A 139,526-nucleotide genomic window follows, 5' to 3' on the forward strand; every position below is an offset into this window, starting at 1 on the left:
GAACAGCTGGTTTCATAGAGCTTTCAGATGAGCTCTGTGGCAGGATTATGATGCTGTATTTCTAATAATCAGGCAGCTGTCTGAAAATATGAAATAATGACTTTCTGAGCAGACACCTTTTTCATTTTACACTTAAATTGGAATAGTATTTATGTTCTGGATGCACCTACCATCATTTTGTAGATCAAGAAGCCACTTTTATAAATCTCTTAATGCAAAGTACAGCATGACACGTACAAAAAAGAGTTAGAGACCTTATTTATACCTTATTTTGTTTACTCCTGTAAGTCCTGGTGCTTTATGAACCTCAAAGGAAATCATTGCTGACTTGTTTGTGGATTTTGCATTTCTGCAATTTGACACGTTGCTGTTAATGCAAGCAGCAAGGCCAGGCTTCCAAGGAAGATTTGTAATATGTGAGATTTCTATGTTTTTGATCTACATTTTTGCAGTAGAGCACTGTAATGTGTGCTGTCTGTTGGGCTACCAGAGGGGCCGATCCTTCTGGATTTCCTGGAGCCTGGACAACTCCTGACTGCTGCATCGCAGTGCCAACAGAGCTGAAGGCTCCAACTTCCAGTTGTTTGCCTGAGGACTCTGTGATTTATTTATTTAAGTGCATAAACTGTCCCTGTCAGGAACAGATTGTAGGTTATAGCTGCTCTAAATGTGAAATGTTTTAAGCTGGACAAACTTCTTTTCAGTTTTGAGGAGCTGCAGTCAACGGGGGGTTCTTGCCTGGGATCTCTTGCAGAACAGGGTGTGCTTCCATCCTCCTCTTTCCTTCTGTGACCAGGGAATTGTTGGTTGTTTTTTGCAGCAACATGAACTGTGAAGACCGAAATGTGCTGCGTATGAAAGAAAGGGAAAGGCGAAATCAAGAAATCCAGCAGGGTGAAGAAGCCTTTCCACCCAACTCTCCTCTCTTTGCTGAACCGTACAAAGTTGTGAGTTTCTGCCATTTGTACAAATGTGTTTTTTTATTTTGTAGTGGAAATTGTAGGGAAATATGTGCTACAAATCTGTTTATATCTGAAATCTTTTCAGGTCCCAGTTGTCACCTTAACCAGCACTTAAGCAAGTATTGAAACTAAGGATGGACAGTTAGTTACTAATCATCTCCATAGGCAGATTTATGCTAATACTTATGAAGCAGGGACTATTTTCAAGGGAGGAAAGGGATAATGAGACAAGATAATTTATTTTTTGAAAAAACCTTTTTTCTGCTTCTGCTGCAGTGGTCATTAAGTGGTACCATTGAAGGTTTTCATTATACAGTTCAAAACTCACTTTGAAAACAAAGCCATTCCCTTATCTCTGTTTTGTTTGCGGGAGGTCAAACATTGCAGCTGAAGACTTTTCTCCCTCAGGAGGGAAGTTGTGAGTTTTTTGATTCCTGTCTTCCCTTCTGTTTGCTGTGCCTGATAACTAAAACCTACAAGTATGAAGCTAACTAAAGCTGGTTGGGATACAGTAAAACTGATTTGAAGGGCAAAAAAGAAACAACAGAAAAAACCCCAACTGGTTTTTCAGGAAAGAACCCCTATAACTGTGTTGGCAACAAGTTATTCCAGTATAAATACCAATTAAAAATTACATAACTGAGTGGTGAGGTTGAGCTGATGTTATTTTACTGCTAAGTAAAGCGTTGTCTGACCAATACATTATAGACTTTAAGGTGACAATGTCTACAGTTCTTAAAGTCTTCCATGCAGCTCACCTATACATTCTTTGAAGCACTGGTTAGTGTTTCAACTATTCTTGGTCAATTTAAGTGGTGCTGTACAGAAGTACTACTTAAAATCCCTGTTGAAACTTGCCTGAAGGCCTAGAATTTGGCTGCAGATTAAATAAATCCACTTTCTTTGCCCAGAATGAGAATTGGAATATAAGAAAATAACAGAACTGAGTTGGTGAAGTGATTGATCCATTTATTTGAAGTCAGCTGTAATTCATCTGCCTCTCAGGGGAAAGAGGAAATTTGAGGGAGAAAAAGATGAGCAGAGGGAGGGAAAGAACTGCATTACTGTGGTTGGTTGGGGAGAATTGGGTCACTGTGACTCTTTGTAGGGGTTTAAGATACAGGGATCTTCAGGCCATTTAATTAGTATTTTTCACTTGTGTGGCTGCTTGCCTGTTTCCTTCACCTTCTAATGCATGGGACTAAAAACTCTATTGACTGTGTAGATTTTAACAACGGCTTCATTTTTTAGAGAATAAGCATGGATTGGGCATCAATAGACACTTTTCATTTGGCTTTCTTTCTATCAAAATAAGTGTAAACTGTCAAAATAAGTATGAAGTATTGCAAAGTATTTTGGTCTTTTTCCTTCTCTTCTCTGCCTGTAGGGATTTAGTCATTATTTTCTATGAACAGGTGTCTTCTCAGCCTCTGCTAAGACAGTGGTAATCTCCTCTGTATAGGAAATCCTATTTGACGTGCAATCAAGAGGGCAGTTTTAAAGGGGCCTGTATGCAGAAGAACACATAGAAGCGGTTTTTTATTTGCTAATGGCAGTTCTTTCATTCAGCCCTTGGTAGTCTTTGATAAATAGATATGGCTGACATTTTAGTTTGCTTCCTTTCACCTGCCTCCCTAAAAAGCAATGCTTTAAATAATGCTTTTCTTAGAGTTCTGTGTCCTGGGTGTTTTTGTGTCTTCCCAGGCTGAAGGATAAATCTTCTTCACAGATACTTTGTTGGCCATATGAAATAAAATGAGAAAATGATAACAGGGCAAAGTTGCATTTAAATTTGATCAAAGATTTTAATAGAGTTGTTAGTTACTTCTTTGTTTGAAGCACACAGACAGACTACTTTTTAAGTTATCCAGCTTTTCAACATTTAAGAATTCAGAGCAGTGTGTGAATGGAGCTTTCCAAAAGGCTCCGACTACAACTCATGGTTGCTTTTTGGCCAAATGTTCCAGGCTGTGTGTTGTAAGTGCACATCCACCAAAGTGCCACAGGCTGACAGAAGGTTGGATGGTCCTGGTACTGTCACTGCCTGGGTAGCCCAGAGCTATGGGCAGCTTTGGTGTCAGCAGCCTGTGTTGCCTACGTTCTTCTCTCAGTGGCTGTTTGATTCAGGGGGGGAAAGAAAGTGTGCAGAAATACAAAGGCCTTTGTGCTGCAGATAGGAACTGCATAATATTGCACAGCCTTGTTGACGTCTGAACACAAAAGGGAGGCTGTGTTTTTCTTTCTGAATCTGTCAACCTTGGATTCTGTTTCTTCACAAAGTTTGCGAAAAAATTCCATGTATGGCTGCCCTGAGCCTTTCAACTTTCTGCCAGCCTATTTATTTTGTGTGCGTACATCTTAGCCATGGAACTTTGTCAAATTCTCTGTTTCCAAAGTCTGTAATTTCCTCTGCCTTCTCCCCTCTGTCATTCTTGGCAGTGGGATTTCTCCAAATTCCAGCAAGTTAGTGAGCCGTAGGCTTGTACAGCCTAGACCCGGAACAGAATTCAGAAGGCTGAACACAGCGCTGGTTTACTTGAATCAAGCCACACTGTTCTAGAAAATCTTATTCTCCTTAACTTTCTATTTATTTACAAGTTATATGCTGCAGCATCTCACAGCATTTCTCTTGTGTGCAGAAGTCTGGTACACTTTGCCTACATGTAGAAAATGAGGCTCGTTTTGGTGGATGGGTGGATTTTATGTCTAAGATTGCTGGCATAAGATCATTTTCCCTGTGTGCAGCAAGTGTTTGCAGGGACCCAAAATCCTGACTGGGGCCTGTCTGCATTACTATAAATATATCTTATAATTATCAGGAAGTCTTTGAATCAGAAGATAAAACTTCATGAAAATAGGTCATAAAAAGTTTTATGGGTGCTGTGAAAAACAGATTCCTGACTCTTGATAAAAATGTTATCCCATCACCTAACGCTCTGTAATTTCATCCTGTGTAAGTCTTTAAAGCCAGGGGTTCACAGTCAAAAAATGCAGAGCAGGAGGACTGGTGTGTTTGTAAAATATATTCAGAAATGCAGCTGTTTCTTATTGGATGGAATCTTTCCATCATAGAACAGGGAGTGTGATGTCACTGACAGCTGTTATGTCTGTGTACCTGAGCGGTGACCTGCAGACATCTCTGAAGAGGTGCACTGGTCTCTGGGTTTGCTCAGTGTCCCGTGCTGTAGTAGTTGTGAAGGCAGCAGTCAGTTGCGTCGATCCCTTGTGATCCAGAAACTTTATTCTGAGAATTAAAAGTGAGGTCTGACCTGGGTTGTCAGATATTAAATGGAAATGGATCCTATTCACCACAGCCAAACCAAAAATGGACAGGTAAGAATTATGTACCTGACTACCATTCTAATCACCATTTTGTGTCAGAGTCCAAGCAATGGTTTCTTACCTGTTGAAGTGTCTTCCACTTAACTTCTGCAATCTGCTGTGCTTTTGTGAAAAGCATTTCCATCCTTCAAAATGTTCTTAATTTCTTCTTTCTCAAGAAATTGGACTTGAAAAAATATATATTTCTGTTTATTTCTTTATTAATCTTTGAGTTTCTGAGAGACGTGTATTCAGAGGCAAAATAGATGGTGAGTTATTTGGAAGAAGTTGCACATTTAAGCATAACACCTCGTTAAAGTGCCCTTAACTGGAATACTGCCTTAGAAATAGGAAGCTGGCTGAGGTAAGCACTGAGGCAGACACTTTCTGTAGAATTTATGGTATGTACATTGATGAGAACAGTCCCAGTTACTCATCTTGTGCTCAGCACAGCGCAGTCGTTCTGCATATGTGGTATTTTGATTACTGTAGGGTCTTTTTTTTGGTTTTACCTACATTTTATCAGGTACTTTTATCAAGTATTTACCTACTTGTCTTAGTTGACAGGAAAAAGGAAACTGAGGAATCATGCTTGTACTCATTGAACCTGTGTGAAAGATAAGAATCAGTTTGTATTCTGAAGAGAGTACGGCTTTTGCTCTCTGTTGAAGTAAGAAGACTTCTGCAACTTGATCTTGACTTTGCAGTTTAACCATAGGTTGATTTTAATGTCTCTTCTTTCAGTCAGTAAAGATGAAGGGCATTGGGAACATCTTAAAGTTCCCTAAGAGGTTTTGTTTTTGAGAAAATTGGACTCTTTCTCCATTCCACTGACAATACTCATTCAAGTCATGATTTCAACTGCTGCCACTTTTGAAATAAAAATGTTAAAGGAAGTCAGATATATGTAAGTATGCCTTGCCATGTAGAGCTTTTGTGTGTTTATGAAGTTACAATTGGAAACTGCATTTATAAATTGCATCACGTCACTGAGCTGGCTGTTTGTGAAGACTGCTGTACAGCTGTGCCCCAAACCCCTGCAATTCACTGTCACAGAGTACATCTATCAGCTTGGTGAATTGACTCAAACATTCTCTGTTTTTATGCGTAAGGTCAGCAGTTGTCCTCATTTTAAAAGGAGGTCAGGAAGGTCCTATTTTAAAATGGCACACTAGCTTAGAAGTAGGTTTTCAGTAACACAATACTCTCTGATTATTTGTTTATTTATTTATTTTTTAACATTTCAAGTGTTTGATAACGTACTGTGTTTCAGGAGGCAGAATTGGGTTTTCTGGAACAGGAATACAGAGATCTTACCAGTGCTAGAATTGGCGAGGCTCTGTCTTTCAAGGCTAGTTTCATAGACAGCAAATCCACTGTATATCGAGGCAGGTATTTATCACTGTCTGTTGGCTTTTATACAGCCAGGTTGCTCAGTTACATGAGGATTTGGATGAAGGTGAGAAAGGGAAGATAGGGTTTGCAGAAGTTGCACAGTTTCTGGAGATTCAGGTACTGTGTATGACAACTGCACGTGGCCCATCTTCCAAGCAAGCAAGCAGGGACAGATGGGTCAGTGGGACAGATGAGCTAAGGATGCTCTTCCCATGTACTCGCTGCTCTGTCACTGCTGGGGAAGGCAGCTTGGGCCCAGGAAAGGGCTCCCTGTTTCTGTTTGGTTGTTACCACTGGGTTTTGTTTTTAGCATGTTGGTTTTCTTTGGGAGTAGGTGTTGGTTTTGTTTTGTTGTTGTTTTTTAAAGGATATGTGCCATCCTTTAAAGTCAGAACAATAGCTTGATTATGGCATGATTTTTGAGATGTTAAAATTCCCTTTGAAAAAACTCCTGTGATCTTTTGTTCCCTTAGGAGTCTCAACAGTCCAGTTTTGGCACTGGAGAACAGAGTAAGTACATTAAACTTCCTTTCCTATGTGCAGTGTTTTTGTTACAACTGAGTATTCTTAGTACCCCTTAAGAAGTCAGGCCATTAGATCATGAGACCTCTCCAGGCTGGTAATGGAATGGGTTGCACGTAAAAATTGTCCGTATTTTCTCAAGACTTATGAAATAAACACTTGATTTTATTTGTGGCTTCTTGCTGAGAACTGGAAAGTTAATAACTGTTGTGTAACTCACTCATAACTTCTAGAAAAGGGGAAAAAAATAAAATTGTTTCTTTAAATTGTTGTTATTTTTTTAATTCTCGAAAAATAGGCTTCCTTGGTTGATATGATTGAAAATAGCTGAGTGTGAAAACACCCACAGAGAAAACCCCTGGGTATGCTGGAAAGCAACGAAGTTCATATTTTAATAGAAAAAACACAATGCATTTTCTTCCTTTTTCTTGTCCACTTTCGCATTATGGATATGAAAATTGAAGAGAACTGCTCAAGAATTGTTAATATTCTTGAGTGTATTATCCCAGAATGTATTTCCAAAGTCTAGACAAATGCACCTTTTATTCCTATTTGACTGTGTCTTCATTTTGAATATTACTGAAATGAAGCATTTAACCAGGTAACATATCTGGCAAAAATGAATTAGATTTGTGCTGTTGCCTTCCAACAGTCTTACCAGTCCCTGTCAAAGTGATTAAACAGATTAAATAGTAAAAGCAGAATGGTTTATTCTTAGGTATTCACAAGCAGCTTAATCTAAACTCCTAATACAGTGGGGAATTAAGGAAACAAATTAAAACTTAATTCCATAAGGCTAGCCAATAGGTTACATTCTGGAAACAGCTGATCTTTAGGTATGTCATCAGGGAGGCCAAATAGATAAAAACACAGAACCATTTCTCAGCTCCATTTTCAGTTTTCTGTGACACTTCCAACAACCTCAGATATTGTTTCTGTTGTGCTATGTTTAGTAATTTACTAGAACTAAAGAACAGGGAAGGAAAAAGAAGACAAACCAAAAAGCAGATTATATCACAGTGTTCTAACTGTAGGGTTTGGTTTATGAGTTTGCTTTTTGGATTTAAAGACTTTTCATTCACTAAAAAGCTGCGTAGGAATGCTGAAACAGATTAAAAACTTGATTTAATTGATCTCCTCAGCATGTAGAGGGTAATAGAATAATTTTCATGGGAGGGTTTGGGCTCTAAGGTCCCTTAGATGCCATCCAGTTCCAAGCTTCCCCCCAGACCAAGCTGCCCAGGTCCCACCCAGCCTGGCTTCAGGGATGGAGCACCCACAGCTCTCTGGCAGCAGTGCCAGGGCTTCCCCACACTCTGACTAAAGAATTTCTTCCTAATATCTAAGCTAGACCTATCCTCTTTTACTTAAGGATTGTCACTTGTATCCTACCTTGATAGAAGCAGAAGTTTTTCACACCTTCAGAAACATATTAAGTGTGTGTTGGTTTAGACAGCAACGATTTAAAAAAGCCTTCTAGATTTTCTTGATTAAGGTCATTGCTTCTCTTGGCAGTCTGTCTCTGCTCCTCTCTCACTTGGTCAATGTGTGAGAGGCTGCACCTGACGTCAGCTGGTCCCTCTTTCTCCTGTTCACTCCGCCATTCTTGAGTTTGTTTGGCTAAGCCTGTTTAGTTCTGTCCACTTTGCAGTGACTGTTTTGCTGTCTGTGTTCAAAAGAGTACAGCGTTATTTCTTTTTCCTTCTAGAACGATATAATCCTTCATCAAAAACATCCAATGGCCATCAATCCAAATCGTAAGTAGCAGTTGAGAAAACATTTCTCACGTAACAGTCAACTTTTAAAAGATTCTGGAAGTAGCTGTTTCTTTACCAGAATGTGTCAGTTCTTGCACACTCTTTGTCATGCTTTACACTTAACCGACAGGAGAGGGAAAAAAAAGTTGATTTCAACCTATTTTCAGGAACAGTAGGGCAAATAATGGCACACCGGTGTAACAGGTGCGCTGTGCCTTCCTTCCATCCCCCTGCTTTCTTCTCAGCTGTAGGATACTGAGCAGGAGTTTGGCCCTAGGAATTGGCTGGTGAGCTGGAAGTGTATCAGTGTGTGAGAATGGGCACGATGGGACAGGATTTACTAAACGTGCGTTGCTAAGCTGTCAGCTGGAAGCAGCTTGTTGCAGTTGCACAAATAGGATGAGGAACTGTTCTGTTATTAGAGGAGACAGTAAATTAAGTTTGAGATCTAGTTAAGTTTGTACGAGTAGTTACTCATTCTCTTAAGTGACTGACAGGCATTTTTATTAGTTGCGTACACAGACCTAACATTATGCTTCATTAATCAGACATCAGAAAGAAAAAATAAAAAAGCAGCAGGAAGAATCTAACTGTCTTTTGCCCTATTCATACCTGAAAATTGATTACATTCTGTTTAAATACAATTTCCAAACAAAAAATGCCCATTCCACCTGATGGAATGTTTACTGAAAGCAACTGCAGATTCTGAAGGTATTCTAAGTTAGTATTTGTGATGCAGTTACGAAATGAAGTTTAGTTTTTCTGTTTACATTTTTAGTATTAATAAGATTAAAAAACAAATCATCTGTGAGAAAGAAATGGGAAATAATTGAAGAGTGGCTTGTTCATTTATTTATTTATTATAGACTATGTCAGTTCCTTAAAACATGAGGTTTCAGATGTTTATACACAGCCACTTCAATAAGTGGTAGCAGTAGGAGTTCATCATTTGGCTTTTCTTTTGTTATAGCAGTGTAGTCCTCTATGAAAGGGCTGTGCTGGTTCCAGAATGGGAGGGTGTAGGAAGGTGCAAGAACTGGAGTTAGCACTTCACATTAGTTAAAGTGAGGTGCATGGGAAGAGGGGTGAGGAGATGTTTGCTGTGTCAATAGAATTTCCGATAAAGCGATTGTGCTCTGTTAAGAAAGCGTTAAAAAGTGAGATAAATGCATCTTTTGATAAGGGTAGCAGCTGAAAATAGATGTCTAAGTAGATTCTCGAGGTTGCTGTTTCTTTTCAGATTATAAGTAGAACAGCTGTACTGTGAAATTGGGAAGTATTCTAATCCTTTCTTATCTTCTTTCTCCAGATGTGAATCGAACCAGACAGAGTAAGACGTTTTATTTTTGTAACGAAGGTGTTTTTAAATAAGCACAAATACCCCACTATGTTTTCTTTGTGTTCCTGTACTTTCAGTGTCATGAAATAGTATGTGTATGTATGACTACCCTAAATAGGAGCAATTATACCTTTGAAGAATAGTAGAAAATTTATGATGTCGAACAGTTGGGATTTTGCCACTAGACATGAAGCAATCACATTTCTTAATTCAATGGGAAACAGTATTCTTGTCCGTGGTGTGTAAGAGGTTGAACGCAGATGTTTTAGCTCCACCTGCATTAGTAAAACGTGTCAGAATTCCTTTCTAAACTTTAAAGAACGAACAAAGGAATCAAAGCACTACAGCCCGTAGTTTTCTTTAAAGAATGACTTAACTTGCCATTCTTAGACATTAAATGTTTTAAATGGTAACTTGTGGATTTCACCCACACACCCAGCTCTGTAGCATAAACAGTAACTTGTTGGAATATAGAAGAGTGCTTTGAATGTAATTAAATTACATGGAAAAACTTGTCTCACTTTCTCCCTTTTACTTACTTAGTATGTTGAAAGATGACTTAAAACTTAGCAGTAGCGAAGACAGCGATGGAGAGCAGGTATGTTCACAAGATACCAAAGATTCAGTAGAATAAACCAAGTGTATTGATGGTTTGTTACATCAGCAATGTTCAGTAGTCCAACAGCAAACTGAACAGCTGAAGGAGAATTTGCAATTGAGGTACGAAAAACAATTAGCAAGTTTTCAAACAAACTTCAGGTACTCTAAAATGCAAATGTGAGGAAAATGATCTGGTTTTGTGAGAACAGTACTTTTTTTTTTTACCTAGGGACTCATGCTTTGATGATTTCAAATGGGCTTTCTCTAAATGTGGAATGGAAACAGAGTCAGTTTCCTAACACACACAATGGGCTGCCACCTAAGGGAGAGCCCCTCATGTTCTGTGCTGGCTAAAGAGTGCATGGCACACAGATGTCCATGCAGCAACTGTTCAAGATAAGAGCTGCTGTGTGTGTCTTTTACTCCCAGGTTGTTTCTGTAACTATAAGTCTAGCAGCTCCTTTATTTTTATCGTATCTTTTGCTCCTTGGCAATATTAACTCTGTGCATCTCCAGCCAGAGATGGTGTTCAGCCTGCTGAATTAAACATACCTCTTGAGTCTGTGCTACCCAGCAGAAGTCCATGCTGCTTTTTTTGCTGTTCTCAGTTCCGCTGTTTGTTATATTTTCACATGGAAAACTTGAAGATGGTGCATTTAGTTGTTTAATTACTGGGGCATGGAACATTTCTGGAATAGCACAGTAAAAATTTGTATCATCTGGTTCTAAAACATGGCATGGGGGAGTGGAGAAAATAGGAAATCTCAGAACTACTGTCAGAATATGGAGGGTTCTGAGATGACACGTTTGTGGTAAAAGCTTGGATAAAAGAACTGTGATTTATTTTTCCTTTTGTACAAGCCAAAGGCAGGCAAATTTAAACCTCTGTATTTCTGAATTAGAGCACTCTTCAGGCTAAGTATTTAGAATCTTTAAGACTTGATATCAATACTTTGCAATGTAATTGCATATGCTTCTAGAAGCCTCATGCTCTTCTTCTTAATTGCAGGACTGTGATAAAAGAGTTCCAAGGAGCACACCTGGAAGGTAGGCATTCCTTTACTTTCTATGCTGCAATCCAATGGTAGTGATGTTTGGTCCAGTCAGCGCTTCTGGCTTGATCTCGTTTCTAAAATCAGTGTTAGTTGTTTGTCTTTGATTAGACCAGAAGGTGATTAGAGTTTAATCAGTGGCCAACACATATTCTGCAAATATTATACTGACAACATTGTGAAGGGGGGAGGGGAACAAGGTGAATTGTGCTCAGTTGAACTCTTTAGCAAATGTTAGTTAAAATATTACATTTTATTCTTCCTAATGGAAGAACTTCCAGGATGCCTTTGCACTGAGTAATGTTTGTTTATTTTTCTTCCTTTTTGTTTTCAGTAGTTCTGAACCTTCACAACATAACAGTGAAGGAGCAGATAATTCTAGGGATGACTCAAGCAGCCACAGTGGGTCTGAAAGCAGTTCAGGATCTGACTCTGAAAGTGAAAGCAGTTCCAGTGATAGTGAAGCTAATGAACCATCACAGAGTGCATCCCCTGAGGTAGGATTTGTCACGCATTTGGGCTGTCATCAGGCATTAATCCTGAGTTTTAAAAGCAGAAAAAAATGAACATGTTCTCGGTCTCTTTTTTTTTTTAACAAAAACTTGTCAAGTGTAGAATTATTTCCACATATTTCCACATATTCTTTTGCTAAAGTACCTGTAATTTGACATGATAACTATATTTTCTATAAGCACACATTTGCTATTTGAGGTGATTTTTACCATAGTTATCTGTTGGAGTGCAGAAGACATGGGAACAGTAGCTTAAAGACCAGTAGCTTTTAGTCTGGAATGCCATGGCAGCAAGTGCTTCCTGTGGACTGCAGTTCTTCTGATTGAAGGAAAAAGCAGACCTGCTATCTGTAGTTATATGCATTTTTCATTAGTTACTGACCTCAGATGCTCGAGTGCACCGCTTGCTTTGGCTTGCAGCACAGTAGGGCTGCAGAAAAGATGGAAGCCACGTGAAACACTGTATCTAACAGTGCTTTATTGAAATTTGTTTTTAGCCGGAGCCACCGCCAATAAACAAGTGGCAACTGGATAACTGGTTGAACAAAGTTAATTCACATAAAGTGTCACCAGCTTCTTCTGTGGACAGCAACATCCCATCCTCACAAGGCTACAAAAAAGAGGGACGGGATCAGGGAACAGGAAGTGGGTACGCTGATCAAAGCGGATCCAAGGACTCGATTTCTTCAACACCAGGGCGAGATTCCAAACCCACCCAAAAGGGCTCAGAGAGCAGTCGTGGCACGCAGAAATCACCTGCCCAGAGTGACAGCTCAACACAGAGGAGGACCGTGGGTAAAAAGCAGCCCAAGAAAGCAGAAAAGACATCTGTTGAAGAGCCTAGAGGAGGTCTTAAAATAGAAAGTGAAACCCCAGTAGACATGGCAACAAACATACCTTCAAACAGGCATAAGGCAGCCACTAAAGGTTCCAGAAAACCTAATATAAAGAAAGAGCCCAAATCTTCCCCTCGGCCTACAACAGAGAAAAAGAAATACAAGGCTTCAAGCAAATCTGCCCAGAAATCCAGGGAATTCATAGAAACAGATACCTCATCCTCTGATTCAGATGAAAATGAAAGCCTTTCTCCTTCATCACAAACACCCAAATACTCCGAGAGCAATAGGACTCCTGTTAAATCTTCCATGGAGGAGGATGACAGCTTTTTTCGGCAAAGAATGTTCTCTCCTATGGAAGAGAAAGAGCTTCTTTCACCACTCAGCGATCCTGATGAAAGGTACCCACTTATTGTGAAGTGGGTACCTTCACAAAATGGATACCTGAGCCTCTTATCAAGAATACCAGAGAAGCCTTACAAGGATGCTGATGTGCCCAAAGTGGAAAAGAAAAATGTGCCAGAGAAGCATGCAAGAGAATCTCAGAAGCAGCCTTCTGATAAGAGTTCCACAAAAGGCAAAAGGAAACATAAACAGGTAACAGTATCGTAAATAAAATCTTGCCTGTTATCTTAGCCTTTTAGTATCTTGCTAAAGGGGTTAAGCATATGGCCCAGTAACCAATGTCATACCTCACTGCAGTGGCTCAGTAATTTAGGAGATTACTTTGCCTACCTATTCTATGTAGAATAAATTGATCCTTCCTGTGCCGTTGTAATAGGGAATATTGGAGTTTTCATTCATGAAAGGCAGAGGGTTGTACCTTTAGATGTGTTAGCACTGTAGCTTGCATTCCTGGAGGTAGCACAGATTGTGTATCCTCTTAAACTCTTCAACTTTAGGATTAGGTTTATATAAAAATCTGGTCTTCGACATCTCTTACAGACTCCATGGGTTTTACAGTTCCTGGCATTCATAAGACACCTGTGTTTGACTCCCCAGCATAAAATCTGATTTCGTACCAAAGCCTTTGGCAGATTTTTGTTATTTCATAGTGATATGCGTGTTATAAAATGAACAACTTGAGACTGCCACTTTTCAAATATATGATACAAGGTAGTTGCTTCAGGGGATGTTTCTGTAGCCTGTACAGGTATTATTCTGTACGCTGCAAGACGCCCACTGAATTAAATCCGTTAAATGTGAAAAATTACTGTCTTCGTGAAGCTGTAAATGTAGACATTTATCTGGATGTGTTTCTTGTTTGCTGTATTCAGAATGAGGATGAAAACAGAGCCAGTGAAAGCAAGAAAGCAAAACTGGAAGAAAAAGCTCCATCAGGACACAAGACTTCTAGCAGTAGGGAGTGAGTATCTTGCCTGTCTTTTCAGCACTGAAGGCTCAGAGTGATCAAGGAGAAGACTCATGCCTGTATCCATCTCTCCCTTACCTTCTTCTCCTTCCTCCACAACAAAATGTCTCCTTACTAATCAGTGGGTAATATTTCATGGTTTCTGATTCTTCAGTTTGAAGTTTCCATTAGTTGTTGGTGGAAATTCATATCCATAACTGAAAATATTGACTAGGTAAACCCTACTATGAAGGGTTCACCTTTTTCAGATCAAACAACAGACAGCTGGTATAATTATATCATGGAAAAAAAATTCTCTACAGCGAATATTTGTTGAATTACTGATGTGTGAGAAGCTGCAGCTTCTGGCTACAGATGCTAGAAGTCTTTCTGAGTTAAATGCCTTCTTTGTTTCTGTTAAGAAATGTAGAAAAAATGGATGCTCGTCTGTCATGGTTTTTTTCCTTTAGTCCTGATATTTTGTTTTGTTGCTGGTGTGATTTTCTGAAGGGCACTTGGTTAAATGCAACAAGATGGTTTTTCAAAAACTTCATGTAAATAGTTATTTTGTGTACTGTTCTCTGTGAAAAGGGATGCCAGAATTAGCAACTGGAATCCTCAACAGCCAAGGTAAGACTGTACCAAAAGGCCAATGGATTCTAGAGAACAGTTATCTGGGCCATCTTTTTTCTGAGCTGTTAGGCTGACTTGTCTGCAATAGACAGACTGGCGCTAATGCTGGCATTCATTTCTAACATTACAAGTGTTTAGGGTGTTTTTAAGAACTGTTGAGGGATGTGGTTTTATGGTTAGAACTTGCCTTCTGCGTTTTCAGGTCAGAACAGATAAAGTGGTGAAAACTAGTTTAATCAGGCTTCGTAACGTTTAGTTACTGTGGTGATAATTTGCTTCCTCTGAATCTGTCTTGCTATGTTTAACATTAAAAATCTTGTTTTATTATTTTTTTTTGGGGGGTGGGAAAGGAGAGGGAAAAGGCTTAAATGGGGGAAGGGTGTGGAGAGAAAAAAAGAAGTGATGCTGGATTTTTGTTTTATTTCTATTTTGAAAAGTAAAAAACAAAACTGAATGTATTCATTTTGTCCAGGTCTTTAAAACCAAGTGCTGTTAAAGAGAAGGATTTACTGCCATCTCCTGCTGCCCCAGTCCTTCAGAAGGATTCCAAACAAGAGCACGGGTCCCGGAAGAGGACAGCCAGTCAGTCATCATCCTTGAAGTCCAGCAGCAATGTTAGTAAGGACAGCAGCAGTGGAAGTAAAAGCTGCTCATCTTCTAAACAGAGGAAGATAGAGGGAAAAGGTTCTGGCAGTGCTAAAGAAACAAAGGTAAAGGGCTTGTTCTGTGAATGCCTTGAACTTATTTCTTGGCTTTGCATTTTGACGTGCAGTGTCATCTAAATAATTTGCAGTTGTTGAAATGTAATTAGTTTCAGATTTGCCTTGTTTCGTACCATGGTGCTTAGACTCTAAATTGGAAAATAACTTAGGAGATATTGTCGAATGCTAATGTTTATTCCTACCAAATATTTATGTTAATTACTAAAGTGCATTTAGTCATCTTTTGATGACAGATGCTGCGTATTTGCTGTTTAATTTGTTAATGAGAAATATCACTACAGATCTGCTCACACTGAATGAATAATGAGGTTACTCTTATTTCGCTGGAGCAAGTACAGATCTTGTCCTCGTTTTAAGGAGAACAGGAGCTGGGTCCGTGCACAGTGCTGAGATACAAAGCTGTGGCTCTCATTTTTCACCCTAGGATTCTAGAAAGGTTCATCTGATTCCAGATCAGGATGGTACAGAGCTCTCTGTGGTTAGAGTAGAGAAAACACTGTGGAAAAGGTGATGCAGAAAGTGTTTTTTAAGCAACTTAGATTAAGAACATATGTAGTTGAAGGGTTTCAAAAACATTATAAGATGATGATAGTGTAAGGTCATGATATATAATGTGCTTTTTCATTAGTATATAAATGTGTATTACTGGACAGGAGTAAACTTGTGAGCACATCTGGGTATCTTCATAGAGTAATTTCTGTTGTATAACCAGATTTGAGTGTAATATGTTCAAGTTGGAGGGATTTCACCTTTATCTTTGGGATTCCAAATGTACCATTTCTCCTTGATTGCTCTGAAGTGTTCAGGAAGGGTAATTGATTTGGGGAGGAGTGAAGCAGCAAATTGCCATCGGCAGTGGCAGAAAGTAGCTTAGTCATTAGGGTGGAGTCCATGCAATATTTAAACTGGGAGACCTGCTGGATTAATTTACATGCCATTACTGTGAAATTTTAGAAACCTGGGAAGGTTGTGTGCATCGGTGTCTGCACTTACAGGAAGCCTGTAGATAGCAGATTTGCATCATAGACTGCTGCTCTGGCCTTTCCTTATTCATCAGCATAGAACTGTCCCTAAACCAGCTGTTAACTTGTTTGATGTTTTTCTTTTCATACTTTGGAAATGCTGCATTTCCCTGCATGTTTTGGTGGTGTTTTATGTTACACTGGTAGTTAGGGCATTGCTGTGCAAGTGCAGTGCCTCGCAACTTTGAGATCCTTCTAATTAGCAAGGATCTGATAAAGGCAGGTTATTAAATACTCTGTGTAATTGGCCTTCGGTCACGATGACTCCAAAGAACTGAAAGCACACTGAAGCTGGGAAATTGCCTTATGCTGTTGATCTAGTGAGAAGAGATTCACTTAGAATTCACAAGATGTTTTGATGTCCCTTCTTTAGCCTGAAGTGTCACATTGAGCCATGTAAAATTAAGGGGAGCAAGGGCAGCATGTTGTGAAGACAGCTGTTATTTCTCCTTGAAGTTGGTGTTTCTGAAATACTAATCTTTTCTACCCAGAGACATTCAGTAGTTTATTGTTGAAAGACATGAGAAGTCATAGAAGTATATATAGCCTCTTTGTTCAGAGTGGAAAATCATGATTTAGCAATAAGGGAGATCTCCTAGTGTAGTAGGGCTCAGCTTAATTATAGCCTCTGTGTCATCCCCTGTGCCAGCATGAGATGAAAGCCTCAGGGAAACTGAGTTATTGTATGGTGAATGGCAGCTAAAGCAGCTACTAAACTGAACTTACTGCTTACAGAGTGTGAAATCATGGGAAAAATGTGTACAGTAAATTCCTCTTTGTCTTTGAGAATATAAAAATAAAAAAAAGTCTTGACATGATTCGGTGACCATTTTCCTTTCAGGAGAAGATTCTGAACAATTCATCGAACTGCCCTCCTGTTTCTGCTCCATCTACAGAGAGCTCAAAGTCCAGAAGAGCAAAACTTGTTTTTGCTGACAGGTAAGAAAAGCAGAGGGTGCCTTTCCCTTTTTGGGGGTGCTAATCTTGCAGCACAGTGAGCTCTTCTGTGGAGAAGGGTTGTCCTGTTTGCTTCACAAAAGATGCTGAATACTAGTTCATGCTCTGGAGATCTGCATGCTGTTCTGCAGCAACGTGCTTCTCTGCCTGCTTTGTGCACCAAATATTTGGCAGATGGTGCACTCCTTGAGGAGAAACTCTAGTCTGCCCTGTGTGTTCCTGCAGAGCGTGGATGGACCAAACAGTAGATCTAAACAGTCCAGGGTTGTCCTGTTTTTAAGTGTTGATGTATCCATCACACACTTTCAGGATATCACTGCTGCCTGTTCTCTTTTAACAGAGTCTGCTTTGCCCATGGTGAGCAGTTGTTGTCTTTGGTAGCAAAGAGGAGCCTTCATTTTTTGAACCCAAATGGGATTGTGATGCAGTACCTCCTGTTATTGTAACTTGAGTTAGAGGGGGATGAAGTGAAAGCTGTAACATTAACAAACTTTTGTCATAAAAGGAAGTACAGAGTAGGTGGTCTGACTCCTTAAATGTGTCTTCTATTGTAGGACTTACTCAGCTAATCATTATTTACAGCAAGCAAAGAAGTTAAAACATAATGCAGATGCATTGGTAAGCAAATCTACAATGTTTATCCAGTATTTGCACATTATGCTGGAGTTTGTTTACTGCTTGTGCTGTGTTGCTGCCTGTCTGTACTAGAACTTTCTGGTATTTCCTCTCAATATTTCCCTTATTTTTTTTTATCCAATCTTCTCAGTCTGACAGGTTTGAGAAGGCTGTGTACTACCTAGATGCAGTGGTGTCATTCATTGAGTGTGGGAATGCATTGGAGAAAAATGCTCAGGAATCCAAGTCCCCATTCACTATGTATTCAGAAACTGTGGAATTAATCAAGTAAGCGCTGTAAAGCACACACAGAACTCAGATGGTTGGGGAAGAGGGCTGGAAATCAAAGCTTCTGCATTTTACTCATGTTCTGCCACTAACTTTTGGAGTCCCTTGCTCTGCACTAAGAACGGATCACTAGCCACTTTGTTCCAGTTACTGAAGCTTCAAGTGTGTTCTTGAGGGCTGAGATCCTTTATTCCAAAGTTTGTGATGTCTTAACAATTTGTGACATGTGCAGAGCAGAACTATTCCAATTATTGCCTAGCCACGTTCTGTTTAGGGTCTGAGGGAAAGACCTGAAACAGTGAAGGAGTTGAAAGTTGAATTTCATAAGAACTTGGTGGCTGATAAATGATTGTATAATGTTTCATTTACTTGATAGTTTTCTTGTTGGTGATTTGTTTATAGGTACACTATGAAACTGAAGAATTACTTGGCACCAGATGCTACGGCTGCAGACAAAAGGCTAGCAGTGCTTTGGTACGTGTATCCTGAACTTTATATTACACACTGATTAATTACACACACAGATTTCAGTCTGTGAAATGCTGTCTTACACTGAGTTTTCAGGTGTTTTGAACCAAATAGGAGTTTTCTGTTTGACTGTTCAGTACCATTGATGCTATAGATCGATTACTGTAAGGGCTTGTTAACAGCAAAGTCTTTCAGCTATTAAGAAAATGACTGACTGACTTCGACTTTGACTTCCATAATGTTCTGTCAGTTACTGCTTTTATTTTAGAACGTGATGTCATTGGTAACTTGTCGCATGCAATGGAATTGTTAATATGGCTAAAAATGATAGAGGTGCCTTTGTGAATTTCATTATCCTTAGTGTTTTGATAAAGTTACTGTTGATGAACTGAGCTCTTCATTTGCTCTCTTTGTAAATTATAGTGTTCCAAAATAACAGACTACTGTTGAGTTGGTTGCACGGTCAGCTGATGTTGGGCTGTGACCTAAATGCTTCGGGAAACTTTGAGATTACATTAACAAGCAAACTGTTGTCTGGTCTTGGCTTTAATTTTAGTTAAATAACATAATCAGAGCACACTGCTTTACTCATTTGAATGAATTTCCAGTTCTGTTTTGAAACTTTCTTGGAAAGGAAATTATCTATTGGATTTGGGAGGAGTAGCAGAAGGAGGGTTTGGGGTCTTTGCTGTGTGTTCACACAGTGATATGGCAAAACTTGAAATGGCTGTTAAGAACTGTCATTTGCCTTCTGGACTAATTAAATGGCTGCAGCAAGCAGTTGAACAAAGCTGACTGTGTCAGGTGGAAAAGGGAGGGGGGACTATAGCAGCATGCACCAGATTCAGTGTGTCCTGACATGAGAAAAAAGTGAAGGCTGTATCAGTAAAGTCACTGCAACCTAGTTTCAGCTTAAGGCACAAAACTGTTCTTTACTTTCTTGAGAAGTAAAGGTGGTGTGGGACTTTGTCTAGTTACAGTTTGACAGTTGGCTGTTTAGTGTTGGGAGAGAAAAGTTTTTAAAAACATGGGTACTCCATTTTTGACTTTTGGTATGTTGTGATAAGCCTGACTTTAACTGGAAATGTTTTGTTGTTCTGTCTTTGGTTAGTCTTCGGTGCCAATCTCTACTATACCTAAGGCTTTTCAAACTGAAAAAGGAAAGTGCATTGAAATATTCTAAAACTCTGACTGAACATCTGAAGGTAATTGGATATATATTTTCTTCAAATATTAAAAAACTAATCAAATTGAAGCTCTACATTACTTAAAATTCCTCTGCCTGGTATTCAGATTGCTGCACGTGAACTTCCAGTATGCCCTAATTTAGGAATGTACCTTGAAAGTACATTCAAGCTGAGCAGTTTAAAGCTGGGAGGATACAGCATGACTATGATGTCATCAACCCATTGGTCCTAATGATAGCTTCCTATTAATATTTTGGTGCAGCTTTTAGTAAATTTAGTTGGCTTCAAAGAGAATTTTAATTTTGTTGTTGATATAACAAAGTTAAAACTTTGCTGATTTGTGTCTTAGTCATCAGTGAAATGGATGCTTTTCCCAATTTTGAAAGTACTTTGATATTATTTAGGATATTTTGATATTATTATATGCTTAAAAGAAAAGCCATGAGAACTCATGTTCAGAAATGAGCAATTAAACAACCAGATAAAATATAATTAGCTGAGGTATAAACATACGTTTACTTTTTCCCAACAGAATTCCTATAATAATTCTCAAGCACCGTCACCTGCTATGGGAAGGTAGGTAGTAAAAGTTTACCTGTATTTCTATGTTTATAGCTCATTCTCCACATAAACTGTGAGTTTGAGGTGCTCAAAGAGCAGCTTTTACTTTCTTGAGCTTCTGTTGTTTTTGTTCTAATTTCTAATTGTTCTAAGGTCTAGATTTTGATCCCTTTGTTCAGGTAAGTGTTCTGATAAGAGGTTGAGAAATGTGCTGTACAGAGATATTCTCAGGCAACTCCTTGTTGGGAGGAATGAACAAAAAACTTCTCAGTGTGTCCTTAACACACAGGTCACTTGTCTCAGTGGTTTGTTGTTTTATGTAATGCTTTTGCTCTCAAAACAATAGCTTTATTAGTGCTGCAGTGATGCACTTGTAGCCCAGATGGCTACAAGTGCTTTCACAGTAAGCTCTTCCATGGTACAGCAGTTTACTTCTGTTCTTGAAACCTGACAACAGACTTTTTATAGATTACTCTATCAAAACAAAACAAAAACCAGAATTTTAGGAGGGCATTTCAGATATGCATCATGTTATTTGAAAATACAACAGCAGTATAATTGCCTTGCTTTAATTTTTTCATTATTACTATGTGAGGTTCAATTTATTTAAACAACAGATTTGATTGAAAGATGCTGCATGTTGATTTGGCTGTGAGGCTAAAATACAGGAGCTGGAGGAACATGAGAGGTTTTCAAAAGCTCACTTGTTTTAGGGCCAGTCCTGAGTTCTCAGTGTGTGAAGTAGGAGTGCCTTAGCATCCCATGTTCTGAGCTGTAGGAAGACATTTGCATGACACACCTGACATATCTGTGTGCGTGTTTTACAATGTAATGTTTTCCTTTGGATAAGCAGCAAGCCTGTTGGTATGCCGTCTCCAGTCTCTCCAAAGCTGTCTCCAGGGAATTCAGGAAATTACTCCTCTGGGGCAGCCAACCCTTCAGGGAGTGGGTCTTCGGTGACGATCCCCCAGAGGATCCATCAGATGGCAGCCAGCTACGTCCAAGTTACATCCAACTTCCTCTATGCCACTGAAATTTGGGACCAAGCTGAACAGCTGTCTAAAGAACAGAAAGGTAAGGGTAGGCAAAGGCAAGTTGTAACCTAAGATGTATACATTGTGTTAAATTCTAACAGGTTTTCAATTTTGGAGTTAACAGTGCATAATGATAAATAATTGGGTCCTTTGTAAAAGAAAGATGGAAAGTAATTCCTTTGGTGACAGCGATGCTCTGGGCTGGCTGTCCTGGTTGTCAGGTGGTGTTGGAGATCTAACATTTCCTACCAGCTATGCTTAAAATAAATAAATAAGTCTTGCATTTCCTGCAAGTTTTTCTCTTTAGGAAGTAGAACTTGGTGCATTTCCTTTTCTGAAATCCTGGAGTGAATATACACATTCGAGGGAGAAGGCCAAGAATGCTTTGTAACAGTTAGGCCACAGTGTAATTATGCTTACCTTCTGCAAAACAGTAAAGAAATGGGCTTAGAAAGGATCTCTTTCTCTTTCTTCTGCCATCTTCAGCCGTCTTTCATTTCTTTTGCCTTGATCTGCAATGTTTGTGCTGAGGTGGTGTTCTTTTAGGGAGAGCAATATTTCACTTACGGCAGCCAATGAGAACGACTGTGCCTAATTTGTGTTTCTGTTGTTTTAGAGTTCTTTGCCGAACTGGATAAAGCTATGGGCCCTCTGGTTTTTAACTCGAGCATCATGACAGACCTAGTGTGTTACACCTGTCAGGGACTACACTGGTTGCGCCTGGATGCCAAGTGATACTTCGAACTGAAGGAATGGAAAATTGAACACATTTTTCTTGCTGCCTCTGATTTATCTCCACAACACTGTGTCATGTCAATAAGGAAGACTGCCATAACACATTGCTTAGTTGACACTAAAAACAAAGAATGCTTTCACATGTCTCCCATCTTGATTTGTGTTTTGTGTTTTAACCCAAAACGATCTTGTTAATGAACTCCTTCAGTATTCCCTTTTTAAGTTATTTAAATATTTTTAAATTTGCGACATATAAAGGTGTAGCTTGGCTAATCTATCATGGATGGATCAGTCATTGGAATTCCCGTCACAATACGTAAATAGTCGGTTTAAATCCTATTTATTTTAATTTTTTTAATTTTAATTTTGAAAAGCCCAGTTTTTGGGTAGTTTTTAGCTGTTTCTTCCCTAAATTTTACCCTTCCAAGTACTTAGGAAAAATTAAACATAGACACTTTATTTAAGTACTCTGTGAGCTTTGTTACTCTGTAATGTCTTGTGGTGGTAGAACCTGTAAAAGGAATTAGGATTGATAGGTTCTAACGTGTAGAAACACCATACTTTTCATGCCTAATGCCTATGATCAACTAATAAATGACAGCTAGAGTTTTATTATTGCAGAATTTGTACTAAATAGAAAAAATTCCAGATATTCTTCTACGTATTAAAATACTTCATTTAAATGAATTTTAAAGAAATTTATATGGACAAAAAATTTAGCTGGTTCTGACTTGGGTTGCTTTCAAGGCAGTTTCAAACCATTGGTTAACACTATAGCAAATCATGAAACAATTTGAATGTAATATCAGAGTAATGGTGTAGGAATGAACTTCGGTCTGATAGGAAAGGCATATAGGAAAGGTTTCTGAAATGGACAATCTTGTGCTTTTTTTTTAATCTCTCTTCATTTAAAACGCATTTTGTTAGTCATTTTTTGACACTTGCAAAATCAGCAGTTTTGTGGTGAAAAAAACCAACAGTAGTTAAATTCCTACCAGAACTGCCATTTGCAACTTTCTCATTGACTGGAAAATCAGGAATCTTAAGTAGAGACGGAGGTCCATTTTTTTTTCTGCCTGAAAAAATGTCTGGTGGTTAATGGACACTACAGCATAACAGTGCAACAGCCATTGTGGGGTGGGGGAGCACACCTGCTATTACAGGGAAGTTGTCTAATCGTTTTGATGCAGAATGGATTTAAAACTTGTATTTACCCCATGTTAATGAAGGTCCCATTCGTGTTTGATGCATTTGATGGAGCAGAATATTCATTTGAGAGGGAAGCGAGTTGGTGTAACAGAAACAGTTTGTGGAGTTGCAGTCGACTGCTCTCAAAACCAAAGTACCTTTCCACATGAGGTGCTTGTCTGAGTCAAAGGTTTAAAATGCTACTGCTTTCAGTATTGCTTAGTGCCCCTAACATGTCTGGTGTGCCTTATGCCTTACTTTTAGATGAAGATTTTATGAACTGTTTACAAGATGTTTTACAGCAGGACCAGGTGTACTGTATGCAGTGGTCTTCTGCAGTACTTGGGTAAAATTCCATTTCTTTTTCAAAAGTACCAGTGTCTGTCATGCAAACTGACTTCTCATTGCAGTGGTCTTCTAAAGAGTCAAGCTCTGAATACTTTAGAGTGCGATTGTGGAATGCTGCTTTGTTTTATCTCCCATTTAACCCTTAGTTCTGTACCAGAGATGAACGTGCACGTTCAGGAAAAAATATTGCACTAAAGTTTTGTGTCGTCATGGTTAAGTGCCAAAATCATGGCAACCTCAAAAGAAGGAATAGAATTCTACGCTACTTAGTACTGCAGTATGTCCTATGGGCTTTAAGAGTTTAGAAGTTTTGAAATGAGTAACCTACTAAAAGGTAGCTGCATATTCGTAGAGCTTCCTTTGTGTTCCAGCGTGTTTTGTACTTCCAGAAGAGCTTTGCTACATACGAACCAACATGTGTTTGGTTAGCGGACCTGTGACTTTTCCCGTTAGAGCTGAATCACTGATCAGGTCTGTTGGTTGGAGCATCCTTTTTATTAAATCACTGTGCAAGATTGCATTCTTTTCGTGTTTGCTGTTAGAGACAAAACTCTGTACCCTCAGACTCTGCATCCTGGTTAATAGGACACTGTCAACTAATTTTTCCTTTAATACTCTAAAGTGCCTAGCACTCTTTTGACGCTATATAAAAAATACGTTTGTAGGAGTTGCATTCATAGTTGTTTTTTTTTGTGTAGTGCTGCACCGGCCGGTGCGGCTGCTTCCAGCTTGCTCCTTTGTGCACCGTGACCATGACTGTAAGCAGGAATGGTCTCATCTCTGGGAATTTATTTTCTCTTTTTATTTCCTTAGAGTCCCACAAATACCTTTTAGTGTTACACGCAGTTGTCTCTTACAAAAATGTTTTGCTTGTCCCCAGGTCAGTGGGTCTTTGGGTAACTGAAAGACTTCTTACATTGTGTTAAAATGTGGACCTGGAATGGCTGACAGAATCCGTCACAGGGAAACATTCCCTGGAGTGCTGCCCAGGTTTTCTGTCTGTATGGGAGATACACAGTGGTCTTGTTATTTGAAAAATGCCTTACTCATCTGTGGCTATTTCAATCAGAGACACTTAAATTTCACACTTCCAAAAGCATATCTGATTTGGGCTTTACCATTGTTTCTAAGACAGAAGTTGTGTACTTTGTCAGATTTCATAGCAATTAAAAAAATGCAAATACTGAATATGCTTCCATCCCGGTGCCACGATGCAGACTAACAGTCCAACTCTGTCCTTTTGTTAACCTCTACACAACAGCAGTGGAAATGCAGACAGCGTCAGCACTAAGGCAGGCTGCGCTGGTGGCTGAGGAGGGGATCCCTCACTCCCAGCTTCCTCAACGATTCCCTAGATGATTGGATCTTAAGCACATATCAACACTGAGATCTTAATTCCCTTACCGAACGTGGTCCCAGTTGGTGAATCTTAAAAATGGCTTAATCAGACTAGGCTTGCTCAGATATCACTATTATTTGGATTTGCTGTGAAACTTGCAGGTTCCTAGATGGTAAGGTGCAACCATTTATACTTATAAACAAATCTTCAGGACACCAGAGTAAAACAGCCCGATACTTTTATTTTGATTTGAAACTATTAGCCATAAAGTAGAGCGTGTGAATGGCTCTTCTTGGCTTTTGATGGCAGTATGCAATTTGTATTGTATGTGTCTTTTAACATATATGTATATATATATGAAATCAGTCTGTCCAAAGTATATGTTATACTTGTTTTTAGATTATGGTGCAATTGACTATATTGATATATTATTTATTGAGTGCTGAGTCACCATCTTACTGGTGATAAATCTTGCATATTATACAGGAGTGCAATGTATATTCCTTTAGATTGCTGAGGCTTGATTGCTGTGATAACAAAGGAAAAGAAGAAGAAAAAAAAAAGCCCTGAAATGTATTTATGAATGGCCCCAACATACAGAGTCAGTACTTTATGGGAATGATGTGCTTGCCCGGGGCAAGTAAAATAAAGCCGTAGGCAGATAATGATGTAGTTTTCCAGAATGGGAAACTATTGGAAAAAGAGACTACCTTTGCTGTATTTAATATTTCAGTTACCTAACAGATATTTACTGTCACCGCAGCGTTTATGTTAAGGGCCTGAGCAAGTCAAGTTTGAATTACCCATTGGGGAGTAAGCAACTTCCAAATTTCTAGATTTCTGACAAAAATTTTGGTCAGGGTTTAAATTATTCCATCTAATGAAACAGTGTTATGGAAACCTGTATGTTAATGCTGGATATCTTGAAGTGTGAAGACTAGCCAAAGCTTTTGGTGGCCAACTCAGACAAATACAGAGCTGTTCCAGGAGGCAAATCTCCACAGTGTGAAAGTTACCTAAAAGCAATCAATCAATCAGGGAATCGTGATGTATGTCAAACTCCATTACTTTTCAAGGAATTGGTTTCTGATGCCACGATGCCATTTGAAAGCAGCGGTATTGGGGGTGGGGGGAGGCAGGGAGGGAGGGCTTAGCGATGTAATAAGTACATTTTTCTCTCAATACGAGCTCTGGTCGTTGCTAGATCAGCTATCGACAGCATTAGTTCTTTGCTCTCTGCCGATCTCAGCTGAGTTTCAATCGAATACACTATACTGAACAATTTGAAACGCTGTGTTACAGCGTTAGGGTTTATATAGGCCATCTTTATGTAAAAGTTTTAATTTCATCTGGAAACTTAATGGAAACGTACCTACTCCTGTCATACCTCTCTGCGTTTGCTATTGGAGCTGATACGGGCAAATTGGAATGCAGTGTTCCCCGACTTGGTTTTTATATGCAGCCCGGGGAATCGGTGCTGTTGGGTGCACAGTACTTCTGCAGCGCTTCTTTTCGGCTGCATTGATGTTACACATCTGAAAACTCAACTCTAAGGACCAGGCGTGACTTTTGCAAGCACAGTTCCTGACATTTGTATCTGGTCCCCCTTTTAAATTGTTTTAAGAAATTTTGTATATGGAGGATAAAGTGCTTATATATTTATTAAAAATCCTTTATCTTAATTGAAATTATTATTTGATGAAGAAGGGTTTTTTGGGGGGAGGGTTTGTGGGTGAGGGAAGGTAACTTTTCACCTGTCTCTTATAAATGAAGCCCTTGTGAATCATACAGAAAGGTACTGCTAGTAACTAATGGGATGTCTCTGTTTCACACTTTGTACATGACAAGTCCATGTGTTACGTTTTGTTTCTATGGGAATATTTAGGCGTCCGTCTTCAACCAAAACCTAAAGAAACACACCAACTGTGATTTTATTTGTTGCAATACATTTGAAATTTCAAAGGGTACTTTGGGGCTCAAATTAGGATTTCTAAGTCAGTATGTGCATTTCACGTAATAAAGCTGTTAATGGTGAGCAAAGTATTATATACTAACTAGATTTTTTCCACATCTGTATAGTATATTCTATGTATTTTGTGGTATTGAGATTATAGAAAGTTTAGTGTCTGAAACATGCGTTTAATGTGTATTTTTAAACAAATTTATGGCAATTAAAATATTTGGAGAAAAGGGTATCACATTTCAATTTGTAAAGATCTTTTTAACTACTGTGTCATTAAAATGCTTTGTACAATGCAAAACTGTAACTGGAGAAACTAAGTTTAATAAATATCAAATAGATTTTCTGTATTAAACTTCAAAGTGGTCCTGTCTGTTGAAAGGGCTGCGTGCTCCCTGCTGCTGTATTTTTAAGCAGAGGTTTCTTTTTTGACCCCAGCACTCTGCATAACAAGGGAAGATACCGTCCAGTATGTGAGGTATGTTGAAATAATGGGATTATTCAGACGGGGAGGTCAGCTTGGGACGTAGGCAATTTTGATTAGAAATAATTTAAAAGTAAATACTTCTTCCAGTTATCACCAGATATATTTAGTATATTGAATCTGCTAGCACTATTATTATCAGTTTGTTTGCTCTCTCTTCTAACAGGCTTTTATTTGAAGTCCGGCTAAGAGTTCAGCTATTGAGACTGAAATGAGACAGAAGCGTGATCAACTTTACACACTTGCCAGGTTGAACGATAAATGTCTAAAGTCCACTGTGAAATAAGCACTTCTGCTTGAAGTGCCTGATGTGCCGTCAGCAGACACTGTGGTCACAGGATGCAAGGGGAAACCCAGGTAGTTTGCGGAATATAAACTTTTAATACGCACCTTAAAATAAATATATATATATGAACAATTACAAACAAAACAAACATGAGATGCAGAGTCCTTTTATTGAGCTTGGCCATCCTCAGTGCGTGCTGCAGAGGTACAACCCCGGTGAGCGAATGCTCTCCATCTTTTTGAAGTCCTTTTACCAGTTCCTGTGGCAGGAAAGTCGAATGTACTTGTTGCTGATTTGCTGTCGTAGCTTCTGAGTGGTCAATAAATACGTCACAAGTAGAGCTGAGCCGTGGCAGCAGTAACAGCAGTGGGTGTTCTTAGAGGCAGGTCACTCGGAGGCAGTTCTAAGGAAGCAGCGGTTCTTCCTGGAGGACAAAACATCATCAGGCACTGACAGCTCAGACTGGCGGCCATGTAGGGCTTACACAAGTCTATCCAGCCCTAGCGGTGCTCATCTTACTCAGCCATTGCAGCAGTGCTGCTGTTATCTCACTGACTTAATTCAGTTTGACTTTATTCGTTTTACATTCTTTGCTTCTCATGGTAACTGCAAAGAACAGCTTACCCAGGTCTGACCCAGTAGTCAGATAGTGGCGTACAAGTTACCCATAAGAGACACCTTTCTGTCTATTTATCTTCCTGTAGCTGCTGTTACAGTTCATCCATACTAGTTGGTAGAACCACAAGAAGCATTTCAAATGCATGCAAAAGAGGAGCCTGACTACCATTTCCTGTAGCATTTGCATCTAGATGATGTATATGTTCTGCTCTTCTTCCATTTGCTTTCTGGCAGTACAGTAGGTGCCACAAAATCAGCTTTCAGTCACCAAGTAACTTCAACATCACTTTTTATATGGATTTGGACAATTTACTCATACTTCGTGTGCATGGCAACTGAGGAATTTTTGCTTTAGTATTTTAGCTCTCTTCAAAATGAGAGCTGAACTAGTCCCTTTTAATTAATATATGCTTTAAAGTGAATTATTTTGGCCTTAAGGATTAATTTTTAAGGCCTCAGTACCTAAATTCAGTCTCGAACTCTGTGTTCTTTTTTCTCTTTCTAAGATGACTTTTCTGGGGTTGCACTGCAATGGCTCAGGCCTGTCATCAAGGGCACTTGGACTCTGTTCTGTTTGTACTGCCAACAGAAGAGGTCTCAATCTATTGCTCCATCCTTATTCCTGGCATCTTTTTCTTTTATGCACAGAGTTAATCTCATATCTTAATTGATTGAGAAGAAGTAGGAACTTCCTCCACATAACACAGTATCAAACGTCTCCAAGCCATGATGTTGATTAGGGTTAGTACCTGCATAGCATTGTAATGCATTCACTGTTATCCCTACATGAGGCTCCAACGGGTCTCAGTGAGACTCCTCTCCAGAAAGGTGTCATCCGCTTCTGTCTCTGGAGGGGCTGTGGTTGGTGCAGGGAAGCAGAGTGTGCCTGGAACAGAGCAGCCAACTGTCAGCAACATGCAGCAGCAGTGGGCAGAGGGTCATTTTGATGCTCGGGTCAATCATCTTAAGCATTACTAAGTGAAGGACTTTAAATCTTCCTTGTTTTCAGACATTGCTCTCTTAAAGCATAATTGTTTGTATCCGAGTCCTAAAGAAATAGTTATTAAAAATCAGCATTTTAGTTACTTTGGGAGGGAAGGCACAATTACTCTGAAAAGTAACTGAGCAAGTGACCCATCTTCACTAGGCAGACACTCTGCTTCTTTGGGATGCTGAGTCCCCCAAAAGAGCTCTACCCACACTGCTGACTCCTGCCAGTTCCTCTCGTTCATGCACGTCTTTGCTGTCTGACATCTGAACTAGCACTTCAAACAGTAATCTGTGCTTACCTGACTGAGCAGCAGTGAGAAGAATAAAAGGAATGCCATGCTTTTCCAACAGTGCATCTTCACAGGATGAGCTGCCACTTCAACTGTAGGAGCAGCTGTGGGTGGAGGAGGTTGGAAGAGCCCCGAATAGAACTTCCCAAGCTACAGCCAGATTTTTATAGGCTTCATTCTCTTATCGTTGCATCAGCTGTCAGTCATTACAGGAACAAAGTTCATTTAGGAGCAAGAGGGAATTACAAAGTTAGCATCTACTGAAGCGATCTGGTTCAAGGCCTATCTATCTAGCTAATGATTTACTCTCCTTCCACTTGTACTTTGTCTGGTCAGCTTACCAGATTTGCCAACTGTTCTTTCTTTAACACCTATCTAGCATGTTACCAGAACTCCCTTGTGTGCCTGCAAGTAAAAGTGTGGGTGGCCAACAGTCTCATGGTGAAGATCAAAAAGCCATAACCTTATTTGACTTCTGTGACATTCACAGCATGCACAGCTCTGAGTTTGCCAGCTGGGAGGTAAATACTGCTCTCCTGAGAGTATTTTGAGCAGAGAATCAAACTTTCGACTCTGCTTCTCATTCTTGGTGTGTGAAAGAATCACAAGCAAATAATTTAACCTTTATTCCCACAAAGCAGTACTTGAGAATCAGATATAATATTTTCCATGTGGGGTTTGGAATGTCAAAATAATGTTATTACTTGGTAGGTAAATCACAGATCTGTCCTTTCAAGGATCCTCATGTGCAGTTAATCTCTAGATAGCTAAGCAAAAAAGTAGAAGGGATGGCTGCAAGGATTTTATGGAGGTGAGTTGCTCTATGTAGCAAGACTGGTTTATGGAGATGAATGCTCTCTGCTGTACTCTGCCTCTGTATCTCATAGTCTACCTCACGATTCATCTTCTGAAAGGTGCCTACAAAACTCCCACTGATGTGGACAGGCAGACTGTAATTAAGGGAAATCTTAAACTCTTCTGTGGTGATAGAAGATTGCCAACAGCCCAGAGAAAATAATGTTTAAAAAGCACTACATACTGCTTCCCATTTCTTCCAAAATATCAAAGTTGAAACATGCTTCCCCCACTTGTCTCCCACTGAGACAAGTAGGAGTAGGTGTGTGTCTAAGATTACTACTCTGTAAATGCACCTTGTCACTATTTACTCCTTTTTGGCTGTGATGCTTCATGCACCCAGCTACCACGTATGTCCAGGTTTGCTGTATCTGTCAAGGAAATGACTTTTTTCAGTTGCAGAGTAGCAGAACACCAGTATAGCTGTGTCAAGCTCTGCACGTAGATTTGGAAGCAGTCTGTTTAAAAACAAATATTTCAGGTACTGTACAAAATAATTGTGCTTCAGCTACATTATAAATCCAAATGTGAATGCAGTAGGCTACAGTTTTCTGTGATTGCCCAATATGGAGGCATAAGTGCCAGCGTGGAAGGCAAGTTACATAGATTAAGATAATGCCTGCTTGGTTGTCAGGTTCCAGCCTACAAATGATTACTGCGAAGCCCAAATTTCACTGGGATTAAATGAAAGCCCTTTGCAGCATATTGCCTCCAACCCACTGCAGGAAGATTTGCTCCTTTCCTGGCGTTCCTCTTACATTTTCCCACTTCCCCTTATTTGTCTTGCTTCCCTGTGAGGAGGAATCAAAACTGGTCTTTATTTTGCATTCTTGGGTCTCACATAATCACTGCAGATCAAATAGCTGAACTTCAGTGTTGGTTGGTTGTTTTTTTTACATTTTGCTGTGAATTTCTCAACTGTTTCTTCTACTGAATCCTTTCTTTACATACAACTGAGTTTTAATTACTGCCTTCACCTGTGGAGCACAGGTTTGAATGGCATCTCAACTCTAAGAGCAGTGCCTCCAGCATGTCATTGTTTCTCAGCATTTTTTGCTAGCTAAAACTAGTCGTGTGATGATACATCAAAATTGTTGTGTATTATAAGTTCTTTATAGTGTCTTTGTAGTTGCAGATCCCTTCTGGGCTGCATCTGTTTCATCTGTGCAAGAAAAAAAAGGGACTGATTGTTTCCATGTGTGCAAATGCAGTGCAGTCCAGATGTCTGTTGCAGGCCAGTAGATAGCCACTGCAATTGTTTAAACAATTGAAAAGAATGTAAAACATTGCTGTGTTGCCACTTTTAGCATTTAGTGAAGGAACATCAGAAATAAATGAGGGGACAGATTGATTTTCAGCTGCATTGTTCAGACTCTGAAATGCTGCTCAGCTGAGCTCCCACGTACCACCTGGCAGGTGGGAGCCATCACTGCAGCAGCATGTCAATGTGCCAGGTTTGCTTCTTGCTCCCTGCTGCACGGCTGGGCCCGCAGGCAACTGCAGAGATGAGAACAGCTCAGCGGGATTGCAGCAGGTGCTGCCAGCAGCAGGAACAGACAGGGAGCAGCTCCAGCCCAGCTGCTGACCCTGCAGCATGAAGGTTAAAAGCCAGGGCCTGGCAGCGGTGCTGTCGCTTGAAGCTCACGGGGCTGCTGGGTTGTAGGTAAACTCAGCAGTGGCAGCTGAACTTGCCACCTGTTTACAGCAGTCTAGCAGCTGGTCTGGACATAGTTCAGCTGTCTGTGAATGGGAGCAGAGACCTCACGAGAGGCTGGGCTGTGTTCTGAGCTGCTCATGCTCAACAGAACTGCTGAGAGGTACCAAAAAGGAAGTATTGACTCAAACTCCCACAGTACGAAACCTTAGATGTCCTGTTATTCAGGCTACGAATCAACTCCTGTTGCTGTTTGAGGGTAAGTAAATAAGACCCAAACAAGAGTTCTGAATGAAGTATGGCTGCCGACATGTTTGGCTGCTCAGAATTGGAGAACCCAGTTTATTCTTCCCTTGCTTAAGTAGAAATAGAACTGAAATAGATTATTTTTAGCAGAACTTACAGCACTGAGTAGCTTGCTTTGCTTGTTTCTGCCAACCTCAGACTGCACTTGGGAGTACAGAACAAGAAAGCCTGCAGCTATTGGAAGTGTATATCCACAGCTTGCTGAAGTGAGAGACTGAGCATCTTTGACTTCCAGACAGCTCAGCCCTTAACCCACAAACGATCTATCACAGAAGAACGTCACACTCTCCAGATTAGATAAATTTTCAGTACCAGCTACAGGAATAGCGTGACAGGGAGATAAAGGTGTTACTTTGCTTGAATTTGAGGCAGACAGCTCAACACTAAGAAAAATAAAAGATAAAGGAATGGGCCAAATGTTCTGGACTTTGCAGAGGGAAACGTGTCATACATGTAAGAGCCCCGGGGTGAATTTTGTAGTCATGCATTTGAAAATTTAATGGTAGTAATAGAGTTCCTTAAATCATCTTTGGGTGTTAAAATAATCCTTTTACTTCCTTGTAGTTCCCTAGGAACTGCTTTTAATTCAGCCAGTTAACGCTAACCAAACATCAGAATTGCAGTTTATCATCTGATTATTATTAATAAATATGATAACCTGGTAACTGTATAAAGGATCAAAGCTCATATTCAATTCTGAACCATCAGTCAGGCTGGGCAATTTTTGTCAGTATCATATCAGACTGTTCTTCACAGGTACACAGACTGGAATATGTTCTAATTCAAGCAAAAAGTGGCCAGTGAGAGGAGGATAAAAAGATCAAATTGCTCACCAATGCTCTGCTATTTCTCATCACCTGTACTGTAGCCAGGGCTGCCTTCAACTGAATACACTGAGAAATGTATCTAGAAAATAGAATCAGAGAGAAATGTGAAATAAAGCAATTTGAGCTTAGAGGATTTTAGTACTGTTATCTCTGTATGGCATTCACCTGACAGATAACGGGGTATAATTCACCTTAAACAATGTAAGACACAGACTTCATATAAAGATACAGGCCAAAGTTAAAGTTTATTAGGCATTATTATGTATTATCTCCCCGTCCCTCTGGTTCCGTGAATGAGCAATGGAACAAGTAACGCAGAGCGGTGACACTGAGCGGTGCAGTCACTGGTCGTTCTCATAGTCAGCAGGATTCTTCCTCTTCAGCCTCTCAAACTCTTGCATGCCCCACGAGTACAGCAGGTAGGTGCCCAGGAAGGCTGGAAACGGAAAGGAAACACTGACACAGGGCACGGCACAGAGCAGCACGGGCTGCCCGCTGTGCTTCTACGGCAACACAGCCATGACACCTCGCTATAAAGCCCCATTGCCACCATAAAGCCCCACTGCCACCGTAAGGCCCCATTGCCACCATAAGGCTCCATTGCCACTATAAGACCCCACTGCCACAATAAAGCCTCATTGCCACTATAAGACCCCACTGCCACTACAAAGCCCCATTGCCACCATAAGACCCCATTGCTCACTGTGCCCCCCCGAGCTCCATCAGGCCCCCGCTCAGCCCCGCTCCTACTCACGGGGCGCCACCTTGAAGACCTGCGAGCTGAAGCGCCACCACACATTGGGCAGCCCGTCCGAGAAGACGTTGGGGATGGCGCGCTGCTCGAAGGGCGACAGGCTGTACGTGATGATGTGCCGCACCTGGGCCAGGTTCCCGAAGTGGATGCCCATGGCCGGACCGTGTCACCTTGTCACACCGCCCCGCTGCAGCGCGACTCAGAACGGAACCTCACATGCTGCTTCTGCTTCCTGGCGGCGAGGCGGCCCTTGGTCGCCATTGGTTGCAATGGGTGCGTTATCACTGCGCAGAGGATGCGCCCTCGGATCCATCACGTTTCTGATATGAGGTGATACGTTTCTGTAGCTGCCCCCATTACAGCTTCCACAGCCTGAATGCTTTGTCCTCCATTGACTTTTCCACACTCGTGATAAAGAGCGAATAACTTCACATCTCCGTGTTCGCTTCTGCTGAACCAGCTGCAGGGTGCGCAGCATCTTTAATCCCCTAAAAACGCCAAAACGCCCTAAAAACTGTGAGAAAAGGCACCACAGGGCGCTGCCAGGATCTGTCACTGCTGAAAGAGCCGCAGCCACAATGTGAAAGGAGGCGGCTTCAAATACACACACGTTTGGCAGAGCTCAGCTCCCATCGTTTGGAATGGATCGGTGGGAGTGGCGTACATTCAGCAAGCAACCCTTTTTAAAGCCAATCAGACACAGCACCAAGCTGAGGCAGGACTTTGTTTGACGTGGAACCATTTCGCCTGGAGCCCTTGGTGAGATGAACCTCACACAGCGCCAAAGTCAGCACTATTTTTAGTTCAGCAGCTTCAGGCCAACGCAATGGGCAGAGCTGGGCTGTGTCAGGCAGCACCGCAGCTCCAGGCTCATGCCGAGGGACTAAAGCACGTCTGCTGCCCTGCCAGTGCCCTGTGAGCCATGTACAGTCCTTGGGCTCCGTGCTGTCCCCACCAGGCTGTGCTCCCAGCCTAAGCCCCACGGAGCCGTGTGAGTCATGATCTAATGTTAAGGGCTGGTAGAGAACGGGAGTTTACGCAACAACATGCTCACAAATTGTTTTAAAAGCTATTCTTCGCAACTAAAAAAACCCCCACACTCAAAACAGCACCATATTCTATTAAAAAATCCCTACCAAAAGCAGCCCCCTTTGTGTGAGCTGCAGCCAAAGCTCTCTTAGCTTGAGTTGTTCTCATCCTGAAACAAGCATTTTCTGCAACATTCCTACTACAAGAAAAACACTGGGGGGGGGGGGCTGGAAATTTGGAAAGGAAAAAGAATGAAATACTGAGAATAATTTTAACATGAGCCTTTCCTCTTATCCAGAAGCTTAACAGAAGTGCCATTACAAAGGATTTCTTTATATAAAGTAAGACTAGCAGACACTGAATTCAAGTGATATGTGTGATAGGCACTCATTTTATTTATTATTAAATCTGTACCAAAACAGCTTAAAATAGGCACCTGGTAGTTGAAACCACTTCTGTTCAAATGCAACATTATTCCAATAAAAAGATATTTACATTTATTTCCACATTCTAGAAAGCCCGAGTGGCTACAAAAACAGTGCTATTATATAAACACCCACTAATTAACTCCATGCTCCTATTCAGTTTGAAAGAGCCGTCAGAATTACACAAACACCACAAATATTCTGAGATTACAAAACACCTAAAGCAAGTGTGAAGCAGGTTAAGGTGCACCCCCTACCGACAAGTGCATTTAGTAGCTATCATGTCCTCGTATTCTTTGTAGACTATGGAGCCATCAGGCTCTATGGTCAGGACGCTCAGAGGGCTGTATTCAGCAGGAACACAGGAGGGCCTGGGAACAGAGGAGTCCAGTTTCTCATATATGAGGTTCTGCACCATTGTATGTACAGGTGAGCCATAACGGTGCCCAACCACCCTTGGACAGTCACCCTTGCAGTACTGAGGGCTGTATCTATGCGGTGCTATGATCCATTTGTCCCATTTTCACCGGCTGAAGCTTAAACGGAAGCTGTGAAGCTCGCACTCGTTTTGAGGAAACAGAAATTGTTTGAAATATTCACTCAGGTTTTGAGGCGGAGTTGCTGGAGCTTCCTTCAGATTCTCTTCCCTTCGATGCCTGGATGCCCTTTTAACCTGCGTGTTCTCTCTTCCTTTGTCACCTGTCACATCAGCAAACAGGCTGTTCCTCTGCCTGGGCCGCGCTGGGCTTTTCCTTCTGTGTCTAAGTGAGTTCCACCTGTGATAAGCTTGCTCGCTGGTATCGTTTAGGTAAAGAAGAAGAGAAGGGGGGACCAGAGCCATATTAATGAGATTATCCTGGTTAGTGTTATGTTGTGGGTTACCCATCAGACAAGTGAAGTTCACAGCCATATGAATATTCCTCCTGTTAGTAGCAATGAGAGGCTGCAGAAAAGAAGTCACATCAACCTCAATCCACTTGCGCTTTCTAACTTCAAAGTGCAGGCTAAAAGCTACAGAGTGTGAAATGCTGGGACATTCTTGGCTAGAAGAATCATGCTCCTTAACAGCCAAATGGCACGTGCTCGTAAAGGAAGAAGTGGGAACTGAGGTGTCAAATGAGTAGAGCAAGACAGACTTGAGTAAGTGCTCGAGAGCAGTAACACGGTCCAGGTTGAAGAGCAGATCCACTGAGTGAAGGTCTCCTGAAAAGAGAAACAAAGATCTTGCACAGTTAATGCATCTTGATTTGCCACCGGTACATAAATGCTCTGACATAGTGGATCACCAGAAATTGGTAAGCAGCAGAAGAAACCAATTTAGATGCCCATATTTTTATTATATGGAATGTCTACTTCAGTCAGAACCAAAACTTATCAACAAAACCAAGAAGGCCCAAGGTTTCTAAGAGGCACTGAGTGCAGTTAAGGAACAGCACACAAAGTTGGCAGTTCCAATGGGGAAAAAGGAACCAGAGCCTTTGGACTGTGCAGGAAACCATGAAATGATGTAAGTTCTAACGGGTGTGCTGCCATGTTCCCTTTAAAACTTTAGATTTTTAGCATTAGCTGCAGTTATTGTTCCTACTCACACATTCCTGACCAACAGCTGCCAGTGATGCTGACTAACAGCAAAGCAGAAAGTCATTTCTGTCAGTTTGCTTCTCTCTCATGAAACAGAATGACAGCTTCCAAGCTATTCTGAATGCATATTTCTGTCTCATTTGTCCCTACTGTAGTACACGCTGTTTGTTGTCATTTCCCATGATGTTATTTGTATTTACTGCAATTTCTGTCTCATTCTGAGGCTGATGAAGCCCCGTGCTGGCCTTCTCTCCAGGTGTAGAGCTGAATGCTCAGCACGCTGCTTCTCTTACTGCTCAGCACTGCTGCTTCTCTTACTGCTCAGCACTGCTGCTTTCCTGAGTTAGAGATTGTTCTTTGGTAGACACAAGTGCATTAAGTGATCTTCAAACACAGAGAAGCAAAGGGTTAAGAGTCAGATGTGGTCTCTGTGGATCTTAATAAACTTACAACTTTATGTTAATGATTTTTTTTTATCTAAAGTTATGAATTTCAACAGCAGCCTCCAAATTTGCTCCAAGTTGATTTGGATTCAGACCACTGCTTTAACTGCTGCTGTATTTAGGAGACATTGGCATGAGGCTGCCTGTTAAAAACCAAAACACCTCCAGCAGCCTGTGCTGTAAATCACCTACCTGATCACCTACCTGTAATCAGGTCCCTGTGGCAGTGCTGGCACTCAGAACACGGGGTGAAAAGTCGAACAGTGTTATAGAGGTGGCTCTTGTGGGCCTTTGGGATTCCCTCCTTGGTGGCGTACATCTTATACAGCCTCTTCATGTACCGCAGGGCTCGGGAGTCCAGCTGGAGCCTGGGGGTCCCACGTTCCCAGCTCTGCCATCCCTGGTCGGACAGCACTTTGAGCAGGGGGGGCAGGAGCGCACAGCCTTGGCTCGCTCCCTTGGGCAGCCGCAGCAGCGGGTAGAGCTCGCGGAGCTCAGGAGCTCTCATAAGCCCGGAGCCCTTGTCTGGAGCTGCGCGACCCCTGGAGCGGGGGGAGCACTGGATGCTGAAAGAAAACCAGTGAATGCAGCAATAGAAACAAACGCAGACCCTCCAGGTACCCTCCATGCTCTTCAGAGCTGCAGCCTAACAACGCCTCCCCCAAAATATTCAAGAAAAAACGAACGCACACGAGTGCGAGCCCTTATATATGCTTCAGCTGTGACTCTAAAGGGAGGTTTCTTTGTGATTAGAAACCAAAGGGGAAGATCCGCAGCTGGCTGTGGAATCCACGTGCGTGTGTGTGCGGCCGGGCTGAGTCTCTGCACGTGGAAGCGTCTCACCAACAAACGCTGCTTCTCAGGGTTAAACTTCTCCACCTGGTGAAAACTGCAGTGCACCATGTTCGTGGATCAGCCCCCAGGGGGAGCCGGGAGCCCAAGTGATGCCGCCGGTCCGGCTGAGTGAGCGCGATCTGCCGGCACTCCGGTATCAGGGTGTTAGCTGTTAAAGGAAGTTCAGCAACAGCACCAGTTATCATTGCTAAATATATATAAGATGCTAAATATTGTTGCTCCTAAAGATTCCATCTGGAGTAGTAGTGAGTGCTTGGTGTGTTTAGAAACTCGTTGCATGATGTAAGGAAAGGGGTGGAGTTTTGTTTTACTTAGTAAGGAAAACGTGTTTTCATGCCAGATGGTTTTAATTAGAGCTGTGCTATCGGTAATCTAGTGAAGTGTCACCTGTAATCTGGCTTTTGCATCTTAGGGCTTCTAAATAAGGTGTGCTTGTTCAGAGAATGCTTAATTAACTTACAGAATTCTTTCATTTGGAATGGAAGGTTTAATTCAGATACCAATTTTGGAGTGTTATTGACAGCTAGTTAGCTGAGAAGGGTCATAAACACAGTGCAGCTAAACAAGCAGCTGTACCACCTGCAAGGACAGCAAGAGCAACAGGATGCCCTGTGATGGTGAGAAACTAGCCATGGTTTTGTGAACTCAGCAAGGGAGTAACTATCAGGATGATAACTCCAAGTTGCAAAGATACTTGGGGATGGTATGTAATTGGGAACCAATGATGAGCTCCGCTTTTGCACTATGTATGAGCTAATTATCTGTATTATAAATGTACACGCAGCCAAGCAATAAATGAGATTAGCTGATCATATGTCAATGACAGGTGTGGTCGTTTGCTTTTCTCCCTCCATCTCCAACAACCAATCTCTAATGTGAAACAACATAACCTTTTTGCTTAGATCTCTTAGAGCTGTTCTGACTGTGATGAGATAAGGGGATGCCATCAGGTCTAAGGCCATCTGTGTAACAGCGCTTTGGATGAGGTCGGTACTTCTGTTTGTTTTAGAAATGCATCCTTCAGTGACACCTGAAGAGCTGATCTGCTGCTCTCCTGTGCATGTAAACCATTCCCTCCCTGTGTTAACGTCAGACAAACATGATGTGTGCCCCGGTGGCGCAGTGGTTAAGGATGCCGCCTTGCAACGCTGGGGCCCGGAGTTCGAATCCCCCCTGTGGCGCAAGTGGTAGAAGTGCCGCTCTGCTACACAGAGGCTCGAATCCCGGGGGCTGGACTCAATGATCTCTAAGGTCCCTTCCAACCCGCACGAGACTATGATGATGATGATGGTTTCTGCTGTTTCATGACTATTAAAGCTGCTCTCCAATATCTTTTCTTTCTTCTTCCTTGGGAAACACCAAGTACCTCATTTGTACTATCACAAACTAATGGCAATCTTTGAATTTCTATGAAGCAGAGAAGACTTGGTGCTTTGCCCTGTAGCAAGATAATGACATTTGTTTGTTTCCATGAGAGAGCGGAAGCATCAATTGCAGGTGCAGCTGTTCTGCCCCTACCAAGTGCTTTACTTGGGCTTGTTGGGCTGATTCAGAGTACTGTGAAATACAAGAAGCAACAGGTGCTCTCTGTAAGGTCCCTTGATAATGCTGTAGGTCTGTAGCTAACTACTTCTACACTGTAACTGTGAGCTCAGTGCCTGCTGTGGAGCTGTGTCCTGCTCTGAGTATGAAGCTTGCTGCACGCAGTGCTGTGATGAGCTGTGTTCTCCATGCCAGGAGCAAGGCACACTGCATAGGTGCACTGTTGCTCCTTTGGATGCATTACCAGCAGGAAGCTGAGCATATAGCACAGCATTGAGAGACTGGGCAGTTTGTACCACTGGAATTAATAACTGTTCTTGGCAGGGTAGTCATTCAGTTGGTTCATTTAGTAGAGTTCAGTGACTGAATAGGCAGCAATGTGAGAAAAGCTGTACTTCACCCTTGGTGAAAACAACTGCCTGGCACAGCACGGCCCTGCTTTGGCCACTGGAATGGAGCCTGGCCCTCCTCTGCTCATGGGCTGCTGGGGCTGCTTGGCTTCATCCAGTCCCTTCAGTCCTGCTGCAGTGAAGGTATGTGCTTGTGGAGTGCTCACTTAGAGCTCTTCTGTACTGAAATCTTGGTTTACAACTCATCCACTCATTGCTTCCCATCAGCCATGTTATGTGAGGTGATAAATGTTGATACGTAGTGTTCAAACATGGCACTCACATCCTCACCCGTTCAGCCTATACTGCGTAGAAGCTGGTGGGTCTCTCCTTGTTGTAATCAGGTGTTCATTAAAAAAGAACGATGAGAGCTCATTCCTTGGCTGCTCAATCCAACCAGGGCCATGGGGCAGCTCAGGCTGTGCCCTTTGTTAAGGAGGAAGGCAGGAGGTGAGGTGGTGGCTCTGCAGTGCTGCTGTTAGCGTGGATTCTTTGTAGGGCGATACCATGCAGTGCTGTCATCAGCTGCATGGTCTGGGGAAAAGCACATGTGGTTAGAGTGTGCTGGTTGGTCATTAAGAACAACCAAAGCGCTCGTAATATATGCAGAGACAGGTTGGCAGAAGACCTTCACCCTTTTCTATTTTACTTTTTCTATATAAAGGGGAAGGACAAAAACCCAAATGAACCCCCTCCTGACAAGCCAGGAGGTGGGTGCTGATGCTTGGCTTTCTTCCTCCTGTTTTTGTGCTGCTACAGAGCTGAGATCTGCCATGTCCTCACGTTGGAAGGTACCTACAAGCAGCAGCACGGCACTGATGCTGCCGCTGTCACCTGGCGCAGGGCAGCTGATGGGGTAGGTAAATAACAGTACCCACGTGTGACGTTTTTCGGATGTTTTAAAATAGTTTTTAAATAAAATAGCAATTCCAGCCGTTCTGGCAGCCACCGGCTGGTAGGAAAACAAGGAATCGTTCGTTTTGTTGTGCTGCCGTGCATGTCCTTGTGTGACCCTCAGCCATAAAAGCACTGGGCTGTGAAGCAGCCCCTCGTGGCCGCTCCGAACTCCACGGACCGGAGCCCACGCCGTTGCTCCGCCCGGCGCTGCCCGTTCCTGCGACTTCGGGGCGGCCGCTTCGCCCTTTCCCCGTGTCCGTGGGGGTTCTCCTCCTCCTTTCTCCCCAGCAGCTCCGCTCCAGCCGCACGTGTCTCCCTGTGACCCCACCTCCGTGCCTCCCCGGGGCCGGGCCGGCAGAGCGCAGCGCTGCGGGGATTGGGCCGAGCGGGGTCGGCTCCGCTCCGTGAGTTGCGCCGCTCGGGTCCAATAGCTGAGAGTGCGTGTACCCATCTGGAAGCGATTTGGGACTGACGGAGGTAGACGGATTTGGGAAGGGCGGAGGGGGAGGGATCGCTTATGCAGCGATTTGAGGGGCCGGTGAAACCCTGCAGTGCTTGGGGAAGTTCCGAAGTTGTGCTCTCGGGAGCTGCCGTGCGGGTGTTACTGCGCTGATTCCTGCCTGAAGCGGTCCCAGCTGGAAACAGACTCTCGGAAATCCCTCCCAGGGATGCTGCTCTCATCTGTACAGCGCTAAAGGTACAGCGTCCTGTTGTCTGCTCAAAATGGTCCTGACAATGATTGTGTCTCATGTGATGTTATCTCCGTGGTGAAAAGAGCCCTGCTGTAGATTGAATAAGCGGCGTTACGTGGCTAAGGTGGCTCTGCCGTGCATCGACATGCCATTCTCTGGGCTTTAAAATCTGTGTGGTCGCAGTCTGAGCCGCATCGCTAATTCCTGCGGTCACTGCGGGGTCTCCTCTGAGCAGCAAAGGTCTGAGCGCCAGGACGGGGCAGGGAGCGAATACACTGCGCTGCTGAGATCTGAGCACTTAGTTGTGTTGTGAGATGTTCGGATGTGTTGTGTTTAAGAAGTGTCTCTTAGCAGTGTGTGTGTGTGTGCTTCGGTGTGAAAGTCCAGGAGAAAACGTTAAAACACATGAAACGATTTGAGCATGCAGCTGGAAAACAGGAATCCAAAGTGAATGAATCGGGCAGAGGTGTGGCTGGGAAGGAAAGGTGTTTGCAGGGGAGGGGGAGAAAATCCCAGCAGACTTTCCAGTGATTTGGGAGAGCAGATGCAAATGATTTACTTATGAATCTGCCTGGGAGGTTTCGTGTGCTCTGATGCTGCCTCTTGACTGCTGTGTTTGGTGCTGAGCTGCGAGTCTGAGCACGCGTAGGGCCGGGGATGTGGGAGTGCTGCCGTGCTTCTGAGCCACCTCTGTGCTTTGGAGTTGAACTCTCCTGTTCAACTTTGAACAGTGAAGTCAGCTTTGGAGTTGAACTCGCTCGCTGCCTTGTCCTGACTTTGCTGGAGTTTGTTTCAGCTGATAATTTGCACTCTGGTTGTTTACTCAGTCTGGGTTTTTGGGGCAAAGTTAGCAGAACAAACCCTGTGTCCCTAACGATGATCTTAGGGGATCAAATGCTGTCTTCCCTATTTTCAGTAGTTCTGAGCTGTCACTGAGCAGCTGCGTTTCCCATGATTTGGAGAAAGGAACTAATTTTTGTTTTGCATGGATTTGCATTAGGGATGCACCTTTTGTTCTTCCCTCTGAAGATCCTCCCAAGTCTGGCCAATTAATAATCAACAGAAAATGCACTCGCTTTGATTTTCATACCTTAAATGTCTGAAGATTGTCCCTATCCTACTGGAATCTCCAGGAGCTCCCAGCCATGGCTGGGCTGACTCTGGGCTCATCCCAAGAGATAAATGACCCGGCTGCCTCCAACCCGTGCCTTCAGGTGCAGAGCCCGACTGTCACTGTGGGCTCCTGGTGGGCATTGGCCACACTGGAACTGGGGGTTCTGACACTGTGCCCCAGGACCTGGCAGAGCTGAGCAGGTGGGAATGGGGCTGGGAGGGGTGGGGTGAACACAAATGGAGTAGGAGTTCTGTGAATGTTCTTTAAACATAATTATAGACGTGTATAATTTCCATACAGACAGCTGAAAGCAATGAGAAGGGGGGAAAAAAGAGCTAATCACAGTTAGTTCCTTTTTGTTTGTGATGTTTTCTTAACCTTAGTTATTAAAATGAAGCTTTAATTTCTTTGAAAGTTATCTGCAAAGGAAAGACTGTGCTAGAAATATGGTTGGTGCCAAGTCTCAAACACACTCCAGTTTCTATCACCTTCCTCTTCATCATCTGCTCTTGTGACATCAGCTCGCCATTACTGCAGGTGTATGGCAGACCTGGAGATCCACCTGAACTTAATGCTCCTCTGGAACTTAATTTTGTACATTTTCAAAAGTGATCAAATGTGTTTAAATATTTCATGACCTGACAGGAACGTTTCCTGATAGTCTTTGCTGTCAGAAGGGTGATGATTCTGTGGGTGAGGATTCAGGCACTGAATACTGGAGGGTGCTGAGGTGTCAGTGAATGGGCTGAGCTGGGGGTGAAGTTGGTCACAGCGCTCCTGGGGGTGTCCCGCTCTGGTAAGTTCAGGTTCCTCTGGCTGTACAGTGCACACCAAGCTGGAGTGGAGGGTGGGTAACGAGAAAATTATGCCCAAATACAGTCCTGTGTGTTGCCACAAATGATGCAGGATTTACATTTTTCGTTCTGTGCGTATGTATGAGCATAGGCTTTATGTTTGAGAATGAGATATTTGTGACTTTTTGATGTGCAGATGGTCACAGTGCCTGTACTCATTGTCAGGGGTGTGCAGTGTTACGGCAGCGCTTGAGCTTTGAGGCTCTTCATGAGGCGAATGAAAAACAGGATAAACATAAAGTGAATGAATGTAAATAATCAGAGTAAACAGCAACTATAAGTCACTACAACTATTAACAACTACGGACTTGTCAATAATAGATGTGGTCACTTTCTTAGTTCCAAGTGCTGATCTCTTTGCTTCCAAGGGGAATTCCAGGGATGGCCTTGGGAGCTGTGGATGGTCAGTATGTAAAGCTCAATGTTATGTCTGTAGTGATGTAATGTGATGTCTGTTTGGAGACCTCTGATACTCTTTAGAGTTTGGTTGGTAGAATAATAGAACTTTTACTTCTGGAAATGTGCTCGAGCTGCCTTGCATGATGGCTGGGTTTTCTTCAGAAGCCATGTCCAAGGGCCATTGGTTCCACTCCTACTGGGTTCATGTACTCATCCATTCCAGTGCAGTAAATTAAAGCATAATAACAATAAATACATGTTATCAGACGTCATCCAGTGCTAAACGGTACTTAATACCCAAGAATCTTCATGTTGTGTCTCTCTATGCACCCTGGGCACTTTTTGCCCTAAAGAACAGCAAGCTGCCAGCTCACACGGCTGTTTGTTTACCTGTGAGGGTGGCGGAGCTGCCCCAGCCAACATTTGGAACTTAATCAGGTAATGCTCCTTTTCTTTATGTCATCTGCTAGCTGCATTATTTATTTAGCCTCCCCACAACAAAGACACCATTGTTTTTGAGTGTTGCAAGAGAAAGCAGCATGCCTGCCACTGTCTGTGACCATACTGACACCCCTGAGCCCCTCATTTCTTCATTTCTCTAATGCAGGGGAGGAGCGTGTCCTGATGGCAGAACAGGCAGCAGCTGGGGGGCTGTTCTATGGGGATCCTGTCCCAGAGGGACTCTGGTGTCCTTCTCTGTTTACTTCTCTCACATTCTGTGGTGCCTGTGAGAGAAACAAATGGGCCACAATTGCCTGGGAGCGATGGAGCAGCATCCTGCACTGCTCCTCAGTGCTGCCACTGTGCAATCCCCAAGTGTTTCTTTAAATGTAGTGACAAGCTTCGTTTACATTCCGGCTCAGTAATTACCTGTGAAAAAAGAAAGCACAGAAGTTGTGAGCAGCAATGCTTTTGTTGGACAGAATGTCCCATGAGCTCCTTATCCATTGCTTCTCTGCACAAATAAGATATTGAGGTATTTGCACGGGATGAGCTGTGTTAAAAAGGGTACAACAAAAGGGTAAAACATATACAGATTATTCAATAGATGTATACCGTGTTCAGCATAATCTTATTAAAATGAGGTTTAGACATTAGGAAGAGGTCATAAATGTAGCGAAAAACTGAATGTGTTTTACTTTAGGGGATGTTAATTACTATCTTCTTCAATCCAGCCCCTGACAGCAGCGAGGTGTCTGCTATTTCCATTGGTATGGTTTGCACTTCAGTGACTGGAGCTGCTTCCAGGCTGTGGCTCAGGGGTCTCTGGTGGTGTGTGACAGCTGTACCCAAGGAAGTCCACTTAATTTAATAAAATATTAAACGGTATCATTGAGCCCATTGTATGCCTATCCAGGCTGCTGCAGCCCTTTGGTTAAGACACTAAACTGTCCCTGTTTGGGGTGATACAATGTTTGGTGCTCCCCAAGAATTCTTCTCCATAGGTTCAAAGAGATTGGGCACTGGATGTGTAGCATTTAAACATGCTTACAACTTGCTTTCAATTGGGAAACTTGTTCAGCTAAACGTTGTTGTAATGAGTCCTTCAAATATGATTTGATTGTTCTGACCTAAAGACCCACAATTACATATTTACTGGGAAGAAATCCCATAACCTGACCCAGTCAAAGCCCACAGCGGAGGTTTCTGTGGCTGTAAGTGTGGCTGTGCTTTCACAACACAAATCTTTGGCCTCAATACCGACATTTCAGGTAACTGGTATTGGTGCTCACTCTTCCCTGGCACACAGCTGTTTGCTTCTGCTCCACACTGCGGCTGGAAGCCCTGTGTGCTGTAACTGCCTGTACTGCTGGAATAGGGAAACCATCCCCATGGGAACGAGGGCAGGGGAAGCCTGGCTGCAGAATGTGTTGTATGAAACTGGGGTCTGGAGGAGTGCAGGAGCATTGGTCTTTGATCCGGGGCACTTCTGTATGAATTAGAGCAGTGGTAGTGCCCTTTGTATTGCTTTTTGTGCATAACCAACCTGCTAACAAAAATATTAACTATGTCTTAGGAAATGCTGGAGAGCTACTGATTATGTTTGCTGGAAGGTTACGCAGCAGGATTAACTCCTATAGGAATTACTGGGCAATGGTAAAAGGTACTGAGTGCGCAGCTGCAGCTGCACGGTCCTCTGCCCCTCTCACTGCTCTGATCGCTCAGCAGTGCAGCTGCCAGGCCTGGGGTTAATGAGGACTCTCAGTGAAATCATCTTCTCTGTTAGGCTGCTGTTATTTGGATGGTTTGGGTTCGTAAAGCCCAGGATCGTTATGTTTCCTTCCTCTCTCTGATACCATTGACCTAGTTTTTGAAGCTGGTAACTCTGAGCAGCCATCTGTAACCCAGCTGATACCAAGTAATGAAAATAACAGAGAGGTAACAGCCCGCTGGGTGGATTGCAGCTTTATGGGGAGCATTTGCTGTTTGTATTTCCACTGCTCCCCCTCTGAGTTTTGCTTTCTGAACTGTGGTGTGAGGCAGAGGGGGGGTCCAGGAGCAGCATGGGCTTACAGCAGCACTGCTGCTTTGGTGGTGTTAGTACTGCATGGTTTGTGCTAAAAGAGAACAACAGAGCATGAGGTGCTGGTCAGGTGAGCTGGCAGCAGCCACCTTTGTTGGCTGTTGCTGTTTTGTGCATTTTAACCAGAAATACAGCTCAGTGTCCTCAGGAGCTGCGTGCACGCACGGATTAATCCATGGCAAATTGTTGGCCTGTGCTTCCACCCCTGGGGTAAACGGTTCCAGGTATACTGAATACCTCTCCAGGTAAAAGCAAACTGTGGCCTACATTTTGCAGCCAATGGGATGGAAAAGAAGGCATTAGCAATATCAGTGGTGGCATACCACCTAGCTTCTTTTGACTCCAATTCATACTGGAGTTCTAGCATGTCTGGTACAGCAGCACTTAATGGAGGTGTAACTTCATTCAGGCCACGGTAATCTACCGTCAGCCTCCATTCCCCACTGGTTTTACGCACTGGCCATATGGGGCTGTTAAAAGGCGAGTGCGTTTTGCTAATCACTCCCTGATTTTCTAATTGGCGAATTAGCTTGTGAATGGGGAGCAATGAGTTCCTATTGGTGCGGTACTGCCGTCTGTGAACCACTTTGGTGGCAATTGGTACCTCTTGGTCTTTTACCTGGAGCAACCCCACAGCAGAAGGATCTGACAGACCAGGTAAAGCTGACAGCTGCTTAACACCGTTTGTGTTAACAGCAGCTATCCCAAAGGCCCATCGATACCCCTTGGGATCCTTAAAATATCCCATCCTAAGGTAATCGATTCCCAGTATACATGGAGCCTCTGGACCAGTCACAATAGGGTGTCTCTGCCAGTTTTTACCAGTGAGGCTTATTTCGGCCTCCAATATAGTCAATTCTTGGGAACCCCCAGTCACTCCATGTATATATATTGGTTGTGTCCCTTGGTGACTTGAGGGCATTAGGGTGCATTGTGCACCAGTGTCCACCAAGGCTTTATATTTCTGTGGTTGAGATGTGCCAGGCCACTTAATCCACACAGTCCAGTATACTCTATTGTCCCTTTCCCCCCCCTGGCTGGGGGCAGGGCCCCTCTATTGTTTACTTCGTTGACTTGCAGCAACTGGAACTCTCCCCTTCTTGGAAGAGTTCACCTTGGTAGTTGTTTCACCTTGTAATTCTTTCACTCGTGCCTGAAGTGCAGAGGTGGATGAATTACACCACTTCTTCATGTCCTCCCCATGACTACAGAGGAAACGCAACAAGGCAAGACGTGTAGTCCTATCGTCTTTTGCTTGAATACGAGGTGTCTTATCATTGTCATTTGCTTGAATACGAGGACGTCTCTTTTTAATGGTTGAGATTTTCGATGATACAAGTCGAGAGGAACTCATGTTGTTTAGCTTCCTCAATAGGCGATTGTGGAAATCCTGGTTTCCATCATCTTGTACCACCGTGGATTCATCTACATCAGGCACATTAGCCAATTTGTCAATAATATCATTTTGTGTTCCCTCCACTTCGTTTAACCTTTCCACAATTTTGACAATGGCTGAAGTATACAGATTAACTTCTGTGGCGCTTATAAATAATTCAAGTTCCTGAAGTCTGCCACTTAGTTCATTCACAAAGGGTTTCCTGTCCCCTTTGCCATATACTAATGCAAGTGCACTGGCATGCTTTTCTGGAGCTGCTTTTGTAAAGTCGCGCCACATTTGTCGTGGAACGCGGACTGCTTCAGGATCATGTAATTGGTCTGGATCATTACGATTGAACTCGCGGCTGTATAGCATTTCCACCAGAGCATTTTCTCTCAAAAATTGGATACCTTTCTCAATATCAGTCCATTTCTTTCTCTCAGGCTCCAAGTCCCGTTTAAAGGGGAATCTATCTCTTACCGCTATCAACATCTGCTTCCAGAGGGTGTAGGACCGATTTTGGCATGTGCCAATACCTCTGTCCACACGTGAGTCCCTGGAAATGCTACCCAGTTGGCGAGCTTCACTGCCATCGAGCCACGCACTGTTGGCACCATTGTCCCAGCAGCGAAGTAACCAAGTGACCATATTTTCTTTTGGCTGATGTGTGTAAGCCTTTCTTAGATCTCGAATTTCACTCAGTTTAAAAGATCGATCAATAATGGTCGTAATACTTTGCTCACCTTTTGCTCTATCAAGAGTCCCAGGTGTTGATGGTGGCAACTGTGTTGATGAGGCTGCCCCATCTATAAGTTTGGACTTGAGAAATTCTCGTAAAGAAAAACTAGCTTTTGGCTCCTCTTCTGACTCTGACCCTGACGCTTGTGTTATTTCCTCCAGGTAACCCTCCTTCTTTTTCCTCTCTCCTAACTTTCTCTGCTCCTCTAACTTCTTCTGCTCCTCAAACTTCTTCTGCTCCTCAAACTTCTTCTTATACCCCTCTAACATCCTCTGCTCCTCCAACTTCTTCTGGTCTTCTGACTCCCCCTGCTCTCCCGAGTCACCTGAGTCTCCTGAGTCCTGCTCTCCTAACTCCCTCCGCTCTTCTAACTCCTTCTGCATTTTCTCTAACTGAGTTGAAACTTGTTTTGTCTTTCACCCTCTTACAGGGGCAACCAACATTGTATCTGGTGTCCCCGATGGTTGGTCCAATTGGACTACATGTGCCCCCGGTGGCTGGTCAGATTGGACTACATGCGCCCCCAGTGGCTGGCCCAATTGGACTACATGTGCCCCTGGTAGTTGGTTAAATACATTCAACTCACCCTGGAGGGCACATAGCTGGTCTCGGAAAGCGTTCCGCTCAAACTGGACGGCACCAAGCTCAGTCTGGAGGCTGTTGTAGTTGGACTGGAGAGTGTTGTACCCGAACCGGAGGACGTTATGCTCGGCCTGGAGGGCAGTGTGCTCAGTCTGGAGAGTGTTGAGCTCGGTCCGGAGGGCATTGTGCTCAGTCTGAAGAGCGTTGTGCTCGGACTGGAGGGCATTATGCTCGGACTGAAGAGTGTTGTGCTCGGTCTGGAGGGTGTCACAATTGGGTTGAAGGGCATCGTGCTTAGGCTGGAGGGTGCCGCACTCAGACTGGAGGGCGTCATACTTGGACTGGAGAGTATTGTACCCGGACCGGAGAGCATTGTGCTCAATCTGGAGAGTATTGTGCTCGGTCCAGAGGGCATTGTGCTCAGTCTGAAGAGCGTTATGCTCGGACCGGAGGGCATTATGCACAGACTGAAGAGTGTTGTGCTCGGACCGGAGGGCATCGCAGTTGGGTTGGAAGGCATCGTGCTTGGCCTGGAGGGTGCCGCACTCAGACTGGAGGGCGTCACACTTGGACTGGAGAGTATTGTGCTCGGTCTGGAGGGCATTGTGCTCGGTCAGGAGGGCATCGCGCTCAGTCTGGAGAGTGTTGTACTCGGACCGGAGGGCGCTGTGCTCGGACTGGAGAGTGTCATGCTCGGACCGGAGGGCGCTGTGCTCGGACTGGAGAGTGTTGAGTTGGGATTGCAGGGAGCTTTTCTCATCCCAAAGTTTTTCTGCGTCAGCTCTAAGATTCTCTTTCTCGTACCAGATTGAGTCTCGTTGGTACAGGAGATCTTTTCTCGCAGCTTCAAAAGCTTTTTCTCTCTCTACCTTCTCAGTCCAAAGTTTTTCTGCCTCAGCTCTAAGACTCTCCTTCTCGGCCCTGAGACTCTCTCTCTCAGCTTCAAAAACTTCCCTCTCAGGAATGGTATTGAATAAGGCCCGATAAGCATTAGCTAGGCCCAAAATCATTTGTGCCTCCTGAGATCTGCCTGAGCCACAACATTCCTGTCTCAAATATGCGGTCAAACTCTTGGGATTCTTCAAGTGTTCAGGAGTGAAGCTCCATAACACTGAAGATGTCTGTCCTTTGAGAATCTCTTCAAAGCCTCTCCACACTCCCTGCCACTCAGTATTCTCTGGTTCTAGGGAAGACTTCCTCCGGATGTTATAAATCCAGATACTGAGTGAGATTATTATAATAATCAACAGTAAGATCAGGGAGATTAAGAGTGTGGCCCACTGATCATTCAAAAACTGCATAAAGGATTCATAGAAAGAAAGAGGAGCACGCTTAAAAATCATCATTTCTGTATAATTAGTTGCATTAGTTGCTCCCTCTGAAGCTGTACGCAGATACGAAGTGAGCATTGCTAACCATGCTTTCAATCCATTATACAATTGTATAGCTCCATAAGAAAAGGTGGCTAGCTTAAACATGACCCAATATGTTCGGAGCATCTCAAAAAAGGAACCAATGGCACACAGTCCCTGGTAAAAAAAATTTAGTAGAGAAAACATTTTTTTTTCCTTTTTTTTTCTTCAATAGAGAGGAAAAAAAGTAAAAGAAAACAAAGCTCAGCAGTGTTTATAAAATATACCGGAGTATTGGCAGTCCACCTGGACTTTCAAGGTCAAGCTCGCAGGTGCAGAATCGCAAACCTGAGATAGCTCCTTAACAGGGAAAAAAACTCGTAGCTCTGTTAAAAGCTAAAAGAGCAACAGAAGAAAACACAGAAAAACAGCAACTCAAATTGCCCGCATTCAAAAGGGGAGAGAGCGTCAAGGATGGGGAAGCGTCAACAGCTGTGCCGTTATCAATACCAACACCCCGTTCTCTCATGAAATTCTTTCATTCCTACGAGCCAACTTGTAATGTTTTGCATGCCATCTGACACTCCAGTTCTTCAGGCATTGTTGCCTGTAGGTAATATGAGAAGTAGCGGTTGTTGGTTGTTGAATTGTTTCATTTTTTAATGAATTCTGATGGCAAACAAGCAGCGTTCCCTTTGATGAAACTGTACACCAGGCTGTGACAGCTTGTGTTGTGATGTGAGGTGGAATTAGATGGAAGAACATTAGCAGGGGGAAGATTGAGTGAGGGACTGAGTGAGTGTTGGAGCTCAGTATGCTTCATAGGGAGCATGGGAATGATGGTGGAGTTCTTTATTCCGTAGTGAGGCTGGAGAACTTTCTGTTCACCAGCTGTGCAGTAAACCAAGGGTACGTACTACCGTGTTTAAGAACCAGCTGTGTTGTCTTAGGAACGTGGTGTGAATAGGCACGGAAAGATTTTTGTCTGGTTTTGTCTTCTGTAGAGACATTTCAAATGCCTGCAAAGAAGGAAGTGTATAGGTCCCTACTTAAGAGCGGTTGTACAGGGATGGGCTGCGGATCTGCAGTGGTAGAACCGAATGGTCCACTCGTAATGGGAAGAAGCGTGTTGTTATGCCCTGTGCTGGGTAGTCCAGCTGCGGTCCCAGCGCTCCAGCTGTGACCTCCTCAGGGCTGAGCAGAGGGCGGGATAACCGCCCTTCACCCACGGGTGGCACCTGGCCTCACGCAGCCCAGGACAGCGTTCGGCAAGGCAGCCCGGGTGGGTTCCTTGCAGGTTCAGCCTGGTGTCCAGCAGGACTGGTGGTTCTGCTCCAGCTGGCTGACCCCAGCTGTAGCACGGCCTGTGGATGTTGGTCCAAAGGAGCAGAGGTTTGCCATTGCCCTCTCTTAAGCCCGTGGGGTTCGTGTCTGGAATGCAACAGTGGCAGCAGTTGCACGGCAGTAGGAAAAAGGGGAGAGAGCGTCAAGGATGGGGAAGCGTCAACAGCTGTGCCGATGTCAATACCAACACTCAATACCAACACTTTGTTTTTCAATTGTTTTCAATGTTAATTTATTGTTTGCAGTCTTTCTGTTTTCTATTTGAGGTTGAATTGGACGGTGATGACAAGGGTCCGTTGGGGCCAGTGTGTGTCCCAGGTGCTGCCTGGCCCCCGCCTCCTCAGCTGCCCCATGGGCTCTTCTATTGCTGCCGGCGGGGTGGCCACTTCTTTGATGGTGCTGAGGCCTTAAGAAGGGTTTTTAGCAAGACTAAAAGTTAAAAGCAAGACTAAAACGGAAAAGCAAGACTAAAAGGGAAAACCAGCAGTGAAAGGGAAAAGCAAGACTAAAAGGGAAAAGCAGCAGGGAAAGTGAAAAGCAGCAGTGAAAGGGAAAAGCAAGAATAAAAGGGAAAAGCAAGACTAAAAGGGAAAAGCAGCAGGGAAAGGGAAAAGCAAGACTAATAGGGAAAAGCAAAACTAAAAGGGAAAAGCAAGACTAAAAGGGAAAAGTAAGACTAAAAGGGAAAAGCAGCAGTGAAAGGGAATAGCAAGACTAAAAGGGAAAAGCAAGACTAAAAGGGAAAAGCAAGACTAAAAAGGAAAAGCAGCAGTGAAAGGGAAAAGACTAAAAGGGAAAAGCAGCAGTGAAAGGGAAAAGCAAGACTAAAAGGGAAAAGCAGCAGTGAAAGTGAAAAGAGTAAAAGGGAAAAGCAGCAGTGAAAGGGAAAAGCAAGACTAAAAGGGAAAAGCAGCAGTGAAAGGGAAAAGACTAAAAGGGAAAAGCAGCAGTGAAAGGGAAATGCAAGACTAATAGGTGTCACGGGTTACTTAGATCTACCTATGCCCGTGACACGGGAAGCCACCCCGTGGGCCCCCCCCGGGGCCTGGTAAGTAGGGGGAAAAGGCGAGTGGGATAAAACAGCAACAATCTAAGGAGGAAAAACTTATTTTACTAAATATGATATCGAAATACAAGATAACACAATATAATATAACTGAGGCTAACAAATCGAACGAAACAGAGAGAGAGAGTCCCCGAAAACTGAGAGTCCTACTATGAACTCTAGGCGACACGGCTGGAACGCATCCCACTCTCCGAGAAGTTCGAGAGAAGAAGGAGGGCACTCCAGCCTGAAAACGAGATTATATAGAGTCCTGGTCCCGTAACTTATTGTTACTCCTGTTGCTCTCTGGGATATGTAGTCTTCTTCTGTGGACTGCACATTCAAGAGAAGTATCCATACTTGATATTATGTTATGATGTGGAATACTGAAAGCAAAATTAGAAAATTACAAGACCATGATAGGGAAAAGCAGCAGTGAAAGGGAAAAGCAAGACTAAAAGGGAAAAGCAGCAGTGAAAGGGAAAAGCAAGGCTAAATGGGAAAAGTAGGACTAAAAGGGAAAAGCAAGAATAAAAGGGAAAAGCAGCAGTGAAAGGGAAAAGCAAGACTAAAAGTGAAAACAAGCAGTGAAAGGGAAAAGCAAGACTAAAAGGGAAAAGCAAGACTAAAAGGGAAAAGCAGCAGTGAAAGGGAAAACCAAGACTAAAAGGGAAAAGCAAGACTAAAAGGGAAAAGCAGCAGTGAAAGGGAAAAGCAAGACTCAAAAGGGAAAAGCAGCAGTGAAAGGGACAATCAAGACTAAAAGGGAAAAGCAAGACTAAAAGGGAAAAGCAAGACTAAAAGGGAAAATCAAGACTAATAGGGAAAAACAAGACTAAAAGGGAAAAGCAAGACTAAAAGGGAAAAGGAAGAATAAAACAGAAAAGAAAGACTAAAAGGGAAAAGCACCAGTGAAAGGGAAAAGGAAGACTAAAATGGAAAAGCAGCAGTTAAAGGGAAAAGCAGCAGTGAAAGGGAAAAGCAAGACTAAAAAAGAAAAGCAGCAGTGAAAGGGAAAAGCAAGACTAAAAGGGAAAAGCAAGACTAAAAGGGAAAAGCAAGACTAAAAGGGAAAAGCAAGACTAAAAGGGAAAAGAAGCAGGGAAAGGGAAAAGCAAGACTAAAATGGAAAAGCAGCAGGGAAAGGGAAAAGCAAGACTAAAAGGGAAAAGCAAAACTAAAAGTGAAAAGCAAGACTAAAAGGGAAAAGCAAGACAAAAAAGGACAAGCAAGACTAAAACGGAAAAGCAGCAGTTTAAGGGAAAAGCAAGACTAAAAGGGAAAAGCAAGACTGAAAGGGAATAGCAGCAGTGAAAGTAAGAAGCAGCAGTGAAAGGGAAAAGCAGCAGTGAAAAGGAAAAGCAGCAGTGAAAGAGAAAAACAAGACAAAAAGAAAAGCATCAGTGAAAGGGAAAATCAGCAGTGAAAGGGAAAAGGAAGACTAAAAGGGAAAAGCAGCAGTGAAAGGGAAAATCAGCAGTGACAGGGAAAAGGAAGACTAAAAGGGAAAAGCAGCAGTTAAAGGGAAAAGCAGCAGTGAAAGGGAAAAGCAAGACTAAAATGGAAAAGCAGCAGTGAATGGGAAAAGCAGCAGAGAAAGGGAAATGCAGCAGTGAAAGGGAAAAGCAAGACTAAAAGGGAAAAGCAAGACTAAAAGGGAAAAGCAAGACTAAAAGGGAAAAGAAGCAGGGAAAGGGAAAAGCAAGACTAAAATGGAAAAGCAGCAGGGAAAGGGAAAAGCAAGACTAAAAGGGAAAAGCAAAACTAAAAGTGAAAAGCAAGACTAAAAGGGAAAAGCAAGACAAAAAAGGACAAGCAAGACTAAAACGGAAAAGCAGCAGTTTAAGGGAAAAGCAAGACTAAAAGGGAAAAGCAAGACTGAAAGGGAAAAGCAGCAGTGAAAGGGAGAAGCAGCAGTGAAAGGGAAAAGGAGCAGTGAAAGAGAAAAACAAGACTAAAAAAGAAAAGCATCAGTGAAAGGGAAAATCAGCAGTGAAAGGGAAAAGGAAGAATAAAAGGGAAAAGCAGCAGTGAAAGGGAAAATCAGAAGTGACAGGGAAAAGGAAGACTAAAAGGGAAAAGCAGCAGTGAAAGGGAAAAGCAGCAGTGAAAGGGAAAATCAAGACTAAAAGGGAAAAGCAAGACTAAAAGGGAAAAGCAAGACTAAAAGGGAAAAGCAAGACTAAAAGGGAAAAGCAAGACTAAAAGGGAAAAGCAGCAGGGAAAGGGAAAAGCAAGACTAAAAGGAAAAGCAGCAGTGAATGGGAAAAGCAGCAGAGAAAGGGAAATGCAGCAGTGAAAGGGAAAAGCAAGACTAAAAGGGAAAAGGAAGACTAAAAGGGAAAAGCAGCAGTGAAAGGTAAAAGCAAGACTAAAAGGGAAAAGCACCAGTGAAAGGGAAAAGCAAGACTAAAATGGAAAAGCAGCAGTGAAAGGGAAAAGCAAGACTGAAAGGGAAAAGCAAGACTAAAAGGGAAAAGCAAGACTAAAAGGGAAAAGAAAGACAAAAAAGGAAATCAGCAAGATTAAAAGGGAAAAGCAGCAGTGAAAGGGAAAAGCAGCAGTGAAAGGGAAAAGCAGCAGTGAAAGGGAAAAGCAGCAGTGAAAGGGAAAAGCAAGAATAAAATGGAAAAGCAGCAGTGAAATGGAAAAGCAAGACTAAAAGGGAAAAGAAAGACTAAAAGGGAAAAGCAAGACTAAAAGGGAAAAGCAAATATAAAAGGGAAAAGCAAATATAAAAGGGAAAAGCAAGACTAAAAGGGAAAAGCAAGACTAAAAGGGAAGAGCAGCAGTGAAAGGGAAAAGCAAGACTAAAAGGGAAAAGCAGCAGTGAAAGGGAAAAGCAATACACAAAAGGGAAAAGCAGCAGTGAAAGGGACAATCAAGACTAAAAGGGAAAAGCAAGACTAAAAGGGAAAATCAAGACTAAAAGGGAAAAACAAGACTAAAAGGGAAAAGCAAGACTAAAAGGGAAAGGGAAGAATAAAACAGAAAAGGAAGACTAAAATGGAAAAGCAGCAGTGAAAGGGAAAAGCAAGACTAAAAGGGAAAAGCAAGACTAAAAGGGAAAAGCAAGAATAAAAGGGAAAAGCAAGACTAAAAGGTAAAAGCAAGACTAAGAGGGAAAAGCAGCAGTGAAAGGGAAAAGCAAGACTAAAAGGGAAAAGCAAGACTATAAGAGAAAAGCAGGACTAAAAGGGAAAAGCAGTAGTGAATGGGAAAAGCAGCAGTGAAAGGGAAAAGCAGCAGTGAAAGGGAAAAGCAAGAATAAAAGGGAAAAGCAAGACTAAAAGGGAAAAGCAAGACTATAAGAGAAAAGCAGGACTAAAAGGGAAAAGCAGTAGTGAATGGGAAAAGCAGCAGTGAAAGGGAAAAGCAGCAGTGAAAGGGAAAAGCAAGAATAAAAGGGAAAAGCAAGACTAAAAGGGAAAAGCAAGACAAAAAAGGACAAGCAAGATTAAAAGGGAAAAGCAGTAGTGAAAGGGAAAAGCAGCAGTGAAAGGGAAAAGCAGCAGTGAAAGGGGAAAGGAAGACTAAAAGGGAAAAGCTGCAGTGAAAGGGAAAAGCAGCAGTGAAAGGGAAAAGCAAGAATAAAATGGAAAAGCAGCAGTGAAAGGGAAAAGGAAGACTAAAAGGGAAATCAGCAGTGAAAGGGAAAAGCAGCAGTGAAAGGAAAAGGCAAGAATAAAATGGAAAAGCAGCAGTGAAAGGGAAAAGCAGCAGTGAAAGAGAAAAGCAAGACTAACAGGGAAAAGCAAGAAAAAAAGGGAAAAGCAAATATAAAAGGGAAAAGCAAGACTAAAAGGGAAAAGCAAGAATAAAAGGGAAAAGCAAGACTAAAAGGGAAAAGCAAGACTAAAAGGGAAAAACAGCAGTGAAAGGGAAATGCAGCAGTGAAAGGGAAAAGCAGCAGTGAAGAGGAAAAGCAGAAGTGAAAGGGAAGAGCAGCAGTGAAAGGGAAGAGCAGCAGTGAAAGGGAAGAACAGCAGTGAAGGGGAAGAGGAGCAGTGAATGGGAAAACAGCAGTGAAAGGGAAAAGAAGACTATAAGGGAATAGCAAGACTAAAAGGGAAAAGCAAGACTAAAAGGGAAAAGCACGAGTGAAAGGGAAAAGCAGCAGTGAAAGGGAAAAGCAGCAGTGAAAGGGAAAAGCAAGAATAAAAAGGAAAAGCAGCAGTGAAAGGGAAAAGCAGCAGTGAAAGGGAAAAGCAGCAGTGAAAGGGAAAAGCAAGACAAAAAGGGAAAATCAAGACTAAAAGGGAAAATCCAGACTAAAAGGGAAAAGCAGCAGAGAAAGGGAAAAGCAGCAGTGAAAGGGAAAAGCACCAGTGAAAGGGAAAAGCAGCAGTGAATGGGAAAAGCAGCAGAGAAAGGGAAAAGCAGCAGTGAATAAGAAGAGCTGCAGTGAAACGGAAAAGCAGCAGTGAAAGGGAAAAGCAAGACTAAAAGGGAAAAGCAAGACTAAAAGGGAAAAGCAAGACTAAATGGGAAAAGCAAGACTGAAAGAGAAAAGCAAGACTGAAAGGGATGAACAAGACAGAAAAAGAAAAGCCAGACTAAAAGGGAAAATCAGCAGGTAAAGGGAAAAGCAGCAGTGAAAGTGAAAAGTAGCAGTGAAAGGGAAAAGCAGCAGTGAAAGGGAAAAACAAGAATAAAAAGGAAAAGCTGCAGTGAAAGGGAAAAGCAGCAGTGAAAGGGAAAAGCAGGAATAAAAAGGAAAAGCACCAGTGAAAGGGAAGAGCTGAAGTGAAAGGGAAGAGCAGCAGTGAAAGGGAAAACCAGCAGTGAAAGGGAAGAGCAGAAGTGAAAGGGAAAAGTAGCAGGGAAAGGGAAAAGCAGCAGTGAAAAGGAAAAGCAGCAGTGAAAGGGAAAAACATAAAATAAAAGGGAAAAGCAAGACTAAAAGGGAATAGCAAGACTAAAATTGAAAAGGAAGACTAAAAGGGAAAAGCAGCAGTGAAAGGGAAAAGCAGCAGTGAAAGGGAGAAGTAAAACTAAAAGGGAAAAGCAGCAGTGAAAGGGAAAATCAGCAGTGAAAGAGAAAAGCAGCAATGAAAGGGAAGAGCAGCAATGAAAGGGAAAAGCAGCAGTGAAATGGAAAAACAGCAGTGAAAGGGAAAAGCAGCAGTGAAATAGAATATCAGCAGTGAAAGGGAAAAGCAGCAGTGAAAGGGAAGAGAAGCAATGAAGGGGAAGAGCAGCAGTGAAAGGGAAAAGCAGCAGTGAAAGGGAAAAGCAGCAGTGAAAGGGAAAAGCAAGACTAAAAGGGAAAATCCAGACTAAAAGGGAAAAGCAAGACTAAAAGGGAAAATCCAGACTAAAAGGGAAAAGCAAGAATAAAAGGGAAAAGCAATACTAAAAGGGAAAATCAGCAGTGAAATTGAAAAGCAGCAGTGAAAGGGGAAAGCAGCAGTGAAAGGGAGAAGCAAAACTAAAGAGGAAAAGCAGAAGTGAAAGGGAAAAGCAGCAGTGAAAGGGAAAAACAAGACTAACAGGGAAAAGCAGCAGTGAAAGGGAAAAGCAGAAGTGAAAGGGAAAAGCAGCAGTGAAAGGGAAAAGCAAGACTGAAAGGGAAAAGCAAGACAAAAAGAGAAAAGCAAGACTGAAAAAGAAAAGCAAGACTAAAAAGGAAAATCAGCAGTGAAAGGGAAAAGCAGCAGTGAAAGGGAAAAGCAACAGTGAAAGGGAAGAGCAGCAGTGAAAGGGAAAAGCAGCAGTAAAAGGGAAAAGCAGCAGTGAAAGGGAAAAGCAAGACTAAAATGGAAAAGCAGCAGTGAAAGGGTAAAGCAGCAGTGAAAGGGAAAAGGAAGACTAAAAGGAAAAAGCAAGACTAAAAGGGAAAAGCAGCAGTGAAAGGGTAAAGCAACAGTGAAAGGGACAAGCAGCACTAAAAGGGAAAAGCAGCAGTGAATGGGAAAAGCTGCAATGAAATGGAAAAGCAGCAGTGACAGAGAAGAGCAGCAGTGACAGAGAAGAGCAGCAGTGAAAGGGAAGAGAAGCAGTGAAGGGGAAGAGCAGCAGTGAAAGGGAAGAGCAGCAGTTAAAGGGAAAAGCAGGACTAAAAGGGAAAAGAAAGACTAAAAGGGAAAAGCAAGACAGAAAGGGAAAAGCAAGACTGAAAGGGAAAAGCAAGACTGAAATGGAAAAACAAGATTGAAAAAGAAAAGCAAGACTAAAAGGGAAAATCAGCAGTGAAAGGGAAAAGCAGCAGAGAAAGGGAATATCAGCAGTGAAAGGGAAAAGCAGCAGTGAAACGGTAAAGCAGCAGTGAAAGGGAAAAGCAAGAATAAAAAGGAAAAGCAGCAGTGAAAGGGAATACAGCAGGGGAAGGGAAAAGCAGCAGGGGAAGGGAAAAGCAGCAGTGAAAGGGAAAAGCAGCAGTGAAAGGGAAATGCAGAAATGAAAGGGAAGATTAGCAGTGAAAGGGAAGAGCAGCAGTGAAAGGGAAGAGCAGCAGTGAAAGGGAAGAGCAGCAGTGAATGGGAAAAACGGCAGTGAAAGGGAAAAGCAGGACTAAAAGGGAAAAGCACTAGTGAAAGAGAAAAGCAAGAATAAAAGGGAAAAGCAGCAGTGAAACAGAAAAGCAGTAGTGAAAGGGAAAAGCAAGACTAAAAGGGAACAGCAGCAGTGAATGGGAAAAGCAGCAGTGAATGGGAAAAGCAGCACAGAAAGGGAAAAGCAGCAGAGAAAGGGAAGTGCAGAAGGGAAAGGGAAGAGCAGCAGTGAAAGGGAAAAGCAGCAGTGAATGGGAAAAGTAGCAGAGAAAGGTAAAAGCAGCAGAGAAAGGGAAAAGCAGCAGTGAAAGGGAATATCAGCAGTGAAAGGGAAATGCAGAAATGAAAGGGAAGAGCAGCAGTGAAAGGGAAGAGCAGCAGTGAAAGGGTAGAGCAGCAGTGAAAGAGAAGAGCAGCAGTGAAAGGGAAGAGCAGCAGTGAAAGGGAAGAGCAGCAGTGAAAGGGAAGAGCAGCAGTGAAAGGGAAGAGCAGCAGTGAATGGGAAAAGCAGCAGTGAAAGGGAAAAGCAGCAGAGAAAGAGAAAAACAGCAGAGAAAGGGAAAAGTAGCAGTGAAAGGGAAAAGAAGGACTAAAAGGAAAAAGAAAGACTAAAAGGGAAATACAAGACTGAAAAAGAAAAGCAAGACTAAAAGGGTAAATCAGCAGTGAAAGGGAAGAGCAGCAGTGAAAGGGAAGAGCAACAGTGAAAGGGAAGAGCAGCAGTGAAAGGGAAGAGCAGCAGTGAATGGGAAAAGGAGCAGTGAAAGGGAAAAGCAAGAATAAAAGGGAAAAGCAGCAGAGAACGGGAAAAGCAGTAGTGAAAGGGAAGAGCAGTACTGAAAGGGAGAAGCAGCAGTGAATGGGAAAAGCAGCAGTGAATGGGAAAAGTAGCAAAGAAAGGGAAAAGCAGCAGAGAAAGGGAAGTGCAGAAGTGAAAGGGAAGAGCACCAGTGAAAGGGAAAAGCAGCAGTGAAAGGGAAAAGCAGCAGTGAAAGGAATATCAGCAGTGAAAGGGAAGAGCAGCTATGAAAGGGAAGAGCAGCAGTGAAAGGGAAAAGCAGCAGTGAAAGGGAAAACCAGCAGAGAAAGGGAAAAGCAGCAGAGAAAGGGAAAAGCAGCAGAGAAAGGGAAGTGCAGAGGTGAAAGGGAAGAGCAGTAGTGAAAGGGAAAAGCAGCAGTGAAAGGGAAAATTAGCAGTGAAAGGGAAAAGCAGGACTAAAAGGGAAAAGAAAGACTAAAAGGGAAAAGCAATACTGAAAAAGAAAAGCAAGACTAAAAGGGAAAATCAGCAGTGAAAGGGAAGAGCAGCAGTGAAAGGAAAGAGCAGCAGTGAATGGGAAAAGCAGCAGTGAATGGGAAAAGCAGCAGAGAATGGGAAAAGCAGCAGAGAAAGGGAAAAGCAGGAGTGAAAGGGAAGTGCAGAAGTGAAAGGGAAGAGCAGCAGTGAATAGAGAAAAGCAGCAGTGAATGGGAAAAGCAGGAGTGAAAGGGAAAAGTAGCAGAGAAAGGGAAAAGCAGCAGAGAAAGGGAAAAGCAGCAGAGAAAGGGAAGTGCAGAAGTGAAAGGGAAGAGCAGAAGTGAAAGGGAAAAGCAGCAGTGAAAGGGAAAAGCAGCAGTGAAAGGGAAAAGCAGCAGTGAAAGGGAATATCAGCAGTGAAAGGGAAATGCAGAAATGAAAGGGAAGAGTAGCAGTGAAGGGAAGAGCAGCAGTGAAAGGGAAGAGCAGCAGTGAAAGGGAAAAGCAGGACTAAAAGGGAAAAGCACTAGTGAAAGAGAAAAGCAAGAATAAAAGGGAAAAGCAGCAGAGAAAGGGAAAAGCAGTAGTGAAAGGGAAAAGCAGCAGAGAATGGGAAAAGCAGCAGAGAAAGGGAAGTGCAGAAGTGAAAGGGAAGAGCGGCAGTGAAAAGGAAAAGCAAGAGTAAAAGGGAAAAGCAGCAGTGAAAGGGTAAAGCAGCTGTGAAAGGAAAAAGCAGCAGTGAAAGGGAAAAGCAGCACTAAAAATAAAAAGCAGCAGTGAAAGGGAAATGCAGCAATGAAAGGGAAGACTAGCAGTGAAAGGGAAGAGCAGCAATGAAAGGGAAGAGCAGCAGTGAAAGGGAAGAGTAGCAGTGAAAGGGAAGAGTAGCAGTGAAAGGGAAGAGCAGCAGTGAATGGGAAAACCAGCAGAGAAAGGGAAAAGAAGCAGAGAAAGGGAAAAGACGCAGAGAAACAGAAAAGCAGCAGAGAAAGGGAAAAGCAGCAGTGAAAGGGAATATCAGCAGTGAAAGGGAAATGCAGAAATGAAAGGGAAGAGTAGCAGTGAAAGGGAAGAGCAGCAGTGAAAGGGTAGAGCAGCAGTGAATGGGAAAAGCAGCAGTGAAAGGGAAAAGCAGGACTAAAAAGGAAAAGCACAAGTGAAAGGCAAAAGCAAGACTAAAAGGGAAAAGCACGAGTGAAAGGGAAAATCAAGACTAAAAGGGAAAAGCAGCAGTGAATGGGAAAAGTAGCAGTGAAAGGGAAGAGCAGCAGTGAAAAGGAAAAGCAGCAGTGAAAGGGAAAAGCAAGACTGAAAAAGAAAAGCAAGACTAAAAGGGAAAATCAGCAGTGAAATTGAAAAGCAGCAGTGAAGGGGGAAAGAAGCAGTGAAAGGGAAGAGCAGCAGTGAAAGGGAAAAGCAGCAGTGAAAGGGAAAAGCAAGAATAAAAAGGAAAAGCAGCAGTGAAAGGGAAAAGCAGCAGTGAAAGGGAAAAGCAGCAGTGAAAGGGAAAAGCAGCAGTGAAAGGGAAAAGCAGCAGTGAAAGGGAAAAGCAGCAGTGAAAGGGAAAAACAAGAATAACAGGGAAAAGCAGCAGTGAAAGGGAAGAGCAGAAGTGAAAGGGAAAAGAAGCAGTGAAAGCAAAAAGCAGAGTGAACGGGAAAAGCAAGACTAAAAGGGAAAAGCAGCAGTGAAAGGGAAAAGCAGCAGTAAAAGGGAAAAGTAGCAGTGAAGGGAAAAGCAGCAGTGAAAGGGAAAAGCAAGACTAAAAGGGAAAAGCAAGACTAAAGGGAAAAGCAGCAGTGAAAGGGTAAAGCAGCTGTGAAAGGAAAAAGCAGCAGTGAAAGGGAAAAGCAGCACTAAAAGGAAAAAGCAGCAGTGAAAGGGAAATGCAGCAATGAAAGGGAAGAGCAGCAGTTAAAGGGAAAAGCAAGACTAAAAAAGAACAGCAGCAGTGAATGGGAAAAGCAGCAGTGAATGGGAAAAGCAGCAGAGAAAGGGAAAAGCAGCAGAGAAAGGGAAGTGCAGAAGTGAAAGGGAAGAGCAGCAGTGAAAGGGAAAAGCAGCAGTAAATGGGAAAAGCAGCAGTGAAAGAGAAGATCAGCAGTGAAGGGGAAGAGCAGCAGTGAAAGGTAAGAGCAGCAGTGAAAGGGAAGAGCAGCAGTGAAATGGAAGAGCAGCAGTGAAATGGAAAAGCAAGACTAAAAGGGAAAAGCAAGAATAAAAGGGAAAAGCAGCAGTGAAAGGGAAAAGCAGGACTAAAAGGGAAAAGCACTAGTGAAATGGAAAAAGCAAGTATAAAAGGGAAAAGCATCAGAGAAAGGGAAAAGCAGTAGTGAAAGGGAAAAGCAAGACTAAAAGGGAACAGCTGCAGTGAATAAAAAAAGCAGCAGTGAATGGGAAAAGCAGCAGAGAATGGGAAAAGCAGCAGAGAAAGGGAAAATCAGCAGTGAAAGGGAAAAGCAGCAGAGAAAGGGAATATCAGCAGTGAAAGGGAAAAGCAGCAGTGAAAGGGCAAAGCAGCAGAAAAAGGGAAAAGCAAGAATAAAAAGGAAAAGCAGCAGTGAAAGGGAATACAGCAGGGGAAGGGTAAAGCAGCAGGGGAAGGGAAAAGCAGCAGTGAAAGGGAAAAGCAGCAGTGAACGGGAAAAGCAGCAGTGAAAGGGAAAAGCAGGACTAAAAGGGAAAAGAAAGACTAAAAGGGAAATGCAAGAATAAAAGGGAAAAGCAGCAGTTAAAGGGAAAAGCAGCAGTGAAAGGCAAGAGCAGCAGTGAAAGGGAAGAGCAGCAGTGAAAGGGAAGAGCAGCAGTGAATGGGAAAAGCAGCAGTGAATGGGAAAAGCAGCAGTGAATGGGAAAAGCAGCAGAGAATGGGAAAAGCAGCAGAGAAAGGGAAAAGCAGCAGAGAAAGGGAACTGCAGCAGTGAAAGGGAAGATCAGCAGTGAAAGGGAAAAACAGCAGTGAAAAGGAAAAGCAAGACTAAAAAAGAAAAGCAAGACTGAAAAAGAAAAGCAAGAATAAAAGGGAAAAGCAGCAGTGAAAGGGAAAAACAAGACTAACAGGGAAAAGCAGCAGTGAAAGGGAAAAGCAGCAGTGAAAGGGAAAAGCAGCAGTGAAAGGGAATAGCAGCAGTGAAAGGGAAGAGCAGCAGTGAAAGGGAAGAGCAGCAGTGAATGGGAAAAGCAGCAGTGAAAGGAAAAAGCAGGACTAAAAGGGAAAAGAAAGACTAAAAGGGAAAAGCAAGAATAAAACGGAAAAGCACGAGTGAAAGTGAAAAGCAACAATAAAAGGGAACAGCAGCAGTGAATGGGAAAAGCAGCAGAGAAAGGGAAGTGCAGCAGTGAAAGGGGAGTCCAGCACTGAAAGGGAAAAGCAGCAGTGAAAGGGAAAAGCAGCAGTGAAAGGGAAGAGCAGAAGTTAAAGGGAAGAGCAGCAGTGAAAGCTAAAAGCAACAGTGAAAGGGAAAAGCAGCAGGAGAAGGGAAAAGCAGCAGGAGAAGGGAAAAGCAGCAAGGGAAGGGAAAAGCAGCAGTGAAAGGGAAAAGGAAGAATAAAAAGGAAAAGCAGCAGTGAAAGGGAAAAGCAGCAGTGAAAGGGAAAAGAAGCAGTGAAAGGGAAAAGCAGCAGTGAAAGGGAAAACAGCAGTGAAAGGGAAAAAGAAGACTGAAATGGAAAAGCAAGACTAAAAAGAAAAGCAAGACTGAAAAAGAAAAGCAAGACTAAAAGGGAAAATCAGCAGTGAAATTGAAAAGCAGCAGTGAAAGGGGAAAGAAGCAGTGAAAGGTAAGAGTAGCAGTGAAAGGGAAAAGCAGCACTAGAAGGAAAAAGCAGCAGTGAAAGGGAAATGCAGCAATGAAAGGGAAGAGCAGCAGTGAAAGGGAAGAGCAGCAGTGAAAGGGAAGAGCAGCAGTGAAAGGGAAGAGCAGCAGTGAAAGGGAAGAGTAGCAGTGAAAGGGAAGAGCAGCAGTGAATGGGAAAAGCAGCAGTAAAAGGGAAAAGCAGGACTAAAAGGGAAAAGAAAGACTAAAAGGGAAAAGCAAGACTAAAAGGGAAAAGCACTAGTGAAAGGGAAAAGCAAGAATAAAAGTGAAAAGCAGCAGAGAAAGGGAAAAGCAGTAGTGAAAGGGAAAAGCAAGACTAAAAGGGAACAGCAGCAGTGAATGGGAAAAGCAGCAGTGAATGGGAAAAGCAGCAGAGAAAGGGAAAAGCAGCAGTGAAAGGGAAAAGCAAGAATAAAAGGGAACAGCAGCAGTGAAAGGGAAAACCAGCAGTGAATGGGAAAAGTAGCAGTGAAAGGGAAAAGCAGCAGTGAAAGGGAAAATCAGCAGTGAAAGGGAAAAGAAAGACTAAAAGGGAAAAGCACGAGTGAAAGGGAAAAGCAAGACTAAAAAGGAAAAGCACGAGTGAAAGGGAAAAGCAGCAGTGAAAGGGAAAAGCAGCACTAAATGGAAAAAGCAGCACTGAAAGGGAAATGCTGCATTTAAAGGGAAGTGCAGCAGTGAAAGGCAAGAGCAGCAGTGAAAGGGAAGAGCAGCAGTGAATGGGAAGAGCAGCAGTGAAAGGGAAGAGCAGCAGTGAAAGGGAAGAGAAACAGTTAAAGGGAAAAGCAGGAATAAAAAGGAAAAGCACGAGTGAAAAGGGAAAAGCAAGACGAAAAGGGAAAAGCACGAGTGAAATGGAAAATCAAGACTAAAAGGGAAAAGCAGCAGAGAAAGGGAAAAGCAGGACTAAAAGGGAAAAGCAGCAGTGAATGGGAAAAGCGGCAGTGAATGGGAAAAGCAGCAGTGAATGGGGAAACCAGAAGAGAAAGGGAAAAGTAGCAGAGAAAGGAAAAGCAGATGAGAAAGGGCAGTGCAGAAGTGAAAGGGAAGAGCAGCAGTGAAAGGGAAAAGCAGCAGTGAAAGGGAAAAGCAGCAGTGAAAGGGAAGACCAGCAGTGAAAGGGAAGAGCAGCAGTGAATGGGAAAAGCAGCATTTAAAGGGAAAAGCAGGACTAAAATGGAAAAGAAAGAGTAAAAGGGAAAAGGAAGAAAAAAAGGGAAAAGCACTAGTGAAAGGGAAAAGCAAGACTAAAAGGGAACATCAGCAGTGAATGGGAAAAGCAGCAGTGAATGGGAAAAGCAGCAGAGAATGGGAAAAGTAGCAGAGAAAGGGAAGTGCATCAGTGAAAGGGAAGTGCAGCAGTGAAAGGGAAGTGCAGCAGTGAAAGGGAAGAGCAGCAGTGAATGGGAAAAGCTAGACTAAAAGGAAAAGCAAGACTGAAAAAGAAAAGCAAGACTAAAAGGGAAAATCAGCAGTGAAAGGGAAAAGCAGCAGTGAAAGGGAATATCAGCAGTGAAAGGGAAAAGCAGCAGTGAAAAAGAAGAGCAGCAGTGAAAGGGAAAAGCAGCAGTGCAAGGGAAAAGCAGCAGGGGAAGGGAAAATCAGCAGGGGAAGGGAAAAGCAGCAGTGAAAGTGTAAAGCAGCAGTGAAAGGGAAAAGCAAGAATAAAAAGGAAAAGCAGCAGTGAAAGGGAAAAGCAGCAGTGAAAGGGAAAAGCAGCAGTTAAAAAGAAGAGCAGCAGTGAAAGGGAAGAGCAGCAGTGAAAGGGAAGAACAGCAGTGAATGGGAAAAGCAGTACTAAAAGGGAAAAGAAAGACTAAAAGGGAAAAGCAAGACTAAAAGGGAAAAGCACTAGTGAAAGGGAAAAGCAAGAATAAAAGTGAAAAGCTGCAGAGAAAGGGAAAAGCAGTAGTGAAAGGGAAAAGCAAGACTAAAAGGGAACAGCAGCAGTGAATGGGAAAAGCAACAGTGAATGGGAAAAGCAGCAGAGAATGGGAAAAGCAGCAGAGAAAAAAGTGCAGCAGTGAAAGGGAAAAGCAGCAGTGAAAGGGAAAAGCAGCAGAGAAAGGGAAAAGCAGCAGTGAAAGGGAAAAGCAGCAGGGCAAGGGAAAAGCAGCAGGGGAAGGGAAAAGCAGCAGTGAAAGGGAAAAGCAGCAGTGAATGGGAAGAGCAGCAGTGAAAGGGAAAAGCAGCAGTGAAAGGGAAAAGCAAGAATAAAAAGGAAAAGCAGCAGTGAAAGGGAAAAGCAGCAGTGAAAGAAAAAGCAGCAGTGAAAGGGAAAAGCAGCACTGAAAGGAAAAAGCAGCAGTGAAAGGGAAAAGCAGCAATGAAAAGGAAAAGCAGAGTGAACGGGAAAAGCAAGACTAAAAGGGAAAAGCAGCAGTTAAAGGGAAAAGCAGCAGTGAATGGGAAAAGTAGCAGTGAAAGGGAAAGGCAGCAGTGAAAGGGAAAAGCAGCAGTGAAAGGGAAAAGCAAGACTAAAAGGGAAAAGCACGAGTGAAAGGGAAAAGCAAGACTAAAAGGGAAAAGAAAGACTAAAAGGGAAAAGCAGCAGTGAAAGGAAAAAGCAGCAGTGAAAGGGAAAAGCAGCACTAAAAGGAAAAATCAGCACTGAAAGTGAAATGCAGCATTTAAAGGGAAGAGCAGCAGTGAAAGGCAAGAGCAGCAGTGAACGGGAAGAGCAGCAGTGAAAGGGAAGAGCAGCAGTTAAAGGGAAAAGGAGGAATAAAAAGGAAAAGCACGAGTGAAAGGGAAAATCAAGACTAAAAGGGAAAAGCAGCAGAGAAAGGGAAAAGCAGGACTAAAAGGGAAAAGCAGCAGTGAATGGGAAAAGCGGCATTGAATGGGAAAAGCAGCAGTGAATGGGAAAACCAGCCGAGAAAGTGAACAGTAGCAGAGAAAGGGAAAAGCAGCAGTGAAAGGGAAGAGCAGCAGTGAAAGGGAAAAGCAGCAGTGAAAGGGAAAAGCAAGACTGAAAGGGAAAAGCAAGACTAAAATGGAAAAGCAAGACTGAAAGGGAAAAGCAAGACTGAAATGGAAAAGCAAGACTGAAAAAGAAAAGCAAGACTAAAAGGGAAATGCAGCAGTGAAAGGGAAAAGCAGCAGTGAAAGGGAAAAGCAGAAGTGAAAGGGAAGAGCAGAAGTGAAAGGGAAGAGCAGCAGTGAAAGGGAAGATCAGCAGTGAAAGGGAAAAGCAAGAATAAAAAGGAAAAGCAGCAGTGAAAGGGAAAAGAAGCAGTGAAAGGGAAGACCAGCAGTGAAAGGGAAGAGCAGCAGTGAATGGGAAAAGCAGCATTTAAAGGGAAAAGCCGGACTAAAATGGAAAAGAAAGACTAAAAGGGAAAAGGAAGAATAAAAGGGAAAAGCACTAGTGAAAGGGAAAAGCAAGACTAAAAGGGAACAGCAGCAGTGAATGGGAAAAGCAGCAGTGAATGGGAAAAGCAGCAGAGAATGGGAAAAGTAGCAGAGAAAGGGAAGTGCATCAGTGAAAGGGAAGTGCAGCAGTGAAAGGGAAGAGCAGCAGTGAAAAAGAAGAGCAGCAGTGAAAGGGAAGAGCAGCAGTGAAAGGGAATAGCAGCAGTGAATGGGAAAAGCAGGACTAAAAGGGAAAAGAAAGACTAAAAGGGAAAAGCAAGACTAAAAGGGAAAAGCACTAGTGAAAGGGAAAAGCAAGAATAAAAGTGAAAAGCTGCAGAGAAAGGGAAAAGCAGTAGTGAAAGGGAAAAGCAAGACTAAAAGGAAAAGCAAGACTGAAAAAGAAAAGCAAGACTAAAAGGGAAAATCAGCAGTGAAAGGGAAAAGCAGCAGTGAAAGGGAATATCAGCAGTGAAAGGGAAAAGCAGCAGTGAAAGGGAATATCAGCAGTGAAAGGGAAAAGCAGCAGTGAAAGGGAAAAGCAGCAGGGGAAGGGAAAATCAGCAGGGGAAGGGAAAAGCAGCAGTGAAAGGGAAAAGCAGCAGGGGAAGGGAAAATCAGCAGGGGAAGGGAAAAGCAGCAGTGAAAGTGTAAAGCAGCAGTGAAAGGGAAAAGCAAGAATAAAAAGGAAAAGCAGCAGTGAAAGGGAAAAGCAGCAGTGAAAGGGAAAAGCAGCAGTGAAAAAGAAGAGCAGCAGTGAAAGGGAAGAGCAGCAGTGAAAGGGAATAGCAGCAGTGAATGGGAAAAGCAGGACTAAAAGGGAAAAGAAAGACTAAAAGGGAAAAGCAAGACTAAAAGGGAAAAGCACTAGTGAAAGGGAAAAGCAAGAATAAAAGTGAAAAGCTGCAGAGAAAGGGAAAAGCAGTAGTGAAAGGGAAAAGCAAGACTAAAAGGGAACAGCAGCAGTGAATGGGAAAAGCAGCAGTGAATGGGAAAAGCAGCAGAGAATGGGAAAAGCAGCAGAGAAAAAAGTGCAGCAGTGAAAGGGAAAAGCAGCAGAGAAAGGGAAGTGCATCAGTGAAAGGGAAGAGCAGCAGTGAAAGGGAAAAGCAGCAGTGAAAGGGAAAAGCAAGACTGAAAGGGAAAAGCAAGACTAAAATGGAAAAGCAAGACTGAAAAAGAAAAGCAAGACTAAAAGGGAAAATCAGCAGTGAAAGGGAAAAGCAGCAGTGAAAGGGAAAAGCAGAAGTGAAAGGGAAGAGCAGAAGTGAAAGGGAAGAGCAGCAGTGAAAGGGAAGAGCAGCAGTGAAAGGGAAAAGCAAGAATAAAAAGGAAAAGCAGCAGTGAAAGGGAAAAGAAGCAGTGAAAGGGAAAAGCAGCAGTGAAAGGGAAAAGCAGCAGTGAAAAGGAAAAGCAGAGTGAACGGGAAAAGCAGCAGTGAATGGGAAAAGTAGCAGTGAAAGGGAAAAGCAGCAGTGAATGGGAAAATCAGCAGTGAAAGGGAAAAGCAGGACTAAAAAGGAAAAGCACGAGTGAAAGGGAAAAGCAAGACTAAAAGGGAAAAGAAAGACTAAAAGGGAAAAGCAGCAGTGAAAGGAAAAAGCAGCAGTGAAAGGGAAAACCAGCAGTGAATGGGAAAAGTAGCAGTGAAAGGGAAAAGCAGCAGTGAAAGGGAAAATCAGCAGTGAAAGGGAAAAGCAAGACTAAAAGGGAAAAGCACGAGTGAAAGGGAAAAGCAAGACTAAAAGGGAAAAGCACGAGTGAAAGGGAAAAGCAAGACTAAAAGGGAAAAGAAAGACTAAAAGGGAAAAACAGCAGTGAAAGGAAAAAGCAGCAGTGAAAGGGAAAAGCAGCACTAAAAGGAAAAAGCATCAATGAAAGGGAAATGCTGCATTTAAAGGGAAGAGCAGCAGTGAAAGGCAAGAGCAGCAGTGAAAGGGAAGAGCAGCAGTGAATGGGAAGAGCAGCAGTGAAAGGGAAGAGCAGCAGTGAAAGGGAAGAGAAACAGTTAAAGGGAAAAGCAGGAATAAAAAGGAAAAGCACGAGTGAAAGGGAAAAGCAAGACGAAAAGGGAAAAGCACGAGTGAAATGGAAAATCAAGACTAAAAGGGAAAAGCAGCAGAGAAAGGGAAAAGCAGGACTAAAAGGGAAAAGCAGCAGTGAATGGGAAAAGCGGCAGTGAATGGGAAAAGCAGCAGTGAATGGGAAAACCAGAAGAGAAAGGGAAAAGTAGCAGAGAAAGGAAAAGCAGATAAGAAAGGGAAGTGCAGAAGTGAAAGGGAAGAGCAGCAGTGAAAGGGAAAAGCAGCAGTGAAAGGGAAAAGCAGCAGTGAAAGGGAAAAGCAGCAGTGAAAGGGAAGACCAGCAGTGAAAGGGAAGAGCAGCAGTGAATGGGAAAAGCAGCATTTAAAGGGAAAAGCAGGACTAAAATGGAAAAGAAAGAGTAAAAGGGAAAAGGAAGACTAAAAGGGAAAAGCACTAGTGAAAGGGAAAAGCAAGACTAAAAGGGAACAGCAGCAGTGAATGGGAAAAGCAGCAGTGAATGGGAAAAGCAGCAGAGAATGGGAAAAGTAGCAGAGAAAGGGAAGTGCATCAGTGAAAGGGAAGTGCAGCAGTGAAAGGGAAGAGCAGCAGTGAATGGGAAAAGCAAGACTAAAAGGAAAAGCAAGACTGAAAAAGAAAAGCAAGACTAAAAGGGAAAATCAGCAGTGAAAGGGAAAATCAGCAGTGAAAGGGAATATCAGCAGTGAAAGGGAAAAGCAGCAGTGAAAGGGAAGAGCAGCAGTGAAAGGGAAAAGCAGCAGTGAAAGGGAAAAGCAGCAGGGGAAGGGAAAAGCAGCAGGGGAAGGGAAAAGCAGCAGTGAAAGGGAAAAGCAGCAGTGAAAGGGAAGAGCAGCAGTGAAAGGGAAGAGCAGCAGTGAATGGGAAAAGCAGGACTAAAAGGGAAAAGAAAGACTAAAAGGGAAAAGCAAGACTAAAAGGGAAAAGCACTAGTGAAAGGGAAAAGCAAGAATAAAAGTGAAAAGCTGCAGAGAAAGGGAAAAGCAGTAGTGAAAGGGAAAAGCAAGACTAAAAGGGAACAGCAGCAGTGAATGGGAAAAGCAGCAGTGAATGGGAAAAGCAGCAGAGAATGGGAAAAGCAGCAGAGAAAGGAAAGTGCAGCAGTGAAAGGGAAAAGCAGCAGTGAAAGGGAAAAGCAAGAATAAAAAGGAAAAGCAGCAGTGAAAGGGAAAAGCAAGAATAAAAAGGAAAAGCAGCAGTGAAAGGGAAAAGCAAGAATAAAAAGGAAAAGCAGCAGTGAAAGGGAAAAGCAGTAGAGAATGGGAAAAGCAGCAGAGAAAGGGAAAAGCAGCAGAGAAACGGAAGTGCAGAAGTGAAAGGGAAGAGCAGCAGTGAAAGGGAAAAGCAGCAGTGAAAGGGAAAAGCAGCAGTGAAAGGGAATATCAGCAGTGAAAGGGAAAAGCAGCAGGGCAAGGGAAAAGCAGCAGGGGAAGGGAAAAGCAGCAGTGAAAGGGAAAAGCAGCAGTGAATGGGAAGAGCAGCAGTGAAAGGTAAGAGCAGCAGTGAATGGGAAGAGCAGCAGTGAAAGGGAAGAGCAGAAGTGAATGGGAAAAGCAGCAGTGAAAGGGAAAAGCAGGACTAAAAGGGAAAAGAAAGACTAAAAGGGAAAAGCAAGACTAAAAGGGAAAAGCACTAGTGAAAGGGAAAAGCAAGAATAAAAGGGAACAGCAGCAGTGAATGGGAAAAGCAGCAGAGAATGGGAAAAGCAGCAGAGAATGGGAAAAGCAGGAGAGAAAGGAAAGTGCAGCAGTGAAAGGGAAAAGCAGCAGTGAAAGGGAAAAGCAAGAATAAAATGGAAAAGCAGCAGTGAAAGGGAAAAGCAGCAGTGAAAGAAAAAGCAGCAGTGAAAGGGAAAAGCAGCACTGAAAGGAAAAAGCAGCAGTGAAAGGGAAAAGCAGCAATGAAAAGGAAAAGCAGAGTGAACGGGAAAAGCAAGACTAAAAGGGAAAAGCAGCAGTTAAAGGGAAAAGCAGCAGTGAATGGGAAAAGTAGCAGTGAAAGGGAAAGGCAGCAGTGAAAGGGAAAAGCAGCAGTGAAAGGGAAAAGCAAGACTAAAAGGGAAAAGCACGAGTGAAAGGGAAAAGCAAGACTAAAAGGGAAAAGAAAGACTAAAAGGGAAAAGCAGCAGTGAAAGGAAAAAGCAGCAGTGAAAGGGAAAAGCAGCACTAAAAGGAAAAAGCAGCACTGAAAGGGAAATGCAGCATTTAAAGGGAAGAGCAGCAGTGAAAGGCAAGAGCAGCAGTGAACGGGAAGAGCAGCAGTGAAAGGGAAGAGCAGCAGTTAAAGGGAAAAGCAGGAATAAAAAGGAAAAGCACGAGTGAAAGGGAAAATCAAGACTAAAAGGGAAAAGCAGCAGAGAATTGGAAAAGCAGGACTAAAAGGGAAAAGCAGCAGTGAATGGGAAAAGCGGCATTGAATGGGAAAAGCAGCAGTGAATGGGAAAACCAGCCGAGAAAGTGAACAGTAGCAGAGAAAGGGAAAAGCAGCAGTGAAAGGGAAGAGCAGCAGTGAAACGGAAAAGCAGCAGAGAAAGGGAAGTGCATCAGTGAAAGGGAAGAGCAGCAGTGAAAGGGAAAAGCAGCAGTGAAAGGGAAAAGCAAGACTGAAAGGGAAAAGCAAGACTAAAATGGAAAAGCAAGACTGAAAAAGAAAAGCAAGACTAAAAGGGAAAATCAGCAGTGAAAGGGAAAAGCAGCAGTGAAAGGGAAAAGCAGAAGTGAAAGGGAAGAGCAGAAGTGAAAGGGAAGAGCAGCAGTGAAAGGGAAGAGCAGCAGTGAAAGGGAAAAGCAAGAATAAAAAGGAAAAGCAGCAGTGAAAGGGAAAAGAAGCAGTGAAAGGGAAAAGCAGCAGTGAAAGGGAAAAGCAGCAGTGAAAAGGAAAAGCAGAGTGAACGGGAAAAGCAAGACTAAAAGGGAAAAGCAGCAGTGAAAGGGAACAGCAGCAGTGAAAGGGAAAAGCAGCAGTGAATGGGAAAAATAGCAATGAAAGGGAAAAGCAGCAGTGAAAGGGAAAATCAGCAGTGAAAGGGAAAAGCAGGACTGAAAGGGAAAAGCAAGACTAAAATGGAAAAGCAAGACTGAAAAAGAAAAGCAAGACTAAAAGGGAAAATCAGCAGTGAAAGGGAAAAGCAGCAGTGAAAGGGAAAAGCAGAAGTGAAAGGGAAGAGCAGAAGTGAAAGGGAAGAGCAGCAGTGAAAGGGAAAAGCAGCAATGAAAAGGAAAAGCAGAGTGAACGGGAAAAGCAAGACTAAAAGGGAAAAGCAGCAGTTAAAGGGAAAAGCAGCAGTGAATGGGAAAAGTAGCAGTGAAAGGGAAAGGCAGCAGTGAAAGGGAAAAGCAGCAGTGAAAGGGAAAAGCAAGACTAAAAGGGAAAAGCACGAGTGAAAGGGAAAAGCAAGACTAAAAGGGAAAAGAAAGACTAAAAGGGAAAAGCAGCAGTGAAAGGAAAAAGCAGCAGTGAAAGGGAAAAGCAGCACTAAAAGGAAAAAGCAGCACTGAAAGGGAAATGCAGCATTTAAAGGGAAGAGCAGCAGTGAAAGGCAAGAGCAGCAGTGAACGGGAAGAGCAGCAGTGAAAGGGAAGAGCAGCAGTTAAAGGGAAAAGCAGGAATAAAAAGGAAAAGCACGAGTGAAAGGGAAAATCAAGACTAAAAGGGAAAAGCAGCAGAGAATTGGAAAAGCAGGACTAAAAGGGAAAAGCAGCAGTGAATGGGAAAAGCGGCATTGAATGGGAAAAGCAGCAGTGAATGGGAAAACCAGCCGAGAAAGTGAACAGTAGCAGAGAAAGGGAAAAGCAGCAGTGAAAGGGAAGAGCAGCAGTGAAACGGAAAAGCAGCAGAGAAAGGGAAGTGCATCAGTGAAAGGGAAGAGCAGCAGTGAAAGGGAAAAGCAGCAGTGAAAGGGAAAAGCAAGACTGAAAGGGAAAAGCAAGACTAAAATGGAAAAGCAAGACTGAAAAAGAAAAGCAAGACTAAAAGGGAAAATCAGCAGTGAAAGGGAAAAGCAGCAGTGAAAGGGAAAAGCAGAAGTGAAAGGGAAGAGCAGAAGTGAAAGGGAAGAGCAGCAGTGAAAGGGAAGAGCAGCAGTGAAAGGGAAAAGCAAGAATAAAAAGGAAAAGCAGCAGTGAAAGGGAAAAGAAGCAGTGAAAGGGAAAAGCAGCAGTGAAAGGGAAAAGCAGCAGTGAAAAGGAAAAGCAGAGTGAACGGGAAAAGCAAGACTAAAAGGGAAAAGCAGCAGTGAAAGGGAACAGCAGCAGTGAAAGGGAAAAGCAGCAGTGAATGGGAAAAATAGCAGTGAAAGGGAAAAGCAGCAGTGAAAGGGAAAATCAGCAGTGAAAGGGAAAAGCAGGACTGAAAGGGAAAAGCAAGACTAAAATGGAAAAGCAAGACTGAAAAAGAAAAGCAAGACTAAAAGGGAAAATCAGCAGTGAAAGGGAAAAGCAGCAGTGAAAGGGAAAAGCAGAAGTGAAAGGGAAGAGCAGAAGTGAAAGGGAAGAGCAGCAGTGAAAGGGAAGAGCAGCAGTGAAAGGGAAAAGCAGCAGTGAAAGGGAAAAGCAGCAGTGAAAGGGAAAAGCAGCAGTGAAAAGGAAAAGCAGAGTGAACGGGAAAAGCAGAAGTGAATGGGAAAAGTAGCAGTGAAAGGGAAAAGCAGCAGTGAAAGGGAAAATCAGCAGTGAAAGGGAAAAGCAGGACTAAAAAGGAAAAGCACGAGTGAAAGGGAAAAGCAAGACTAAAAGGGAAAAGAAAGACTAAAAGGGAAAAGCAGCAGTGAAAGGAAAAAGCAGCAGTGAAAGGGAAAAGCAGCACTAAAAGGAAAAAGCAGCACTGAAAGGGAAATGCAGCATTTAAATAGAAGAGCAGCAGTGAAAAAGAAGAGCAGCAGTGAAAGGGAAGAGCAGCAGTGAAAGGGAAGAGCAGCAGTGAAATGGAAGAGCAGCAGTGAAAGGGAAAAGCAGGAATAAAAAGGAAAAGCACGAGTGAAAGTGAAAAGCAAGACGAAAAGGGAAAAGCAGGACTAAAAGGGAAAAGCAGCAGTGAATGGGAAAAGCAGCAGTGAATGGGAAAATCAGCAGAGGAAGGGGAAAGAAGTAGAGAAAGGGAAAAGCAGCAGTGAATGGGAAAAGCAGCAGTGAAAGGGAAAAGCAGGACTAAAAAGGAAAATAAAGACTAAAAGGGAAAAGCAAGACTAAAAGGAAAAAGCACTAGTGAAAGGGAAAAGCAAGAAGAAAAGGGAAAAGCAGCAGAGAAAGGAAAAGCAGTAGTGAAAGGGAAAAGCAAGACTAAAAGGGAACAGCAGCAGTGAATGGGAAAAGCAGCAGTGAATGGGAAAAGCAGCAGAGAATGGGAAATGGAGCAGAGAAAGGAAAGTGCAGCAGTGAAAGGGAAGAGCAGCAGTGAAAGGGAAGAGCAGCAGTGAAAGGGAAAAGCAGCAGTGAAAGGGAAAAGCAGCAGTGAAAGGGTAAAGCAGCAGTGAAAGGGAAAAGCAAGAATAAAAAGGAAAAGCAGCAGTGAAAGGGAAAAGCAGCAGTGAAAGGGAAAAACAAGACTAACAGGGAAAAGCAGAAGTGAAAGGGAAAAGCAGCAGTGAAAGGGAAGAGCAGCAGAGAAAGGGAAGAGCAGCAGTGAAAGGGAAGAGCAGCAGTGAATGGGAAAAGCAGCAGTGACAGGGAAAAGCAGGACTAAAAGGGAAAAGAAAGACTAAAAGGGAAAAGCAAGACTAAAAGGGAAAAGCACTAGTGAAAGGGAAAAGCAAGAATAAAAGGGAAAAGCAGCAGAGAACGGGAAAAGCAGTAGTGAATGGGAAAAGCAAGACTAAAAAGGAACAGCAGCAGTGAATGGGAAAAGCAGCAGAGAATGGGAAAAGCAGCAGTGAATGGGAAAAGCAGCAGAGAATGGGAAATGGAGCAGAGAAAGGAAAGTGCAGCAGTGAAAGGGAAGAGCAGCAGTGAAAGGGAAGAGCAGCAGTGAAAGGGAAAAGCAGCAGTGAAAGGGAAAAGCAGCAGTGAAAGGGTAAAGCAGCAGAGAAAGGGAAAAGCAAGAATAAAAAGGAAAAGCAGCAGTGAAAGGGAAAAGCAGCAGTGAAAGGGAAAAACAAGACTAACAGGGAAAAGCAGAAGTGAAAGGGAAAAGCAGCAGTGAAAGGGAAGAGCAGCAGAGAAAGGGAAGAGCAGCAGTGAAAGGGAAGAGCAGCAGTGAATGGGAAAAGCAGCAGTGACAGGGAAAAGCAGAACTAAAAGGGAAAAGAAAGACTAAAAGGGAAAAGCAAGACTAAAAGGGAAAAGCACTAGTGAAAGGGAAAAGCAAGATTAAAAGGGAAAAGCAGCAGAGAACGGGAAAAGCAGTAGTGAATGGGAAAAGCAAGACTAAAAAGGAACAGCAGCAGTGAATGGGAAAAGCAGCAGAGAATGGGAAAAGCAGCAGAGAAAGGGAAAAGCAGCAGTGAAAGGGAAAAGCAGCAGGGGAAGGGAAAAGCAGCAGTGAATGGGAAAAGCAAGACTGAAAATGTAAAGCAAGACTAGAAGGGAAAAGAAAAAATGAAAAAAAAAAGCAAGAATAAAAGGGAAAATCAGCAGTGAAAGGGAAAAGCAGCAGTGAAAGGGTAGAGCAGCAGTGAAAGGGAATATCAGCAGTGAAAGGGAAAAGCAGCAGTGAAAGGGAAGAGCAGTAGTGAAAGGGAAAAGCAGCAGAGGAAGGGAAAAGCAGCAGTAAAAGGGAAAAGCAGCAGTGAAAGGGAAAAGCAAGAATAAAAAGGAAAAGCAGCAGTGAAAGGGAAAAGCAGCAGTGAAGTGGAAAATCAGCAGTGAAAGGGATAAGCAACAGTGAAAGGGAAGTGCAGCAATGAAAGGGAAGTGCAGCACTGAAAGGGAAAAGCAGCAGTGAAAGGGAAAAGCAGCAGTGAAAGGGAAATGCAGCAGGGGAAGGGAAAAGCAGCAGTAAAAGGGAAAAGCAGCAGTGAAAGGGAAAGAAGCAGGGGAAGGGAAAAGCAGCAGTGAAAGGGAAAATCAGCAGTGAAGTGGAAAATCAGCAGTGAAAGGGAAAAGCAACAGTGAAAGGGAAAAGCAGAGTGAACGGGAAAAGCAAGACTAAAAGGGAAAAGCAGCAGTGAATGTGAAAATCAGCAGTGAAAGGGAAGAGTAGCAGTGAAAGGAAAGAGCTGCAGTGAAAGGGAAGAGCTGCAGTGAAATGGAAGAGCAGCAGTGAATGGGAAAAGCAGCAGTGAAAGGGAAAAGCAGGACTAAAAGGGAAAAGCACGTGTGAAAGGGAAAAGCAAGAATAAAAGGGAAAAGCAGCAGAGAAAGGGAAAAACAGCAGTGAAAGGGAAAAGCAGCAGTGAATGTGAAAATCAGCAGTGAAAGAGAAGAGCAGCAGTGAAAGGCAAGAGCTGCAGTGAAAGGGAAGAGCTGCAGTGAAATGGAAGAGCAGCAGTGAATGGGAAAAGCAGCAGTGAAAGGGAAAATCAAGATGAAAAGGGAAAAGCACGAGTGAAAGGGAAAATCAAGACTAAAAGGGAAAAGCAGCAGAGAAAGGGAAAAGCGGGACTAAGAGGGAAAAGCAGCAGTGAAAGGGAAGACCAGCAGTGGATGGGAAAAGCAGCAGTGAAAGGGAAAAGCAGGACTAAAAGGGAAAAGAAAGACTAAAAGGGAAAAGCACTAGTGAAAGGGAAAAGCAAGAAGAAAAGGTAAAAGCAGCAGAGAAAGGGAAAAGCAGTAGTGAAAGGGAAAAGCAGTAGTGAAAGGGAAAAGCAAGACTAAAAGGGAACAGCAGCAGTGAATGGGAAAAGCAGCAGTGAATGGGAAAAGCAGCACAGAAAGGGAAAAGCAGCAGTGAAAGGGAAAAGCAGCAGTGAAAGGGAAAAGCAGCAGTGAAAGGGAAAAGCAGCAGTGAAAGGGAAAAGCAGCAGTGAAAGGGAAAAGCAAGAATAAAAAGGAAAAGCAGCAGTGAAAGGGAAAAGCAGCAGTGAAAGGGAAGAGCAGCAGTGAAAGGGAAGAGCAGCAGTGAAAGGGAAGAGCAGCAGTGAAAGGGAAGAGCAGCAGTGAAAGGGAAGAGCAGCAGTGAAAGGGAAGAGCAGCAGTGAAATGGAAGAGCAGCAGTGAAATGGAAGAGCAGCAGTGAAAGGGAAAAGCAGGAATAAAAAGGAAAAGCACGAGTGAAAGGGAAAAGCAAGATGAAAAGGGAAAAGCATGAGTGAAAGGGAAAATCAAGACTAAAAGGGAAAAGCAGCAGAGAAAGGGAAAAGCGGGACTAAGAGGGAAAAGCAGCAGTGAAAGGGAAGAGCAGCAGTGAATGGAAAAAGCAGCAGTGAAAGGGAAAAGCAGGACTAAAAGGGAAAAGAAAGACTAAAAGGGAAAAGCACTAGTGAAAGGGAAAAGCAAGAAGAAAAGGTAAAAGCAGCAGAGAAAGGGAAAAGCAGTAGTGAAAGGGAAAAGCAAGACTAAAAGGGAACAGCAGCAGTGAATGGGAAAAGCAGCAGTGAATGGGAAAAGCAGCAGAGAATGGGAAAAGGAGCAGAGAAAGGGAAGTGCAGCAGTGAAAGGGAAGTGCAGCTGTGAAAGGGAAGAGCAGCAGTGAAAGGGAAAAGCAGCAGTGAATGGGAAAAGTATCAGAGAAAGGGAAATGCAGCAGTGAAAGGGAAGTGCAGAAGAGAAAGGGAAGAGCAGAAGAGAAAGGGAATATCAGCAGTGAAAGCGAAAAGCAGCAGTGAAAGGGAAAATCAGCAGTGAAGTGGAAAATCAGCAGTGAAAGGGAAAAGCAACAGTGAAAGGGAAAAGCAGAGTGAACGGGAAAAGCAAGACTAAAAGGGAAAAGCAGGACTAAAAGGGAAAAGCACGAGTAAAAGGGAAAAGCAAGAATAAAAGGGAAAAGCAGCAGAGAAATGGAAAAACAGCAGTGAAAGGGAAAAGCAGCAGTGAATGTGAAAATCAGCAGTGAAAGAGAAGAGCAGCAGTGAAAGGCAAGAGCTGCAGTGAAAGGGAAGAGCTGCAGTGAAATGGAAGAGCAGCAGTGAATGAGAAAAGCAGCAGTGAAAGGGAAAATCAAGATGAAAAGGGAAAAGCACGAGTGAAAGGGAAAATCAAGACTAAAAGGGAAAAGCAGCAGAGAAAGGGAAAAGCGGGACTAAGAGGGAAAAGCAGCAGTGAAAGGGAAGACCAGCAGTGGATGGGAAAAGCAGCAGTGAAAGGGAAAAGCAGGACTAAAAGGGAAAAGAAAGACTAAAAGGGAAAAGCACTAGTGAAAGGGAAAAGCAAGAAGAAAAGGTAAAAGCAGCAGGGAAAGGGAAAAGCAGTAGTGAAAGGGAAAAGCAAGACTAAAAGGGAACAGCAGCAGTGAATGGGAAAAGCAGCAGTGAATGGGAAAAGCAGCACAGAAAGGGAAAAGCAGCAGTGAAAGGGAAAAGCAGTAGTGAAAGGGAAAAGCAGCAGTGAAAGGGAAATGCAGCAGGGGAAGGGAAAAGCAGCAGTAAAAGGGAAAAGCAGCAGTGAAAGGGAAAGAAGCAGGGGAAGGGAAAAGCAGCAGTGAAAGGGAAAATCAGCAGTGAAGTGGAAAATCAGCAGTGAAAGGGAAAAGCAACAGTGAAAGGGAAAAGCAGAGTGAACGGGAAAAGCAAGACTAAAAGGGAAAAGCAGCAGTGAATGTGAAAATCAGCAGTGAAAGGGAAGAGTAGCAGTGAAAGGAAAGAGCTGCAGTGAAAGGGAAGAGCTGCAGTGAAATGGAAGAGCAGCAGTGAATGGGAAAAGCAGCAGTGAAAGGGAAAAGCAGGACTAAAAGGGAAAAGCACGTGTGAAAGGGAAAAGCAAGAATAAAAGGGAAAAGCAGCAGAGAAAGGGAAAAACAGCAGTGAAAGGGAAAAGCAGCAGTGAATGTGAAAATCAGCAGTGAAAGAGAAGAGCAGCAGTGAAAGGCAAGAGCTGCAGTGAAAGGGAAGAGCTGCAGAGAAATGGAAGAGCAGCAGTGAATGGGAAAAGCAGCAGTGAAAGGGAAAATCAAGATGAAAAGGGAAAAGCACGAGTGAAAGGGAAACTCAAGACTAAAAGGGAAAAGCAGCAGAAAAAGGGAAAAGCGGGACTAAGAGGGAAAAGCAGCAGTGAAAGGGAAGACCAGCAGTGGATGGGAAAAGCAGCAGTGAAAGGGAAAAGCAGGACTAAAAGGGAAAAGAAAGACTAAAAGGGAAAAGCACTAGTGAAAGGGAAAAGCAAGAAGAAAAGGTAAAAGCAGCAGAGAAAGGGAAAAGCAGTAGTGAAAGGGAAAAGCAGTAGTGAAAGGGAAAAGCAAGACTAAAAGGGAACAGCAGCAGTGAATGGGAAAAGCAGCAGTGAATGGGAAAAGCAGCACAGAAAGGGAAAAGCAGCAGTGAAAGGGAAAAGCAGTAGTGAAAGGGAAAAGCAGCAGTGAAAGGGAAAAGCAGCAGTGAAAGGGAAAAGCAAGAATAAAAAGGAAAAGCAGCAGTGAAAGGGAAAAGCAGCAGTGAAAGGGAAGAGCAGCAGTGAAAGGGAAGAGCAGCAGTGAAAGGGAAGAGCAGCAGTGAAAGGGAAGAGCAGCAGTGAAAGGGAAGAGCAGCAGTGAAATGGAAGAGCAGCAGTGAAATGGAAGAGCAGCAGTGAAAGGGAAAAGCAGGAATAAAAAGGAAAAGCACGAGTGAAAGGGAAAAGCAAGATGAAAAGGGAAAAGCACGAGTGAAAGGGAAAATCAAGACTAAAAGGGAAAAGCAGCAGAGAAAGGGAAAAGCGGGACTAAGAGGGAAAAGCAGCAGTGAAAGGGAAGAGCAGCAGTGAATGGAAAAAGCAGCAGTGAAAGGGAAAAGCAGGACTAAAAGGGAAAAGAAAGACTAAAAGGGAAAAGCACTAGTGAAAGGGAAAAGCAAGAAGAAAAGGTAAAAGCAGCAGAGAAAGGGAAAAGCAGTAGTGAAAGGGAAAAGCAAGACTAAAAGGGAACAGCAGCAGTGAATGGGAAAAGCAGCAGTGAATGGGAAAAGCAGCAGAGAATGGGAAAAGGAGCAGAGAAAGGGAAGTGCAGCAGTGAAAGGGAAGTGCAGCTGTGAAAGGGAAGAGCAGCAGTGAAAGGGAAAAGCAGCAGTGAATGGGAAAAGTATCAGAGAAAGGGAAATGCAGCAGTGAAAGGGAAGTGCAGAAGAGAAAGGGAAGAGCAGAAGAGAAAGGGAATATCAGCAGTGAAAGCGAAAAGCAGCAGTGAAAGGGAAAATCAGCAGTGAAGTGGAAAATCAGCAGTGAAAGGGAAAAGCAACAGTGAAAGGGAAAAGCAGAGTGAACGGGAAAAGCAAGACTAAAAGGGAAAAGCAGGACTAAAAGGGAAAAGCACGAGTAAAAGGGAAAAGCAAGAATAAAAGGGAAAAGCAGCAGAGAAATGGAAAAACAGCAGTGAAAGGGAAAAGCAGCAGTGAATGTGAAAATCAGCAGTGAAAGAGAAGAGCAGCAGTGAAAGGCAAGAGCTGCAGTGAAAGGGAAGAGCTGCAGTGAAATGGAAGAGCAGCAGTGAATGAGAAAAGCAGCAGTGAAAGGGAAAATCAAGATGAAAAGGGAAAAGCACGAGTGAAAGGGAAAATCAAGACTAAAAGGGAAAAGCAGCAGAGAAAGGGAAAAGCGGGACTAAGAGGGAAAAGCAGCAGTGAAAGGGAAGACCAGCAGTGGATGGGAAAAGCAGCAGTGAAAGGGAAAAGCAGGACTAAAAGGGAAAAGAAAGACTAAAAGGGAAAAGCACTAGTGAAAGGGAAAAGCAAGAAGAAAAGGTAAAAGCAGCAGAGAAAGGGAAAAGCAGTAGTGAAAGGGAAAAGCAAGACTAAAAGGGAACAGCAGCAGTGAATGGGAAAAGCAGCAGTGAATGGGAAAAGCAGCACAGAAAGGGAAAAGCAGCAGTGAAAGGGAAAAGCAGTAGTGAAAGGGAAAAGCAGCAGTGAAAGGGAAAAGCAGCAGTGAAAGGGAAAAGCAAGAATAAAAAGGAAAAGCAGCAGTGAAAGGGAAAAGCAGCAGTGAAAGGGAAGAGCAGCAGTGAAAGGGAAGAGCAGCAGTGAAAGGGAAGAGCAGCAGGGAAAGGGAAGAGCAGCAGTGAAATGGAAGAGCAGCAGTGAAAGGGAAAAGCAGGAATAAAAAGGAAAAGCACGAGTGAAAGGGAAAATCAAGATGAAAAGGGAAAAGCACGAGTGAAAGGGAAAATCAAGACTAAAAGGGAAAAGCAGCAGAGAAAGGGAAAAGCGGGACTAAGAGGGAAAAGCAGCAGTGAAAGGGAAGAGCAGCAGTGAATGGAAAAAGCAGCAGTGAAAGGGAAAAGCAGGACTAAAAGGGAAAAGAAAGACTAAAAGGGAAAAGCACTAGTGAAAGGGAAAAGCAAGAAGAAAAGGTAAAAGCAGCAGAGAAAAGGAAAAGCAGTAGTGAAAGGGAAAAGCAAGACTAAAAGGGAACAGCAGCAGTGAATGGGAAAAGCAGCAGTGAATGGGTAAAGCAGCAGAGAATGGGAAAAGCAGCAGAGAAAGGGAAGTGAAGCAGTGAAAGGGAAGTGCAGCTGTGAAAGGGAAGAGCAGCAGTGAAAGGGAAAAGCAGCACTGAATGGGAAAAGTAGCAGAGAAAGGCAAAAGCAGCAGTGAAAGGGAAGTGCAGAAGAGTAAGGGAATATCAGCAGTGAAAGGGAAAAGCAGCAGTGAAATGGAAAAGCAGCAGTGAAAGGGAAAAGCAGAAGGGGAAGGGAAAAGCAGCAGGGGAAGGGAAAAGCAGCAGTGAAAGGGAAAAGAAAGACTAAAAGGGAAAAGCAGCAGTGAAAGGGAAAAGCAGCAGTGAAAGGGAAAAGCAGCAGTGAAAGGGAAAAGCAGCAGTGAAAGGGAAAAACAAGACTAACGGAAAAGCTGAAGTGAAAGGGAAAAGCAGCAGTGAAAGGGAAGAGCAGCAGTGAAAGGGAAGAGCAGCAGTGAATGGGAAAAGCAGCAGTGAAAGGGAAAGCAGGACTAAAAGGGAAAAGCAAGACTAAAAGGGAAAAGCAGCAGAGAAAGGGAAAAGCAGTAGTGAAAGGGAAAATCAAGAATAAAAGGGAACAGCAGCAGTGAATGGGAAAAGCAGCAGTGAATGGGAAAAGCAGCAGAGAATGGGAAAAGCAGCAGAGAAAGGGAAGTGCAGCAGTGAAAGGGAAGTGCATTAGTGAAAGGGAAGAGCAGCAGTGAAAGGGAAAAGCAGCAGTGAATGGGAAAAGCAGCAGTGAATGGGAAAAGCAGCAGTGAAAGGGAAGAGCAGCAGTGAAAGGGAAAAGCAGCAGTGAAAGGGAAAAGCAGCAGTGAAAGGGAAAAGCAGCAGGGGAAGGGAAAAGCAGCAGGGGAAGGGAAAAGCAGCAGTGAAAGGGAAAATCAAGAATAAAAAGGAAAAGCAGCAGTGAAAGGGAAAAGCAGTAGTGAAAAGGAAAAACAAGACTATCAGGGAAAAACAGAAGTGAAAGGGAAAAGCAGCAGTGAAAGGGAAGAGCAGCAGAGAAAGGGAAGAGCAGCAGTGAATGGGAAAAGCAGCAGTGAAAGGGAAAAGCAGCAGAGAATGGGAAAAGCAAGACTGAAAGGGAAAAGCAAGACTAAAAGGGAAAAGAAAGACTAAAAGGGAAAAGCAAGACTAAAAAGGAAAAGCACTAGTGAAAGGGAAAAGCAAGACTAAAAGGGAAAAGAAAGACTAAAAGGGAAAAGCAAGACTAAAAGGGAAAAGCACTAGTGAAAGGGAAAAGCAAGACTAAAAGGGAAAAGAAAGACTAAAAGGGAAAAGCAAGACTAAAAGGGAAAAGCACTAGTGAAAGGGAAAAGCAAGACTAAAAGGGAAAAGCAGCAGAGAAAGGGAAAAGCAGTAGTGAAAGAGAAAAGCAAGACTAAAAGGGAACAGCAGCAGTGAATGGGAAAAGCAGCAGTGAATGGGAAAAGCAGCAGAGAATGGGAAAAGCAAGACTGAAAGGGAAAAGCAAGACTAAAAGGGAAAAGCAAGACTGAAAAAGAAAAGCAAGACTAAAAGGGAAAATCAGCAGTGAAAGTGAAGAGCAGCAGTGAAAGGGAAGAGCAGCAGTGAAATGGAAGAGCAGCAGTGAAAGGGAAAAGCAGGAAGAAAAAGGAAACGGACGAGTGAAAGGGAAAAGCAAGATGAAAAGGGAAAAGCACGAGTGAAAGGGAAAATCAAGACTAAAAGGGAAAAGCAGCAGAGAAAGGGAAAAGCGGGACTAAGAGGGAAAAGCAGCAGTGAAAGGGAAGAGCAGCAGTGAATGGGAAAAGCAGCAGTGAAAGGGAAAAGCAGGACTAAAAGGGAAAAGAAAGACTAAAAGGGAAAAGCACTAGTGAAAGGGAAAAGCAAGAAGAAAAGGTAAAAGCAGCAGAGAAAGGAAAAAGCAGTAGTGAAAGGGAAAAGCAAGACTAAAAGGGAACAGCAGCAGTGAATGGGAAAAGCAGTAGTGAATGGGAAAAGCAGCAGAGAATGGGAAAAGCAGCAGAGAAAGGGAAGTGCATCAGTGAAAGTGAAGTGCAGCAGTGAAAGGGAGGAGCAGCAGTGAAAGGGAAAAGCAGCAGTGAATGGGAAAAGTAGCAGAGAAAGGGAAAATCAGCAGTGAAAGGGAAGTGCAGAAGAGAAAGGGAAGTGCAGAAGAGAAAGGGAATATCAGCAGTGAAAGGGAAAAGCAGCAGTGAAAGGGAATATCAGCAGTGAAGTGGAAAATCAGCAGTGAAAGGGAAAAGCAACAGTGAAAGGGAAAAGCAGAGTGAACGGGAAAAGCAAGACTAAAAGGGAAAAGCAGCAGTGAATGTGAAAATCAGCAGTGAAAGGGAAGAGTAGCAGTGAAAGGAAAGAGCTGCAGTGAAAGGGAAGAGCTGCAGTGAAATGGAAGAGCAGCAGTGAATGGGAAAAGCAGCAGTGAAAGGGAGAAGCAGGACTAAAAGGGAAAAGCACGAGTGAAAGGGAAAAGCAAGAATAAAAGGGAAAAGCAGCAGAGAAAGGGAAAAGCAGGACTAAAAGGGAAAAGCAGCAGAGAAAGGGAAAAGCGGGACTAAGAGGGAAAAGCAGCAGTGAAAGGGAAGACCAGCAGTGGATGGGAAAAGCAGCAGTGAAAGGGAAAAGCAGGAATAAAAGGGAAAAGAAAGACTAAAAGGGAAAAGCACTAGTGAAAGGGAAAAGCAAGAAGAAAAGGTAAAAGCAGCAGAGAAAGGGAAAAGCAGTAGTGAAAGGGAAAAGCAGTAGTGAAAGGGAAAAGCAAGACTAAAAGGGAACAGCAGCAGTGAATGGGAAAAGCAGCAGTGAATGGGAAAAGCAGCACAGAAAGGGAAAAGCAGCAGTGAAAGGGAAAAGCAGTAGTGAAAGGGAAAAGCAGCAGTGAAAGGGAAAAGCAGCAGTGAAAGGGAAAAGCAAGAATAAAAAGGAAAAGCAGCAGTGAAAGGGAAAAGCAGCAGTGAAAGGGAAGAGCAGCAGTGAAAGGGAAGAGCAGCAGTGAAAGGGAAGAGCAGCAGTGAAAGGGAAGAGCAGCAGTGAAATGGAAGAGCAGCAGTGAAAGGGAAAAGCAGGAATAAAAAGGAAAAGCACGAGTGAAAGGGAAAAGCAAGATGAAAAGGGAAAAGCACGAGTGAAAGGGAAAATCAAGACTTAAAGGGAAAAGCAGCAGAGAAAGGGAAAAGCGGGACTAAGAGGGAAAAGCAGCAGTGAAAGGGAAGAGCAGCAGTGAATGGAAAAAGCAGCAGTGAAAGGGAAAAGCAGGACTAAAAGGGAAAAGAAAGACTAAAAGGGAAAAGCACTAGTGAAAGGGAAAAGCAAGAAGAAAAGGTAAAAGCAGCAGAGAAAGGGAAAAGCAGTAGTGAAAGGGAAAAGCAAGACTAAAAGGGAACAGCAGCAGTGAATGGGAAAAGCAGCAGTGAATGGGAAAAGCAGCAGAGAATGGGAAAAGGAGCAGAGAAAGGGAAGTGCAGCAGTGAAAGGGAAGTGCAGCTGTGAAAGGGAAGAGCAGCAGTGAAAGGGAAAAGCAGCAGTGAATGGGAAAAGTAGCAGAGAAAGGGAAAAGCAGCAGTGAAAGGGAAGTGCAGAAGAGAAAGGGAAGTGCAGAAGAGAAAGGGAATATCAGCAGTGAAAGGGAAAAGCAGCAGTGAAAGGGAAAATCAGCAGTGAAGTGGAAAATCAGCAGTGAAAGGGAAAAGCAACAGTGAAAGGGAAAAGCAGAGTGAACGGGAAAAGCAAGACTAAAAGGGAAAAGCAGGACTAAAAGGGAAAAGCACTAGTAAAAGGGAAAAGCAAGAATAAAAGGGAAAAGCAGCAGAGAAATGGAAAAACAACAGTGAAAGGGAAAAGCAGCAGTGAATGTGAAAATCAGCAGTGAAAGAGAAGAGCAGCAGTGAAAGGCAAGAGCTGCAGTGAAAGGGAAGAGCTGCAGTGAAATGGAAGAGCAGCAGTGAATGAGAAAAGCAGCAGTGAAAGGGAAAATCAAGATGAAAAGGGAAAAGCACGAGTGAAAGGGAAAATCAAGACTAAAAGGGAAAAGCAGCAGAGAAAGGGAAAAGTGGGACTAAGAGGGAAAAGCAGCAGTGAAAGGGAAGAGCAGCAGTGAATGGGAAAAGCAGCAGTGAAAGGGAAAAGAAGGACTAAAAGGGAAAAGAAAGACTAAAAGGGAAAAGCACTAGTGAAAGGGAAAAGCAATAAGAAAAGGTAAAAGCAGCAGAGAAAGGGAAAAGCAGTAGTGAAAGGGAAAAGCAAGACTAAAAGGGAACAGCAGCAGTGAATGGGAAAAGCAGCAGTGAATGGGAAAAGCAGCACAGAAAGGGAAAAGCAGCAGTGAAAGGGAAAAGCAGTAGTGAAAGGGAAAAGCAGCAGTGAAAGGGAAAAGCAGCAGTGAAAGGGAAAAGCAAGAATAAAAAGGAAAAGCAGCAGTGAAAGGGAAAAGCAGCAGTGAAAGGGAAGAGCAGCAGTGAAAGGGAAGAGCAGCAGTGAAAGGGAAGAGCAGCAGGGAAAGGGAAGAGCAGCAGTGAAATGGAAGAGCAGCAGTGAAAGGGAAAAGCAGGAATAAAAAGGAAAAGCACGAGTGAAAGGGAAAAGCAAGATGAAAAGGGAAAAGCACGAGTGAAAGGGAAAATCAAGACTAAAAGGGAAAAGCAGCAGAGAAAGGGAAAAGCGGGACTAAGAGGGAAAAGCAGCAGTGAAAGGGAAGAGCAGCAGTGAATGGAAAAAGCAGCAGTGAAAGGGAAAAGCAGGACTAAAAGGGAAAAGAAAGACTAAAAGGGAAAAGCACTAGTGAAAGGGAAAAGCAAGAAGAAAAGGTAAAAGCAGCAGAGAAAGGGAAAAGCAGTAGTGAAAGGGAAAAGCAAGACTAAAAGGGAACAGCAGCAGTGAATGGGAAAAGCAGCAGTGAATGGGAAAAGCAGCAGAGAATGGGAAAAGCAGCAGAGAAAGGGAAGTGAAGCAGTGAAAGGGAAGTGCAGCTGTGAAAGGGAAGAGCAGCAGTGAAAGGGAAAAGCAGCAGTGAATGGGAAAAGTAGCAGAAAAAGGGAAAAGCAGCAGTGAAAGGGAAGTGCAGAAGAGAAAGGGAATATCAGCAGTGAAAGGGAAAAGCAGCAGTGAAAGGGAAAAGCAGCAGGGGAAGGGAAAAGCAGCAGGGGAAGGGAAAAGCAGCAGTGAAAGGGAAAAGAAAGACTAAAAGGGAAAAGCAGCAGTGAAAGTGAAAAGCAGCAGTGAAAGGGAAAAGCAGCAGTGAAAGGGAAGAGCAGCAGTGAAAGGGAAGAGCAGCAGTGAATGGGAAAAGCAGCAGTGAAAGGGAAAAGCAGGACTAAAAGGGAAAAGAAAGACTAAAAGGGAAAAGCAAGACTAAAAGGGAAAAGCAGCAGAGAAAGGGAAAAGCAGTAGTGAAAGGGAAAATCAAGACTAAAAGGGAACAGCAGCAGTGAATGGGAAAAGCAGCAGTGAATGGGAAAAGCAGCAGAGAATGGGAAAAGCAGCAGAGAAAGGGAAGTGCAGCAGTTAAAGGGAAGAGCAGCAGTGAAAGGGAAAAGCAGCAGTGAATGGGAAAAGCAGCAGTGAATGGGAAAAGCAGCAGTGAAAGGGAAGAGCAGCAGTGAAAGGGAAAAGCAGCAGTGAAAGGGAAAAGCAGCAGGGGAAGGGAAAAACAGCAGGGGAAGGGAAAAGCAGCAGGGGAAGGGAAAAGCAGCAGTGAAAGGGAAAATCAAGAATAAAAAGGAAAAGCAGCAGTGAAAGGGAAAAGCAGTAGTGAAAAGGAAAAGCAGCAGTGAAAGGGGAAACAGCAGTGAAAGGGAAAAACAAGACTATCAGGGAAAAGCAGAAGTGAAAGGGAAAAGCAGCAGTGAAAGGGAAGAGCAGCAGAGAAAGGGAAGAGCAGCAGTGAATGGGAAAAGCAGCAGTGAAAGGGAAAAGCAGCAGAGAATGGGAAAAGCAAGACTGAAAGGGAAAAGCAAGACTAAAAGGGAAAAGAAAGACTAAAAGGGAAAAGCAAGACTAAAAGGGAAAAGCACTAGTGAAAGGGAAAAGCAAGACTAAAAGGGAAAAGAAAGACTAAAAGGGAAAAGCAAGACTAAAAGGGAAAAGCACTAGTGAAAGGGAAAAGCAAGACTAAAAGGGAAAAGAAAGACTAAAAGGGAAAAGCAAGACTAAAAGAGAAAAGCACTAGTGAAAGGGAAAAGCAAGACTAAAAGGGAAAAGCAGCAGAGAAAGGGAAAAGCAGTAGTGAAAGAGAAAAGCAAGACTAAAAGGGAACAGCAGCAGTGAATGGGAAAAGCAGCAGTGAATGGGAAAAGCAGCAGAGAATGGGAAAAGCAAGACTGAAAGGGAAAAGCAAGACTAAAAGGGAAAAGCAAGACTGAAAAAGAAAAGCAAGACTAAAAGGGAAAATCAGCAGTGAAAGTGAAGAGCAGCAGTGAAAGGGAAGAGCAGCAGTGAAATGGAAGAGCAGCAGTGAAAGGGAAAAGCAAGAAGAAAAAGGAAATGGACGAGTGAAAGGGAAAAGCAAGATGAAAAGTTAAAAGCACGAGTGAAAGGGAAAATCAAGACTAAAAAGGAAAAGCAGCAGAGAAAGGGAAAAGCGGGACTAAGAGGGAAAAGCAGCAGTGAAAGGGAAGAGCAGCAGTGAAAGGGAAAAGCAGGACTAAAAGGGAAAAGAAAGACTAAAAGGGAAAAGCACTAGTGAAAGGGAAAAGCAAGAAGAAAAGGTAAAAGCAGCAGAGAAAGGAAAAAGCAGTAGTGAAAGGGAAAAGCAAGACTAAAAGGGAACAGCAGCAGTGAATGGGAAAAGCAGCAGTGAATGGGAAAAGCAGCAGAGAATGGGAAAAGCAGCAGAGAATGGGAAAAGCAGCAGAGAAAGGGAAGTGCATCAGTGAAAGTGAAGTGCAGCAGTGAAAGGGAGGAGCAGCAGTGAAAGGGAAAAGCAGCAGTGAATGGGAAAAGTAGCAGAGAAAGGGAAAAGCAGCAGTGAAAGGGAAGTGCAGAAGAGAAAGGGAAGTGCAGAAGAGAAAGGGAATATCAGCAGTGAAAGGGAAAAGCAGCAGTGAAAGGGAAAAGCAGCAGTGAATGGGAAAAGTAGCAGAGAAAGGGAAAAGCAGCAGTGAAAGGGAAGTGCAGAAGAGAAAGGGAAGTGCAGAAGAGAAAGGGAATATCAGCAGTGAAAGGGAAAAGCAGCAGTGAATGGGAAAAGCAGCAGAGAAAGGGAAGTGCATCAGTGAAAGTGAAGTGCAGCAGTGAAAGGGAGGAGCAGCAGTGAAAGGGAAAAGCAGCAGTGAATGGGAAAAGTAGCAGAGAAAGGGAAAAGCAGCAGTGAAAGGGAAGTGCAGAAGAGAAAGGGAAGTGCAGAAGAGAAAGGGAATATCAGCAGTGAAAGGGAAAAGCAGCAGTGAAAGGGAATATCAGCAGTGAAAGGGAAAAGCAGCAGTGAAATGGAAAAGCAGCAGTGAATGGGAAAAGCAGCAGGGGAAGGGAAAAGCAGCAGGGGAAGGGAAAAGCAGCGGTGAAAGGGAAAAGAAGGACTAAAAGGGAAAATAAAGACTAAAAGGGAAAGCAAGACTAAAAGGGAAAAGCACTAGTGAAAGGGAAAAGCAAGAATAAAAGGGAAAAGCAGCAGAGAAAGGGAAAAGCAGTAGTGAAAGGGAAAAGCAAGACTAAAAGGGAACTGCAGCAGTGAATGGGAAAAGCAGCAGTGAATGGGAAAAGCAGCAGAGAATGGGAAAAGCAGCAGAGAATGGGAAAAGCAGCAGAGAAAGGGAAGTGCAGCAGTGAAAGGGAAGTGCAGCAGTGAAAGGGAAGAGCAGCAGTGAAAGGGAAGAGCAGCAGTGAATGGGAAAAGCAGCAGTGAAAGGGAAAAGCAGGACTAAAAGGGAACATAAAGACTAAAACGGAAAAGCAAGACTAAAAGGGAAAAGCACTAGTGAAAGGGAAAAGCAAGAATAAAAGGGAAAAGCAGCAGAGAAAGGGAAAAGCAGTAGTGAAAGGGAAAAGCAAGACTAAAAGGGAACAGCAGCAGTGAATGGGAAAAGCAGCAGTGAATGGGAAAAGCAGCAGAGAATGGGAAAAGCAGCAGAGAAAGGGAAGTGCAGCAGTGAAAGGGAAGTGCAGCAGTGAAAGGGAAGAGCAGCAGTGAAAGGGAAAAGCAGCAGTGAATGGGAAAAGCAGCAGTGAATGGGAAAAGCAGCAGTGAAAGGGAAGAGCAGCAGTGAAAGGGAAAAGCAGCAGTGAAAGGGAAAAGCAGCAGGGGAAGGGAAAAGCAGCAGGGGAAGGGAAAAGCAGCAGGGGAAGGGAAAAGCAAGAATAAAAAGGAAAAGCAGCAGTGAAAGGGAAAAGCAGTAGTGAAAGGGAAAAGCAGCAGTGAAAGGGAAAACAGCAGTGAAAGGGAAAAACAAGACTATCAGGGAAAAGCAGAAGTGAAAGGGAAAAGCAGCAGTGAAAGGGAAGAGCAGCAGAGAAAGGGAAGAGCAGCAGTGAAAAAGAAGAGCAGCAGTGAAAGGGAAGAGCAGCAGTGAATGGGAAAAGCAGCAGTGAAAGGGAAAAGCAGGACTAAAAGGGAAAAGAAAGACTAAAAGTGAAAAGCAAGACTAAAAGGGAAAAGCACTAGTGAAAGGGAAAAGCAAGAATAAAAGGGAAAAGCAGCAGAGAAAGGGAAAAGCAGTAGTGAAAGGGAAAAGCAAGACTAAAAGGGAACAGCAGCAGTGAATGGGAAAAGCAGCAGTGAATGGGAAAAGCAGCAGAGAATGGGAAAAGCAGCAGAGAAAGGGAAGTGCAGCAGTGAAAGGGAAGAGCAGCAGTGAAAGGGAAAAGCAGCAGTGAATGGGAAAAGCAGCAGTGAATGGGAAAAGCAGCAGTGAAAGGGAAGAGCAGCAGTGAAAGGGAAAAGCAGCAGTGAAAGGGAAAAGCAGCAGGGGAAGGGAAAAGCAGCAGGGGAAGGGAAAAGCAGCAGGGGAAGGGAAAAGCAGCAGGGGAAGGGAAAAGCAAGAATAAAAAGGAAAAGCAGCAGTGAAAGGGAAAAGCAGTAGTGAAAGGGAAAAGCAGCAGTGAAAGGGAAAACAGCAGTGAAAGGGAAAAACAAGACTATCAGGGAAAAGCAGAAGTGAAAGGGAAAAGCAGCAGTGAAAGGGAAGAGCAGCAGAGAAAGGGAAGAGCAGCAGTGAAAAAGAAGAGCAGCAGTGAAAGGGAAGAGCAGCAGTGAATGGGAAAAGCAGCAGTGAAAGGGAAAAGCAGGACTAAAAGGGAAAAGAAAGACTAAAAGTGAAAAGCAAGACTAAAAGGGAAAAGCACTAGTGAAAGGGAAAAGCAAGAATAAAAGGGAAAAGCAGCAGAGAAAGGGAAAAGCAGTAGTGAAAGGGAAAAGCAAGACTAAAAGGGAACAGCAGCAGTGAATGGGAAAAGCAGCAGTGAATGGGAAAAGCAGCAGAGAATGGGAAAAGCAAGACTGAAAGGGAAAAGCAAGACTAAAAGGGAATAGCAAGACTGAAAAAGAAAAGCAAGACTAAAAGGGAAAATCAGCAGTGAAAGGGAAAAGCAGCAGTGAAAAGGGAAAATCAGCAGTGAAAGGGAAAAGCAGAAGTGAAAGGGAGGAGCGGAAGTGAAAGGGAAAAGCAGCAGTGAAAGGGAAAAGCAGCAGTGAAAAGGAAAAGCAAGAATAAAAAGAAAAAGCAGCAGTGAAAGGGAAAAGCAGCAGTGAAAGGGAAATGCAAGAATAAAAAGGAAAAGCAGCAGTGAAAGGGAAAAGCAGCAGTGAAAGGGAAAAGGAAGAATAAAAAGGAAAAGCAGCAGTGAAAGGGAAAAGCAGCAGTGAAAGGGAAAAGCAGCAGTGAAAAGGAAAAGCAGAATGAACGGGAAAAGCAAGACTAAAAGGGAAAAGCAGCAGTGAAAGGGAAAAGCAGCAGTGAATGGGAAAAGTAGCAGTGAAAGGGAAAAGCAGCAGTGAAAGGGAAATGCAGCATTTAAAGGGAAGAGCAGCAGTGAAAGGGAAAAGCAAGACTAAAAGGGAAAAGCACGAGTGAAAGTGAAAAGGAAGACTAAAAGAGAAAAGAAAGACTAAAAGGGAAAAGCAGCAGTGAAAGGAAAAAGCAGCAGTGAAAGGGAAAAGCAGCACTAAAAGGAAAAAGCAGCACTGAAAGGGAAATGCAGCATTTAAAGGGAAGAGCAGCAGTGAAAGGCAAGAGCAGCAGTGAAAGGGAAGAGCAGCAGTGAAAGGCAAGAGCAGCAGTGAAAGGGAAGAGCAGCAGTGAAAGGGAAGAGCAGCAGTGAAAGGGAAGAGCAGCAGTGAAAGGGAAAAGCAGGAATAAAAAGGAAAAGCACGAGTGAAAGGGAAAATCAAGACTAAAAGAAAAAAGCAGGACTAAAAAGGAAAAGCAGCAGTGAATGGGAAAAGCAGCAGTGAATGGGAAAAGCAGCAGTGAATGGAAAAGCAGCAGAGAAAGGGAAAAGAAGCAAAGAAAGGGAAGTGCAGCAGCGAAATGGAAGAGCAGCAGTGAAAGGGAAAAGCAGCAGTGTAAGGAAAAAGCAAGACTGAAAGGGAAAAGCAAGACTAAATGGGAAAAGCAAGACTGAAAATGAAAAGCAAGACCAGAAGGGAAAATCAGCAGTGAAAGGGAAAAGCAGCAGTGAAAAGGGAAAAGGAGCAGTGAAAGGGAAAAGCAGCAGTGAAAGGGAAATGCAGCAGTGAAAGGGAAGAGCAGCAGTGAAAGGGAAAAGCAGCAGGGGAAGGGAAAAGCAGCAGTGAAATGGAAAAGCAGCAAAGGGAAAAGCAAGACTAAAAGGCAAAAGCAGCAGTGAAAGGGAAAAGCAGCAGTGAAAGGGAAAAGCAGCAGTGAAAGGGAAAATCAGCAGTGAAGGGGAAAATCAGCAGTGAAAGGGAAAAGCAACAGTGAAAGGGAAAAGCAACAGTGAAAGGGAAAATCAGAGTGAACAGGAATCGCAAGACTAAAAGGGAAAAACAGCAGTGAAAGGTAAAAGCAGCAGTGAAAGGGAAGAGCAGAAGTGAATGGGAAGAACAGCGGTGAAAGGGAAGAGCAGCAGTGAATGGGAAAAGCAGCAGTGAAAGGGAAAAGCAGGACTAAAAGGGAAAAGAAAGACTAAAAGGGAAAAGAAAAACTAAAAAGGAAAAGCACTACTGAAATGGAAAAGCAAGAACAAAAGGGAAAAGCAGCAGAGAAATGGAAAAGCAGTAGTGAAAGGGAAAAGCAAGACTAAAAGGGAACAACAGCAGTGAATGGGAAAAGCAGCAGTGAATGGGAAAAGCAGCAGAGAATGAGAAAAGCAGCAGAGAAAGGGAAGAGCAGCAGTGAAAGGGAAAAGCAGCAGTGAAAGGGAAAAGCAGAAGTGAAAGGGAAAAGCAGCAGTGAAAGGGAAATACAGCAGTGAAAAGGAAAAGCAGAGTGAACGAGAAAAGCAAGACTAAAAGGGAAAAGCAGCAGTGAAAGGGAAAACAGCAGTGAATGGGAAAAGTAGCAGTGAAAGGGAAAAGCAGCAGTGAAAGGGAAAAGCAAGACTAAAAAGGAAAAGCAGCAGTGAAAGGGAAAAGCAAGATTAAAAGGGAAAAGGAAGACTAAAAGGGAAAAGCAGCAGTGAAAGGAAAAAGCAGCAGTGAAAGGGAAAAGCAGCACTAAAAGGAAAAAGCAGCACTGAAAGGGAAATGCAGCATATAAAGGGAAGAGCAGCAGTGAAAGGGAAGAGCAACAGTGAAAGGGAAGAGCAGCAGTGAAAGGGAAGAGCAGCAGTGAAAGGGAAGAGCAGGAATAAAAAGGAAAAGCACGAGTGAAAGGGAAAATCAAGACTAAAAAGAAAAGCAGGACTAAAAGGGAAACGCAGCAGTTAATGGGTAAAGCCGCAGTGAATGGGAAAAGCAGCAGTGAATGGGAAAAGCAGCAGAGAAAGGGAAAAGCAGCAGAGAAAGGAAAGTGCAGCAGTGAAATGGAAGAGCAGCAGTGAAAGGGAATAGCAGCAGTGAAAGGGAAGAGCAGCAGTGAAAGGGAAGAGCAGCAGTGAAAGGGAAGAGCAGCAGTGAAAAAGAAGAGCAGTAGTGAAAGGGAAGAGCAGCAGTGAAATGGAAAAGCAGGACTAGAAAGGAAAAGCACGAGTGAAAGGGAAAAGCAAGACTAAAAGGGAAAAGCACGAGTGAAAGGGAAAATCAAGACTAAAAGGGAAAGTAGCAGGGAAAGGGAAAAGCAGGACTAAAAGGGAAAAGCAACAGGGAAAGGGAAAAGCAGCAGGGGAAGGGAAAAGCAGCAGTGAAAGGGAAAAGCAGCAGTGAAAGGGAAAAGCAAGAATAAAAAGGAAAAGCAGAAGTAAAAGGTAAAAGCAGGAGTGAAAGGGAAAAGCAGCAGTGAAATGGAAAAGCAAGACTAAAAGGCAAAAGCAGCAGTGAAAGGGAAAAGCAGCAGTGAAAGGGAAAATCAGCAGTGAAGGGGAAAATCAGCAGTGAAAGGGAAAAGCAACAGTGAAAGGGAAAAGCAGAGTGAACGGGAAAAGCAAGACTAAAAGGGAAAAACAGCAGTGAAAGGGAAAAGCAGCAGTGAATGTGAAAATCAGCAGTGAAAGGGAAGAGCAGCAGTGAATGTGAAAATCAGCAGTGAAAGGGAAGAGCAGCAGTGAAAGGGAAAAGCAGGACTAAAAGGGAAAAGCACGATTGAAAGGGAAAAGCAAGAATAAAAGGGAAAAGGAGCAGAGAAAGGGAAAAGTAGGACTAAAAGGGAAAAGCAGCAGTGAATGGGAAAAGCAGCAGTGAATGGGGAAAGCAGCAGAGAAAGGGAAAAGCAGGACTAAAAGGGAAAAGCAGCAGTGAAAGGGAAAAGCAGCAGTGAAAGGGAAAAGCAAGAATAAAAAGGAAAAGCAGCAGTGAAAGGGAAAAGCAGCAGTGAAAGGGAAAAGCAGCAGTGAAAGGGAAAATCAGCAGTTAAAGGGAAAAGCAGCAGTGAGAGGTAAAAGAAGCAGTGAAAGGGAAAAGCAAGACTGAAAGGGAAAAGCAAGACTTAAAGGGAAAAGCAGCAGTGAAAAGTTAAAGAAGCTGTGAAAGGAAAAAGCAGCAGTGAAAGGGAAATGCAGCACTAAAAAGAAAAAGCAGCAGTGAAAGGGAAATGCAGCAATGAAAGGGAACAGCAGCAGTGAAAGGGAAAAGCAACAGTGAAAGGGAAGAGCAGCAGTGAAAGGGAAGAGCAGCAGTGAAAGGGAAGAGCAGCAGTGCAAGAGAAGAGCAGCAGTGAAAGGGAAGACGAGCAGTGAAAGGGAAGAGCAGCAGTGAAAGGGAAGAGCAGCAGTGAATGGGAAAATCAGCAGTGAAAAGGGAAAAGCAAGACTAAAAGGGAAAAGCAAGACTAAAAGGGAAAAGCAAGACTGAAAAAGAAAAGCAAGACTAAAAGGGAAAATCAGCAGTGAAAGGGAAAAGCAGCAGTGAAAGGGAAGAGCAGCAGTGAATGTGAAAATCAGCAGTGAAAGGGAAGAGCAGCAGTGAAAGGCAAGAGCTGCAGTGAAAGGGAAGAGCTGCAGTGAAATGGAAGAGCAGCAGTGAATGGGAAAAGCAGCAGTGAAAGGGAAAAGAAGGACTAAAAGGGAAAAGCAGCAGTGAATGGGAAAAGCAGCAGTGAATGGGAAAAGCAGCAGTGAATGGGAAAAGCAGCAGTGAATGGGAAAAGCAGCAGAGAAAGGGAAAAGCAGGACTAAAAGGGAAAAGCAGCAGTGAATGGGAAAAGCAGCAGTGAAAGGGAAAAGCAAGAATAAAAAGGAAAAGCAGCAGTGAAAGGAAAAGCAGCAGTGAAAGGGAAAAGCAGCAGTGAAAGGGAAAAGCAGCAGTGTAAGGGAAAAGCAGCACTGAGTGGGAAAAGCAGCAGAGAATGGGAAAAGCAAGACTAAAAGGGAAAAGCAGAAGTGAAAGGGAAAAGCAGCAGTGAATGGGAAAATCAGCAGTGAAAGGGAAAAGCAAGACTAAAAGGGAAAAGCAAGACTAAAAGGGAACAGCAGCAGTGAAAAGGTAAAGCAGCTGTGAAAGGAAAAAGCAGCAGTGAAAGGGAAATGCAGCACTAAAAGGAAAAAGCAGCAGTGAAAGGGAAGAGCAGCAATGAAAGGGAAGAGCAGAAGTGAAAGGGAAAAGCAACAGTGAAAGGGAAGAGCAGCAGTGAATGGGAAGAGCAGCAGTGAAAGGGAAGAGCAGCAGTGAAAGGGAAGAGCAGCAGTGAAAGGGAAGAGCAGCAGTGAAAGGGAAGACGAGCAGTGAAAGGGAAGAGCAGCAGTGAAAGGGAAGAGCAGCAGTGAATGGGAAAATCAGCAGTGAAAGAGAAAAGCAGGACTAAAAATGAAAAGCACGAGTGAAAGGGAAAAGCAAGACTAAAAGGGAAAAGCACGAGTGAAAGGGAAAATCAAGACTAAAAGGGAAAATAGCAGAGAAAGGGAAAAGCAGGACTAAAAGGGAAAAGCAACAGTGAAAGGGAAAAGCAGCAGTGAATGGGAAAAGCAGCAGTGAATGGGAAAAGCAGCAGAGAAAGGAAAAAGCAGCAGAAAAAGGGAAGAGCAGCAGTGAAAGGGAAGAGCAGCAGTGAAAGAGAAAAGCAGCAGTGAAAAAGAAAAGCAAGACTGAAAGGGAAAAGCAAGTCTGAAAAAGAAAAGCGAGACTAAAAGGGAAAATCAGCAGTGAAAGGGAAAAGCAGCAGTGAAAGGGAAGAGGAGCAGTGAAAGGGAAGAGTAGCAGGGGAAGAGAAAAGCAGCAGTGAAAGGGAAAAGCAGCAGTGAAAGGAAAAAGCAAGACTAAAAGGGAAAAGCAGCAGTGAAAGGGAAAAGCAAGAATAAAAAGGAAAAGCAGCAGTGAAAGGGAAAAGCAGCAGTGAAAGGGAAGAGCAGCAGTGAAAGGGAAGAGCAGCAGTGAAAGGGAAGACGAGCAGTGAAAGGGAAGAGCAGCAGTGAAAGGGAAGAGCAGCTCTGAATGGGAAAATCAGCAGTGAAAGAGAAAAGCAGGACTAAAAAGGAAAAGCACGAGTGAAAGGGAAAAGCAAGACTAAAAGGGAAAAGCACGAGTGAAAGGGAAAATCAAGACTAAAAGGGAAAATAGCAGAGAAAGGGAAAAGCCGGACTAAAAGGGAAAAGCAACAGTGAAAGGGAAAAGCAGCAGTGAAAGGGAAAAGCAGCAGTGAATGGGAAAAGCAGCAGAGAAAGGAAAAAGCAGCAGAGAAAGGGAAGTGCAGCAGTGAAAGGGAAGAGCAGCAGTGAAAGGGAAGAGCAGCAGTGAAAGAGAAAAGCAGCAGTGAAAAAGAAAAGCAAGACTGAAAGGGAAAAGCAAGACTAAAAGTGAAAAGCAAGACTGAAAAAGAAAAGCGAGACTAAAAGGGAAAATCAGCAGTGAAAGGGAAAAACAGCAGTGAAAGGGAAGAGCAGCAGTGAAAGGGAAGAGCAGCAGGGGAAGAGAAAAGCAGCAGTGAAAGGGAAAAGCAGCAGTGAAAGGAAAAAGCAAGACTAAAAGGGAAAAGCAGCAGTGAAAGGGAAAAGCAAGAATAAAAAGGAAAATCAGCAGTGAAAGGGAAAAGCAGCATGAAAGGGAAAAGCAGCAGTGAAAGGGAAAAGCAAGACTAAAAGGGAAAAGCAGCAGTGAAAGGGAAAAGCAGCAGTGAAAGGGAAAATCAGCAGTGAAAGGGAAAAGCAGCAGTGAAAGGGAAAAGCAGCAGTGAAAGGGAAAAGCAACAGTGAAAGGGAAAAGCAGCAGTGAAAGGGAAAAGCAGAGTGAACGGGAAAAGCAAGACTAAAAGGGAAAAACAGCAGTGAAAGGGAAAAGCAGCAGTGAATGGGAAAATCAGCAGTGAAAGGGAAGAGCAGCAGTGAAAGGGAAGAGCTGCAGTGAAAGGGAAGAGCTGCAGTGAAAGGGAAGAGCAGCAGTTAATGGGAAAAGCAGCAGTGAACGGGAAAAGCAGGACTAAAAGGGAAAAGAAAGACTAAAAGGGAAAAGCACGAGTGAAAGGGAAAAGCAAGAATAAAAGGGAAAAGAAGGAGAGAAAGGGAAAAGCAGGACTAAAAGGGAAAAGCAGCAGCGAAAGGGAAAAGCAGCAGAGAAAGGGAAAAGCAGCAGAGAAAGGGAAGTGCAGCAGTGAAAGGGAAGAGCAGCAGTGAAAGGGAAGAGCAGCAGTGAAAGGGAAAAGCAGCAGGGGAAGGGAAAAGCAGCAGGGGAAGGGAAAAGCAGCAGGGGAAGGGAAAAGCAGCAGGGGAAGGGAAAAGCAGCAGTGAAAGGAAAAAGCAAGACTAAAAGGGAAAAGCAGCAGTGAAAGGGAAAAGCAAGAATAAAAAGGAAAAGCAGCAGTGAAAGGGAAAAGAAGCAGTGAAAGGGAAAATCAAGAATAAAAAGGAAAAGCAGCAGTGAAAGGGAAAAGCAGCAGAGAAAGGGAAAAGCAAGACTAAGAGGGAAAAGCAGGACTAAAAGGTAAAAGCAGCAGTGAAAGGGAAGAGCAGCAGTGAAAGGGAAAAGCAGCAGAGAAAGGGAAAATCAGCAGTGAAAGGGAAAATCAAGAATAAAAAGGAAAATCAGCAGTGAAAGGGAAAAGCAGCAGTGAAAGGGAAAAGCAGTAGTGAAAGGGAAAAGTAGCATGAAAGTGAAACGCAGCAGTGAAAGGGAAAAGCAAGACTTAAAGGGAAAAGCAGCAGTTAAAGGGAAAAGCAGCAGTGAAAGGGAAAATCAGCAGTGAAGGGGAAAATCAGCAGTAAAAGGGAAAAGCAGCAGTGAAAGGGAAGAGCAACAGTGAAAGGGAAAAGCAGCAGTGAAAGGGAAAAGCAGAGTGAACGGGAAAAGCAAGACTAAAAAGGGAAAAACAGCAGTGAAAGGGAAAAGCAGCAGTGAATGGGAAAATCAGCAGTGAAAGGGAAGAGCAGCAGTGAAAGGGAAGAGCTGCAGTGAAAGGGAAAAGCAGCAGTGAAAGGGAAGAGCAGCAGTGAATGGGAAAAGCAGCAGTGAAAGGGAAAAGCGGGACTAAAAGGGAAAAGAAAGACTAAAAGGGAAAAGCAAGACTAAAAGGGAAAAGCACGAGTGAAAGGGAAAAGCAAGAATAAAAGGGAAAAGCAGCAGAGAAAGGGAAAAGCAGCAGTGAAAGGGAAAAGCAGCAGTGAAAGGGAAAAGCAGCAGAGAAAGGGAAAAGCTGCAGAGAAAGGGAAGTGCAGCAGTGAAAGGGAAGAGCAGCAGTGAAAGGGAAAAGCAGCAGTAAAAGGGAAAAGCAAGACTCAAAGGGAAAAGCAAGACTAAAAGGGAAAAGCAAGACTAAAAGGGAAAATCAGCAGTGACAGGAAAATCAGCAGTGAAAAGGGAAAAGCAGCAGTGAAAGGTAAAAGCATCAGTGAAAGGGAAGAGCAGCAGTGAAAAGGAAAAGCAGCAGTGAAAGTGAAAATCAGCAGTGAAAGGGAAGAGCCACAGTTAAAGGGAAAAGCCGCAGTGAAAGGGAAAAGCAGTACTTAATAAGAAAAGCAGCAGTGAAAGGGAAAATCAGCAGTGAAAGGGAAAATCAGCAGTGAAAGGGAAAAGGAGAAGTGAAAGGGAAAAGCAGCAGTGAAAGGGAAGAGCAGCAGTGAAAGGGAAAAGCAGCAGTGAAATGGAAGAGCAGCAGTGAAAGGGAAAAGCAGCAGTGAAATGGAAGAGCAGCAGTGAAAGGGAAAAGCAGCAGTGAAAGGGAAAAGCAGCAGTGAAAGGGAAAAGCAGCAGTGAACGGGAAAAGCAGCAGTGAAAGGGAAAAGCAGAACAGAAAGGGAAAAGCACGACTGAAAGGAAAAAGCAGCAGTGAAAGGGAAAAGCAAGACTAAAAGGGAAAAGCAAGACTAAAAGGGAAAAGCAAGACTAAAAGGGAAAATCAGCAGTGAAAAGGAAAAGCAAGACTAAAAGGGAAAAGCAAGACTAAAAGGGAAAAGCAAGACTAAAAGGGAAAAGCAGCAGTGAAAGGGAAATGCAAGACTAAAAGGGAAAAGCAAGACTAAAAGGGAAAAGCAGCATGGAATGGGAAAAGCAGCAGTGAAAGGGAAAAGCAGCAGTGAAAGGGAAAAGCAGCAGTGAAAGGGAAAAGCAGCAGTGAAAGGGAAAATCAGCAGTGAAAGGGAAAAGCAGCAGTGAAAGGGAAAAGCAGCAGTGAACGGGAAAAGCAAGAATAAAAGGGAAAAGCAGCAATGAATGGGAAAAGCAAGACTAATAGGGAAAAGCAGCATGAAAGGGAAAAGCGGCAGTGAAAGGGAAAAGCGGCAGTGAAATGGAAAAGGAACAAGAAAATGCAGCCCTGAAAGGGAGAAGCAGACCTGATAAAGAAAAGGAGCCCTGAAAGGGAAAAGGAGCCCTGAAAAAGAAAATAAGCAAAGGAAAGCAGCCCTGAAAGGGAAAAGCAGCCCTGAAAAAGAAAATAAGCAAAGAAAAGCAGCCCTGAAAGGGAAAAGGAGCCCCGAAAGGGAAAGGAACAGCATAAAGTAACACTGATAGGGAAAAGGAGTACATAAAGGGCAAAGGCAGCACTGAAAGAGAAAAGAAGCCCTGAAAGGGAAAAGCATCAAAGCAAGGGAAAAGAAGCACTGAAATGTAAAAGGAACAAGCACAGGGAGCAGGCAGGTAGGCACAGCAAAGCAGCAAGCAAAGCCCAATCTCTCAGAGGGGGCCTGCTAACAGGAAGCCCAGCTATTGCCCTCCCAAAGAAACTCCACCATTTTGACAGCCAAAACAGAAACTACGGTTTCGGTTCTCATGACTCTTCCCTGCGCTCCGAAATAAATGGTTTCGTGACATCCTCTACCACACTGCAACTGCTCAGAATAATCAAAATTATATCATTCATGACATAAGAAACTCACTTTTGCCTGGTGGCAACGACAGTCCATTCCCATCCTGTCCCTCCATTTAATGAACATTGCATTTGGCCTTCTAACAGCCTCCTGGATGAATCCACCAAAAGCAAGGAAGCACCCTGCCCTTACTCTGAAGAGAGAAAGAAAGCAAGGTTCATGGAAACAGGCACACAAGGCTCGCAACAAGACACGGTGCTCCAGATCATGCCAGAGATAGGACTACCACAGTGCCAGAACATGATTTACCACTAAAGGAAACATCTGGGAGCACATTCACAACTTCAGCACAAGCTGTAATGGCTCAGCATATTTAGCTTTCTTATCGTTCAGCTGGAGAACGAGATACTCCGAAGTATCAGTCAGCAAGCACTCGGATGAGCCTGACCTCTGGTTTTAACGATGACAGACATCATTACTGCCACCTCTGACACCTTACCAGGAGATGCTTCCATTTATTAGCCTGGTCTTGATTCCTTCCATCAGCAGCTGCTCCTAAACTGACCTCCATTCATACAGTGATACCACTGACTTCTAGCACGAGCTGACCTGCAAGACAGAGAAGAGAAAGCAGGATGGCAACAAACACTGACATAGCACAATCTAATATTCTTGAACAGCCGCAAAAGAGACAAAACAGGAGAGAAACGCATCCGCAGCAACACCCCAGTTCATAAAGAAATGCAACTCCAGCCTGGCCTCAGCAGCCCTTATATATTTCTTACACATTTGATTAAGCCAACTGCAATTTGAACCAGGAGAATTCACAGTCTCTTGCAAATGTCACCGTAAAGCAGAATAGGACACAGCAAAAAAAAAAAAAAAAAAAAAGAAAAAGAAAAAAAAAAAAAGAAATATAAAGAAAAAAAGCAAGCCAAAAACCAGGGAATCAAAGTTTAAAAAACCACAGAAAACAAATAGAAAAAAAACACATACTATCTGTAACAACAGAAAGACTAGCACAGTGTGAATATACTACAAAGGTAAGGAAAGAATGGCTCACCCACCACTGAGGATGGAAGTGCACAGAACAAACTCCACAGAGGAGAAACCATCAAAAAAAATTCCACCCAGGGGCAGTCAGCCTTCAAAAATGAGCTGTAAGAGAGGTGCAGCCAGGCTCCATCCCTTCCAGTCACTCAGCTGCATTGCCCTCACCTGCACTAACCAGGGCTGACCAGGTCCCTTCCCTAGGTGATAATCAGTGGCTCAGACTGTGATTCAACAGTTCTCATACAGCGTATCTAAAGAAAAATAGCAAAGCATAGATGAAAAACACAACAACAAATAAACCATGAAGGATTTTAGGAAATAACACAGAATTAAAAAAAATAATAATAATAAAAGCAAAGAAAAAATAATAAATCAAACAAAAGAAAAAAACTAAGACAAGGAAAAACAGAAAAAAACTTATAAAAAAAACAAAAAACAAAAAACAAAAAACAAAAAACAAAAAACAAAAAACAAAAAACAAAAAAAACACGACATAGAAAACACCAAATAGGAAAGAAAACCATAGAACTGCAAAGGAAAAAAAATAACACAGCAAAGCAAAGCACAGATGATAAAAAACAACAAGGAAAACACACCTCCCTGACATGACATCTTGCCTCCTGAGCAGGTCACAGTGTCCCTCACTCAGATGTAGAGCAGGAAGGAAGCTGAGACCCCATGTGTTCCTTGCTGCGCACTCCCATCTAAAAGGTCCATATGCTCCTTGGGAAGCACAATGCCACCTGGGGAAAAGAGAAAGCAGGAACAGGACATGCAGGCGGCTTTCACCCAGCAGAAGGCCAGATCCTTCCGTCTGTTATCTGCTCCCCTTTTTAGTCCTAACAGGGCCCTGAGGATACAGAAATAGCAGTGCTTAGCAGAAGGACTCGGAGAAGGACCGGTAGAAACTGTCAGGAGGACAACTGGCATCGCATGGACACAAACAGGCTGTTGGTGCAAGGAAGGAAACAGCACCTGAGCATTTCACCAGACAGGTTCCCTCCTCTCTGTCTTCCTGCAAAGATACAAGGATAAAAACCTCATTTCCTCTGAGCAACAATTGGAAACAAGACCAGAAAATTATTCATTCAAAGGCACTTTTAGGAGATGTATAACAGAGTCCTTCCCAGTTACACGAGCTTACGCTGTGGCCTTTGGAGAAACAAGCTGCCTCTGTGGTCCTGAGGGTTCCTTTTTGTCATCTGTTGGGCACAGCAAGAGAGCTTTTCTTGTACAAATCTATGCCCTGTGTACCTTTCTCCATCCCAAAACCTAGAGTTGTGGTGCAGACACTGGATGCTGACCAGAGCAGTAAAAGAACAGAAGAGGGGAAAAGCAGATACAGGTAAGACACCTAAAAGAAAGGAAAAGAGCAGAAGAGAAGGAAGGATACGGTTAAGAACAAAGGACAGAAGATGGAAAGTGCTATAGAGGATTGGACTGGACATGAGCAGATCAGAGCTACACCAAGGTGTGGCTTCTCCCTGTGTCCCTGTCCACCACTGGCAACATCCCCCAATGACAGGGATGATGCTGCTCCAGCAGCTGATGGGGTTGTGGTCTGGGGTTACGTTCTATGCAGAGCCTCCACAACCTGCTACAGACCCCCAGTTCCCTGCCACTTCTTTTTTTTCCAGGTGTCTGCACACAAGGAACAGGTGTTCCCCATGCCCTGCATGCTGGTAATTAGTGTGGGCAATTACTGTGTGGGAATTGGGGGAGGGAAATTCAGGGGTGGGATAGTGAGGAGGAATTGGAGGGGGCTGGGAAATTGTTTGGGTGGGATTGTAGAGATCAGATATGACTGTTAGGATGGGGGATATTTGGTTGGAAATATTGTCATTTCTATTACTCATTGCTTTGTATAAGTTATTAAATGCTTTATGTTCCCTCTGCTACATCTCTGCTTGCAGTCATTTGTGCAGTGACAAAGGTCCTCAGCTCTACATGCCCACCTCCAAGGTAGGATGGAGCACCACAGATGGCAGTGTTCCACAGCTGCCACCAGCAGCCCCAGCTCGTCCCTCCACACCTGAGGTGTGAGTGGCTGTGAGAGGAATGTCTCTGTGGAAGTGCAGCTCATTCCTCCCCTCTGATGGGGGCAGAAGGCATCTGCATTTCCCTCATGGCTCTTATTTCCTGTGTTACTGTGGGAAATGAGCTCAGCCACTGTGCCTCCCTACTATGGCAAGCTCTGCAGCTCTGCCACTGTCTTTATACTCAGCTGCTCCTGTGTGTAATGCTCCACACTTGGACCCTGCAGAGCCCAAAGGCCTCCTTGGCCGCTGTTACTCACCTGGACATTGAGGGTGCTGTGTCTCCAGTCTGTACCTGCTTCCAGGTGGCACTTGCAAGACACTGCGAGTCCACCTGGTTGGAACTGCAGTCAACAAACACAAATGTGAAAGAAATAAGAAAGGATTCTTTCATTTCACAGGCTTTCATCTCCATTGAAAGATGTTCTGCTGTGCAGCACAGCTGGGAGCATTTCATATGTGCAAAAAAGGGGGATAGGCCCTGGCTGTGCCCGGCCCCCTTCCGGCCCAGGCCCCAAAGCAGCCCCGACTGTGCTGGGTTCCCCTCTCACCTGGGCCCTGCAGTGGCCTCAGCTGTGCCTGGTCCCCCTCTGCTCTGGGCCCTGAGCTGGCCCCAGCTGTGCCTGGTCCTCCTCCATCCTGGGCCTCAAGGCCCTGCCTCTGCCTGCTCCCCCTCTGCTCTGGGCCCTGAGCTGGCCCTAACTGTGCCAGGCCCCCCTCTGGCACAGGCCCTGCCTCAAGCCCCGCCCCCTGTGGGCAGCAGTGCTAGTGCCTGTTGGTTTTGCTCTCTTCCCTCTTCTTTCCCTGTTCTCTTCACAAATGCTTTCAGATCCCCCAGGATGACGTGCACTGACACTGCTGCCTTCTTCCTGCACAAACTTTCTGGGCAGCTCAGCTTTTTCTACAGAGCAGCGTGCCTTTGGAAGTGCTTGGAGGATGTAAACTAACAGCGAGAGAACACTGAGCTCTTCTGGGTCTTTCTAGACATGGCAAAGGGACAGGAGAGTGTGCTCAGCCTCGAGTGGTTGCTTGTATGCAGAAATCACAGTTGTCAACATCTGTGCTGTTTTGCTGTAGGCAGTAGTGTGTGACAAGAAGCCTACAATTATCAATTTAGTGAACGTAATTAATTGTAACAGTTCCCCTTTCTTCTTCCCTTGACACTTGGGTTATGGAGTTCTCCTATGCTATGTGCCGGTGTAATACCTCTGAGCCACAGCACTGTTGCGTTTAGCAAAGCTCATGGCAACAGGCTTTGGCCAACTTCAGAGCTACGTAGATGATGAGAAGATATCCGATGATAGGAGAGAAAATGAACAAGCTCCAAGGTAAGTGTTGTTTTTTCCTTCTAGTCAGCACGCCATCGCTAAATCTTCCATGCTGTGACTTTTATCATGACAGTGATGATCCCTTAACCTCACACCTTTAGCACAGCACTTTCTGTGGAGATTCCCACCAGTGACAAAGTATTAGTGCCGCTTTTCTGCCTGTTTCTTTTTTGTCTGTATTTTCCAGAATGTGGGTATTTCTTTCATTGCCCACAAACACTGCCCAGTGCAGGAGGAGGCAGGGACAAGAGTCAGGAGCAAGGGCAGAATAGTTTCTCAGTCAGTGAATGGAATGCCAGTGTTTTCTGCATATGGACTTGCCATAGTGCTTCTTACAAGGCCTAACAGTGGGATGAAATGTGCCCTGAAGCAGGTGTGCTTGCAGGAAGGCAAAAGAGAATTGCAAATAACGCTAAGGGGGGCCAGTAAGATGATCAGAGGGCTGGAGTACCTTTCCTGTGAGGACAGGTTGAGGGAACTGGGCTTGTTGTGCTTGGAGAAGAGAAGGTTCCAGGGAAACCTCGCTGTGGCCTTCTAGTATTTGAAAGGATCATATAAACAGGCAGGGGAATGGCTGTTTACAAGGGTGGATAGTGATAGGACAAGGGGGAATGGTTTTAAAGTTATATGGGGACGTTTAGGTTGGATATTAGGTTGATGTTTTTCACACAGAGGGTGGTGACACACTGGAACAGGTTGCCCATTGAGGTTGTGGATGCTCCATCCCTGGAGGCATTCCAGGCCAGGCTGGATGTGGCTCTGGGCAGCCTGGTCTGCTGGTTGGAGACCCTGCACACTGTGGTCCTTTTCAACCCAGGCTATTCTATGAGTCTATGGCTGTTTTTAACACCAAAATGCAACTTGGCTTGTAATTGTTTCTAAAATGATCTGGTTCGTCCTGTTTGGAATGTGATATTTCTACAGCAGAAGGATGCAGAAGTGAAAAGGCTCAAAACGCTACTGAAGGAAATTGCCAAATGTCAGGACAACCTCGAGGAAGCAAATGAATCCATAAGAAAACCATCGACATGAATTATTTCCTATGGCCAGACCACAGGGGGGCAACGAGGCGGCCGCCACCCACCCCCCATCTCCGTCCCCTTCATCCAACATGAAGGGGGTGATGACGGCGGGGGGCCGAGCCCCTTCTCACACCAACTGGCTTTCGGGTCCCACTCCCAGCGTTTCCCACATGGCGTCGAACATGCGGCGTCGCCTGGAGGCATCCCAAGGTGGGGGGAGGGTCGCAATTGAGCCGCTACGGGTAAAGGAAGGGGGGGCAAAGAGGAGTCGGAGACACCCCCCATCGCCCGGGGCCTTAGGAGCTGAATAGGGCATTGACCGGGAGGAGTGGGGGGTGGGGGGGAAACCGGGAGGGGCGCAGGGTGAGCCTTAATTCTGCTCCCCCCGACTCCAACTGCACCGATCAGCCCTGAGCCCCCCCCCCCACCTGCAGCAGCACCGGCAGGATGTGGAGGCGATGAGGGGGGGTCGCGTTGTCGGGCTCCAAACGGAGGCAAAGCCGTAACCCCCCTCCGGGGCTCCCCATCGTGCCAAAGCCCTCCCGTAACCCCCCCAGGCTCCGGGCAGCCAAACGCCGCAGGTAGCGGCTGCACGCTTTGGGCCGGGGCGGGCCGGGCGCCCGAGCCAATACTCTCAGGTATCCCCGCAGCCCCCCTTCGTTTTGGGTGGTGGGGGGGGGCGCCCACGGGGGTACACGAGCAGCAGCAGCAGCAGCTCCACCTGTAGGGGGGGGACACACAGCCCTCCGTGGAGACACAGCTGACACGTCCCCACCCCTCTGAGGACACCACCCCCCCCCCTTCCCGGGATCGCCTTCCTCCGGCTCTGTAGGCCGTAGGAACCAAAGCAAGGGCGGAACACCAGTGAAGCGGATCGCGTTTCCCAGGGGACTCATTTCTGCAGAGCACGCGTTCCCTCCAGGGGAGCGGGTTACGGCACGGACCCATTGGGGATAATGGGGGGAAGGGGGAGTGGAGACCGGAGAGGCCTGACCTGGTTGCGTGGGGCGGAGGGGGGGGAACGGCAGAGGGAGCGGAAGAGGTTTGTGGGCTGAGGGCCGCCAACAGCCGCCCCCAAGGCTCCAGCATGGTTTAAGGGGGTATTTTGGAGCTAAGGGGTGGATTTGAGATCCATAGGGTGGGTTTAAGGGGGTATTTGGGGGCTGAGGGGTGGATTTGGGGTCCATAGGGTGGGTTTGGGGGGTATCTGGGGGTTATGGGGTGGCCTTTGGGGGTTTTAAGGTGGGCTTGGGGGGTGTTTGGGGGCTGTGGGGTGGGATTAGGGTGCAGTGGGGTGGGTTTGGGGTCTATATTGTAGGTTTAAGGGAGTATTTGGGGGCTGAGGGGTGGATTTTGGGGCCATAGGGTGGGTTTGGGGGGTATCTGGGGGTTATGGGGTGGACTTTGGGGGTTTTAAGGTGGGCTTGGGGGGGTGTTTGGGGGCTGTGGGGTGGGATTAGGGTGCAGTGGGGTGGGTTTGGGGTCTATAGGGTGGGTTGGGGGAGGTATTTGGAGTCAGTGGGGGCACTCTAAGACCCCAGTTTAATGGGGGGGGCGGGGGGGTCTCTTTGGAACCAAATTGGGTTGAAGGGGAAGGGGCGTGGGGGGCAATCTTTATGCCTACGGCGCCCCCTAGTGGTCACCCACAGCCACGACAGGGGAACTTTGTGTCCTTCCGTGCAGGGGGGCAGAGCTTAGGGGCGGGCCCATATGAGTGTATATGGCCCGGCCCCCTCCCATCATCAGCGCTTCCTGCCCCGGGGCTGCGCCGCACCCAACGCTGCGTTCCGGGTTTCTATATAAAGGGTGTGTGTGTGTGTGTTATTAATGAGTATATATTGAAGGGGGGGGGGGTGGGCTTTATTTTGGGGAGTTGGTAAGGGAGAAGATGGCAGTGAGCGGCGTGACGCAGTGCAACAGCAATCCTTGCTGCTCTCTCCTTGTTTGCTCACAGGCATGTTTTCATGCTGCATGAAGGCTTTCTAAAGCTGTTAGCAGGGTCACTTGGGATAGGAGGAGGGGAAACAGTTTCAGGCAGAAAGAGGGAAGATTGGCTTTGGATGGGAGGAAGAAGGATTTGGCTGGAGGGTGGTGAGGCACTGGGATGTCTTGCCCAGAGAGGTGGTGGGTGCCCAGACAGGCTTTCAAGGCCAGGCTGGACCAGGCTCAGAGCAACCTCATCTGGAGGTAGGTGTCCCTGTTCCCCGCAGGGCGGTGGGACCGGGTGCCCTTTTGGGGTTCCTTCCTGCTCCAATTGTTCCATGATTCTCTCATACAAAGGCTGCCACGGCATCCCAGACGGCAACTCGCTCTGGAGATTAAAATAAAAGCAGGTCACACTCTGCATCTGCTACTTCCTGGCACCCCTCCCACTGCTGGGCAGGATGGAGGTGGCAGATGGAAAGTGCCATTTCCATCCCAAGACTGGCTGCAGCACCGCTCCCTTGGTGGCTGTGGGCACGTGTACCTTCAGTGTCACTGCATGTCTGTCCAGAGGCAGTTCCCACCCTGGGGCCGTTCTTGCTCATCCTGGGTTGCTCCTTGTTGGTGCCAGCCATGCTGGAGCTCATCCTTCAGATGTGTCTGCTCTGTACCAGATGCTCCTTCAGGATGCAGGACCCTCATCTGTGCTCTGCCTTCAACCCCCCTCCTGGGTGGCCGTGACTCCAACCCCAATGGCTTCTTTATAGGTCAACGTGGGATCCCAGACTCCAACCCCAATGGCTTCCAAGGCCAACATGGGCTCCCATCATGGCCTGGTGAGACACGGCAACAGCTGAATGCAGAGCTCACGAGGTACGAAGGGGAACTGAAGGCTGTGATGAAGAAGCTGAAGGAGGAATATGGCGATGTCGTGACCTTAAAAGGCCGAAGCTATGAGGAAAAGATGAGGAGGAACCGGGGGGAGATGCTCTACAGGCTGCAGCAGGGCAGGAGAGCTGCTGCCATGGGGGGCATCAAGCAGCCAAAGGTGGGAACGTGCTGAGGTGGAGTTTGGAAGCCCCACGGCTTAATTTGGGGTCTGGTTTTGGGTTCATTTTGCATCATTTTGGGCCTGTTTATTTAGGGTTTGGATTTTGGGTTCATTTTTAGGCCCACAATGTGTCAGTTCTGTGCGTTGAGGCTGAAGGGGGAAGTGGGGGGTTGGGGATGGGATGGAGGGGTTAATTGGTTCCTATAAATGGAAGGGAAGGATTTGGGGCCATTAATGAAGGGGTTCGTTGGTTCCTATAAATGGAAGGGATGGATTTGGGGTGGTGGATGAAGGTTCATTGGTGATGGGTTTGGGGTCATGGGTGGAGGTACATTGGAGATGGATTTGGGGCTGTGGATAAAGGGGTTCATTGGTTCCTCTAAATGGAGGGATGAATTTGGGGCTGTGAATAAAGGTTCATTGGAGATGGATCTGGGGCCATGGATGTATCAGAGTATCACAGTCTCATGCGGGTTGGAAGGGACCTTAGAGATCATCGAGTCCAACCCCCAGGATTTGAGCCTCCTGTGTAGCAGAGCGGCACTTCTACCACTTGCGACACAGGGGGGATTTGAACCCAGGCCTCTGGTGTTGCAAAGTGGCGTCCTTAACCACTGTGCCACCGGAGGCACACAATGTAGCTTCATAGGTTCCTAGAAATGGAAGGGGGGGATTTGGGGCCGTGGATGGAGGGGTTGATTGGTGATGGATTTGGGGATGGGGGCAGGGGAAGGGATTCATGATGTGGCTGCAGCTTTCTATAATGCATCATTTGGAGCCTTTTGAATGCTCTCTACTACCTGATCAACAACACCACCAGGCAGTACAGCTTTGTGGCATCTCCTTTAAAAAAAGGGGCTTTGGAAGCTGATCTATGACCAGTCCTATAAGCTGTGGCCATGGTGAAGCCAACGAAATCAAGACAGGAATGTGACACGCCAATGAGTTCTGTTCCCTTTATTGCAGCACTGGGTGCGTGGGGATCACTGCAGCGACTACCCATTGATAGGCATAGCCTATACATGGTCATTAATCCCAATGACATGGGCAGAGATTCCAAGCATTAATGAACATCTCTGGTGGTGGTGGGATGAAGGCTAATAGCCATTCTCACTATAAATGCCCAACTCTCTAAGGGGGGGTGCCCAAACTGGTTCCTGTTGATGCTACATCCAGCTGAGGCATCTGTTCTGCCATCTTATCTTCAACACCAGCACATCTGCAATCTTATTTTCAACAGCAGCACATCTGTCCAATCTTCCCTTGAAAGCAAACTCTGCGGCCCACTCCCAGTTCTGTTCCTGAGCTGACATTTACTCCAGCGCCTTTGTCCTTCAGGTTGGATCTGCTTAAGTTGTGCATGATTCACAACCCTAACTCTGACCCAAACGCCATCCCAAACCCTAAACCAAAACCGAACCCTAATCCAAGGCCGAAGCCTAACCCAAACCCAACCCTACCCTAATCCAGTGCCAAAGCCTAACCATAAACCAACACAGACACAAACCCAAACTCAACATAGACACAAACCCAAACCCCAAACCTAAAACCAACTGTACCCCTAACCCAAACCCAGCATAGATACAAACGCAAACCACAAATCTAAAACAAACCCTACCCCAAACTGAAACCCCAAAACCAACATAGACACAAACCCAAACCCCAAAGCTAAACCCAACCCTACCCTGAACCCTAATCCAAATCTAAAACCAACCCTACCCTGAAGCCAAATCCAAATCGAAAACCAACCCTACCCCAAACCCCAAACCTAAAACCTAAAAGCAAGCCTACCCCAAACCCAACATAGACACAAACCCAAATCCCAAACCTAAAACCAACCCTACCCTGAACCCTAATCCAAATCTAAAACCAACCCTGCCCCAAACCCAAATCCAAATCTAAAACCAACCCTACCCCAAACCAAAAACCCAAACCCAAAACCAACCCTACCCCAAACCCAAACCCCAAACGTAAAACCAACCATATCCCAAACCCAAACCCCAGACCTAAAACCAACCCTGCCCCAAACGCAAACCCCAAAGCTAAAACCACAGCTACCCCAAACTGAACACAGACACAAACCCAAACCCCAAACCTAAAACCAACCCTACCCCAAACCCAACATAGACACAAACCCAAACCCCAAACCTAAAACCAACCTTACCCTGAACCCTAATCCAAATCTAAAACCAACCCTACCCTCAACCCTAATCCAAATCTAAAACCAACCCTACCCCAAGCCCAAACCCCAAACCTAAAAGCAACCCTACCCCAAACCCAACATAGACACAAACCCAAACCCCAAAGCTAAAAGCAGCCCTACCCCAAACTGAACACAGACACAAACCCAAACCCCAAACCTAAAACCAATCCTATCCCAAACCGAACATAGACACAAACCCTAATCCAAATCTAAAACCAACCCTACCCCAAACCCAAACCCCAAACCTAAAACCAACCCTACCCCAAACCCAACCCAAAACCAACCCTACCCCAAACCCAAACCCCAAACCTAAAACCAACCCTGCCCCAAATGCAAACCCCAAAGCTAAAACCACAGCTACCCCAAACTGAACACAGACACAAACCCAAACCCCAAACCTAAAACCAACCCTACCCCAAACCCAACCCAAAACCAACCCTACCCCAAACCCAAACCCCAAACCTAAAACCAACCCTACCCTGAACCCAAACCCCAAACCTAAAACCAACCCTATCCCAAACGCAAACCCCAAACCTAAAACCAACCCTGCCCCAAACCCAAACCCCAAACCTAAACCCAATATAGACACAAAACCAAACCCCAAAGCTAAAACCAACCCTACCCCAAACCCAAACCCCAAACCTAAAACCAACCCTACTCCAAACCCAAACCAAAACCAACCCTACCCCAAACCCAAACCCCAAACCTAAAACCAACCCTACCCTGAACCCAAACCCCAAACCTAAAACCAATCCTATCCCAAACCCAAACCCCAAACCTAAAACCAACCCTGCCCCAAACCCAAACCCCAAACCTAAAACCACAGCTACCCCAAACCCAAACCCCAAACCTAAACCCAACATAGACACAAAACCAAACTCCAAAGCTAAAACCAACCCTACCCCAAATCCAATCCTCAAACCCAAACCCAACATAGACACAAACCCACTGTGACCTTCAAGGACCCTCCTGTGCTGGTGTGTCACAATGACACTCTGACCTCATAGAAGCCACCCAGGGTGGGGCAGGGGCAGTGGCTCAGCACGGAACCCACCGGCCCCATTCTGCAATTGGTTCAGGTCCTGCAAGGAGCTGTGTGAGTGGTGCAGCAATGCGGGCCCAATTTGCCAGCGGAACATTAACAGCGCTGCAGTGTGTGAAGCTGCTGCAGGAGCAGAAGCAGGTGAGCAATGAATGGACGAGCAGCATTGGGTTGAGCTGCAGCTGGATGGAGGGCAACCTGCACATGGCATGGCAGCACTGGGTTGAGCTGCATCTGGATGGCACCCTGCACATAGCATGGCAGCATTGGGTTGAGCTGCTGCTGGATGGAGGGCACCCTGCACATGGCATGGCAGTACTGGGTTAAGCAGCAAAGGGAGGGCAACCTGCTCAAGTCATGACAGCATTGGGTTGACCTGCATCTGGAGACAGATAACTGGGGTAGAAATGTCTTTTATTTTGCAGAGGAAAACAAGAATTCTTGAAACAATGTATTCTCTTATCCACAAACCAACATTCAGTAAAGAAAATGTCTTCTTTGGGGATGAAAACCATTATTTGGTTTAGAAAATGCAATTTTTAGGAATGAAAATCATTTTATTTGGTAAGAAAAATGTATTTTTGCAAGGATAAAGAGTGATGATCAAGAATGAACTTTTTATTTCTTTCAGAGATAAGTACAGCAATTGGTGTCAAAGTTCTCTATATCTTGACAGAAATCGATATTTCGGGTGGAAATGTCCTAATTTTGTAAAGGAATACAGGAATTCTGGAAACAATCTACCATGTTATGCTCCAAAGCATAATTTTGTAGAGATAATGTCTACCTTTGTGAATGAAAACCAGTATTTTGTTTAGAAAATGCTATTTTTAGGAATGAAAAGAATTATTTTGGCAAGAAAATGAAATTTTTGCAAGGATAATTAATGATACTTAGGAGATTCCTTTTTATTTCTGAGATAAGCAAGGATATTAATGTGAAAGTTTTCTAAATTTTGACATAAATTGATATTTCTGGTGGGAATGTCCTTATTTGGTAGAGGAATTTGGGAATTCTAGAAACACTGTATTCTATTATGCTCCAAAGCATCATTCTGTAGGGAAAATTTCTACTTTTGGTGATGAAAAGCAGATGTGGTTAAGAATATGCTATTCTTAGGAATGAAAAGCATTTTCTTAGGTAAGAAAAAAATATTTTTGCCAGAATACGAAGTGATACTTAAGAGAGGACTCCTTATATCTGGAAGAAGTGGCGATATTCCTGTGTAAATTTTAAAAATTCTTACAGAAATTGTCATTTTGGGTGGAAATGTCCATAGTTTGTAGAGGAAAATAGGTATTCTGGTAGATATGCATCCTATAATGCTACAGTGCATCATTTTCTAGAGAAAATATCTTCTTTTGGTTATGAAAACAGGTATTAGGTTTAGAAAATGCTATTTTTAGTGAAGAAAATTCATATTTTCAAAAGAAACTCAAATATTCGCCAGGATAAATGGTGATGCTTTAGAGAGAACTTATTATTTCTGGTCTATGTAGTGAAAGTCGTGTGTAAATTTCAAAAATTAGAACAGAAATTGATCTTTAGGGGGAAAGTGTCCTTATTTGAAAGAGGAATTCCGGTATTCTGTAAACAATGTATAATATTATGCTGCAAATATTCATTTTTTAGAGGAACTGTCTTCTTTTGAGGATGAAACCCAGTATTTTGGGGAGAAAATGATATTTTTAGGGCTGGAAAGCATTGTATTTGTTAAGAAAAATGTATTTTTGCAAGGATAAGAAGTGATACTCAAGAATGTACCTTTTTTTTTTTTTTTTCTGGGATAAGTACTGCTATTAATGTCAAAGTTCTCTAAATCTTGACAGAAATTGATATTTTGGGTGGAAATGTCCTTATTTTGTAGAGGAATACAGGAATTCATGAAACACTGTATTCTATTATGCTCCAAAGGAACATTCTGTAGAGATAATGTCTACCTTTGGGGATGAAAACCAGTATTTTGTTTAGAAAATGCTATTTTTAGGAATGAAAAGCATTAGTTTGGTAAGAAAATGAAATATTTGAAAGGATAATTAGTGATACTTATGAGATTCCTTTTTATTTCTGAGATAAGCAAGGATATTAGTGTGAAAGTTTTCTACATTATGACACAACTTGCTATTTCTGGTGGGAATGTCCTTATTTTGTAGAGGAATTTGGGAATTCTCGAATCACTGTATTCTATTAGGCTCCAAAGCATCATTCTGTAGGGATAAAGTCTTTCTTTGTGTATGAAAACCAGTATTTTGTTTAGAAATGCTATTTTTAGGAATGAAATGCTTTATTTTTGAAAGAAAATGAAATTTTTGCAAGGATAATTAGTGATACTTCAGTGATAACTTTTTATTTCTGGTATGTGTAGTGATATTCGTGTGAAAATTTTTAATGTTTTGACAGAAATTGATATTTCGGGTGGAACTGTCCTTATTTTGTAGAGTAAAACTGGTGTTCTGGAAACAATGTGTCATATTATGCTCCTAAGTATCATTTAGTAGAGAGAATATCTTCTTTTGGGAATTAAAAACCATATGTTGTTTAGAACATACTATACTCAGGAATGAAAAGCATTTTCTTAGGTAAGAAAAATGTATTTTTGCCAGAATACGGAGTGATACTTGAGAGAACTTCTTCTTTCTGGAAGAAGTGGTGATATTCATGTGTAAATGGTAAAAATTTTAACAGAAACTGTCATTTTGGGTGGAAATGTCCATAATTTGTAGAGGAAAACGGGTATTCTGGTAGAAATGCATCCTATAATGCTACAGTGCATCATTTTCTAGAGAAAATATCTTCTTTTGGTTATGAAAACAGGTATTAGGTTTAGAAAATGCTATTTTTAGTGAAGAAAATTCATATTTTCAAAAGAAACTCAAATATTTGCCAGGATAAATGGTGATGCTTTAGAGAGAACTTATTATTTCTGGTCTATGTAGTGAAAGTCGTGTGTAAATTTCAAAAATTAGAACAGAAATTGATCTTTAGGGGGAAAGTGTCCTTATTTGAAAGAGGAGTTCCGGTATTCTGTAAACAATGTATCATATTATGCTGCAAATATTCATTTTTTAGAGGAACTGTCTTCTTTTGAGGATGAAACCCAGTATTTTGGGGAGAAAATGATATTTTTAGGGCTGAAAAGCATTGTATTTGTTAAGAAAAATGTATTTTTGCAAGGATAAGATGTGGTACTCAAGAATGTACCTTTTTTTTTTTTCTGGGATAAGTACTGCTATTAATGTCAAAGTTCTCTAAATCTTGACAGAAATTGATATTTTGGGTGGAAATGTCCTTATTTTGCAGAGGAATACGGGAATTCATGAAACACTGTATTCTATTATGCTCCAAAGGAACATTCTGTAGAGATAATGTCTACCTTTGGGGATGAAAACCAGTATTTTGTTTAGAAAATGCTATTTTTAGGAATGAAAAGCATTAGTTTGGTAAGAAAATGAAATATTTGAAAGGATAATTAGTGATACTTATGAGATTCCTTTTTATTTCTGAGATAAGCAAGGATATTAGTGTGAAAGTTTTCTACATTATGACACAACTTGCTATTTCTGGTGGGAATGTCCTTATTTTGTAGAGGAATTTGGGAATTCTCGAATCACTGTATTCTATTAGGCTCCAAAGCATCATTCTGTAGGGATAAAGTCTTTCTTTGTGTATGAAAACCAGTATTTTGTTTAGAAATGCTATTTTTAGGAATGAAATGCTTTATTTTTGAAAGAAAATTAAATTTTTGCAAGGATAATTAGTGATACTTCAGTGATAACTTTTTATTTCTGGTATGTGTAGTGATATTCGTGTGAAAATTTTTAATGTTTTGACAGAAATTGATATTTCGGGTGGAACTGTCCTTATTTTGTAGAGTAAAACTGGTGTTCTGGAAACAATGTGTCATATTATGCTCCTAAGTATCATTTAGTAGAGAGAATATCTTCTTTTGGGAATTAAAAACCATATGTTGTTTAGAACATACTATACTCAGGAATGAAAAGCATTTTCTTAGGTAAGAAAAATGTATTTTTGCCAGAATACGGAGTGATACTTAAGAGAGAACTTCTTCTTTCTGGAAGAAGTGGTGATATTCATGTGTAAATGGTAAAAATTTTAACAGAAACTGTCATTTTGGGTGGAAATGTCCATAATTTGTAGAGGAAAACGGGTATTCTGGTAGAAATGCATCCTATAATGCTACAGTGCATCATTTTCTAGAGAAAATATCTTCTTTTGGTTATGAAAACAGGTATTAGGTTTAGAAAATGCTATTTTTAGTGAAGAAAATTCATATTTTCAAAAGAAACTCAAATATTTGCCAGGATAAATGGTGATGCTTTAGAGAGAACTTATTATTTCTGGTCTATGTAGTGAAAGTCGTGTGTAAATTTCAAAAATTAGAACAGAAATTGATCTTTAGGGGGAAAGTGTCCTTATTTGAAAGAGGAGTTCCGGTATTCTGTAAACAATGTATCATACTATGCTGCAAATATTCATTTTTTAGAGGAACTGTCTTCTTTTGAGGATGAAACCCAGTATTTTGGGGAGAAAATGATATTTTTAGGGCTGAAAAGTATTGTATTTGTTAAGAAAAATGTATTTTTGCAAGGATAAGAAATGATACTCAAGAATGTACCTTTTTTTTTTTTTCTGGGATAAGTACTGCTATTAATGTCAAAGTTCTCTAAATCTTGACAGAAATTGATATTTTGGGTGGAAATGTCCTTATTTTGCAGAGGAATACGGGAATTCATGAAACACTGTATTCTATTATGCTCCAAAGGAACATTCTGTAGAGATAATGTCTACCTTTGGGGATGAAAACCAGTATTTTGTTTAGAAAATGCTATTTTTAGGAATGAAAAGCATTAGTTTGGTAAGAAAATGAAATATTTGAAAGGATAATTAGTGATACTTATGAGATTCCTTTTTATTTCTGAGATAAGCAAGGATATTAGTGTGAAAGTTTTCTACATTATGACACAACTTGCTATTTCTGGTGGGAATGTCCTTATTTTGTAGAGGAATTTGGGAATTCTCGAATCACTGTATTCTATTAGGCTCCAAAGCATCATTCTGTAGGGATAAAGTCTTTCTTTGTGTATGAAAACCAGTATTTTGTTTAGAAATGCTATTTTTAGGAATGAAATGCTTTATTTTTGAAAGAAAATTAAATTTTTGCAAGGATAATTAGTGATACTTCAGTGATAACTTTTTATTTCTGGTATGTGTAGTGATATTCGTGTGAAAATTTTTAATGTTTTGACAGAAATTGATATTTCGGGTGGAACTGTCCTTATTTTGTAGAGTAAAACTGGTGTTCTGGAAACAATGTGTCATATTATGCTCCTAAGTATCATTTAGTAGAGAGAATATCTTCTTTTGGGAATTAAAAACCATATGTTGTTTAGAACATACTATACTCAGGAATGAAAAGCATTTTCTTAGGTAAGAAAAATGTATTTTTGCCAGAATACGGAGTGATACTTAAGAGAGAACTTCTTCTTTCTGGAAGAAGTGGTGATATTCATGTGTAAATGGTAAAAATTTTAACAGAAACTGTCATTTTGGGTGGAAATGTCCATAATTTGTAGAGGAAAACGGGTATTCTGGTAGAAATGCATCCTATAATGCTACAGTGCATCATTTTCTAGAGAAAATATCTTCTTTTGGTTATGAAAACAGGTATTAGGTTTAGAAAATGCTATTTTTAGTGAAGAAAATTCATATTTTCAAAAGAAACTCAAATATTTGCCAGGATAAATGGTGATGCTTTAGAGAGAACTTATTATTTCTGGTCTATGTAGTGAAAGTCGTGTGTAAATTTCAAAAATTAGAACAGAAATTGATCTTTAGGGGGGAAGTGTCCTTATTTGAAAGAGGAGTTCCGGTATTCTGTAAACAATGTATCATATTATGCTGCAAATATTCATTTTTTAGAGGAACTGTCTTCTTTTGAGGATGAAACCCAGTATTTTGGGGAGAAAATGATATTTTTAGGGCTGAAAAGCATTGTATTTGTTAAGAAAAATGTATTTTTGCAAGGATAAGAAGTGATACTCAAGAATGTACCTTTTTTTTTTTTTTTTTCTGGGATAAGTACTGCTATTAATGTCAAAGTTCTCTAAATCTTGACAGAAATTGATATTTTGGGCAGAAATGTCCTTATTTTGTAGAGGAATACAGGAATTCATGAAACACTGTATTCTATTATGCTCCAAAGGAACATTCTGTGGAGATAATGTCTACCTTTGGGGATGAAAACCAGTATTTTGTTTAGAAAATGCTATTTTTAGGAATGAAAAGCATTAGTTTGGTAAGAAAATGAAATATTTGAAAGGATAATTAGTGATACTTATGAGATTCCTTTTTATTTCTGAGATAAGCAAGGATATTAGTGTGAAAGTTTTCTACATTATGACACAACTTGCTATTTCTGGTGGGAATGTCCTTATTTTGTAGAGGAATTTGGGAATTCTTGAATCACTGTATTCTATTAGGCTCCAAAGCATCATTCTGTAGGGATAAAGTCTTTCTTTGTGTATGAAAACCAGTATTTTGTTTAGAAATGCTATTTTTAGGAATGAAATGCTTTATTTTTGAAAGAAAATGAAATTTTTGCAAGGATAATTAGTGATACTTCAGTGATAACTTTTTATTTCTGGTATGTGTAGTGATATTCGTGTGAAAATTTTTAATGTTTTGACAGAAATTGATATTTCGGGTGGAACTGTCCTTATTTTGTAGAGTAAAACTGGTGTTCTGGAAACAATGTGTCATATTATGCTCCTAAGTATCATTTAGTAGAGAGAATATCTTCTTTTGGAATTAAAAACCATATGTTGTTTAGAACATACTATACTCAGGAATGAAAAGCATTTTCTTAGGTAAGAAAAATGTATTTTTGCCAGAATACGGAGTGATACTTAAGAGAGAACAACTTCTTTCTGGAAGAAGTGGTGATATTCATGTGTAAATGGTAAAAATTTTAACAGAAACTGTCATTTTGGGTGGAAATGTCCATAATTTGTAGAGGAAAACGGGTATTCTGGTAGAAATGCATCCTATAATGCTACAGTGCATCATTTTCTAGAGAAAATATCTTCTTTTGGTTATGAAAACAGGTATTAGGTTTAGAAAATGCTATTTTTAGTGAAGAAAATTCATATTTTCAAAAGAAACTCAAATATTTGCCAGGATAAATGGTGATGCTTTAGAGAGAACTTATTATTTCTGGTCTATGTAGTGAAAGTCGTGTGTAAATTTCAAAAATTAGAACAGAAATTGATCTTTAGGGGGAAAGTGTCCTTATTTGAAAGAGGAGTTCCGGTATTCTGTAAACAATGTATCATATTATGCTGCAAATATTCATTTTTTAGAGGAACTGTCTTCTTTTGAGGATGAAACCCAGTATTTTGGGGAGAAAATGATATTTTTAGGGCTGAAAAGCATTGTATTTGTTAAGAAAAATGTATTTTTGCAAGGATAAGAAGTGATACTCAAGAATGTACCTTTTTTTTTTTTTTTTTCTGGGATAAGTACTGCTATTAATGTCAAAGTTCTCTAAATCTTGACAGAAATTGATATTTTGGGCAGAAATGTCCTTATTTTGTAGAGGAATACAGGAATTCATGAAACACTGTATTCTATTATGCTCCAAAGGAACATTCTGTGGAGATAATGTCTACCTTTGGGGATGAAAACCAGTATTTTGTTTAGAAAATGCTATTTTTAGGAATGAAAAGCATTAGTTTGGTAAGAAAATGAAATATTTGAAAGGATAATTAGTGATACTTATGAGATTCCTTTTTATTTCTGAGATAAGCAAGGATATTAGTGTGAAAGTTTTCTACATTATGACACAACTTGCTATTTCTGGTGGGAATGTCCTTATTTTGTAGAGGAATTTGGGAATTCTTGAATCACTGTATTCTATTAGGCTCCAAAGCATCATTCTGTAGGGATAAAGTCTTTCTTTGTGTATGAAAACCAGTATTTTGTTTAGAAATGCTATTTTTAGGAATGAAATGCTTTATTTTTGAAAGAAAATGAAATTTTTGCAAGGATAATTAGTGATACTTCAGTGATAACTTTTTATTTCTGGTATGTGTAGTGATATTCGTGTGAAAATTTTTAATGTTTTGACAGAAATTGATATTTCGGGTGGAACTGTCCTTATTTTGTAGAGTAAAACTGGTGTTCTGGAAACAATGTGTCATATTATGCTCCTAAGTATCATTTAGTAGAGAGAATATCTTCTTTTGGGAATTAAAAACCATATGTTGTTTAGAACATACTATACTCAGGAATGAAAAGCATTTTCTTAGGTAAGAAAAATGTATTTTTGCCAGAATACGGAGTGATACTTAAGAGAGAACAACTTCTTTCTGGAAGAAGTGGTGATATTCATGTGTAAATGGTAAAAATTTTAACAGAAACTGTCATTTTGGGTGGAAATGTCCATAATTTGTAGAGGAAAACGGGTATTCTGGTAGAAATGCATCCTATAATGCTACAGTGCATCATTTTCTAGAGAAAATATCTTCTTTTGGTTATGAAAACAGGTATTAGGTTTAGAAAATGCTATTTTTAGTGAAGAAAATTCATATTTTCAAAAGAAACTCAAATATTTGCCAGGATAAATGGTGATGCTTTAGAGAGAACTTATTATTTCTGGTCTATGTAGTGAAAGTCATGTGTAAATTTCAAAAATTAGAACAGAAATTGATCTTTAGGGGGAAAGTGTCCTTATTTGAAAGAGGAATTCCGGTATTCTGTAAACAATGTATCATATTATGCTGCAAATATTCATTTTTTAGAGGAACTGTCTTCTTTTGAGGATGAAACCCAGTATTTTGGGGAGAAAATGATATTTTTAGGGCTGAAAAGCATTGTATTTGTTAAGAAAAATGTATTTTTGCAAGGATAAGAAGTGATACTCAAGAATGTACCTTTTTTTTTTTTCTGGGATAAGTACTGCTATTAATGTCAAAGTTCTCTAAATCTTGACAGAAATTGATATTTTGGGTGGAAATGTCCTTATTTTGTAGAGGAATACAGGAATTCATGAAACACTGTATTCTATTATGCTCCAAAGGAACATTCTGTAGAGATAATGTCTACCTTTGGGGATGAAAACCAGTATTTTGTTTAGAAAATGCTATTTTTAGGAATGAAAAGCATTAGTTTGGTAAGAAAATGAAATATTTGAAAGGATAATTAGTGATACTTATGAGATTCCTTTTTATTTCTGAGATAAGCAAGGATATTAGTGTGAAAGTTTTCTACATTATGACACAACTTGCTATTTCTGGTGGGAATGTCCTTATTTTGTAGAGGAATTTGGGAATTCTCGAATCACTGTATTCTATTAGGCTCCAAAGCATCATTCTGTAGGGATAAAGTCTTTCTTTGTGTATGAAAACCAGTATTTTGTTTAGAAATGCTATTTTTAGGAATGAAATGCTTTATTTTTGAAAGAAAATGAAATTTTTGCAAGGATAATTAGTGATACTTCAGTGATAACTTTTTATTTCTGGTATGTGTAGTGATATTCGTGTGAAAATTTTTAATGTTTTGACAGAAATTGATATTTCGGGTGGAACTGTCCTTATTTTGTAGAGTAAAACTGGTGTTCTGGAAACAATGTGTCATATTATGCTCCTAAGTATCATTTAGTAGAGAGAATATCTTCTTTTGGGAATTAAAAACCATATGTTGTTTAGAACATACTATACTCAGGAATGAAAAGCATTTTCTTAGGTAAGAAAAATGTATTTTTGCCAGAATACGGAGTGATACTTCAGAGAGAACTTCTTCTTTCTGGAAGAAGTGGTGATATTCATGTGTTAATGGTAAAAATTTTAACAGAAACTGTCATTTTGGGTGGAAATGTCCATAATTTGTAGAGGAAAACGGGTATTCTGGTAGAAATGCATCCTATAATGCTACAGTGCATCATTTTCTAGAGAAAATATCTTCTTTTGGTTATGAAAACAGGTATTAGGTTTAGAAAATGCTATTTTTAGTGAAGAAAATTCATATTTTCAAAAGAAACTCAAATATTTGCCAGGATAAATGGTGATGCTTTAGAGAGAACTTATTATTTCTGGTCTATGTAGTGAAAGTCATGTGTAAATTTCAAAAATTAGAACAGAAATTGATCTTTAGGGGGAAAGTGTCCTTATTTGAAAGAGGAGTTCCGGTATTCTGTAAACAATGTATCATATTATGCTGCAAATATTCATTTTTTAGAGGAACTGTCTTCTTTTGAGGATGAAACCCAGTATTTTGGGGAGAAAATGATATTTTTAGGGCTGAAAAGCATTGTATTTGTTAAGAAAAATGTATTTTTGCAAGGATAAGAAGTGATACTCAAGAATGTACCTTTTTTTTTTTTTTTTCTGGGATAAGTACTGCTATTAATGTCAAAGTTCTCTAAATCTTGACAGAAATTGATATTTTGGGCAGAAATGTCCTTATTTTGTAGAGGAATACAGGAATTCATGAAACACTGTATTCTATTATGCTCCAAAGGAACATTCTGTGGAGATAATGTCTACCTTTGGGGATGAAAACCAGTATTTTGTTTAGAAAATGCTATTTTTAGGAATGAAAAGCATTAGTTTGGTAAGAAAATGAAATATTTGAAAGGATAATTAGTGATACTTATGAGATTCCTTTTTATTTCTGAGATAAGCAAGTATATTAGTGTGAAAGTTTTCTACATTATGACACAACTTGCTATTTCTGGTGGGAATGTCCTTATTTTGTAGAGGAATTTGGGAATTCTTGAATCACTGTATTCTATTAGGCTCCAAAGCATCATTCTGTAGGGATAAAGTCTTTCTTTGTGTATGAAAACCAGTATTTTGTTTAGAAATGCTATTTTTAGGAATGAAATGCTTTATTTTTGAAAGAAAATGAAATTTTTGCAAGGATAATTAGTGATACTTCAGTGATAACTTTTTATTTCTGGTATGTGTAGTGATATTCGTGTGAAAATTTTTAATGTTTTGACAGAAATTGATATTTCGGGTGGAACTGTCCTTATTTTGTAGAGTAAAACTGGTGTTCTGGAAACAATGTGTCATATTATGCTCCTAAGTATCATTTAGTAGAGAGAATATCTTCTTTTGGAATTAAAAACCATATGTTGTTTAGAACATACTATACTCAGGAATGAAAAGCATTTTCTTAGGTAAGAAAAATGTATTTTTGCCAGAATACGGAGTGATACTTAAGAGAGAACTTCTTCTTTCTGGAAGAAGTGGTGATATTCATGTGTAAATGGTAAAAATTTTAACAGAAACTGTCATTTTGGGTGGAAATGTCCATAATTTGTAGAGGAAAACGGGTATTCTGGTAGAAATGCATCCTATAATGCTACAGTGCATCATTTTCTAGAGAAAATATCTTCTTTTGGTTATGAAAACAGGTATTAGGTTTAGAAAATGCTATTTTTAGTGAAGAAAATTCATATTTTCAAAAGAAACTCAAATATTTGCCAGGATAAATGGTGATGCTTTAGAGAGAACTTATTATTTCTGGTCTATGTAGTGAAAGTCGTGTGTAAATTTCAAAAATTAGAACAGAAATTGATCTTTAGGGGGAAAGTGTCCTTATTTGAAAGAGGAGTTCCGGTATTCTGTAAACAATGTATCATATTATGCTGCAAATATTCATTTTTTAGAGGAACTGTCTTCTTTTGAGGATGAAACCCAGTATTTTGGGGAGAAAATGATATTTTTAGGGCTGAAAAGCATTGTATTTGTTAAGAAAAATGTATTTTTGCAAGGATAAGAAGTGATACTCAAGAATGTACCTTTTTTTTTTTTTTTTCTGGGATAAGTACTGCTATTAATGTCAAAGTTCTCTAAATCTTGACAGAAATTGATATTTTGGGCAGAAATGTCCTTATTTTGTAGAGGAATACAGGAATTCATGAAACACTGTATTCTATTATGCTCCAAAGGAACATTCTGTGGAGATAATGTCTACCTTTGGGGATGAAAACCAGTATTTTGTTTAGAAAATGCTATTTTTAGGAATGAAAAGCATTAGTTTGGTAAGAAAATGAAATATTTGAAAGGATAATTAGTGATACTTATGAGATTCCTTTTTATTTCTGAGATAAGCAAGGATATTAGTGTGAAAGTTTTCTACATTATGACACAACTTGCTATTTCTGGTGGGAATGTCCTTATTTTGTAGAGGAATTTGGGAATTCTTGAATCACTGTATTCTATTAGGCTCCAAAGCATCATTCTGTAGGGATAAAGTCTTTCTTTGTGTATGAAAACCAGTATTTTGTTTAGAAATGCTATTTTTAGGAATGAAATGCTTTATTTTTGAAAGAAAATGAAATTTTTGCAAGGATAATTAGTGATACTTCAGTGATAACTTTTTATTTCTGGTATGTGTAGTGATATTCGTGTGAAAATTTTTAATGTTTTGACAGAAATTGATATTTCGGGTGGAACTGTCCTTATTTTGTAGAGTAAAACTGGTGTTCTGGAAACAATGTGTCATATTATGCTCCTAAGTATCATTTAGTAGAGAGAATATCTTCTTTTGGGAATTAAAAACCATATGTTGTTTAGAACATACTATACTCAGGAATGAAAAGCATTTTCTTAGGTAAGAAAAATGTATTTTTGCCAGAATACGGAGTGATACTTAAGAGAGAACTTCTTCTTTCTGGAAGAAGTGGTGATATTCATGTGTAAATGGTAAAAATTTTAACAGAAACTGTCATTTTGGGTGGAAATGTCCATAATTTGTAGAGGAAAACGGGTATTCTGGTAGAAATGCATCCTATAATGCTACAGTGCATCATTTTCTAGAGAAAATATCTTCTTTTGGTTATGAAAACAGGTATTAGGTTTAGAAAATGCTATTTTTAGTGAAGAAAATTCATATTTTCAAAAGAAACTCAAATATTTGCCAGGATAAATGGTGATGCTTTAGAGAGAACTTATTATTTCTGGTCTATGTAGTGAAAGTCATGTGTAAATTTCAAAAATTAGAACAGAAATTGATCTTTAGGGGGAAAGTGTCCTTATTTGAAAGAGGAGTTCCGGTATTCTGTAAACAATGTATCATATTATGCTGCAAATATTCATTTTTTAGAGGAACTGTCTTCTTTTGAGGATGAAACCCAGTATTTTGGGGAGAAAATGATATTTTTAGGGCTGAAAAGCATTGTATTTGTTAAGAAAAATGTATTTTTGCAAGGATAAGAAGTGATACTCAAGAATGTACCTTTTTTTTTTTTCTGGGATAAGTACTGCTATTAATGTCAAAGTTCTCTAAATCTTGACAGAAATTGATATTTTGGGTGGAAATGTCCTTATTTTGTAGAGGAATACAGGAATTCATGAAACACTGTATTCTATTATGCTCCAAAGGAACATTCTGTAGAGATAATGTCTACCTTTGGGGATGAAAACCAGTATTTTGTTTAGAAAATGCTATTTTTAGGAATGAAAAGCATTAGTTTGGTAAGAAAATGAAATATTTGAAAGGATAATTAGTGATACTTATGAGATTCCTTTTTATTTCTGAGATAAGCAAGGATATTAGTGTGAAAGTTTTCTACATTATGACACAACTTGCTATTTCTGGTGGGAATGTCCTTATTTTGTAGAGGAATTTGGGAATTCTCAAATCACTGTATTCTATTAGGCTCCAAAGCATCATTCTGTAGGGATAAAGTCTTTCTTTGTGTATGAAAACCAGTATTTTGTTTAGAAATGCTATTTTTAGGAATGAAATGCTTTATTTTTGAAAGAAAATGAAATTTTTGCAAGGATAATTAGTGATACTTCAGTGATAACTTTTTATTTCTGGTATGTGTAGTGATATTCGTGTGAAAATTTTTAATGTTTTGACAGAAATTGATATTTCGGGTGGAACTGTCCTTATTTTGTAGAGTAAAACTGGTGTTCTGGAAACAATGTGTCATATTATGCTCCTAAGTATCATTTAGTAGAGAGAATATCTTCTTTTGGGAATTAAAAACCATATGTTGTTTAGAACATACTATACTCAGGAATGAAAAGCATTTTCTTAGGTAAGAAAAATGTATTTTTGCCAGAATACGGAGTGATACTTAAGAGAGAACTTCTTCTTTCTGGAAGAAGTGGTGATATTCATGTGTAAATGGTAAAAATTTTAACAGAAACTGTCATTTTGGGTGGAAATGTCCATAATTTGTAGAGGAAAACGGGTATTCTGGTAGAAATGCATCCTATAATGCTACAGTGCATCATTTTCTAGAGAAAATATCTTCTTTTGGTTATGAAAACAGGTATTAGGTTTAGAAAATGCTATTTTTAGTGAAGAAAATTCATATTTTCAAAAGAAACTCAAATATTTGCCAGGATAAATGGTGATGCTTTAGAGAGAACTTATTATTTCTGGTCTATGTAGTGAAAGTCGTGTGTAAATTTCAAAAATTAGAACAGAAATTGATCTTTAGGGGGAAAGTGTCCTTATTTGAAAGAGGAGTTCCGGTATTCTGTAAACAATGTATCATATTATGCTGCAAATATTCATTTTTTAGAGGAACTGTCTTCTTTTGAGGATGAAACCCAGTATTTTGGGGAGAAAATGATATTTTTAGGGCTGAAAAGCATTGTATTTGTTAAGAAAAATGTATTTTTGCAAGGATAAGAAGTGATACTCAAGAATGTACCTTTTTTTTTTTTTTTTCTGGGATAAGTACTGCTATTAATGTCAAAGTTCTCTAAATCTTGACAGAAATTGATATTTTGGGCAGAAATGTCCTTATTTTGTAGAGGAATACAGGAATTCATGAAACACTGTATTCTATTATGCTCCAAAGGAACATTCTGTGGAGATAATGTCTACCTTTGGGGATGAAAACCAGTATTTTGTTTAGAAAATGCTATTTTTAGGAATGAAAAGCATTAGTTTGGTAAGAAAATGAAATATTTGAAAGGATAATTAGTGATACTTATGAGATTCCTTTTTATTTCTTAGATAAGCAAGGATATTAGTGTGAAAGTTTTCTACATTATGACACAGCTTGCTATTTCTGGTGGGAATGTCCTTATTTTGTAGAGGAATTTGGGAATTCTTGAATCACTGTATTCTATTAGGCTCCAAAGCATCATTCTGTAGGGATAAAGTCTTTCTTTGTGTATGAAAACCAGTATTTTGTTTAGAAATGCTATTTTTAGGAATGAAATGCTTTATTTTTGAAAGAAAATGAAATTTTTGCAAGGATAATTAGTGATACTTCAGTGATAACTTTTTATTTCTGGTATGTGTAGTGATATTCGTGTGAAAATTTTTAATGTTTTGACAGAAATTGATATTTCGGGTGGAACTGTCCTTATTTTGTAGAGTAAAACTGGTGTTCTGGAAACAATGTGTCATATTATGCTCCTAAGTATCATTTAGTAGAGAGAATATCTTCTTTTGGGAATTAAAAACCATATGTTGTTTAGAACATACTATACTCAGGAATGAAAAGCATTTTCTTAGGTAAGAAAAATGTATTTTTGCCAGAATACGGAGTGATACTTAAGAGAGAACAACTTCTTTCTGGAAGAAGTGGTGATATTCATGTGTAAATGGTAAAAATTTTAACAGAAACTGTCATTTTGGGTGGAAATGTCCATAATTTGTAGAGGAAAACGGGTATTCTGGTAGAAATGCATCCTATAATGCTACAGTGCATCATTTTCTAGAGAAAATATCTTCTTTTGGTTATGAAAACAGGTATTAGGTTTAGAAAATGCTATTTTTAGTGAAGGAAATTCATATTTTCAAAAGAAACTCAAATATTTGCCAGGATAAATGGTGATGCTTTAGAGAGAACTTATTATTTCTGGTCTATGTAGTGAAAGTCGTGTGTAAATTTCAAAAATTAGAACAGAAATTGATCTTTAGGGGGGAAGTGTCCTTATTTGAAAGAGGAGTTCCGGTATTCTGTAAACAATGTATCATATTATGCTGCAAATATTCATTTTTTAGAGGAACTGTCTTCTTTTGAGGATGAAACCCAGTATTTTGGGGAGAAAATGATATTTTTAGGGCTGAAAAGCATTGTATTTGTTAAGAAAAATGTATTTTTGCAAGGATAAGAAGTGATACTCAAGAATGTACCTTTTTTTTTTTTTTTTTTCTGGGATAAGTACTGCTATTAATGTCAAAGTTCTCTAAATCTTGACAGAAATTGATATTTTGGGCGGAAATGTCCTTATTTTGTAGAGGAATACAGGAATTCATGAAACACTGTATTCTATTATGCTCCAAAGGAACATTCTGTAGAGATAATGTCTACCTTTGGGGATGAAAACCAGTATTTTGTTTAGAAAATGCTATTTTTAGGAATGAAAAGCATTAGTTTGGTAAGAAAATGAAATATTTGAAAGGATAATTAGTGATACTTATGAGATTCCTTTTTATTTCTGAGATAAGCAAGGATATTAGTGTGAAAGTTTTCTACATTATGACACAACTTGCTATTTCTGGTGGGAATGTCCTTATTTTGTAGAGGAATTTGGGAATTCTTGAATCACTGTATTCTATTAGGCTCCAAAGCATCATTCTGTAGGGATAAAGTCTTTCTTTGTGTATGAAAACCAGTATTTTGTTTAGAAATGCTATTTTTAGGAATGAAATGCTTTATTTTTGAAAGAAAATGAAATTTTTGCAAGGATAATTAGTGATACTTCAGTGATAACTTTTTATTTCTGGTATGTGTAGTGATATTCGTGTGAAAATGTTTAATGTTTTGACAGAAATTGATATTTCGGGTGGAACTGTCCTTATTTTGTAGAGTAAAACTGGTGTTCTGGAAACAATGTGTCATATTATGCTCCTAAGTATCATTTAGTAGAGAGAATATCTTCTTTTGGGAATTAAAAACCATATGTTGTTTAGAACATACTATACTCAGGAATGAAAAGCATTTTCTTAGGTAAGAAAAATGTATTTTTGCCAGAATACGGAGTGATACTTAAGAGAGAACTTCTTCTTTCTGGAAGAAGTGGTGATATTCATGTGTAAATGGTAAAAATTTTAACAGAAACTGTCATTTTGGGTGGAAATGTCCATAATTTGTAGAGGAAAACGGGTATTCTGGTAGAAATGCATCCTATAATGCTACAGTGCATCATTTTCTAGAGAAAATATCTTCTTTTGGTTATGAAAACAGGTATTAGGTTTAGAAAATGCTATTTTTAGTGAAGAAAATTCATATTTTCAAAAGAAACTCAAATATTTGCCAGGATAAATGGTGATGCTTTAGAGAGAACTTATTATTTCTGGTCTATGTAGTGAAAGTCGTGTGTAAATTTCAAAAATTAGAACAGAAATTGATCTTTAGGGGGAAAGTGTCCTTATTTGAAAGAGGAGTTCCGGTATTCTGTAAACAATGTATCATATTATGCTGCAAATATTCATTTTTTAGAGGAACTGTCTTCTTTTGAGGATGAAACCCAGTATTTTGGGGAGAAAATGATATTTTTAGGGCTGAAAAGCATTGTATTTGTTAAGAAAAATGTATTTTTGCAAGGATAAGAAGTGATACTCAAGAATGTACCTTTTTTTTTTTTTTTTTTCTGGGATAAGTACTGCTATTAATGTCAAAGTTCTCTAAATCTTGACAGAAATTGATATTTTGGGCGGAAATGTCCTTATTTTGTAGAGGAATACAGGAATTCATGAAACACTGTATTCTATTATGCTCCAAAGGAACATTCTGTAGAGATAATGTCTACCTTTGGGGATGAAAACCAGTATTTTGTTTAGAAAATGCTATTTTTAGGAATGAAAAGCATTAGTTTGGTAAGAAAATGAAATATTTGAAAGGATAATTAGTGATACTTATGAGATTCCTTTTTATTTCTGAGATAAGCAAGGATATTAGTGTGAAAGTTTTCTACATTATGACACAACTTGCTATTTCTGGTGGGAATGTCCTTATTTTGTAGAGGAATTTGGGAATTCTTGAATCACTGTATTCTATTAGGCTCCAAAGCATCATTCTGTAGGGATAAAGTCTTTCTTTGTGTATGAAAACCAGTATTTTGTTTAGAAATGCTATTTTTAGGAATGAAATGCTTTATTTTTGAAAGAAAATGAAATTTTTGCAAGGATAATTAGTGATACTTCAGTGATAACTTTTTATTTCTGGTATGTGTAGTGATATTCGTGTGAAAATGTTTAATGTTTTGACAGAAATTGATATTTCGGGTGGAACTGTCCTTATTTTGTAGAGTAAAACTGGTGTTCTGGAAACAATGTGTCATATTATGCTCCTAAGTATCATTTAGTAGAGAGAATATCTTCTTTTGGGAATTAAAAACCATATGTTGTTTAGAACATACTATACTCAGGAATGAAAAGCATTTTCTTAGGTAAGAAAAATGTATTTTTGCCAGAATACGGAGTGATACTTAAGAGAGAACTTCTTCTTTCTGGAAGAAGTGGTGATATTCATGTGTAAATGGTAAAAATTTTAACAGAAACTGTCATTTTGGGTGGAAATGTCCATAATTTGTAGAGGAAAACGGGTATTCTGGTAGAAATGCATCCTATAATGCTACAGTGCATCATTTTCTAGAGAAAATATCTTCTTTTGGTTATGAAAACAGGTATTAGGTTTAGAAAATGCTATTTTTAGTGAAGAAAATTCATATTTTCAAAAGAAACTCAAATATTTGCCAGGATAAATGGTGATGCTTTAGAGAGAACTTATTATTTCTGGTCTATGTAGTGAAAGTCGTGTGTAAATTTCAAAAATTAGAACAGAAATTGATCTTTAGGGGGAAAGTGTCCTTATTTGAAAGAGGAGTTCCGGTATTCTGTAAACAATGTATCATATTATGCTGCAAATATTCATTTTTTAGAGGAACTGTCTTCTTTTGAGGATGAAACCCAGTATTTTGGGGAGAAAATGATATTTTTAGGGCTGAAAAGCATTGTATTTGTTAAGAAAAATGTATTTTTGCAAGGATAAGAAGTGATACTCAAGAATGTACCTTTTTTTTTTTTCTGGGATAAGTACTGCTATTAATGTCAAAGTTCTCTAAATCTTGACAGAAATTGATATTTTGGGCGGAAATGTCCTTATTTTGTAGAGGAATACAGGAATTCATGAAACACTGTATTCTATTATGCTCCAAAGGAACATTCTGTGGAGATAATGTCTACCTTTGGGGATGAAAACCAGTATTTTGTTTAGAAAATGCTATTTTTAGGAATGAAAAGCATTAGTTTGGTAAGAAAATGAAATATTTGAAAGGATAATTAGTGATACTTATGAGATTCCTTTTTATTTCTGAGATAAGCAAGGATATTAGTGTGAAAGTTTTCTACATTATGACACAACTTGCTATTTCTGGTGGGAATGTCCTTATTTTGTAGAGGAATTTGGGAATTCTTGAATCACTGTATTCTATTAGGCTCCAAAGCATCATTCTGTAGGGATATAGTCTTTCTTTGTGTATGAAAACCAGTATTTTGTTTAGAAATGCTATTTTTAGGAATGAAATGCTTTATTTTTGAAAGAAAATGAAATTTTTGCAAGGATAATTAGTGATACTTCAGTGATAACTTTTTATTTCTGGTATGTGTAGTGATATTCGTGTGAAAATTTTTAATGTTTTGACAGAAATTGATATTTCGGGTGGAACTGTCCTTATTTTGTAGAGTAAAACTGGTGTTCTGGAAACAATGTGTCATATTATGCTCCTAAGTATCATTTAGTAGAGAGAATATCTTCTTTTGGGAATTAAAAACCATATGTTGTTTAGAACATACTATACTCAGGAATGAAAAGCATTTTCTTAGGTAAGAAAAATGTATTTTTGCCAGAATACGGAGTGATACTTAAGAGAGAACTTCTTCTTTCTGGAAGAAGTGGAGATATTAATGTGTAAATGGTAAAAATTTTAACAGAAACTGTCATTTTGGGTGGAAATGTCCATAATTTGTAGAGGAAAACGGGTATTCTGGTAGAAATGCATCCTATAATGCTACAGTGCATCATTTTCTAGAGAAAATATCTTCTTTTGGTTATGAAAACAGGTATTAGGTTTAGAAAATGCTATTTTTAGTGAAGAAAATTCATATTTTCAAAAGAAACTCAAATATTTGCCAGGATAAATGGTGATGCTTTAGAGAGAACTTATTATTTCTGGTCTATGTAGTGAAAGTCGTGTGTAAATTTCAAAAATTAGAACAGAAATTGATCTTTAGGGGGAAAGTGTCCTTATTTGAAAGAGGAGTTCCGGTATTCTGTAAACAATGTATCATATTATGCTGCAAATATTCATTTTTTAGAGGAACTGTCTTCTTTTGAGGATGAAACCCAGTATTTTGGGGAGAAAATGATATTTTTAGGGCTGAAAAGCATTGTATTTGTTAAGAAAAATGTATTTTTGCAAGGATAAGAAGTGATACTCAAGAATGTACCTTTTTTTTTTTTTTTTTTCTGGGATAAGTACTGCTATTAATGTCAAAGTTCTCTAAATCTTGACAGAAATTGATATTTTGGGCGGAAATGTCCTTATTTTGTAGAGGAATACAGGAATTCATGAAACACTGTATTCTATTATGCTCCAAAGGAACATTCTGTGGAGATAATGTCTACCTTTGGGGATGAAAACCAGTATTTTGTTTAGAAAATGCTATTTTTAGGAATGAAAAGCATTAGTTTGGTAAGAAAATGAAATATTTGAAAGGATAATTAGTGATACTTATGAGATTCCTTTTTATTTCTGAGATAAGCAAGGATATTAGTGTGAAAGTTTTCTACATTATGACACAGCTTGCTATTTCTGGTGGGAATGTCCTTATTTTGTAGAGGAATTTGGGAATTCTTGAATCACTGTATTCTATTAGGCTCCAAAGCATCATTCTGTAGGGATAAAGTCTTTCTTTGTGTATGAAAACCAGTATTTTGTTTAGAAATGCTATTTTTAGGAATGAAATGCTTTATTTTTGAAAGAAAATGAAATTTTTGCAAGGATAATTAGTGATACTTCAGTGATAACTTTTTATTTCTGGTATGTGTAGTAATATTCGTGAGAAAATTTTTAATGTTTTGACAGAAATTGATATTTCGGGTGGAACTGTCCTTATTTTGTAGAGTAAAACTGGTGTTCTGGAAACAATGTGTCATATTATGCTCCTAAGTATCATTTAGTAGAGAGAATATCTTCTTTTGGGAATTAAAAACCATATGTTGTTTAGAACATACTATACTCAGGAATGAAAAGCATTTTCTTAGGTAAGAAAAATGTATTTTTGCCAGAATACGGAGTGATACTTAAGAGAGAACTTCTTATTTCTGGAAGAAGTGGTGATATTCATGTATAAATGGTAAAAATTTTAACAGAAACTGTCATTTTGGGTGGAAATGTCCATAATTTGTAGAGGAAAACGGGTATTCTGGTAGAAATGCATCCTATAATGCTACAGTGCATCATTTTCTAGAGAAAATATCTTCTTTTGGTTATGAAAACAGGTATTAGGTTTAGAAAATGCTATTTTTAGTGAAGAAAATTCATATTTTCAAAAGAAACTCAAATATTTGCCAGGATAAATGGTGATGCTTCAGAGAGAACTTATTATTTCTGGTCTATGTAGTGAAAGTCATGTGTAAATTTCAAAAATTAGAACAGAAATTGATCTTTAGGGGGAAAGTGTCCTTATTTGAAAGAGGAATTCCGGTATTCTGTAAACAATGTATCATATTATGCTGCAAATGTTCATTTTTTAGAGGAACTGTCTTCTTTTGAGGATGAAACCCAGTATTTTGGGGAGAAAATGATATTTTTAGGGCTGAAAAGCATTGTATTTGTTAAGAAAAATGTATTTTTGCAAGGATAAGAAGTGATACTCAAGAATGTACCTTTTTTTTTTTTTTTTTTCTGGGATAAGTACTGCTATTAATGTCAAAGTTCTCTAAATCTTGACAGAAATTGATATTTTGGGCGGAAATGTCCTTATTTTGTAGAGGAATACAGGAATTCATGAAACACTGTATTCTATTATGCTCCAAAGGAACATTCTGTAGAGATAATGTCTACCTTTGGGGATGAAAACCAGTATTTTGTTTAGAAAATGCTATTTTTAGGAATGAAAAGCATTAGTTTGGTAAGAAAATGAAATATTTGAAAGGATAATTAGTGATACTTATGAGATTCCTTTTTATTTCTGAGATAAGCAAGGATATTAGTGTGAAAGTTTTCTACATTATGACACAACTTGCTATTTCTGGTGGGAATGTCCTTATTTTGTAGAGGAATTTGGGAATTCTTGAATCACTGTATTCTATTAGGCTCCAAAGCTTCATTCTGTAGGGATAAAGTCTTTCTTTGTGTATGAAAACCAGTATTTTGTTTAGAAATGCTATTTTTAGGAATGAAATGCTTTATTTTTGAAAGAAAATGAAATTTTTGCAAGGATAATTAGTGATACTTCAGTGATAACTTTTTATTTCTGGTATGTGTAGTGATATTCGTGTGAAAATTTTTAATGTTTTGACAGAAATTGATATTTCGGGTGGAACTGTCCTTATTTTGTAGAGTAAAACTGGTGTTCTGGAAACAATGTGTCATATTATGCTCCTAAGTATCATTTAGTAGAGAGAATATCTTCTTTTGGGAATTAAAAACCATATGTTGTTTAGAACATACTATACTCAGGAATGAAAAGCATTTTCTTAGGTAAGAAAAATGTATTTTTGCCAGAATACGGAGTGATACTTAAGAGAGAACTTCTTCTTTCTGGAAGAAGTGGAGATATTAATGTGTAAATGGTAAAAATTTTAACAGAAACTGTCATTTTGGGTGGAAATGTCCATAATTTGTAGAGGAAAACGGGTATTCTGGTAGAAATGCATCCTATAATGCTACAGTGCATCATTTTCTAGAGAAAATATCTTCTTTTGGTTATGAAAACAGGTATTAGGTTTAGAAAATGCTATTTTTAGTGAAGAAAATTCATATTTTCAAAAGAAACTCAAATATTTGCCAGGATAAATGGTGATGCTTTAGAGAGAACTTATTATTTCTGGTCTATGTAGTGAAAGTCGTGTGTAAATTTCAAAAATTAGAACAGAAATTGATCTTTAGGGGGAAAGTGTCCTTATTTGAAAGAGGAGTTCCGGTATTCTGTAAACAATGTATCATATTATGCTGCAAATATTCATTTTTTAGAGGAACTGCCTTCTTTTGAGGATGAAACCCAGTATTTTGGGGAGAAAATGATATTTTTAGGGCTGAAAAGCATTGTATTTGTTAAGAAAAATGTATTTTTGCAAGGATAAGAAGTGATACTCAAGAATGTACCTTTTTTTTTTTTTTTTTTCTGGGATAAGTACTGCTATTAATGTCAAAGTTCTCTAAATCTTGACAGAAATTGATATTTTGGGCGGAAATGTCCTTATTTTGTAGAGGAATACAGGAATTCATGAAACACTGTATTCTATTATGCTCCAAAGGAACATTCTGTAGAGATAATGTCTACCTTTGGGGATGAAAACCAGTATTTTGTTTAGAAAATGCTATTTTTAGGAATGAAAAGCATTAGTTTGGTAAGAAAATGAAATATTTGAAAGGATAATTAGTGATACTTATGAGATTCCTTTTTATTTCTGAGATAAGCAAGGATATTAGTGTGAAAGTTTTCTACATTATGACACAACTTGCTATTTCTGGTGGGAATGTCCTTATTTTGTAGAGGAATTTGGGAATTCTTGAATCACTGTATTCTATTAGGCTCCAAAGCTTCATTCTGTAGGGATAAAGTCTTTCTTTGTGTATGAAAACCAGTATTTTGTTTAGAAATGCTATTTTTAGGAATGAAATGCTTTATTTTTGAAAGAAAATGAAATTTTTGCAAGGATAATTAGTGATACTTCAGTGATAACTTTTTATTTCTGGTATGTGTAGTGATATTCGTGTGAAAATTTTTAATGTTTTGACAGAAATTGATATTTCGGGTGGAACTGTCCTTATTTTGTAGAGTAAAACTGGTGTTCTGGAAACAATGTGTCATATTATGCTCCTAAGTATCATTTAGTAGAGAGAATATCTTCTTTTGGGAATTAAAAACCATATGTTGTTTAGAACATACTATACTCAGGAATGAAAAGCATTTTCTTAGGTAAGAAAAATGTATTTTTGCCAGAATACGGAGTGATACTTAAGAGAGAACTTCTTCTTTCTGGAAGAAGTGGAGATATTAATGTGTAAATGGTAAAAATTTTAACAGAAACTGTCATTTTGGGTGGAAATGTCCATAATTTGTAGAGGAAAACGGGTATTCTGGTAGAAATGCATCCTATAATGCTACAGTGCATCATTTTCTAGAGAAAATATCTTCTTTTGGTTATGAAAACAGGTATTAGGTTTAGAAAATGCTATTTTTAGTGAAGAAAATTCATATTTTCAAAAGAAACTCAAATATTTGCCAGGATAAATGGTGATGCTTTAGAGAGAACTTATTATTTCTGGTCTATGTAGTGAAAGTCGTGTGTAAATTTCAAAAATTAGAACAGAAATTGATCTTTAGGGGGAAAGTGTCCTTATTTGAAAGAGGAGTTCCGGTATTCTGTAAACAATGTATCATATTATGCTGCAAATATTCATTTTTTAGAGGAACTGCCTTCTTTTGAGGATGAAACCCAGTATTTTGGGGAGAAAATGATATTTTTAGGGCTGAAAAGCATTGTATTTGTTAAGAAAAATGTATTTTTGCAAGGATAAGAAGTGATACTCAAGAATGTACCTTTTTTTTTTTTTTTTTCTGGGATAAGTACTGCTATTAATGTCAAAGTTCTCTAAATCTTGACAGAAATTGATATTTTGGGCGGAAATGTCCTTATTTTGTAGAGGAATACAGGAATTCATGAAACACTGTATTCTATTATGCTCCAAAGGAACATTCTGTGGAGATAATGTCTACCTTTGGGGATGAAAACCAGTATTTTGTTTAGAAAATGCTATTTTTAGGAATGAAAAGCATTAGTTTGGTAAGAAAATGAAATATTTGAAAGGATAATTAGTGATACTTATGAGATTCCTTTTTATTTCTGAGATAAGCAAGGATATTAGTGTGAAAGTTTTCTACATTATGACACAGCTTGCTATTTCTGGTGGGAATGTCCTTATTTTGTAGAGGAATTTGGGAATTCTTGAATCACTGTATTCTATTAGGCTCCAAAGCATCATTCTGTAGGGATAAAGTCTTTCTTTGTGTATGAAAACCAGTATTTTGTTTAGAAATGCTATTTTTAGGAATGAAATGCTTTATTTTTGAAAGAAAATGAAATTTTTGCAAGGATAATTAGTGATACTTCAGTGATAACTTTTTATTTCTGGTATGTGTAGTGATATTCGTGTGAAAATTTTTAATGTTTTGACAGAAATTGATATTTCGGGTGGAACTGTCCTTATTTTGTAGAGTAAAACTGGTGTTCTGGAAACAATGTGTCATATTATGCTCCTAAGTATCATTTAGTAGAGAGAATATCTTCTTTTGGGAATTAAAAACCATATGTTGTTTAGAACATACTATACTCAGGAATGAAAAGCATTTTCTTAGGTAAGAAAAATGTATTTTTGCCAGAATACGGAGTGATACTTAAGAGAGAACTTCTTATTTCTGGAAGAAGTGGTGATATTCATGTATAAATGGTAAAAATTTTAACAGAAACTGTCATTTTGGGTGGAAATGTCCATAATTTGTAGAGGAAAACGGGTATTCTGGTAGAAATGCATCCTATAATGCTACAGTGCATCATTTTCTAGAGAAAATATCTTCTTTTGGTTATGAAAACAGGTATTAGGTTTAGAAAATGCTATTTTTAGTGAAGAAAATTCATATTTTCAAAAGAAACTCAAATATTTGCCAGGATAAATGGTGATGCTTCAGAGAGAACTTATTATTTCTGGTCTATGTAGTGAAAGTCATGTGTAAATTTCAAAAATTAGAACAGAAATTGATCTTTAGGGGGAAAGTGTCCTTATTTGAAAGAGGAATTCCGGTATTCTGTAAACAATGTATCATATTATGCTGCAAATATTCATTTTTTAGAGGAACTGTCTTCTTTTGAGGATGAAACCCAGTATTTTGGGGAGAAAATGATATTTTTAGGGCTGAAAAGCATTGTATTTGTTAAGAAAAATGTATTTTTGCAAGGATAAGAAGTGATACTCAAGAATGTACCTTTTTTTTTTTTTTTTTCTGGGATAAGTACTGCTATTAATGTCAAAGTTCTCTAAATCTTGACAGAAATTGATATTTTGGGCGGAAATGTCCTTATTTTGTAGAGGAATACAGGAATTCATGAAACACTGTATTCTATTATGCTCCAAAGGAACATTCTGTAGAGATAATGTCTACCTTTGGGGATGAAAACCAGTATTTTGTTTAGAAAATGCTATTTTTAGGAATGAAAAGCATTAGTTTGGTAAGAAAATGAAATATTTGAAAGGATAATTAGTGATACTTATGAGATTCCTTTTTATTTCTGAGATAAGCAAGGATATTAGTGTGAAAGTTTTCTACATTATGACACAACTTGCTATTTCTGGTGGGAATGTCCTTATTTTGTAGAGGAATTTGGGAATTCTTGAATCACTGTATTCTATTAGGCTCCAAAGCTTCATTCTGTAGGGATAAAGTCTTTCTTTGTGTATGAAAACCAGTATTTTGTTTAGAAATGCTATTTTTAGGAATGAAATGCTTTATTTTTGAAAGAAAATGAAATTTTTGCAAGGATAATTAGTGATACTTCAGTGATAACT

General features: G+C 41.5%; 3 protein-coding genes, 1 long non-coding RNA gene and 1 pseudogene across 11 annotated transcripts; 2 read left to right on the top strand and 3 right to left on the bottom strand.

The window, feature by feature from the left end:
* The first annotated feature begins 809 nt into the window (after positions 1-809).
* Positions 810-27,059, top strand: LOC146756510 (AF4/FMR2 family member 4-like). The gene is made up of 18 exons (XM_085524504.1): positions 810-947; positions 6,152-6,188; positions 7,909-7,957; positions 9,267-9,287; positions 9,840-9,894; positions 10,906-10,943; positions 11,283-11,445; positions 11,958-12,893; positions 13,574-13,662; positions 14,753-14,990; positions 16,866-16,963; positions 17,536-17,599; positions 17,748-17,884; positions 18,287-18,358; positions 19,464-19,557; positions 20,072-20,115; positions 20,954-21,174; positions 21,751-27,059. The coding sequence occupies exons 1-18, from the start codon at positions 825-827 to the stop codon at positions 21,867-21,869; spliced, it is 2,598 nt and encodes an 865-aa protein (XP_085380630.1). The 5' UTR covers positions 810-824; the 3' UTR covers positions 21,870-27,059.
* A 565-nt stretch (positions 27,060-27,624) lies between these two features.
* LOC146756511 (liver-expressed antimicrobial peptide 2-like) lies at positions 27,625-29,532 on the bottom strand. Its single transcript, XM_085524505.1, has 3 exons — positions 29,382-29,532; positions 28,842-28,978; positions 27,625-27,898 (listed from the first exon to the last, which is right to left on the bottom strand). The coding sequence occupies exons 1-3, from the start codon at positions 29,436-29,438 to the stop codon at positions 27,862-27,864; spliced, it is 231 nt and encodes a 76-aa protein (XP_085380631.1). The 5' UTR covers positions 29,439-29,532; the 3' UTR covers positions 27,625-27,861.
* Positions 29,533-35,061: 5,529 nt separating this feature from the next.
* Positions 35,062-39,258, bottom strand: LOC146756512 (growth/differentiation factor 9-like; annotated as a pseudogene).
* A 13,740-nt stretch (positions 39,259-52,998) lies between these two features.
* LOC146756513 (uncharacterized) lies at positions 52,999-104,816 on the bottom strand. 6 transcript variants are annotated; one of them, XR_014937452.1, is made up of 5 exons: positions 102,720-104,077; positions 102,289-102,374; positions 101,570-101,679; positions 101,140-101,263; positions 52,999-53,285 (listed from the first exon to the last, which is right to left on the bottom strand). It is a non-coding gene; the product is annotated as an uncharacterized LOC146756513 (long non-coding RNA). The 6 variants fall into 6 exon arrangements; XR_014937457.1 differs by lacking the exon at positions 52,999-53,285 and adding an exon at positions 104,711-104,816 and having other exon boundaries at positions 100,677-101,263; positions 102,720-102,866; XR_014937456.1 differs by lacking the exon at positions 52,999-53,285 and adding an exon at positions 104,420-104,524 and having other exon boundaries at positions 100,677-101,263; positions 102,720-102,866.
* A 203-nt stretch (positions 104,817-105,019) lies between these two features.
* LOC146756514 (coiled-coil domain-containing protein 87-like) lies at positions 105,020-109,914 on the top strand. Of its 3 annotated transcripts, none has more exons than XM_085524417.1 (2): positions 105,020-105,487; positions 109,200-109,914. In XM_085524417.1, the coding sequence occupies exons 1-2, from the start codon at positions 105,439-105,441 to the stop codon at positions 109,493-109,495; spliced, it is 345 nt and encodes a 114-aa protein (XP_085380543.1). In that variant the 5' UTR covers positions 105,020-105,438; the 3' UTR covers positions 109,496-109,914. The 3 variants fall into 3 exon arrangements, 1 of the variants encoding a protein (XP_085380543.1); XR_014937413.1 differs by lacking the exon at positions 105,020-105,487 and adding an exon at positions 108,106-108,315; XR_014937414.1 differs by lacking the exon at positions 105,020-105,487 and adding an exon at positions 108,423-108,696.
* The last annotated feature ends 29,612 nt before the right edge of the window (positions 109,915-139,526 follow it).

The sequence above is a fragment of the Coturnix japonica genome, chromosome 27 (assembly GCF_054131305.1).
Source record: "Coturnix japonica strain WE chromosome 27, WE-NBRP24, whole genome shotgun sequence".
Lineage (NCBI taxonomy): Eukaryota > Metazoa > Chordata > Aves > Galliformes > Phasianidae > Coturnix > Coturnix japonica.

Excerpts from the sequence above, each read along its gene's own strand:
- LOC146756510 (XM_085524504.1), top strand. The coding sequence starts at position 825 with ATGAACTGTGAAGACCGAAATGTGCTGCGTATGAAAGAAAGGGAAAGG. Across the intron at positions 16,964-17,535 it reads AAACTTGTTTTTGCTGACAG|GACTTACTCAGCTAATCATT; the intron begins GTAAGAAAAGCA and ends CTTCTATTGTAG. Across the intron at positions 17,885-18,286 it reads GAAACTGTGGAATTAATCAA|GTACACTATGAAACTGAAGA; the intron begins GTAAGCGCTGTA and ends ATTTGTTTATAG.
- LOC146756511 (XM_085524505.1), bottom strand. The coding sequence starts at position 29,438 with ATGCACTGTTGGAAAAGCATGGCATTCCTTTTATTCTTCTCACTGCTG. Across the intron at positions 28,979-29,381 it reads TCTCACTGCTGCTCAGTCAG|GCACACTCTGCTTCCCTGCA; the intron begins GTAAGCACAGAT and ends GCTCTGTTCCAG. Across the intron at positions 27,899-28,841 it reads TGCATTACAATGCTATGCAG|GAAGAACCGCTGCTTCCTTA; the intron begins GTACTAACCCTA and ends TTTGTCCTCCAG.
- LOC146756514 (XM_085524417.1), top strand. The coding sequence starts at position 105,439 with ATGATGAGAAGATATCCGATGATAGGAGAGAAAATGAACAAGCTCCAA. Across the intron at positions 105,488-109,199 it reads GAAAATGAACAAGCTCCAAG|GTCAACGTGGGATCCCAGAC; the intron begins GTAAGTGTTGTT and ends GCTTCTTTATAG.